Below are 144,179 nucleotides of genomic sequence, written 5' to 3' on the forward strand. Positions count from 1 at the left end.
TAGTTGATCAGAAGAGCTATACTACATTTCCAAATGGAGGGATTTGCTTTTATAGTTGCCCTGCTGAACGACTACCAAACATGAGAGTCCGTTATAAGCCACAAGAAAACATGTCTAAATAGCGAGCTCTGTTGTTTAGTATTCATTCAGCTGGATAACTGGACTTAAAGGGTAATTCCCTCTCCAAGATCCTATCCCCAATATATAGTAGGTGGAATAGCAATAATATCAGCAAATGGCAATATTTGGAAATGTAGAATAGTTCTCCTGATTAGGCATGCCCTTACCTCATAAGCAGGGCATTGCAGCTTTGGTAGCAACAGTTAAGACATGGACTCTGCTGCTGTGGACCCGGGGAGAGTGGGTGCAGATTCATTGCACCCACACTCCTCACATGGAGGGTCTGCACTCCTAGAAAATGGGGGATACGTTCCCTGAGCGTGTCCTCCCATATTCTAGACAGTCCAGAGTCGTCTTGGGACCCCTTTATTTTTTTTCCTTACAATAAATTGGTGAAAGAGGGAATGTTTTGGGGAGTGTTTTTTCAAATACATTTTTTTTCGTCTATTTGTTTTGTTAGTACTGACAGTTTGTGATGTCGGGTATCTGATAGACGCCATGACATCACAAACTGCTGGGCTTGATGTCAGGTGACTTTACAGCTAGTATCAACCCCATTTATTACCCCGTTTGCCACTGCACCAGCGCACGGGATGAGCTGGGGTGAAGCGCCAGGATTGGCGCATCTAGTGGATGCGCCAATTCTGGGACGCCTGCGGCCTGCTATTTTTAGGCTATGGGGAGATAAGGTATGCACACCAGTGACTATGTAAGGGGAATACATGTAATAGCAGAAACTGCTGTGTGAATACTGACATGAAAAATTCAATAGCTGTATGTAAGAATGAAATGTGAAAAATGGAATCTGCATTACTGCCATGAATATATGAATAAAGAGAAATTTAGCTACTGAATTGATCAATGCAATTCTTACATACAGCTATTGAATTTTTCATGTCAGTATTCACACAGCAGTTTCTGCTATTACATGTATTCCCCTTACATAGTCACTGGTGTGCATACCTTATCTCCCCATAGTGATGTTTTTTAGGTTTTTGCACCCAGTTCAGACATAGAATGGAGTTCCAAACGTTATTTCTTATTTGTTAGTTGTTTTTCGTTTGGGAACCCCACACACCTATTGCCAATCCACATCGTATATATAGCCTGGGTCTCAGCTTCCCATACACGGTAAGTTTTTTTTTAACTGCATGAGAGGACACACATAAGCTAGGGACCCCAACGTAGAGAAATACTTTGGCGTAGTGTTGGGGCTCTATTGCATTGATCAATTCAGTAGCTAAATTTCTCTTTATTCATATATTCATGGCAGTAATGCAGATTCCATTTTTCACATTTCATTCTTACATACAGCTATTGAATTTTTCATGTCAGTATTCACACAGCAGTTTCTGCTATTACATGTATTCCCCTTACATAGTCACTGGTGTGCATACCTTATCTCCCCATAGTGATGTTTTTTAGGTTTTTGCACCCAGTTCAGACATAGAATGGAGTTCCAAACGTTATTTCTTATTTATTTGCTATTTTTAGGCTGTGAAGGGCCAATAACTACGGACCTTCCCACCCTGAGAATACCAGACCACAACTGTCCGCTTTACCTTGGCTGGTGATCCAATTTGGGGGGACCCTACTTTTTTTTTGTAATTATTATTATTTATAAAATAATTATAAAAAAGAGCCTGGGGTGACCTCCACATTGGATCCTCAACCACGGTAAAGCTGCTAGCTGTGGTTTTCAGCCTACAGCCTTCTGCTTTACCCTAGCTGGCTATCAAAAATGGGGAGACCCCACGTCATTTTTTTTTAAACTATTTTTTTAAATAAAAAAATTAATGGGCTTCCCTGTATTTTGATTGCCAGCCAAGGTAACGCTAGGCAGATGGGGGTGGCAACCCGTAGCTGTCTGCTTTATCTGCATTGAGAATCAAAATATCGCGGAGTGCTATGTCATTTTTTTAATGATTTATTTTTACAGCACTGTCATGTCAGGCAATCAAAATACAGGGAAGCCCTTTTTTTTTTAGTTATTTAAATAAATAATTAAAAAAAATATATATGGGCTCCCGCTGCATTTTTTATATTGCTAGCTGAGGGTAATCCGAGCACAGCACAGTCACAGTCACCACAGAGAGGAACAATAGTGAGAGAGTACAAATAGATATAAGCAACTAAGCAGTTTTATTTTTCTTCTTCTTTTTGTATTTGCACTGGCACTCCCACTAGGCACTGCCACTATTTTTCCCCTTTTCACTATCAAGTGAAGTCCTACAATGTGGGATCTTTATTCTCAGTTTTTTCTCTTGTGCATGCCTTTATTTATTTATACTTTGTTTTTGATTTTGCAGTGATAGAATAATTTCCTTCTTTATATCCAACTTTTTATGACCTTTATTTATTGGTCATTTAAAATGCTTTTAATCCAGCCAGCAGAACAAGTAATCAGATCAGCTGACTCCAGTGTCGGCCGATTACTTGTTCTTTGTCCCGCTGCATCGATCGCAGCATGTGCAGGCTGTGAGTTCAACTGAGTTCAGATCAGCTGACTCCAGTGCCGGCCGAACTCAGCTGACCTCACAGACTGCACATGCTGCAATGGATGCAGTGGGACACAGAACAAGTAATTGGCAACACTGGAGGCAGCTGATCTGATTACTTGTTCTGCTGGCTGTGTGGCCAGGATTAAGCCCGTTTCACACGTCAGTGAAAAACAAAGAGGTTCTTCACTGACGTGTAAAACAGGCACATGTCCCTCCGTGTTCCATGATTCACGGAACATGTGGGTTGTCCATATGCAATCCGTGATCCGTGATCCGTGATTGCATATGGACATTACTCACCTGCCTTCACTGCTGCTGGCCATGGTGCTGAAGTCTCCAGCTCTGCAGCGTCTGCCCACCGCTCTCTGCACCTACTTCCTGGTCGGGTCTTCCTGCTCTCATGAATATTCATGAGCCAGGCAGAAGCTGCCGAGAGCGGAGGCACCAGAGCGAATCGCAGGCAAGGTAAGTTGAAAATGTTTATTATTTAATATGTCCGCGATTTTCTGGTACGTGTTTCACTGATCACACACGGATCACACCATAGTGTGGTCCGTGGGTCATCAGTGATGCAAGAAAAAAACTGACTTTTCTCCGTGTAGAATCACGGCCACGCGTGTACGCTGCACGGAGACATGTTCAGTGAAAAATCACTTATGTGTGAGCAGACCCATTGATTATAATGGGTCTGCGTATGTCAGTGATTCTGGTACGTTTTAAAGAAAGCACAAACGTACCAGAATCACTGACATGTGAAACAGGCCTTAGGGATGAGTGAGCCAAAAAATGCTCGGGTGCTCAATGGGCAAAGCCCATGTCGATTTTTCTTTTAATTCATAAAAAAACGAAACCCCAAACACATAACCCTAACCCTAAGGTTAAGGGTAAAAAAAAATGCATGGGCTCCCGCTGCATTTTCTATTGCTAAGGGTAACCCAAGCAGCTACTGGCTGCTAACCCCCACTGCTTGGTGTTACCTTCACTGGCAATGGAAAATGCAGGGAAGCATTTTTTTTGCCAAAAAAATAAAAAAAATGACGTGGGCTTCGCCATATTTTTGCATGCTAGCCAGGTACAGCAGGCAGGTACGGGCTGCCCGTAACCCCCAGCTGCCTATTTGTACCCGGCTGTGAACTAAAAATATAGGGAAGCCCTTTTTTTAATTATTTCATGAATTTCATGAAATAATTAAAAAAAAAACGACGTGAGCTTCGCCCCATTTTTGTGTCCAGCCGGGTACAACTAGGCAGCTGGGGATTGGATCCGCAGCACAGGTTATCCCGAGGTTTCTGGGCCCCTCTGCTGCGAATTGCAGTCTGAAGCCGCCCCAGAAAATGGCGCTCTCATAGTATCGCCATCTTCTGGTGCTGTATCCAACTCTTCCAGCAGCCCTGAAGCCGGGTGGCTTGCTTGGTAATAATGAGTTAATACTAGCTTTGTTTTAGTAGCTAGTATTAAGCCAGAGATTCTTAATGTCAGGCACGTTTGACCCAGCCATTAAGAATCTCCAATAAAGGGTTAAAAAAAAACACCACACAGAGAAAAAATACTTTAATAGAAATAAATAGACAGACACATTAGAGACTCCATCTTTATTACCCCCTGTCACCCCTCCACGATCCTGCTCTTCTGTCTTCTTTCTCCTTCAACACATGCAGCTCTGTCTGCTCCATCAGACAGCACTGCATGCGGGAAGACGCTGTGCTCCGTGCAGAAATCACTCTGTGAGAGTGACCACAGGCTCCTGGCTCTAAGCGGTGGCACAGGTTGCCATAGCAATGGTGCTCCGATCACGTGATTCCGGTGCCGCTGCGTGCTGGTAGTGGGACGTCCCCGTCACCGCTACCAAGCACGTTGCTATGGCAACGGTGATCTCCGTTATTGACTGGCTGTGTCACCGGTCAGGAGCCGGCTTCTGCAGACGCTGGTAACTATGGTAAATATCGGGTAACCAAGAAGCCCTTTCCTTGGTTACCCGATGTTTACCTTCGTTACCAGCGTCCGCTGCTGTCACGCTGTCAGTGCCAGCTCCCTTCTCCGTGCACACATAGCCAGACTACACATTGGGTAAAATTAACCCTATGTGTACTCTCTCTAGGAGTGCAGGGAGCCAGCGCTATGCGGTGTGCGCTGGTAACCAAGGTAAATATCGGGTTGGTTACCCGATATTTACCTTAGTTACCAAGCGCAGCATCGCTTCCACGTGTCGCTGCTGGCTGGGGGCTGGTCACTGATTGCTGGTGAGATCTGCCTGACAGCTCACCAGCAACCCATGTAGCGACACTCCAGCGATCCCTGCCAGGTCAGGTTGCTGGTGGGATCACTGGAGCATCGCTTATTGTGACGGTACCTTAAGGGATCGGGGAAGCAGATCGGGGAGTCGACCGTGTGCAAGAGCATGTCGCCGGTACACGGCGATACACAAACGTGCACCGTGTAACAGAGAGATGCAATGACAGGTCCTAGCATGAGGCGTCATAGTCATGTGACCAGTCTTTAGCCAATGAGATAATAGACACGTGACTGGTCACATGGCTATTTTGACGTCACGATAGGTCCTTGCATCACTGCTGGCAGTGCTGGTTATCGGGAAGATTCAACGATCATCGGATGGAATAGCGGCAGGAGGCAGAGTGCAGGACGGATCACGGGGACAGGTAAGTATTATGGCAATGTTTATTAACTGTATGTGTACATTTATAATGTGTTTTTATGTGTTTGTGATTGCCTCCAATTGTTTCCTATGGGGTTCGAGTGGTTCGCCGAACTGGTTCGCCGAACCGAACTCGAACCAGACCTCGGTTTGGCAAACCGAACTGGAGCCGAACCGCGGCCGGTTCACTCAGCTCTACTTATGACCGTCACGTTTTGAGCAAAATACTAGAAATAGTGTTACAGCTGCACGAGAGACTGGTAAGTATAATGCGCATGCGTTCATAAGAGGGGTCCTATTAGTAATGAAAGGGTTTGTCCTCTACTTGGATAATACCTTCTAATTCCCCATGTACGCCTTATAAAAATAAAACAGCCCATACTCACATCCGGTGCAATGTTGGAACTTGCATTTCCGGGGACCACATGACATTGTTATGGCCAGAGTAAACTGTAAGGATTGGTAACTACATACCCATGGTACAAAAAATCCTCATATAGTTTACTATAAAAAATGAACACAAACAAAAGATTATTAAAAAATATGAAAAGTACAGACAACTAGAAGGGTGCATATAATAATCCAAGAAATATTACCCCTTCATCAGGCAATGCCTGTGTAACAGTATAAGACAAACTCTGGTTAGTTATATTAAATGACATTTCATAGCAAAGAAACAAATAAGAATGCAATAATGTATGTTCTACAGAGATGATCAAAGAAGTATAAATGTACATATATAGCAGTGAGTAGATTTGTCTGAGGCCCGGAAATCCCCACGTGATCACTGCTTACTTGCAGATCCATCAGGGATAAGTAGTGTGTGTTACATAAGAGGTTTTAATAGTCAATGCAGTCAATAAAAGGGGGCAGCAGGTGTGTGATAGCGCAGGACCAGAACTGACATCTGTGTTTCATACAAAATCTATTATGCATGGATGTAGTGGATCAGCCTGTATGGAAGAGAAATCGTAGGATATGCAGTTCACGTCACCAGAAGTGGCAACTGAGTTCCACATGACCTGCCAGTGCATCTCAAATATGAATAAGACAGTGGGTTGAGTCAATGAAAAAGCATTAGATAAGTTACTATGCAAAATCAAAATGTCACCACAGAGAGGAACAATAGCGAGAGAGAGTACAAATAGATATAAGCAACTAAACAGTTTTATTTTTCTTCTCCTTTTTGTATTTGCACTGGCACTCCCACTAGGCACTGCCACTATTTTTACCCTTTTCACTATCAAGTGAAGTCCTACAATGTGGGATCTTTATTCCCAGTTTTTTCTCTTGTGCATGCCTTTATTTATTTATATTTTGTTTTTGATTTTGCAGTGATAGAATAATTTCTTTCTTTATGTCCAACTTTTTATGACCTCTATTTATTGGTCATTTAAAATGCTTTTAATCCAGCCAGCAGAACAAATAATCAGATCAGCTAACTCCAGTGTCGGCCGATTACTTGTTCTTTGTCCCGCTGCATCGATCGCAGCATGTGCAGGCTGTGAGTTCAACTGAGTTAAGATCAGCTGCCTCCAGTGCCGGCCGAAGTCAGCTGACCTCACAGACTGCACATGCTGCAATGGATGCAGTGGGACACAGAACAAGTAATCGGCAACACTGGAGGCAGCTGATCTGATTACTTGTTCTGCTGGCTGTGTGGTCAGGATTAGGCCTGTTTCACACGTCAGTGAAAAACACAGAGGTTCTTCACTGATGTGTAAAACACGCACATGTCCCTCCGTGTTCCGTGATTCACAGCACACGTGGGTTGTCCATGTGCAATCCGTGATCCGTGATCCGTGATCCGTGATTGCATATGGACATTACTCACCTGCCTTCACTGCTGCTGTCCATGGTGCTGAAGTCTCCAGCTCTGCAGCGTCCGCCCACCGCTCTCTGCACCTACTTCCTGGTCGGGTCTTCCTGCTCTCATGAATATTCATGAGCCAGGCAGAAGCTGCCGAGAGCGGAGGCACCAGAGCGAATCGCAGGCAAGGTAAGTTGAAAATGTTTATTATTTAACTAGAAGGTGGCCTGATTCTAACGCATCGGGTATTCTAGAATTTATTGTGTAGTTAATGTATGATTTTTGTTATATATATAAATTTTGTTGTGTGTAGTTGCCAAGTGTTTGTGTAGGGGCTGTAAATGTTCTGGGTGTGGTCTGGGTGGGGGTGTGTGAGAGCGGTTTTTTTGTGTGGAGCGCTGTGTGTGTTGCGTTGTTCGTGGAGCGCTGTGTGTCTGCAGTGTTGTCTGTGTGTGGTGCTGTGTGTGTTGCGCGGTTTGTGTGGGTGTGGGGTGCTTGTGTGTGTTTTGGGGGGAGGTATGTTTTGTGCAATGTGTGTGTGTTGTGCGGTATGTGTGTATATTTGTGTATGCTGCGGTGTTTGTGTGTTGGGTGTTGTGTGTGTGCGGCGTTGTCTGTGTGTGTGGGTGTCTGTGTAGGGCGGTGTTTGTGGTTCCCAGTGTGTGTGTAGTGTGTTGTGCAGTGCGCATGTGGCAGTGTGTGTGTGTGTTTTGGGGGGAGGTGTGCACCCCCATCGTGCTCCATCCCCCATGCTGCGCACCCCCCATCGTGCTCCATCCCCATGCTGCGCACTCCCCATCGTGCTCCATCCCCCATGCTGTGCACCCCCCATCGTGCTCCATCCCCCATGCTGCGAACCCCCCATCGTGCTCCATCCCCCATGCTGCGCACTCCCCTTCGTGCTCCATCCCCCATGCTGCGCACTCCCCATCGTGCTCCATCCCCCATGCTGCTCACCCCACCCCATGCACCCCACCCCACGATGCACAGTCACACATCAGACAGTATACACGCACACATCTGATCGCATACACTCACACCCCACTTCTGCCTGTGCCCTCCGCTGGGCGGTCCCAGCAGCTGTGCTGCACGCCGTGCTCCGCTGCCTTCTACCGACACGCACACATCCGATCGCATACACGCACACATCCGATCGCATACATGCACACATCCGATCGCATACACGCACACATCCGATCGCATACACGCACACACCCGATCGCATACACGCACACACCCGATCGCATACACGCACAAATCTGATCGCATACACGCACACACACGATCACATACATGTACACACACGATCGCATACACGCACACACACATTGACTATATCGCACATACGCGCTCACAAACTCACATCATCTGGAGATACCACATGCTTCCAGCCATGTGATCCTCCGGCAGGTCCTGGAAGGTCACTGCACGCACAGTATCGCCGCCGAGAAACAAGCGATATCACTGGATGTTGTGAGTGTGTGGATGCGATCTGATGTGTGTGTGAGGTGTGTGTGAGAGTGAGTGTGATCTGATGTGTGTGTGTGTGTGTCTGTTCTTATGTGTGTGCGTGTGTGTGTGTTCCTCCGCTGCAGGACCTTGATGCGCTCACCTGCTCCCGGTCGGCTTCTGATGAGTATGATCGGGGGTCTTCATTCTTCTGTCTTCTCTCTTCTGCACAAGTGTACTGGGAGCCGGTGTATGCTGGTAACCATGCTACACAATATTACCCGATGTGTACCATGGTTACCAGCGTACCCCGCCCCCCGCACGCAAGGGAGCCCACACTAGCATATGCCGGCAACCCCAGCAATGCGAGGGTATGTGTCGGCTGGGTTGCCGGAGTACGGTGGTGTGGGCTCCCGGGGGTACAGCACTCACCTGGGAGTCGGGGCTCCGTGTCGGTTCAGGGAATGCGTGCGGGGGGCGGGGCCAGGGCGGGCGTGCAAGGCGTGAGGGGGGCAGGGTGTGGCCGAGTTGCCAATGCGTGCAGGGGGCCGTTGGGAGAGGCCAATCCGTGTGGGGGGGCGGAGCCTGGATGAGCGGCCAATCCGTGACGGGGGGCGGATCCGAGGTGAGGCGAGCGGCCAATGAGAAGCTTGTCGCGGTAACGACAGAATTTTGGAGCAAGACAGACAGACAGACAGACAGAATAAGGCAATTATATATATAGATATGTCAGCGATTTTCTGGTACGTGTTTCACTGATCACACACGGATCACACCATAGTGTGGTCCGTGGGTCATCAGTGATGCCAGAAAAAAACTGACTTGTCTCCGTGCAGAATCACGGCCCACCAGCGCCTATGATTGGTTGCAGTGAGACACGCCCCCACGCTTAGTGACAGGTGTCTCACTGCACCCAATCACAGCAGCCGGTGGGCGTGTCTATACTGTGCAGTAAAATAAATAAATAAATAATTAAAAAAAACGGCGTGCGGTCCCCCCCAATATTAATACCAGCCAGATAAAGCCATACGGCTGAAGGCTGGTATTCTCAGGATGGGAAGCTCCACGTTATGGGGAGCCCCCCACCCTAACAATATCAGTCAGCAGTCGCCCAGAATTGCCGCATACATTAGATGCGACAGTTCTGGTACTGTACCCGGCTCTTCCCGATTTGCCCTGGTGCTTTGGCAAATCGGGGTAATAAGGAGTTATTGGCAGCCCATAGCTGCCACTAAATCCTAGATTAATCATGTCAGGCGTCTCCCCGAGATTCCTTCCATGATTAATCTGTAAGTGACAGTAAATAAACATACACACCAGAAAAAATCCTTTATTAGAAAAAAAACCACAAACATATACCCTGGTTCAACAATTTAATCAGCCCGAAAAAGCCCTCCATGTCCGGCGTAATCGAGGATGGTCCAGCGTGGCTTCCAGCTCTGCTGCATAGAGGTGACCGGAGCTGCAGAAGACACCGCCGCTCCTGTCACCTCCACGCAGCAAATGAGGTGAGTAGTGCGATCAGCTGAGCTGTCACTGAGGTTACCCGCTGTCAACGCTGGATCCAGTGACAGCGGTGATCGGGGAACGGTAAGTATGAGATAGGGGGGGAAACTGACCGACAGACTGTGGAAGAGGGACAGACAGACAGAGAGACCGACCGACGGACTCAGGGAGATTGACCGACATACACAGAAATAGAAAGAATGGCCGACATCACTAGAAATAAAAACACTAAACGGACACGGACTATAGGTAGATGCATACGTGTTTACTAACGTGTGTGCACATACCCATAGACTTTCATTGTGTCCACGTGTGCGTGCTCCGTGCAGATAATGGACATGCATCCGTGCCAAACGCAAACACATACGGATCACGGACACGCACACACGGACATAATGAAATAACGCACGTGTGACCACAATCATAGATTAACATTTGTGCATGCTTGTCCGTGTCTCCGGTATATACGGAAACGGAACAAACACGCACGTGTTTCACGGACGTGTGAAGGGGGCCTTAAAGAAAGCACAAACGTACCAGAATCACTGACATGTGAAACAGGCCTTAGGGATGAGTGAGCCGAAAAATGCTCGGGTGCTCGATGGGCAAAGCCCATGTCGATTATTTTTTTTTTAATTCATAAAAAAACAAAACCCCAAACAAATAACCCTAACCCTAGGGTTAAGGGTAAAAAAAATGCATGGGCTCCCGCTAAATTTTCTATTGCTAAGGGTAACCCAAGCAGCTACTGGCTGCTAACCCACACTGCTTGGTGTTACCTTCACTGGCAATGGAAAATCCAGGGAAGCCCTTTTTTTAATTTTTTTGCCAAAAAACTTAGAAAAATGACGTGGGCTTTGCCATATTTTTGCATGCTAGCCAGGTACAGCAGGCAGGTATCAGCTGCCCCCAACCACCAGCTGCCTATTTGTACCCAACTCTGAACTAAACATATAGGGAAGTCTTTTTTTTAATTATTTCATGAATTTCATGAAATAGTTTAAAAAAAAAAAATTGTGTCCAGCTATGTACAACTAGGCAGCTGGGGATTTACCATTGAAAGAAGCTGCTGGCAAGCAGCGATATGAGTGAGGATCTTCAGACTCAGGTGCATCTACTTACTCTGGTATTTATGTACATTTACTTCTTTGACCTTCTCTGTATAACACACATTATTGCATTCTTATTTTTTTCTCTGCTTTGACATGTCGTTTGATTTAACTAACTAGGTTTTGTCTTATACTGCTACACTACCATTTGCCTTATGAAGGGGTAATAATTCTTTGGATTATTATATCCACTGTTCTAGTTGTCTGTACTTTTCATATGTTTTTAATCATCTTTTTGTGTGTGTTCATTTTGTTAATAAACCATATATTTTTTAACCATGGTTGTGCACAAATCCCTTTCCATACAGCTTTTCTCTGGTCACAAGCAATATTTTTTGTAAGATTTTGTTCCACTTCTTAATTACCCATCCTGTATAAGCATATATTTGATGTGTCCACATATTTTAAATTTTTCCATGATATTGTTATGACAAATGAGTCCCAAGACCAATCAGCACTGGCTTCCTTCTCCTTGCCTTCGAATGATTAAGTAATTAACATGAAATGAAAGGCGGCACTCACTTCTTGTTAATTCCTTATCAGTATGAAGGTGGGGGGAAGGAAGACAGCGCTGATTAGTCGTGGGACTCGCGTGTTATAACAATGTCACGTGGGCCCTGGGAACGTGAGTTCTGACAATGATGGAGCCGCGTCCGCACCAAAGGTGAGCATAGTCTTTTTTATTTTTATGGGGGTTCACTTGGGGAATGAGAAGGGGTTGTCCAAGTAGTGAAAAATCCCTTTAAGCATCTATGTTTATATTTGTCGGCACAGGACGTGACATGGCTGATCCCTATTGGTTGGTAAACTATATAACTAGGCAGCTGTACCTCAACCTGACACACCCTCAGAAGAAGCTAGGCGAAACACCTGTCAGGGTGTAGGGACACGTCCCCTGGTATTTTCCCACTTGAGGTGACTTCATTCCAAGAGGTATTTATATCTATAGAACTATTTCATTATTTACCTACCACTTCGTGTATTTCATTTTCTTTAGGACTAGCAGATTTGCACTACCAAAGGCGTGCACAGATTTTTTTTTATATTGCCATTATTAGTATTTTTTTCTTTCTGTCTATTTTTATGATATGGTCTTGATTTTCATCTATGTGTATTCAGCCTTATACCGTGTCCCTATATATACTTATCACTTTTTTCTATTTTTTATTTCTATAATTTTTTTCTTTACTAAAGTTATATGTACACACTATTTTACAACTTTCTTCTTTTCTATTGGGATTTTACCTTACCTCAATATTAGTCTATTTTATGCAATTTGAAAGCACTATACATAACAGGGGATTAATTTCCTTGGGACCTCATTAATGATTAATTAAAAAGTAAGAAAAATATTGTTTCACATAAAGGCCACACATTTCTGTCAGGCCAAGAGGTCAAAGAATTTTCAGAATCCTAAAAACAATGTAGTAATACTGAGCAATTACAGAAATGGGGTGGCTGAAATAAGGAGTGGTTTAGGTGTTTCCGATATAGTTTCTTAGTTCCACCCATAATCCCACAAGACCAAATAAATGTAATTATTCTGGATTAGAGCCTTATTTTTGAAACTGGTTCTTAAAAAGTCTCAGCAATTAGAAAATTGTTTCTATCTATACATTATTGCAAGCGTAGAAAAAGTCAACTTCATTTACAGCTAATTGTAATCATCAAAAGGATTGTATTCAATTAGTAAAGAAAAGTCTGCTATTCTCATCTATGAATTGCTGGTAGTACTGCAACTCAGTCCTTTTAACTAGAATGCTGGACAAAGTTGTTTTTTTTGATACAACTCCTACAAAAAAAAATTGTGGTATAAGGAGTATTAAAAGATTAATCAAATATGATGATTACCCAAAAAAGGTCCGCCTCATTCAGTACTATAGAGCTGAGCTGCAGTACCACAATATCCTAAACACAGGTGTGGTCCTGTTCTTGGAATATTGTAAACAGTTTTTCTAAACTAGTTCTCAACAAAATATAGTTTTTCTTTCTCTCTATAGATGAATGAACATGGATGCTGTTAGAGCCAGGGTTGTAAGAGTTGGAAGTTATTCATAGGGAATAGAGATGAGCGATCCTGCCAAGGATCAGATTGGTTAAAGATCACCGAGCCCACCTAAGATCGCGATCGGATTGTCGATCCTAGCCAATCCGATCATCGATCCTAGGAGAACCCATTAAATTCAATGGGAGGCAAAAGTGATATGTTTTAAAATGGTGTAGGGGTGTAAAAGAAAGAAAATGTAAAAGGGTTAAAGTAAGACGTACTTACCGAGTCCCCTCGGCTGCAACGCTACTTCTGGGGCTGACAATTATCCCTAATGCATATTCACTGCCTTCCCTTCCACCGGCGTCTATTATTGGCTGCCATTTGACCATGCACCCACTCTCTGAAACAGCGTCTGTGATTGGTTGGAATCACAAACACTGTCTGTGTCCTTATACTGGTGATAAATAAAGAAATAAATAAAACAATTGGCATAGGGCCTCCATGTATTGATAGCAGCACAAATAAAGCCACAGCCACAGGCTGCAGCCCCCAGCCATGTACTTATCTTGGCTGTGTATCAAAATAAGAGGAACCGCATGCGGTCCCCTTCAATTTTGATACACAGCCAAGATAAAGCCCAACAGCTCGGGACTGATATTCTCAGGCTGGGGAGACCCATGCTCATTGGTCTCCCCCAGCCTAAAAAAAGCAGCCTGCTACCTCAGTGACATCACCAATCATTGTAGCTCAGTCTCTGCCTGGACCTTACAGAGTTCGGTCATGTTCCATGATTGCGTGCTGTGTCTTCAGTTATGTAGCAGAGCTGGAATCATCATGGGACCTCGTGTGAATTTTGTTGGACCTTTAGGGGTGTTTTGGGGGTAATAAAGTGGTGAAAGAGGGTGTTTTTTGTCTTATATTTCAAATAAAGGATTTTTTCGGTGTTCGTATTTTTTTCTTTTCACTTACAGATTAGTCACGGGGGGTCTCATAGACACCTCCCAATATTTATCTAGGACTTAGTGGCAGCTGTGAGCTGTGATTAACCCTTTATTACCCTGATTGCCACCGCATCAGGACAATTGGGAAGAGTTGGGTAAAGAGCTGGGATTTTTGCATCTAATGGATGCAAGAATCCTGGGTGGCTGCAGGCTGCTATTTTTAGGCTGGGGAAGGCCAATAATCATGGGTGTCTCTAGCCTGAGAATACAATCCCCCAGCTGTCGGCTTTTTCATGGCTGGGTATCAAAATTAGTGGGAGACCACACTGATTGTTTTTTAATTATTTTTTTAACCCTAGAATGTGCAACAATAGAAATCTACAATAGAAAACAAGTAACCTAGCAGACCTGCGAGGCCCCAGGTATGCGTTCTAGGGTTAAATAAATAATAAAAAAAAAAAGTCGCATGCGGTGCCTCATATTTTGATATGCAGCCAAGAAAAGCTGCAGCCTGTAGCCGTAGCTTTATCTGTGCCGGTATCAATAATATGGGGGGACCCTATGGCAATTGTTTTATTAATTTATTTATTTATACCAGGATAGACACGCACACAGTGCCTGAAATTCCAACCAATCACAGATGCTGGGGGACAAGGTCTGACAGCAGCCAATCAAAGATGAGGGTGAACAGGGAAAGCAGTGAATATGCGTTAGGGATAATAATCGGACCCGAAAGGAGCACTGCAGCCGTGGGAGACTCAGCAAGTATGTCCTGCTTTAACCCTTTTGCTTTCTTTTTTTTTTACAGTGCCAATCACAGCCATGCCAATACTTGACATGGCTGTGATGAGTAGGGAGAGGATGGTTTTTGCCATCCGAACATGTACCGATCCTTGACAAGATCGAAAACGTTTGCGGTAAATGATTGGATGTCCTATTCCGATCTGGCCAAAGATCATACAATTTTAACATTTTTGCCAATCAGGATCATTCATCTTTAATAGGGAATACACACTCATTTGTTTGAAGACTCAAAATGGGTGTAATGAACAATAAATAATTGATTTGCTCTACTAATGGATTTGTGGATTTATTTTTTGGATGCAATGTAAACTTAAAGGGAATCTGTCAGCAGGTGTTTGCTATGTAAGATGAGGACAGCATACTGTAAGGGTTAAAAATCAAAAAGCAACTATGCCTCTCTTTTCTGTATGTGTGCTATTGTTTACTTATGCTAATGGATTTATTACCCTGATTAACATTGCTAGGTCTAGCTGGCTTGTGCAAGGAAATCTGACATGGCCCCTACTATGATTAAGACCTTCCAATCAATGCACAATCTTTATTGAGCTTGGTGTTGACAGGACAGTTCTCCCAGCTCAGTAAATTCAATTATTTGATTATGTGAGAACAGCTGCAGCCAGTAATCTATGTGATACACTGTTGGATTCAAAATCTCCTTGCCTACATTATGTGGCTGTCAGATGAGGTAACAAAAACCTGCTGACAGTTTCCCTTTAAGCCCTCAATTCCTCAACACCAGAGAGAAAATCGCCTGTCTTGATGAGGGGCAAATTGGAGTTAAGATGCATCGCAACATATTTTACTCTAGTCCGTAATTAAAATACCAATTTTTGGCATAGGAAATGTTACAACTTGTTGTGAATTAGATCAACTGTATTGTAAGGGCCCTGCCGTGCTCCGATCCCATGCCAGCTTTTCCCAGTTTTAAGGAGCTGATGGAAAATATCATTAAAAATCAAATCTCACACATTTTTTGTAAAACGCAAAGTTTCCCCCAAATATTTTTAAGCAATTAACAACATATTTCTGGCAAAATTGCTTTGATGCATCGGCACTTTAGATTTTAGAATTATACTCAAAATTTGTTCAATTTCTGAGATAAAAAAAACCTAAAACTTTCTAGCAATTTCTAATAGTCTGGATATATTGTATTATGCCTTCTCTGAGCTGAATTTTACTGCAAGAAAATCAGTAAGAGGTTATTTTGAAGATGCACAGTGATGTATCATTTGTACAAATGGATGAACAAATATTTATCAAATTGAAAGAGATAAAGCTGTTTTTTTCTGTCTTTACATCAAGACGCTGGTATAGGGCAACTATTGTTTATTTGCAGTTTGGGCTCTTAGTTACTCTACATTGTGCATATTGAACGGTGTATGTGCAATAATTACCTTTTACGTAAAAGGAGAAATTTGGACAGCATGAGGAGGTAGACTGCAACAAAAGAAAAATATGAGTTTTATATTTGTGAAGTTATTTTATCACCACCATATTACTAACAATTCTTTCTTTTTGTGGGAATACATAATGTGAAGAAGTGGCATAAAAAAAGCTTGTTTTAACTTGTAAGTTAAATTTAAGTCTTATTCATATGTGCGTGTAAAGTGGTCCATGAACGGACTGTGATGCATAAACAGCAGCCGATCTACTGACCCTAACAGGACAGCCAGATAGGAATATATGAGCCTGTCAAGTTCAGGTTAGGAGCCACATGAGCAGTCCGTACATCGTGGTCCATACACGGATATCTAAATGATGTTTAAAAATTTAAAATCTCTTTTGTAGATATTCTTATATAAAGGTTTATACCTTTATATAGCCTTTGAATTCGATAAGGAGGTGAGTAATAGAAGCTAAAAGAAATATTTATATTTTTACGTTTTTATTAACTTACAATCATAACACAGTGTTGCATAATTCTGCTTCTTATTGGGCCACACCTGTTTCACAAGAAGTGCTTGTGAATATTAATTCATCTCTGATTTAAACAATGACAATATCTATTATATGTATCCATTTCTTAAATTTTGTAATGATAGCCTCTAACAATCAAAATATTTTTTTATGACAAACTAAACATATATCATAAACTTTAAACGGTTCTAATAATGGGTCTCTATATTGGCTATTCTGCAATATCTTATAGGATTTCAGGAATCTTAGACCATATCTCATGAGCAATAACCTCTAATTGACCAATATTCTTGACTTGATAAGCGTGGTTTAAAAACTTACAAGAAGAGATCGCTTCCTAGATTGAAGACACATTGAATGTTCCTGGAGGTACAAATAAAAACATATTTTGTAACTTCAAAGCCAAAGGAACACTGGTTACACTACTGGACATATCAAAAAGAGGATTTATTTTTGTCACCAGATTTCTTATTAGAAAAGTGGTTTCATCCAAGTGGTTTAATCCACTCAAGTAGCTGAAAAGACGTTCAGCAAGATTTGGTGGCAACAGGCTTTGATGTTTCAGTTTTTATACTACGGTGAATGCTAAACATGTTGGATCTCCATGTCCAAACTCCAAGGTGTATACCTCTACTCTACTGACTCAAAAGCAAGAAAAGTTGACTTGAAGATACTGAAAACCATATAAGTAAGCCACAGACCTTTTGGAATTCTATGTTCAGCTTTCAGCCCTGACCAGGGCATCTCAGTGCAATATCTCAAGCTTTGGTCTCAGGTGTTCATCCTTCAGAAAGCTGACTCTCCTTCCCCATTCCCCAGCCTTATTATAAAAAATACCTGGAACTTTTTCGCCTATCAATCAGCAGTATATCTAGTGGAGGAAGACGAATGAAGTATATGCTGGCAAGAACACCCTCCATACATTAAAACATTGTGATGGCTCGGTAATGCTCTAGGGCTACTTTATTTCATCTGGCTCTGGAACCTGCAACTTGAGGAGGTTAACATGGATTAAATTTGGTATAAGGAAATCCTCAGAGAAATTGTCATACCTTTTAAGTGGAAACTGAAGCTTTCAACAGGACAATAGTTGTAAAAATACCTGACAGTCCACCAGAATTCATATGAGAAGACCTTGAAGATTATGGTGTGGTTATCACAGTGAGATGTCTTGAGCCCCATAGAAACATTTTGAGTGGGCTCTGAATAAGGTGGATGCACCACACAAACACAAGAATATTAGAGAACTTATTCACCATAAAAATGAGATAAGATTCCTGAGCAATGCTGCTACAAGCTGGTGTCTGGCTATGTATCACGTTTCTACCAACCCATATCAGCAAAAGGGTGTTCTACAAAGTACAATGTAATAAAGATGCTTGTCATAAAGAGTTAAGTAATTCTACGTCTGTAGTAGTTATTAAAAGTGGTATTTTATGTTGAACTTGGAGAAATTACTTGCTATATTAGCTGTGTTGAATAGAGATGAGTGAATAGTGAAATATTTGGGTTCGGATTATTCTATCCGAATAATTTATATTATTCGTGTATTAGTCACGAATAACAAGCCCAATGCAAGTCAATAGAAAACTCAATTAATTTTCAGTGGGACCTTGGAAGTTGGTCTGGGAAAACTATAAAAATAAAAAGTCTGAAATGGATGGAAAAGTGTTGAAGCTAAAAGGGAATATTGGATGATGCCTGGACGCATTTCTGATTCCCATTTGGTTTCTGGGAATAATATTGTAAGAGTTTTATGTGGATTAACTTCTTCACGACACATGACATACTGGGTACGTCACGGATCATGTAAGGTTAATCCCCCCACGGCAGTCCGCGGCGATCCGTGAACATGTCAGCTGATTTCAACAGCTGAGATGTGTGCCTGCCAGGCACGAGTGAAATCGCGTTCCACCCACGTCTATTAACCCCTTATATCTCGCTGCCAAAATATGACAGCAGATGTATTAGTGTGCACCGTAGGTATAACTTACCCACCCCCATCGGAAGTCATGTGACGTGATCACGTGACTTCCAGTGGTTGCCTTAGTAGCACAGGGTCAAGTGATGACTCCTGTAGCTATCTTGAAACACTTTCTTTCACTGCCGACAGAGGGCAGTGTGTGAAAGTAAACCCATTTTTTTCAGCTGTGTAGCTCTAATCTGGAGAAATGGAAGAGCAATCAGACTGCTAATCGTTATAATCCCCTAGGGGACCTAGTAAAATAAAAAAAAAGTTTAAAAAAAGTTTTAAAAAACTAAAAAAAAAAAACCTTAAAGTTCAAATTACCCACCATTTGACCCATTGAAAATTAAAGGGTTAAAAAAATAAATATACACATATTTGGTATCACCGCGTTCAGAAACGCCCGATCTATCAAAATCTAAAATCAATTAATCTGATTGGTAAACGGCGTAGCGTCAAAAAAATTCTAAATGTCAAAATTATGTTTTTTGGTTGCCTCAAATTTTGCTCAAAATGCAATCAAAAACATAGCATCTACGCAAAAATGGTACCATTAAAAATGTCAGTTTGACACACAAAGAATAAGCCATTACTGAGCCATAGATCCTGAAAAATAAGACTGCCATGGGTTTCGGAAAATGGCGCCAAAAGTGCGCCACTTTTTTTGGACAAATTGTGAATTTTTTTAACCCCTTAGATAAAAGTAAACCTATAAATGTTTTGTGTCTACAAGCTCATACCGACCTGAGACATCACACCAACATATCAGTGATTAAATTCATGGTTTCATTTAAAAGTACACCTCATCCTGCAAAAAATCAAGCCCTTATATGGTAAGATTGACGGAAAAATAAAAAAGTTACGGCTCTCGGAAGAAGGGGAAAAAAAAAACAAAACGGAAAAATGGAAAATCGCCCAGGGTGAAGGGGTTAAAGCAGGACAGTTAGACTTACCGAGATTCCCCGTGGCTGTCACACTACTTCACTGTCACTCATTAGATCTAATACATATGCAATGCTTCCCCCATCTACCCTCCCTGCTGGCATCTGTGACTGGCTGCAGTCAGACTGCCGGCGTGTTGGTATCTCTAATTGGCTACCCTCACAGAGGCTTTCTTGGTCCCCTAATGGAGTGTAAAAATAAATAAATAAAAAAATGTTGCCGGGTCCCCTGTATATTGATACCCTGCACAAATAAAGCATGGGTGTTATCTCAGCTGTGTATCATAATAAGAGGACCCCATGCAGCTTTTTAACATTTTTTTTAAATAAATATATTTTAAAAAAGCGTGCTCTTCCCCAAAATTTTGATACCCAGCCATGGTAAAGCTGACAGCTGGAGTCTAGTATTCTCAGGCTGGGGAGGCCCATTGTCATTGCCCCCCTAGCCTAAAAATAGCAGCCTGCAGCTGCCCAGAATTGTTGCATTCATTAAATGTGACAATCCTGACACTTTACCCTACTCATCCCGATTGCCCTGGTGTGGTGGAAATCGACGTAATGACAGCTCACAGTTACCTTAAAGCCTTAGATTAGTATTAGAGAGGGATCTATGAGACTCCCATTTACTAATACTATAAGTAAAAATAAATAAACACCAAACACTGAGAAAAATCCTTTATTTTTATTTTTTTTTAAAAAAAAACCCTTTTTCTCTAAATTATTAACCATAAAACACCCAATTCTTACATATTACAAACTACAACGTCCTACAATGTCCCCAGCTCTGCTACATACCGAAGTCGCAGTGCTCGGACACATTAGAAAATGTGACAACCTGCTGTGGCTTCAGGAAGAGACTGAGTGAGTTGCAGCTGTGAACAGTGAAGTCACTGAGTTTATGTGCAGTAACAGCTGAAGGTTCCCACAGTACCCCACTTATGACTGCAGGTAAATTCACCTCAGTTGACCTCATTGAACTCTGGTCACTGCTGTTTAACCATTTAAATGTTGCTTTTATTCCCTGACTGCAGCATTTAAATGGCAAAATTCTGTAGCTTCTATGTTTGTGCTTTATTTTCTTCTGCAACACTGCAATATTGTGATATATAATACAAGCATTCAAATATAAGAAAAGTGCAAAGCTTACAGTACCCCTTTGTTGCCAGTTCAAAAAGAAAAGAAATTTAAGCCACAAACCAAAATAAATTTTCACTATATATATATATATAAAATTGTAAGTATGATATTCCACATGAATGGTATAAAAACAAGACTCCAAAAAACAATGATCAAATTGTGGCTTTTTACCTGCTGTGACAGCAGATAAAGGTGAAGAGCTAAATGAGTATAGTTATTTATTGTTTTTTAACCCCTTGGCGCTAAATCCATTTGCTCGATTCATATGAAGCTAGCCACTATTTATCCAAAAATTCGGACTAACTTGATGGCAGAAATTTTGAGAAATTAATATTGAAGGATTTCAATCATCTCCAGCCAATAGATATATCTCATTGGGTAAAAGTAAAATCTTTAATTCTCAAAGATAAGGCCTTTTAGTTTTAGAAATATATATCTACAAATAGGGAAGACTCACTTTAATATTTCAATGATCTAGTCTTCCAGTGTTACAACAGGAATAGGCACTTTTTTGCTAGAACATGTTTTCTGCCATACATTATTACTAAAGCATCTTAGGTGTGGCTCATAAAAGCTATAAAAGCACAGCTGTTCACAGATTGCCAGGACATTTTTCCATCTGACACCTAACACAGAAGAAAGAAGGCTGCTGTTATAGTAAGGTATGTTTAATGCATGTATTACCATAAGATTACCTAATGTTTTTTATATTTTTAACACCTTCACCTCCCAGTCTGTTTTCACTATCCTCACCAGGCCAAATTTTACAATTATGACCAGTGTCACTTTATGTGGTAATAACTCTGGACCATTCCAATGCATCCCAGTGAGTCTGAGATTGTTTTTCTTGACATATATCATTTATATTTCTTCATGAAAATATTGAAAATTTGACAAAATATAGGAATATTTCACAATTTTCAAATTTAGAATTTTTATGAACTTAAACCAGAGAGTTATATCTCACAAAGTCATTCATAAATAACATTTGCCACATGTCTACTTTAAAAAAAAGTATTCTTTTAAAACTATCTTTTGTTAGCAAGTTTGAAGGGTTAAAAGTTGTTTTTAATTGCAATTTTTCCAATAAAACTTAGAAGACCATTTTTTTCCGGCACCACATCACATTTAAAATTACCTTGATTGGCTTATGTGAAAGAAAATACCCCAAATTGACCCCATTTTGAAAAGTGCACCCCTGAACATGCTCAAAACCACATTCAAGAAGTTTGTTAACTCTTTTGGTGCTTCACAGTAATTAAAGCAACATGCAAAGACAAAATTAAAATGTTACTTTTTTCCCACAATAAGTTTTTTAGTAGAAAATGAAAATTTGTTGTGCAATTACTATACCTATACCTTATATGTGGTGGAGAAATATTGTATGGATGCAAGAAAGGGCTCTGAAGAGAAGGAGCACTATTTGAATTTTGGAGTGCAATACTGGCTAGAATAGACAGCACACAGGGTAAAAATCAATTTACTAATCTAAAACTGTTGCTTTAACCCCTTTCTTTCATTTCCAAGAGAGTACCAGGAACATGTATCCTACACATTTGTTGTGCAATTTCTCCTGAGTAGGCATAATGCACAATTCCACCTTCTTTGGAAGTGGAAATGGGCCTCCCAGTCCCTACCTCTTGGGTTTCGCTAATGATACATCTGCCCGTGTTAAGCATTATTATTTTTTGGTCAGAGTGTGAATTTGCTTGCATTACTCTTGGTTGGGAGGATTTTGTGGTTTTGTGGAATGCTGAGAAATATATATATATATATATATATATATATATATATATATATATATATATATATATATATATATATATATATATATATATATATATATAATATATATATATAATATATGAATAAAATGATAAAAATAATAAAAAAATAAATAAATGAATGAAACATGGGAAAAATGAAGTTATCCTTATAGGATGGATTAAGACTATTGTGACTCATGCTGGGGTGTAGTGCATGAAATCAACCTGCATGATGACTTGTGCAATATATTTTACATCATACTTTACATATAATGGAGCCTACAGCACTTCAAAGAAAGCTTGTGTTATTCAGAGAACAGGTTATGGGAATATCTTCTTTAGCTGAATGGATTAATTTGCGCTTTAGGGTGGCACTAAAAGCTACTGAAGACGCCTCAGTAATCAAAAGTATATTATTTCAAAGCAGTAAGTTTGTCTTTGTGTTTGCTATAAAGCAAACAAATTGGGGAGATGTTTTTATTTTAAGAAATATTTTGTGGACGTGATATCATGGTATTAACTAATATATCATTATTACAAGTTTCCCTCCTGCTCCGGTTAGTGGCACCTTCATCGCAGTCTGCATAGCTCTCCTGTCCATAAAATGAGCGTTGGGGGAAGAACATGTGACCAGAGCGGTCCATTAGCCCCCTCCAATTCAAAAACACTGCACGAGAAATCTGTGTTTCAATTGGAGGAGGCTAATGGACCGCTCTGGTCACATGTTCTTCCACCAACACTCATTTTATGGACAGGAAAGCTGTCTTGTCTGAAAAGAAGGCTAAACTAACAAGTACAGGAGGAGAACCTGTAATACCTATATATTAGTGACACAATACATTTCCTTATTGAAAGGTAAAGTGGACAACTCATTTAAGTCTTTTCGATATTCCTTTTCATTTTTTATTTTTTTTTTGCATAATAGGGATTACAGACATAGTTTTCTCCAAAAAAAGGAAATCACATTCTTTTATTGATTAAAGGAATCTGTCACCAGGTTTTTGCTATGCAAGCTGAAGCCAGCAAGCTGCAAAGGTTAACGTAGAAAGTTCATGCATGCGTGTTTTTTCACAGTCTGATCTTATGTTTGCTGTTTGTTTAGCAGCAGGACTTATGATTACAGGACTACAATGTCATGAACACAGCAGTCCGGAACACCCCCTGCTGTGATTGTACAGTCAATGTACAATCTCTATTAAGAGCGTGGTGTGAGCGGGGACAGCTCCTGGGCTCAGCTACATGAGTAAAGCTAAAAGTGCAGATTATTTCAGAACGGCTGCAGCCAGTAATCTAAGTGATACATCATTAGATTCAGGATTTCTTTGCCTACATTATGCTACTCTGAGATGTGGTAGCAAAAACCTTCTGACATAATCCCTTTAAGAAATAAAAATTGCTGTAATTTTGCCAGAAATTGCATATTTTTCGTATGTCTGGTGGACACTCTAGTCCAGTGTGGGTCACTCAGCCCTAATACAGCCTGATCTATACTGGCCTAATTCAGCCTCGTGCATCCAGCCCTAATATAGCTTGGTCCATACTGCTGTAATCCAACCTGCTGTATCCAGCTGTATTACAGCCTGGTTCATAGAGGCCTAATCCAGCCTCATGCTTTTAGCCCTAATATAGTCTGGTCCATACTGCTGTAATCCAGCCTGGTGTATCCAGCCCTAATGCAGCCTGGTCCATACATACCCAATCTAGTCTGGTGCATCCAGCCCTAATGCAGCCTGATACATTCAGGCCTAATTCAGCCTCATACATCCAGCTCTAATACAGTCTGGTCCTTACAGGCTTAATCCAGCCTTGGACGTACAACCCTTGTACAGTGTGGTCAATACAGGTCTAATCCAGCCTGGTCCACACAGGTTTATTCCAGCCTTCTGCATTTTGCCCTATTACAGTCTGGTCCATACAGGCCTAATGCAGCCTCGTGCATCCAGAGCTAGTACGGCCTAGTTCATACAGGTCTAAGACAGCCTGGTGCAGACAGCTGTAAGACAGCCTGGTGCAAACTTTCCTAACAAAGTCTAGTGCATACAGCCATAATACAGCCTCATGCAGGCTGCTGTAATCCAGCTTGGTGCATCTGTGGTGCCCCTGACCTGGTCAGGCACCACTGAGTACTGCACCCACGCTGGGTGAGTGCAAACAGGTAATCCTAAAGGCTGGATAGGGTGTGTACGCACAGACACTAGTGACCAGGTCTCACACACACCTTAGAGGGGACCCCTGGGCAGATCCAGGTGGGGGCGTGACTTCCACATCTCGACTAGTGGTGCGGTGGAGATGCTGAAAGCGAGTTGGGCAGTGGCAGTCAGAGAGAGGAGATGGAGGAAGCCGAGTCTGAAGTGAGTATGCAAGCAAGCGGAGGCACTAGTCAGACCATGCATGTGTAGTGGCTGTTTGCGGGGGAGTTTGGATGCCACACAGTCAGCCTGAAAGACACCTCAGGAAGCGAGGTAGTTGAGTATGGGGACTCCTGGTAGACCAGGCACGGATGGGGACAGGTCCCTAGAGCCAGGCATCCATTTAGTGGCCTGCTAAAACCTGCCGGTGAGGGCACTCCAGGTGTCTCACCAACCAACAGAGTCCACAGCACATGCAGCAATGAGGGGGCCCATAAGTGAGATAGGGCAAGAAGCCATCTTTACTTGGTCCACGCTACCAGCAAAAGGGCCAGAAATTGGAGAAAAGGTAGATGGGAAGTCCCTGGATGAATCCCATATACTTCAAGTCGGGGGTTATCTGAAACAAGAAGTGCTAGGAAGGCGAGCTTACAGTCACCCCTACACCAGCCTGAAGGAAAACCTGGTCCTCCCTTTAGTGCATCTCAGTATTGCCCGGGTTGCCTCACTCTACCAGCAGAAAATGAGTAAACAATTGAAAGACATTTCTGGACTGAGACTGAGTTCTTCTGTGACCTGTTGTTCCACACACATACACAACCGAGCCCCTGGGGCCATCCTCACTCTTGGGATGCCATACCACCAGACTGCAAATACCATCAGCCCCAGTCGCTGGTTAAACTGCAGTGGCAGTTACCCATTACCCTGACCGCAAAACCGAGAGTGGTGTCACGACTCAAAAGCAAATAACGTGACATACCTGTCGCCAGAAGCCGTCCCAGAGAAAAGACCCTGCGGCGTCCCTGGAGGTGGAGCAGAGACCCTGAGACGACCGCTGCAGCAGGTGGGCGACCGGTGACACACATCGAGCCCTAATACAGTTCTTTCCCTACTTGTCATTTTTTTCGAGTGGTAAAAACATGACCAAAGTATCAAATAGGGGAAATGGCCATGGTGCTGCTGGTGGTGGTATAGTCGCTGCAGGGAGAGGATGTGGTCAATTTGTACCTGCTGTGTGTGCAAATGAACCACCTTCCTCTTGTGTAGGCAGGCCACAGGATGATCTGCAACATTTCGTAGGCCCGAGTAACACTGAATGAATGGTGATGGTAGAATATGTAGAGGCAGTTTCAGATTGGATGGCTGACAGTGCCTTGAGTTTGTTCACATTGTCTTACACCCTGTCACTGGCAGGAAGCGTACAGTTGGTGTCGCGGGTGGAGGAGGGGACGCTGCGCTCACCCACTGCTCGGGTTCGGCTGCTGCTGCTGCTGTTGCTCGATGGTGGCTCGAGCGGTGGGCCGGATCCCGGGGACTCGAGCGGCGTTCCTCGCCCATGAGTGAAAGGGGGGTTGGTGTGTGGTTTGGGGATATTGTCTGCGACGCCACCCACGGTTGTGGTGAAGTTGTGACACCACCGCTCCTCTGGACGGGGATCCCGGGAGCGATGACAGGGAGCAGCTTGGATGTTGGTTCTCCCCTCCGTGGGTAGGGGGGTTGGTTGTCCCGGGGCCCCGGTGAGGGTTTGGGGATGACAGGCGGGTTACGGGGCCTGGTGAGGTGCAGGGTCGCGGAGGCAGCGCTGTGCCGCACGGCACGGTGGTACACACTCAGCCAGTAATTTACACTGAGTCTCTGGTCAAACAAACGGCTGGATAGACGGGTCCCCCAGGCGGCTGCGGTTGTTCTCCTCCAGGTAGGTTGATGGTGACTGCCTTTCCCTGCACCTGTGTTGTGTTTACGGTTCCAGTGGCTTCCCACCGGTAACCTACTCCCCAGCTTGGATGGATGCTGAGGGAGCCCCTTTTGCCCGCAGGCTCTGGCCCTGGGAACTGTAGCCTTGGCGGTGACTGTGTTTCCCTTTACGGTGTGAGCTGTTGCCTTCAATCGGGTCTTGACTGCTGGGAAACCCCGGAGGTTCTCTTCGCTAACGGATTTGACCGGTTTTACGGCGGCTCTTAGCCTGGTCGGGGTCCGTAGGCCCTGCCGAATGGTGCTGGCTTCTCTTCACTCCCCGATCCGGTACCGGCGGGCCACCGCCCGTCCCCGGTCCTTACGGTTCACTCCAATCAGCCTCTCCTGCAGACGGTCACCACCGCCTGCCAACCTTGCTGTATGTGCCTGGGCCACGCACTCGGACACGGTCAGTCTCCTCTACTGCCACTTCACTCTCCAAACTAATCTGACTGCCTTTTCCCGCCTCCAGGACTGTGAACTCCTCGGTGGGCAGGGCCAACCGCCTGGCCCACACCCTGGTGTGGACATCAGCCCCTGGAGGAAGGCAACAAGGATTTGTGTTTGACCTAGGTGTGCCTAGCCGGGGTGTGGGGTGTGGTGGTGTAGTATCTGTGATGTCCTGGCTTGTCCAGGGCACCACATTGGCACCTGAGGACCATGGGCATCTTTCTTCCACCTCACTCCCTTGCACATCTGCCAATCAGTGTGAGCCCCAAATTATACAGCAGTCACTATGGCTTTTTGATTACTCCACTGACTGGGGTTCCATGTCCCATTCATTTGGCCCTGCCCCAAAAGTGGAAGACACTGAGTACGCTAATGCCCAATAAATACTAAATAAATGGGCTAATAATTATCCAACACCGTAGAGCTTTACATCAGTGAATATTTTTTTGACAATGGCAGGAGTGCAATAAGCCTTGGATGATTGCATTGAACTTTATAAATATGCCCAATGGGACAAAGTGTTTAATTTTTGGACTGTATGCCAACATACTCTAGTTGAAAGACATTTATAACCTTGCACTTATTGAAAATGGAATCAAATTGTATTCATCCTTCTAATATATTGGTGCATTAATAAGTGGAAATAAAGTGAACTATTTTCTGATGTATGTTCTGTAGAAATAATTATTAATTGAATAAACATTGAGAATTTTTCTTTGGATATGTAAATTGAAAGTAAAGATATAAATATTTTACAAGACGCTTTATTACTGCTATTTTTTCTTAATATTGCACTGATACCCAAACACTTGTGTTGGAGGATGAGTAAAGCCTACTCTACACGGTACAATCTATCGTGCAATTTCATGATCAATTGTACCCGCCCCTGTCGTTTGTGCGTCACGGGCAATTAGTTGCCCGTGGCGCACAAAGTCGTTAACCCCCGTCACACGCACTTACCTGCTGTGCAACGTCGCTGTGCGCGGCGAACATCCTCTTCCCGGCGAACATCCTCTTCCTGAAGGGGGAGGGACGTTCGGCGTCACAGCGACGTTACACAGCGGCCAGCCAATAGAAGCGGAGGGGCGGAGATGAACGGGACGTAAACATCCCGCCCACCTCCTTCCTTCCGCATAGCCAGCGGGAGCTGCTGTTCATCGTTCCCAGGGTGTCACACGTAGCGGCGTGTGCTACCCCGGGAACGATGAGCAACCGGCACCATTTTAATTAAACAAGATTATGAAACCGAGCGACGAGTACACGATTCACGATTTGTGAGCGATACTGCATCGCTCGGAGGTGTCACACAGCCCGACGTCGCAAGCAATGCCCGATGTGCGTTACAAAAGCCGTGACCCCGACGATCTATCGCACGATAGATCGTCTCGTGTAAAGCACCCTTAAGTGGCAGGGTTGGTGCATATTGTCTGCGGACCACCACAGCATATCTCTGAGGATGACAGAAAACAGGTCCCAAATGCATTTGGCAGTGTGCAGACTAGCAAGGAGGGCTGAAAACAGGCTATGTAGGGGCCCTTTTTAAATTGTGGGGGAACTGCTAATCTTGCCTGTGTGAGTCAATTGTAAAAAGAGTCTCTGTATGGGCCTTTTTTGAAAATCATTGCTGTGTGGGTCAACTGTGAAAACAGGCTCTGTATCAGTGTTTTTCAAAATTATTGCTCTGTGGGGGAACTCTGCCAATCTTATCTGCCTGGGTCAACTGTGAAAAAAGACACTGTAGCGGCCTTTTTCAAAATTGTTCATCTGTGGGGAAACTGTTCTTTAGCTGTGCTAGTCAACTGTGAAAACAGGCTTTCTGCAGAACTTTTTTTAAAATTTTCCCTCTGTGGGGAACTTTGCCAATTTTGGCTGTGTGGGTAAATTGTTAGAACAGTCTCTGTAGGGGTATCTTTGAAAATGTTTCCTTTGTAGGAAACTGTCAATCTTGGCTGTGTGCATGAACTGTGAAAGCAGGCTTTGTAGGGACCTTTTTGAAAATTGTTGATCTGTTAGGAAACTTTACCAATCTTGACTGTGAGTTAACTGTGAAAACGTGCACTATAGTATTTTTTTTTTTTTTTCAAAATGTTGCTTTGTTGGGGAACTCTACCAATCTTGACTGTGTGAGTCAACTAAGAAAACAGGTTCTGTAAGGGCTTTTTTGAAAATTGCTGCTATGTTGCGGTACTTTGCCAATCTTGGCTATGTTCATCAACTGTGAAAACAGGCTCTGTAGGTTTTTTTTAAAAAATACTCCTCTGTGGTGAAAGTTTACAATTTTACAATCTTGGCTGTGTGCTTCAACTGGCATAACAGGCTCTGTAAGGACCTTTTTGGAAATTGTTGCTCTGTGAGGAGAAACTTTGCCACTCTTGGCTGTCTGGGTCAACTGTGAAAAAAAGCTTTGTAGGGCCTTTTTTGAACAGTGTTGCTCTGTTTGCTCTGCAAATCTTGGCCCTGAGAGTTTACTGTCAAAATTGGCTTTGTAGGAACCTTTATTTTTGTTGTGTGGGGGGACTCTTAAAAGCCATGCAGCAGACTGCCATTTCAATCCAAAATTCAATGATCAGCTTTTTAACTGCATCAGCTATAGTGTAAGGAAACTGCAGCTAAAATATTTGTTCTGTGGAGAAACTGTGAATACAGGTATTGCAATAATTTGATAGGCCATGTAATACTCTGCACTTTTTTGGAGTGCAAAGATTGTAGAGAACATCAAATAGGGGATGAGGACCAGGTGTTGCTGCTGGTGAAGGATGTGGAGCAGTTGCAGGGAGAAGACATAGTCGATGTGTGCCTGCAATGTGCCCAAATGAAACACCTTCCTCTGGTGCATGCAGACAACAGGATATTTCTCAGCATTCCACAACATCTTGCATAACCATATGACACGCTTCATGTTAGCAGAGGATAGCGTTTCAACAGCATGGTGGAAGAGTATCCATACATTTACATATACTGAGTGATAGGTTTGCCCCATTAAGTTCCAATTCATTCACTTTGTCTTCCACTGGGACCCCTCTTAATCATAGCCCCAGTACTGACAACAAACAAAATAGAAACTGAGTCCTTTTCCAATATTCCTATCTGTAATATTCAGGTGTGGCTGCATGCTTTAAATAATATTTTTTTCAAACAAAACACTTTGGACCCCTGGGACACTCAGTAAACAGCATCGGGAAGGCGCCCAAAGGTAAAGGGGCTGGGATTGGTGGACCACCAGCTCGATACCAAATATAATTACAATCTTTTTAACTGCAGCAGGTGTAGTGTACTCTGCTAGAGCTGAAACATAGACTCTGTAGGGGAAACTGTGAAAATAGGCTCTGTGGCAGCTCTCACAATTTTTGCTTTCTGTAAGTCAGCTTTGAAAACAGGCTCTGTAGGGGACACTTTTTAAATGTGGCTTTTTGGGCAATTCTGAAATCAGTCTTTGTGGGAGCACTCTTAAAATGTTTAGTTTATTAATTTACTTCCTATGTAACCCTAATTGCTATTGTGACAGAACCCCATTAAGTTATTTCTCAATCTACATTTGTTTGTAGGGCAGTTTTCCTGCTCGTTCCCCATTTATACCAATTTACAGCACAGAAGTTTGGGTCTCTATTAAAGATGAGTGAACCTTTGAAAGTTAGGTCCGGCAGGTACAGTTAAACCTTAAAAAAGTTTGGCTTTTGCCCCCAACTGGAACCTCAATGGAAGTCTTTAATTGGCAGTTTGTGGCTCCCCCCACATGCTTCCAGCAATAAGCAGAACACTTTCGGGACAAGGTGGGCAGGGTTTTCAATTATTTTTTTTTGTTTGGGCACACTACATCTGATCACTCTGATTTTACCCCCAGTGCGAGCCGTTCAAAAACTGCACGCGGCTTGCATAGGGCTGAACATAACTCATACCGAAGCACAGCGATGCTCGCTTGAGTGGTTTGTACTCTCACTCGAACGTCAAACCCAAATTTAGTTTTTTTGGTAGTCGGTTTCCGAACCCAACTTCGAACATCAAACCTCAGGTTCACTCATCCCTAGTCTCCATTGACTTGTATGGGGTTTGGTGTCCGAGGTCAAGTTCGAGAACTAAATCGAATCGAACTTTTAACTAAAGTACAACTGAACCCCGCGAACCCGAACATCCACATGTTCAAATAGCAAAGGGAAAGGGAATTGTTAAAAAAGCTATAAAATGATGGTATAAAGTTTATCTGCTCTCCTCAAGCTTTAAACAAAATTAAACTGGGCATTTCTAAACACACTAAATTTATTAAGAACTGTATACTTTTTAATATTCTCTGGGTCTGTGGCTTTTCATTGTAAATATGCCTCCCTATAAAAGAGTGATGGAGAGTACACTAATTAAACTGTTAAACTAGATTAGCCTGAATGTTTGGCTTTTTACTGTCTCCATTGTATCATTTCAGTAATTGTATGTTATCATGATCTAAATACTAATAATTGACTACATTTCTTAAGATTTTGAATATTTATTTCTACTTTAGAAAAATGGAAGAACAAAAGTATTCTATAGTTCAACAAATTCTGCAAGCGGCCCAGCAAACCCAGCAGACATCACAGGACAGCTATACTGTAAGTATCATTATTACTCAATGCACTTTTACTACAATGGTTCTGAAAATAATAATGACTTTCACTTGTTTTACCTTAAAATGAATCTGTCACTAGATTATTACCACATTGCATTATTATATCTCTGTTAGGTTTCAAGTACTTACTTGGTTGTGTAATCTGATATTAAAATGGGTATTTTATTAGTCTAGTTAAAAAATTAGAGAAGTCATAAGTTGAGAATGGTGGATCAATCCACAAAAGATTAATTTCGAGTCAATTTTAATGACATTTGTAGTTTCATGCAAATTCAAATATTTTAAGATTCAACTCGCAGTTCAAAAAAAAAAACTTGGAACTATTTCTAAACATCATTTTGCATTGCTGCATGACATCTTATAGATTACCACACCTTGTCTAGTGGTGGTCAGTACCAGGGCGATCACAATTCAGAGATTTCCAGTGGAGTAAAATGTGTATGACAGAGTGGTTTTCCATCTCCAGAGTTACTGGGTAAGTCTCACTTTCATGTAGAGTGTAAGCTGTTATGTTCATTCATCCTCTCTGTCCTGTAAAGTGGATGCTCTTATGGTCAGTGGGGTCCTCTCTCTTTCTCCTGTAATCTGTAAGCTCTTATAGTCAGCAGGGTCCTCTCTCTCTTTCTGTAGAGAATAAACTCTTATAGTCATCGGGCTCATCGCTCTTCTGTAGGGTATAAGCTCTTATGGTTAAAGGGGTCCTCTCTCTCTCTCCTGTAGAGTGTAAGCTCTTATAGTCAGTGGGGTCCTCTCTCTCCTGTCGAGTATAACCTCTTTGGATCAGTGGAGTCCTCTCTCTCGTTTAGAGTATAAGCTTTTATGGTCAGTGGGGTCCTCTCTCTCCTGTAGAGTATACGCTCATATGATAAGTGGGGTCCTCTCTGTATTCTGTAAGTTTTTATGGTCAGTGGGGTTCTCTACCTTTCTCTTGTTGAATCAGCAGGTTCTTCTCTCTCCTGTACAACGTAAGCTCTTATGGTCAGTGGAGTCCTCTCTCTGTCCTGTAGAGTATAAGCTGTTATGGTCAGCAGGGTTCTCTCTCTTTCTCCTGCAGAGTGTAAGCTCTTATGATCAGTTGGTTCCTCTTTATACTATAGAGTGTAATCTCACATGGTCAGTGGGGTCCTCTCTCTCCTGTAGAGTATAAGGGACATGCTAAAGGCCCCGTCACATGCGTTGATATGTTGTGTGATCGCATGAGCGATTGCACCCGGCCCTGTCATTTGTGCGTCACGGGCAATTCGTTGCCCGTGGCGCACAATGTCGTTAACCCCCGTCACACGTACTTACCTCCCTAACGACGTCGCTGTGGGCGGCGAACAGCCTCTTCCTGAAGGGGGAGGGACGTTTGGCGTCACAGCGACGTCACACAGCGGCCGCCCAATAGAAGAGGAGGGGCGGAGATGAGTGGGACGTAACATCCCGCCCACCTCCTTCCTTTTGCATTGCCGGCGGGATGCAGGTAAGCTGTGTTCGTTGTTCCCGGGGTGTCACACGGAGTGATGTGTGCTGCCTCAGGAACAACGAACAACCAGCGAGCAGAAGGAGGAACGACATTATGAAAATGAACGATGTGTCAACGAGCAACGAAAAGGTGAGTATTTTTGCTCATTAACAGTCGTTCGGAGGTGTCACACACTACGACATCTCTAACGATGCCGGATGTGCGTCACAAATTCCGTGACCGTGACGATATATCGTTAGATATACCATAGCGTGTGACGGGGCCTTTATCCCAAGGGCCTTAGGTGATACTCGGAACTGGGCCGAACTAGTCAGGGGATGTCAGCAGTGGCGTGGTCCGGCTCTGTGATCCTGGTAGTGTCCTTTTAATAATAAAGGGGATGATGATGGGAGTTGTATTTTCAGAGATTTTAAAGTTCATGACGCCACCTATGGTTTTGCGGCTATGTGGGCCGCCACTTCGCTGCGTGTTCCCCGGAGCAGGTGATGATGGCGCAGCTGAGGTAATCTTGCTCCCCACAGGTCGAGCGGGACCCCGGGGAGACCGTTGAAAATATGAAAAGTCTGTGAGGGCAGGTTGTGACGTAGGAGGAATGGAGACGACACCGTGGCTTTGCAATAATAGTCTTTTACTCACTGAGCCAGCTTAGTCTACCACAGTATGTTGGGATCCCCATTGATGGGTAACCGCCGATCCCGAGTAAGTCTGAGGCCAATACCAGTTCACCTCTGTTTGCCTTTCCCGGTCGTCTCATCTGCGCTGACTCTCTCCCGGCGGTCCTGAATCTCCACACACAGTGCCCTGAGCCAGGGGTCGCGGACCTCTAAAGGGACTTCTGCATATTTGGCTCCCTGATCCTCTGTGAACCCCTTCCAGCGGATTTGTGTGCTGCTTGTGGCCCAGAGGTGCGTACAGCTACCCTGGCGTCAATTGTTACTAGAAAGTCCTAAAGTCTTTTTCTAACCTAGGGATCGGGACCCCGTTTGCGACCAAATCCCTCCACTTTGGGATGTTGCCTGTTGAATAAGACTATAGGGGAGTCTGGCAAACCTCCTCTCAGTCTCCGGGATTTTCTCTTCGGCGTCACCAGGGTTGAGCAAGACCTCCAGGGTCCGGACCCCTAGTTGGTCTCCTGCCTGCTCCTGACTGACTCTGTCAACCGTCAACTTTTAAACTTAGTTCCGCCCATTTACCTCAGACACCTCACCCACCTAGCTCCCCCCCAAGCTGGTTCCAGAGACAGTGCATGGGGCTTAAGTGCCATAACCAGATTTCTGGTTGCTAAGCATTAATGGGACCTGCACAGGCCTGGATCTAATGTGTGAGGTAACAATTGGATGTTTTCAGGTTTTTGGTACATTAACCGGTAGATGGTTTCTTTCTTACCCAGGATGGGGCACCAGACCTCTGGCTGAGGTGCAGTACCTCTGTGGCGACGGTAGCCTCAAGGGTGCCAGACTAGCTCTTATGATAAGCAGGTTCTTCTCTCTCCTGTAGAACTTGAGCTCTTATGGTCAGTGGAGTCCTCTCTCTGCCCTGTAGAATGTAAGCTATTATGGTCAGCAGGGTCCGCTCTCTTTTTCCTGTAGAGTATAAGCTCTTATGGTCAGCGGGGTCCTATCTCTCTCCTGTAGAGCGTAAGCTCTTATGATCGGTGGGGTCCGCTCTCTCCTGTAAAGTATAAGCTGTTATGATAAGCAGGGGTCCTGTCTCTTTTCTGTAAGTTGTTATGGTCAGCGGGGTCCTCTCTGTCCTGTAGAGTGTAAGGTATTATGATCAGCAGGGTCCTCTATCTGTCCTGTAAAGTGTAAGCTATTATGGTCAGCGGGATCCTCTTTTTTTCTCCTGCAGAGTTTAGGCTCTTATGATCAGTGGGGTCCTCTCTCTTTCTCCTGTAGAGTGTTGAGTGCACGGCTATGTGCGCACGTTGCGTACAGTCACTGCAGAAATTTCTGCAGCGATCTGAAGAGCACATGTGTGCTTCAAATCGCTGCAGAAAATGTCCATAGTGAAAAAAAAAAGCCGATTCCATGCGCTCTGCCTGCAGCTCCTGCCATAGACAGAGCAGGGGCTGCCGGCAAAGCGCACGGAAGAAGTGACATGTCACTTCTTAGAACGCGCGCTTCGGGCAGCAGCCGAAGTGCTGCGCTCTAAGACGCCACGTGCGCACGGCTCCTGCACAATCTCCATAGATTATGCAGGGGACGCAGGACGCATGCAGTTACGCTGCGCTGCAAAGCGCAGCATAACTGCATGTATTTACGCAACGTGCGCACATAGCCTAACTCTGTAGACAGCAGAATAGGGAAGAAGGACATTAAGGAGTTGTTAATCAGGCTAAGTATGCTGAGATTGCGTTTAAACTGCCATAAATGACTATACAGTTTTTCTAACATAACTTTGTAAAGTAAGTACATCAGCCTCATCAAGGTGAAGAAACCTTATTTTTTTTTTACAAGTGTTTTTGTTTTTCTTTTGTTAAATCTGCTGAAAGAGACACACAATGCATTGTTAAATTACCTGGTGTCCTCCTTTCTACATTTTTCTGGCATAGTTTCACCAATTTCTATCCCTGCCTCTTTCTCTTAATTCCTGTAAAATAGCTGACACTTTCTTAGATTACTCTGTGCATACTGTATTTTAGATTTGCCCCTTCTTTTGGATGGAGGCCAGCTGAGAGCAGGGGGGAGTGTATCAGACTCCCAAAGCACAGTGTGTAGTTGGAAACTATCTTACAGGAACAAAAATGAGATCCACACCAAACAATTAAACTGAGTCAATTGCCCCAAAATCAATATTATACGATGCATACAGTTATATAGGGCACTAAACTCAAATAAAAATGATACCAGTTCTGTACCTGTTAGTGTTTGACTGCCTGGGAAAAATACTTTTTATTAATTCTCATACAAATGAGGACATTTGGGTACACTCTTGGAGTGACCAAGCGCTCGGTGCCCTGTTACTCCCCCTCAGTTTTCTAGTTGAGGGCTTTCCGCCTACTTCTAATTGACTCACTTGACAGAGCCTGTATTATTTGAACCTGGTCCGCATGTTTGCACACGCTCTCTGCCTCCACCATAAGCCTGTACAAAAACAGAGTATTAAGGACAGCATTGTTGGCCGGGTGCTTTTCCTCTCCTGGGCTCCTCTTTGCAGAACTATACAGTGTAGCACCTGCAAAGAAGAGCCTGTGAGAAGGATGTACTGGTGTGTGTTCCGGTGCTGAAACCGTGTACACTGCTAGGCTCAGCAGTGTCAGTGCTCATGCTCACATATGTGACTGAATTCAGGCAGTGCTCGCTCTATGAAGTGAGCAATGTCAAAGAGAACATGTGGACGGCCCTCTATATACAAGATATGGGGGAGTAACACTGCACTGAGCTCTTGGCCATGCCCCAAGTGCATCAAACCCCCCCCCCCCCCATTCAATATATTCCTTTTCCATGTAAACCCCAATTTAAAATAAATATCAAGACAATACATTTTTCTATTGGTTTATTTGGCAAAAATCGTACTTATGCATATAATATGTATATCCTTAGGAAGCTGCAGGAGTTCAAGCAGGATCAGAACTGAAACCTCGTCCCAGGTTTAACCCTGCGGAAGATGTGACGGCTTTGGAAAAGGCTATAACTGCAAAGGGTATGAGTATGACATTCATGATAAAGTAATTATGAACTGATGAAGTTCTATTGTGGTGTGTTAGCGTTGAATTTATGATTAATATTTATGTAAGTAGAGTAACTATTTTTCTGTGGAATCTGTATATTTCTCATGAACAAATATTTACCATAGGTAACCTCTATGATCGGGCATTTGTAATAAAGTTGATAAACTGACATGTGTTACAATAGTAAAATTCAGATGTGTTACTGACAATATCATTTTGTTCCTTAGTCGTTGATAATGGCACTATTATCGATATCCTAACTAAGAGGACGAATGTCCAGCGTCAGGAGATAAAAGCAGGGTATCAAAAACAAACAGGAAAGGTAAGGAGTTAATAACATACATTTACCATAGTTAACTTCTATGATTGTAAGTGTATACATTCTGCCTTATTAGGGATCTATATGATGTGGTATTTTGGTATAGGGATTCTTGCTCATCCATGTGATACTATATGTTTTTGCACGGCTTCCATGACCACTGTATGAAAAAATATTGGCATATAATAACATTTTTTACTTAAAAACACATCCATGAAACGTTTTACTTTTAATTTTTTTTTCATAGACACTTTGGTGTTGATAGGGTATGGTTTATCATGGCTTGGCTTGTTATGTGTTAGGCTTCTTGAGCCATGTAGAGGGGTTTAGCTGAATACACATTTTTTGTGAAAAGTTTCAGAGGACAATAAACATCATAATTGAAACCCCAGATCAGACTCCATAATTCAGATATTCAGGTGACTCCCCCTGATTATATTCCAATAGTAAAACTCTAGATCAGATAATACAGTCCCTAGACCCAATATAAATATTCAGACCTTTGATTGTACACCCTATATTCAGATGCAAGACTTCATAATTTAGACCCTCAGATCTCCAAATTCAGATTCTAGATCAGATTTATTTAAAGGGAACCTGTCACCAGATTTTAGCATTCTAAACCAAAACTAGCAGCTTAAGCAGTGCCTGCACTGCATTCGATAAAGGTGCAGGTTATCCTCTGACTTCCCCTGTAAACGCCACAAATACCTTTATGATACCTCCCATGTATGTTAATTCATGGGTCCGGTCAGATGGGTGTCCTATTTCTCGACTCTGCCCATCCTTTCAGTGCTGATCACTGTCCTTATTTGATGATTGACAAGGATGATGTCAATTGCGTCATCCATGTATCCAGTCAAAATTTTGCGCCTGCTTAGAGATCTCACCAGTTCGTGCATGCGCACCTATGTTTTTAGCTCTGCCTACAATAGGGCAGATCGAAATGCGTCTGCGCGAGATGACAACGTCTCTGCGCAAGTGCACAAATTTGCCTGGCTACGTGGCTGGCACAGGAGGCACATCCGCATCAATCATCAAAGGAGGATAGCGATCAGTGCCAAAAGTAGGGACAGGTATCGCTGCAAAATAGTAAGCCCATCGGACCAGAGCTATGAATTTGTATACATGGTGGGATATATTACGAGGGGCTACTGATAATTCTTTGGCTTTAACCCGAAAGAAATAAGATTGGATGATGAAACTTTACATTTATTCCACATACTCTCCACTGATGTCAACACACTTCTTACATTGGTATTCCAAGTTCTGTAAGGCTAGCAAAAAGAAGGATTTTCTTTGTTCCTCAAACTTAAGCTTTGGAAACAGATGATAGTTGGAGGGAGCTAGATCTGGTGAATAACTTGGGTGGTCAACCAGCTGGAAGCCCAGCTCTGCCAGTTTTGCCTGGTCGCTTGTGCAGTGTGAGTGGAGGAATTGTCTTGCAGGAACAAGATTCCTTTGGACAGCTTGCCTCACCTCTTGGCCTTCAGAGCTGTTTTCAATTGGTCCAAAAGTTGAATGTAATACCTTGCATTGATGGTGGCACCCTTTTGAAGGCAGTCCAATAGCAGCACGCTCTCCTTATCCTAGAATACAGATGCCATCATCTTAGTGGCTGATTTTTGCACCCTGAATTTCTTTGGATGAGGAGAACCACTGTGCCTCCACTTTTTTGACTGCTGATTGTTTTCAGGGTCATACAAATAAATCCAGGTCTCATACATAGTGACCAGTCGATCCAGTAAGTTCTTAATAATCCGGAAATGCTGACAAATGGACCGGGAAGTTTTCTGATCTGTTGTCGAACATTTGGGGACCCACTTTGCAGATAGCTTCCTCATGTCCAAATGTTCACAGATAATGACACAAATATGTTCATGGGTAATCCCCATGATGTCTGCTATTGCTTTAGCTGAAATTCGTTTATTCTCCTGTATGATGTTGTGCACAGCATCGACGATCTCCGGAATAACAACCACTCTCGGTCATCCAGGACGTTCCTCATAATCGGTGCTGAAGTGGCCCATTTTAAATTTGGCAACCTAGTTCTTAACTGTGGAATATGAAGGGCATTGATCCCTAATGTCTGCGATATATCACCATGAATATCCTTTGCGGACTTTCTTTGCAGAAACAAGAATTTTATCACTCCTCTGCTCTTAGTTGCTGTGTATCACATTAGACTCCGCCATTTTGTTTTAGAAAGTGCGTAGAACATTGTTGCCATAAGCAACAAACACAAAATTTTGAAAACATATATTAGACACAAGGCTTTCATGTGATGTAACATTTTACCATAGAAACAAAAAGAGATCACAAAGACAAAGACTTATCAGCAGACCCTTGTATAAAGGCATTTGTGTGGTCTACAGGGGGAGTCTGGATACATGCATCTTATAGAATGCAGCACAGGCGCTGATTAAGGTGCTAGTTTTGGTTTAGAATGCCATAATCTAGTGACAGGTCCCCTTTAAATACTTACATCTTCTAGTTCCCACCATCTTTTCAAGTTTAATAAACAGTGCTAAGGACAAATATTTGGATTTGCCTCAAAAACCAAGGACATCTTCGAAAACTTTTGTACTGGTGGAAACTGTGCAGATATACACCATGTTCCAAATTATTATGCAAATTAGATTTAAGTGTCATAGCGATTTTTTTTTTTTTTTTTTTTTTTTTTTTTTTTTTTTTTTCAATGAAACTGATTGATGGTATTGTGTCTCAGGATTCTTTGGATCACTGAAATCAATCTCAGATACCTGTGATAATTAGTTTGCCAGGTGAGCCCAATAAAAGGTAAACTGGAAAACTGGACACAATATTAGGCAGGCCACAGTTTTCAAGTAAAATGGGAAAGAAAAAGGATCTCTCTCCTGCCAAAAAGCATCAAATAGTGCAATGCCGTGGACAAGGGATGAAAACATTAGATATTTCCCGAAAACTTAAGCGTGATCATCGTACTGTGAAGAGATTTGTGGCTGATTCTGAGCACATATGTGTTCGTGCTGATAAAGGCAAAATGAGGAAGGTTTCTGCCAGGCAAGTCCATCGGATTAAGAGAGCAGCTAGTAAAAAGCCTTTACAAACCAGCAAACAGATATTTGAAGCTGCTGGTGCCTCTGGAGTCCCTCGAACCTCAAGGTGTAGGATCCTTCAAAGGCTTGCTGTGGTGCATAAACCTACTATTCGGCCACCCCTAACCAGAGCTTACAAGCAGAAACGGATGCAGTGGGCCCAGACATACGTGAAGACTAATTTTCAAACAGTCTTGTTTACTGATGAGTGTTGAGCAACCCTGGATTATCCAGATGGATGGAGTAATGGTTGGTTTTTCGATGGCCATCATGTCCCAACAAGGCTGCAACATCAGCAAGGAGGTGGAGGAGTCATGGCAAGACATCTGGTAGGCCCCTTTAGGGTTCCTGAAGTTGTGAAAATTACCTCTGCAAAGTATATAGAGTTTCTGACTTACAACTTCCATGGTACAAAAAAGCAGAAATGTGCCTTCAGGAGCAAAATCATCTTCATGTATGACAATGCACCATCTCATGCTGCAAAGAATACCTCTGTGTCATTGGCTGCTATGGGCATAAAAGGAGGAAAACTCATGGTGTGGCCACCATCTTTCCCTGACCTCAACCCTATAGAGAACCTTTGGAGTATCATCAAGCAAAAGATCTATGAGGGTGGGAGGCGTTCACATCAAAACGGCAGCTCTGGGAGGCTATTCTGATATTATGCAAAGAAATTCAAGCAGAAACTTTCCAAAAACTCACAAGTTCAATGGATGCAAGAATTGTGAAGGTAATATCAAAGAAGGGTTCTCATGTTTACATGTAACTTGGCCTGTTAGGATATTTTGGATTTAAATACCTTTTTATTTCAGTGAATGTGACCTCCTAAATGCTGCAAATTCCAGAAATGAGCATTGTCAGTTCTTTAAAACATATAAAATGTTTAGAAACTCTACTGTGCCTAACAATTTGGAACAGTGCATTTTGAGTTTTTTTAAATTTTGAAGATTATACTGTTATCATTGGGAGGTTTCTTAATTAAAATTCGATGTATACTCTAACGGGTGATGACTTTTATTAGACTGACTGTCATTTGAACCGACCATTTAGGAAAATCAGAGAAAAATATAATTTGCACAATAATTTGGAACATGGTGTATGAATCTCTGAGTGATTGCTGATTATGTATGACATACTGCTTTTTTTCCATTAAATTATGTTTGAATCTAATTAAACAATTTTAAACGTTTTTTATACTGAACAGATCACAGAAGCTGTCATGCACTGATTTTTACATGTTATTAGTTACTTTAGTTAATAAATGTTTAGTAAAAAAAAAACAGTTTGCAATCCTCAATCCTTCATTTATTTGCTAATATATTCATTCCATTTCAGACCCTATGATACGCAATTGTATCATATCATAGGTTCTGTTTGGAACTATCAATCCTAGTAAAAAAAGCTTAAAGTGAGCTTTGTGTTTAGGGTTATGCTGATAAATCAGCATAGTATAGAGTAGCTTTTATCCTGCACTGATTTCACCGTGCACTTTCCTCCTTTTCTACAGCTTTTTTCTGTGCTAAGATCACATGTCTAGTAATCATCGATTAGAATGGATCCAGCAGCAATCTGTTGGACATCCGTTGTGCAAATACAACTTTATTGTCCCTTTTGAAAAAATTTACTATTGCAGTATCCATTTTTTGAACATAGGAGTTTATGTAAAAACGCATCCGTTAACTGATTGCTATTTAGCCATCTGTTCTTCTTTCATTTGCAAAGGATCCATTTTTTGCTCACTGGATCAGTTGCAAAAGAAAGATAAATAACAATCCATTAACGGATTCATTTTCCATAGATTCCTGTTAATAAACGGCTCCTGCAAAAATCTATATTTTCAAAATGGACAAGAAAGGACATTTTCACAATTTTTTTGCCAATGGATTGTTGCTGGATCTGTTCTAACGGATGATTACTGGACATATCAACTTAGCTTAAGGGAGGCTTTGCACATTGCGACATCGCACGTGCAATGTCGGTGGGGTCAAATCGAAAGTGACGCACATCCGGCGTCACTTTCGACATCGTACTGTGTAAATGCTAGATGATACGATGAACGAGCGCAAAAACGTCATTATCGTATCATCGTTGCATTCACCGACATTTCCATAATGCCGGTGCCGCGACAGGTACAATGTTGTTCCTCGTTCCTGCGGCAGCACACATCGCTGTGTGTGAAGCTGCAGGAGCGAGGAACATCTCCTTACCTGCCGCCGGCGGCTATGCGGAAGGAAGGAGGTGGGAAGGATGTTTACATCCTGCTCATCTCCGCCCCTCCGCCGCTATTGGCCGCCTGCCGTGTGATGTCGCTATGACGCCGCACGACCCGCCACCTTAGGAAGGAGGCAGGTCGCCGGCCAGAGCGACGGTCGCAGGGCAGGTGAGTGCATGTGAAGCTGGCGTAGCGATAATTTTCGCTACGCCAGCTTTCACAAGATATTGTATCTGCGACGGGGGCGGGGACTATCGCGAGCGACATCGCAGCATTGGCTTGCGATGTCGCAACGTGCAAAGCCCGCCTAAGACTGTACAAGCTTTCCTTCCTTTCCGAATTGCAGATTACAACCCCCCAACTGCTGTTATGTATGAGACTGAGAAGGGAAAGTGAGAGGCGAGTGTATTGTTACAAATGAGCATTAAGCTCTAATGGATAAGTAAGATTTAGATAAAAGAACTTACAGCTGTGCTGCATAACCAAGATGGTGGAACATTTTGAATAAATACCAGTGAAAAAGTTGCCTAATTTTGCAGATGGAAGTAAACAAACAATAGTACAAACAATAGAGCAGTAAGCAAAAGTTCTATACAAAAATGTATATAGTGGGTATGCCTTATTTGGCTAGAGTTTCTGCTGTAATACACATGTAGTGTTTCATGCAATTTGTAAAAACTTCTGCCTATGTAATATATAGATGACTTATGACATCCAAAAAATGTGATACAACATATAGACTAGGATTGTTTACAATATAAACTATACTGTTCATACATTTCTTGTGTTTTCTAGTCCCTGGAAGAAGCACTAAAGAAAGCTTTGAGTGGTAAATTTGAAGATGTAATACTGAGTTTGCTGAAAACTCCATCCCAATTTGATGCCTCAGAGCTAAAAGCCGCAACAAAGGTATTGTACGACACTGTAGTTAACCATTTTTATTTTGATTATATACACTATTGTATATTTCATCTTTTTTCATACCACAATCTTAATTATTACAAGTTTTCATCACTGGAAAAAAATTGTAAAAGAGAATGTTATAAAGAATAGAGCACAATTTGTGATTGCAAGGATGTCATATCCTTAGGATAATGTCTGATCGTGGGGGTATGACACCTGCCCCCCCATCGATCCTCTGTTGTCGGTGATAACAGCGGCTGAGACTACACAATTAAGGTGTTGTGCAGCTCCATCTATTGTATAATGGCCGCGGCCGGGTACCACATATCCACCCCCTATTAAACTCAACAGGAGGTGTGCAGTAGATACTGTGGCTCCCATAACATAGCTGGAGTTGTGAGGTGCAGCTCCGCAATTGTGCAGTTCCTGCCATCAACTGGCGTGCTGGGTGTCGCACCCCCTCCGATCGGACATTCATGACCTATTCTAAGGATAGATCATCAGTGTTAATGTATTGGACAACCTCTTTAAGATAAATTCTAATACAGCACCTTACTACTACTATGAAATTGCACTCCTTTGTATCTTATGACAATTGAAGTTATAACACAATGAACAAGAAGGCATTTAATTATGTATCTCCATCAAAGGGTCTTGGAACAAATGAAGACACAATCATTGAAATTTTGACAACACGGAGTAATCAGCAAATCAAGCAGATTAAGACCGACTACAAAGCAGGTATCTAGTCAGTTAACTAAGCTTTAGTTACGGAGCCAATTTGAGCTTAATGCCCAGGCCAAATTTTTCAATTCTGACCAGTGTCACTTTATGAGGTTATAACTAGGGATGATCGAATACCTCAAGTATTTGGCAACGCCCAAATTCGACGACTAGGTATTCGACTATTTACAAATATTCAATGCACAATGTATGTCTATGGGAAACCCGAATAGTTGCCGAATAGCTACTTTTCGTGCTTCCCATAGACTTACATTGCGCATCGAATATTAGCATAGCGGCAACCTATTTGTCGAATATTCAAAGGAAGTGATATTCGATCATCCCTAGTTATAACTCTAGAATGATTCAACGAATCCCGGTGATTCTGAGACTGTTTTTCCAAAACATATTGTATTTCATTACTTCATGATAGTGGTAAATTAAGTACAATATCTTTTGTGTTAATATGTGAAAAAAAATGGAAATTTAGTAAAAATGATGAAAATTTAGCAATTTTTAAACTTTTAATTTTTATGCCTATAAACCAGAGTTCTGTCACACAAAATAGTTAATAAATAACATTTCCCACATGTCTACTTTACATCAGCAGAAATTTTGAAACATAATTTTTTTTGTTAGAAAGTTAGAAAAGTTCATCAGCAATTTCTCATTTTTTCAACAAGATTTACAAAACCATTGTTTAGGGACCACATCACATTTGAAGTGACTTTGAGAGGTCTAGGTGACAGAAAATAACCAAAAGTGACACTATTCTATAAAATGCACACCTTAAAATACCCAAAATCACACTCAAGAAGCGTATCCTTTTCAGGTGCTTGACAGGAATGAATGCAGAGTGAAATGAAGAAATAAATAAGTTTACATTGTACCTAAAAAATGTTGCTTCAGCCTCAATTTATTCACTTCCACAAGGGATAGCATGACGACATGGACCCCAAAATTTGTTACCCACTATTTTATCACCGTGCTAATACCCCACATGTGGTCAGAAACCTCTGTTTGAACAAATGGGAGGGCTCTGAATAAAATGAGCACCCTTTTAATTTTGGAGCACAAAGTTGGCTGAAAAAGATAGCGGGTATCATGTTGCATTTGCAGGGCATCTAAGGTACCTAAAGAGCACAAACCCCCCTATAAGTGACCCCATTCTTGAAACTAGACCCCTCAAAGATTTTATTCAGGGGTATAGTGAGCATTTTGAACTTTAAGGTACTTCACAGTATTTTATAGCATTAGGTTGTTATATTGAAAATTTTCATTTTTTCACTAAATTATTGCTATAGCACCAAATTTCATTTTTTTTCAAGAGGCAACACCAAAAATGTGAACCATAGTTTGTTACCTAAATTCTCATGAATGCAGGGATACCCCACATGTGGTCACAAACCGTGTTGAACTGGATATCGGAGGACCCTCCAGTAATACCAGTCCTGGCTGTGGTTACCTGCACTGAACTCCGGAGCTCTCGCCTGAGACTGGACTGAACTCTGGGTTTGCAGGACTAAACTGCAAGCGTCGACTGATTCCCCAGTGATTGCGGTTCATTTCATGACAGCGGCGGACAAGCCAAACTCCAAAGCTGTCACCTGAGCTCCGGAGTCCAGCCCAGCCTGTCCGCAACTGTAACATGAACCGCAATCGCCGGGGAATCAGTCGACACTCGTGGTTCAGTCCTGCAAACCCAGAGTTCAGTCCAGGCTGAACTCCGGAGCTTCAGAGTTCAGTGCAGGTAACCGCAGCCAGGTTTCATATTACTGGAGGTTCCTCCAGTAGCCAGTCCGACACTGGTCACAAGCATCTGTTTGGACATAAGGGAAGGCTCAGAATGGAAGGAGCAATATTTGAGATTTTGAAAGCAAATTTTGCTGAAATAGATAGCAAGCACCATGTCGCATTTGCAAGGCCCCTAAGGTATCTAAATAACAGAAAACTCCCACAAGTGACCCCATTTGAGAAACTAGACCCTACAGGGGTTTTATCCAGGGATATAGTGTGCATTTTGAACACAGTTACTTCACAGAATTTGATAACATTAGGTCGTCATATCGATAATTTTCATTTTTTCACAAAAAATGTTGTTTTAGCACCAAATTTCTCCCTTTTACATGAGGTAACAGGCAGTGTGTTGTAGTTTCAATAAAATCACTGTTTTATCAGCAAGAGATTATCATGCCAAGACTAGATGTCTCCTGCTTCTTTAGTAAACTTCTCTGTGTAAGATATCACAATAAACTTATTGAGGTAATAAATCTACCAAATATAATAGGTTGCAGCAGGGGTATAGTCAATAAAACATAACTTTTAATCAACAATGGATAAAGTAGGAAGAGACATTGATATTAAATGGGGTGCAAATTAACACCAAGTCCTGCAGGGTTGGGCAAAGGAACATTATTGCACCTGCCCGCCGGTATGAGACCCAAAACAAAGTGCAATTGGGCTGTAAACGAAGAAAAAAATGCACAGGTAGGTGAAGTAAACCCTAATACACATGTGCTGAACACAATTAATGCTATATTGCAAAACAAAATGTCATATAAAGTGCAAATGCATGGCTGATGGTCCGTTAATATTGAATAATGATATTGATCCACTAGAAACAGATAGGATACAATTAATGGAACAATCTCTCCATAGACCTATCAGGGGATAAGGTAGCATGCATCACCAGAAATGGCATAACACGCTACCTTATCCCCTGATGGGTCTATGACAAAACGCGTTTGATTGGGGTGTCTGTGAACAGTTATCAAGGAATAAGAGTATAGGGGTACTGTGTGGACTTGCAATATCCTCCTTCCCCCACTTTTGGCACCTTTCCATGACATCTCTAGGACACAGATGGAAGACATGAAACAATATGGTGAGGTTGTTCCTTTAACTGTGTCTTAGGCCGTGATCTGTTTCTAGTGGATCAATGTCATAATTCCATAATAATGGACCATCAGCCATGCGTCTGTACTTTATGTGACATTTATTGTGCAATGTAGCATTAATTGTACTCAACACTTGTGTACTAGGGTTCACTTCCCCTACCTGTGAATTTTTTTTTTCACCTACAGCATGATTGCACTTTATCTTGGCTCTCATACCTGTGGACAGGTGCAATATTGTTCCTTTGCACAACCCTGCAGTATTTGATTTGTACCGTGTTTAGTATCAAAGTGCTTTCCCGTTTTATCCATTATTGATTAAAAGTTATGTTTTATTAACTCTACCACAAAGAGGGAGGCTAGGCACCACCTGAATAATTAAAGCCATGTGCCATGTACCAAACAAAGGACCAAAAAACAGCAAGAGTAGTACATGTGAGGCACCAGGCTTTGAAATAGAAGATAATGACTAGGGCGGACCTTGAACAGTGCAAAAATGTACAATATTTATTTAAACATGGTGGCAATAGACACATACATAGTTAAAATAATTTAAAATCAGACATGAACATAGTACACTATCAACTCCATCGATTTGGTCAACTATAACACACATGGGATATCATTTGGAAATAATGACACATACAATATATTCTATGAACCCTTGTCAGGAATTCAAGATAAACCTTTGTCAATATCCCCTGTGTGCTTAATAAAGTACTTGCAAAGCTCTAAAGTAATGGATGGTGGAAAGCCAAAAAGACTATCTATAGTGGCAAAAAAAAATTAAAAAAAAAGTAATTGTATTTATATTGGGAATGGTGCAGAAAGGCTAAGTAGCCAAAAAGCTTGGTGCCTTACATGTACTACTCATGCTGTTTTTACTAACTCTACCCCTATTGCAACCAACGTCTCTGTGTTACTCCGCCTCCACCATTGAGGAGGTCCAATCAATGTACACAGAAAGCGTCCAATCCGAATGTTTATAATTAGCTCAGCTTTATTAGCACTGCTAGATCTACAGCAGAGTAAACTGTATGAAAATGACAGCATTCACACCAGTAAGTGACTCATTTCTGGAATCAGATCAGCCCCTACATCATGCCACTCTCAGATTACATTGTAAAAACCCAGTGAAAAGTTCCCTTTAAGGCTAGGTTCACACACTGCGTTTTTTTGACGCTGCGTTTTTGCAGCAAAAACCGCACAAAAACGCACCCGCGGCAAAAAACGTGCGCAATTTGGTGAGTTTTTTGCTGCGTTTTGCTGTGTTTTTTCTCACTGCGTCTTTATGTGTTTTTTATCAGTGAACAAAAAAAAAAAAAGGTGTGATGTCATTTCCTCCTTCAATATGTTCTTCACTCTCCACTAGTGTATGCAGGAGAGCAGACAGCTGCAGAACTACAAGGCTCAGCATACTCCATCCAATAGTGCATGCAGGAGAGCAGACAGCAGCTGCAGAACTACAAGGCTCAGCATGCTCCATCCAGGACTGTATGCTGGAGGGAGAGTCAGGGGGAGCAGACCTACAAGGCTTAGCATCCTCCATCCAATAGTGTATGCAGGAGAGCAGACAGCAGCTGTCGAACTACAAGGCTCAGCATCCTCCTTCCAGGACTGTATGCAGGATTTCTTTGCCCCCCCCAAAAAAAAATGACGTGGGCTTCACCATATTTTGTATGCTAGCCGGGTACAGCAGGCAGGTACGGGCTGCCCCCAACCCCCAGCTGCCTATTTGTACCCAGCTGGGAACCAAAAATATAGAGAAGCCCTTTTTTTTTAATTACTTCATGAATTTCATGAAATAATTAAAAAAAAAATGACGTGAGCTTCGCCTAATTTTTGTGTCCAGCTGGGTACAACTAGGCAGCTGGGGATTGGAATCCACAGTGCAGGGTGCCCATGCTTTCTGGGCACCCCCACTGCGAATTGCAGTCCGCAGCCACCCCAGAAAATGGCGCTTTCATAGAAGCGCCATCTTCTGGCGCTGTATCCAACTCTTCCAGCTGCCCTGATGCCGGGTGGCTCACTGGGTAATAATGGGGTTAGGGCTAAGTTTATATTATCAGCTGGCCCTAAGCCCAAAATTCATGGTGTCACGCCAATATTAGACATGGCCACCATGAATTTCTAGTAAAGATAAAAAAAACCACAACACACAGAAAAATATTTTTATTAGAAATAAAACACAACACAATTAGTGACTCCATCTTTATTGAAATAAAAAACTCCCCTCCGCAGTAATCCTGGGTCAAGGGTCCCGCGCCGTCCAATCCGGATCCAATATCATCTGATCGGCTTGCTGGAAGGCAAAGCGATCAGATGATGTGTCAGGATCAAGTGCCTGAATCACATAACACATCAGCTGATTGTATAAAAGCCATTTATACAATCAGTAGATGCATCGGTGCAAAAAAAAAATACTCACTTATGTGCTGATTACCGGCAGCTTCTGCAGCGGACTCTGATCCCGCCCGATCGCTGCAGCAGCTGCCGGTATCAGGGATGAAGTCTCCTGACGCATCCGCTGATAGGTGAAGCCGGCCGACCGCTGGCGTCAGCCCGAGACTTACGATCCGCTAATGCGTCAGGTGACTGCATCAGGTGATCCATCGCCAGGTCCTGCATCCTGCAGGCATACGTACCCGGGGAGACTGCACACTGCCGGAGCGGCGATACCGTGACAGGATCTGGGAGCGGGCATGGCACCAGGAGTCTGCAGACAGGTGAGTATAACTTTTTTTTTTTCTACTGTTCACTTTTGCCGCTTCCACCTCCTGCCCGTACATGACGCCGCACGGCAGCTGACATGCACAGGACGGGAGGTGGAAGCGGCGGTGACGGTACCGGGAGGATTCACGCTTCTGTATTTACTGACAGAAGGAATCCTCTTCCTGTACATGTCACTTTACTACCCAGATCCTGCGTTTATAGCTGCGTTTTTGGTCTTAGAAACGCACCAAAATGCAGCTATTTGCGTTTCTCATTGCATCTTTCAACATCCCATTGCACTCAATGGCTATGTGCGCACAGTGCGTTTTTCGTGGCATTTTTGCGCGTTTTTCGGGTGCGTTTTTGGCCTCAAAACTGCAGGACTTTGCTTCCCCAGCAAAGTCTATAAGTTTTCATTTTTTTTGCTGTCCGCACACATCTGTTTTTTTTACCTGCGTTTTTGAGTTAAAAAAAAAATGGACATGTCAGTTCTTTCCTGCGTTTTTCTGCGTTTTCCGCCCATGCAATGCATTTGAAAAACGCAGCAAAACGCAGAAATCAAAAACGCAGCAAAACGCAGCCAAAAACGCACCAAATCGCGGCAAAAACGCATGCATTTTTTTGACGCAGGTGCGTTTTTGTGCGTTTTTAGCGGCCAAAAATGCACAAAAACGCAGCATCAATAAGACACAGTGTACGCACATAGCCAATGGATGAAAAGCGCAGTGAAAAACGCGGAAATAATTGACATGCTGCGTTTTTGTGGCACTACAAAAACGCAGCTGAAAAAAAAACGCTGTGTGCAGACAGCAAAAATGAAAACTCATAGACTAGACCCTAAGGGTAAGTTCACACAGTGCGTGACTTTGCTTCCCCAGCAAAGTCTATGAGTTTTCATTTTTGCTGTCTGCACACAGCATTTTTTTTTCAGCTGCGTTTTTGTGGTGCCACAAAAACGTCGCATGTCAATTATTCCCGCGTTTTTCACTGCGCTTTTCATCCATTGAGTGCAATGGGATGTTGAAAGACGCAATGAGAAACGCAAATAGCTGCGTTTTGGTGCGTTTCTAAGACCAAAAATGCAGCTATAAATGCAGGAGGTGGGTAGTAAAGTGACATGTACAGGAAGAGGATTCCTTCTGTCAGTAAATACAGAAGCGTGAATCCTCCCGGTACCGTCACCGCCGCTTCCACCTCCCGTCCTGTGCATGTCAGCTGCCGTGCGGCGTCATGTACGGGCAGGAGGTGGAAGCGGCAAAAGTGAACAGTAGAAAAAAAAAAAGTTATACTCACCTGTCTGCAGACTCCCGGTGCCATGCCCGCTCCCAGATCCTGTCACGGTATCGCCGCTCCGGCAGTGTGCAGTCTCCCCGGGTACGTATGCCTGCAGGATGCAGGACCTGGCGATGGATCACCTGATGCAGTCACCTGACGCATCAGCTGATCGTAAGTCTCGGGCTGACGCCAGCGGCCGGCCAGCTTAACCTATCAGCGGATGCGTCAGGAGACTTCATCCCTGATTACCGGCAGCTGCTGCAGCGATCGGATGGGATCAGAGTCCGCTGCAGAAGCTGCCGGTAATCAGCACATAAGTGAGTATTTTTTTTTTTTGCACCGATGCATCTGCTGCTTGTATAAAAGCCGTTTATACAATCAACTGATGTTATGTGATTCAGGCACTTGATCCTGACACATCATTTGATCGCGTTGCCTTCCAGCAAGCCGATCAGATGATATTGGATCCGGATTGGACGGCGCGGGACCCTTGACCCAGGATTACTGCGGAGGGGTGGGGGTTCTTTATTTCAATAAAGATGGAGTCACTAATTGTGTTGTGTTTTATTTCTAATAAAAATATTTTTCTGTGTGTTGTGGTTTTTTTTATCTTTACTAGAAATTCATGGTGGCCATGTCTAATATTGGCGTGAAACCATGAATTTTGGGCTTAGGGCCAGCTGATAATATAAAGTTAGCCCTAACCCCATTATTACCCAGTGAGCCAACCGGCATCAGGGCAGCTGAAAGAGTTGGATACAGCGCCAGAAGATGGCGCTTCTATGAAAGCGCCATTTTCTGGGGTGGCTTTGGACTGCAATTCGCAGTGGGGGTGCCCAGAAAGCATGGGCACCCTGCACTGTGGATTCCAATCCCCAGCTGCCTAGTTGTACCCGGCTGAACACAAAAATTAGGCGAAGCTCACGTCATTTTTTTTTTAATTATTTCATGAAATTCATGAAAAAAATAAAAAAAAAAGGGCTTCTCTATATTTTTTGTTCCCAGCTGGGTACAAATAGGCAGCTGGGGGTTGGGGGCAGCCCGTACCTGCCTGCTGTACCCGGCTAGCATACAAAAATATGGCGAAGCCCACGTCATTTTTTTTTGGGGGGGGAAAAATCCTGCATACAGTCCTGGAAGGAGGATGCTGAGCCTTGTAGTTCGACAGCTGCTGTCTGCTCTCCTGCATACACTATTGGATGGAGGATGCTGAGCCTTGTAGTTCAACAGCTGCTGTCTGCTCTCCTGCATACACTATTGGATGGAGGATGCTAAGCCTTGTAGGTCTGCTCCCCCTGACTCTCCCTCCAGCATACAGTCCTGGATGGAGCATGCTGAGCCTTGTAGTTCTGCAGCTGTGGTCTGCTCTCCTGCATGCACTATTGGATGGAGTATGCTGAGCCTTGTAGTTCTGCAGCTGTCTGCTCTCCTGCATACACTAGTAGAGAATGAAGAACATATTGAAGAAGGAAATGACATCACACCTTTTTTTTTTTTGTTCACTGATAAAAAACGCATAAAGACGCAGTGAGCAAAAACGCAGCAAAAAACGCAGCAAAAAACGCACCAAATCGCGGCAAAACGTGAGCATTTTTTGCTGCATTTTTTTGACGCGGGTGCGTTTTTGTGCGATTTTTGCCGCAAAAAACGCACAAAAACGCAGCGTCAAAAAAACGCAGTGTGTGAACCTAGCCTAAGTCTACTTTTGTTTTCCTATTGCAGTACAATATACTCTGACTTTTTGTAGGTAATTTGCATCACAAACTGCATTGTAGCGTTAGCATATTATACATTAAACCAAAGGGCCTACAGTGTCATATTACAGCGCCATTCTCTACAGAGTGAGAACAAGCAACTTTTTGAAGATTTAACAGAAACAGAAATATTAGTCCAAATCTATATCAGCCCATTGCAGATGTAGATTTAATTTTCTGTCTTTAGGACAGCTCAGTATGCAAGAAATGTATTAAAAGGTCTAAATCTTATAATTAATTTAATTTAGTGCAATATACTCAAACAATGTCACTTGAAAACCGGAGTATAAAACATTAGAAAAAAGTTTTACATTGTGAATTAGTGTTAACTGTAATCAAGATCTACATTGTAATATTTGTATCAGGAACACATTATGATGATACTATAATTTGTATAATTTCATAATGGAAAGAAATAATGCCACAATTATATTTAAAGTTAGTAAGCTAAATGTGTGTGATTTTTATATAGGTATTGGAAGCTAAGATCTATCCAGCCTGTCTGATAGGGAAACAGTACATATACAAATGTTTGGGAACACTGCAAGTTTAAAAAGAACATTTTCAGATGCATTATTGTATGTACATTAACAATAATATTGTTCAATGTGAAATGTTTGGTTTGTAGAATATAAAACTGATCTTGAAAATGATATCATTGATGACACATCTGGAGATTTTAAGAAGGTTTTGGTGGCCCTCATGAAGGTATTGTCTGCTATTCCATGACTACTAAATCTGATTTAGACTATTAACAGAGATTCGAATTTTTCAAGGTTTGGCAGTTTTCTCGCTAAAAATATGTTTATTGTTGAAAAATTTGATGGTGAATCATAGATAATCCATTTCCCCTGTATGTAACACACTGAGGTCTCGGTCCAATATTTTATTGGAAACCAGTCCTAGTAATGTAAAGGGTGCTTTAGATGCTGCGACATCGCTAACGATATATCGTCAGGGTCACGGTGTTTGTGACGCACATCCGGCGTCGTTAGCGACTGTAGCAATATGCATATGCTGTATGTCCCCTAGGGGCCTCTAGGGGTCTCTCTTCTTGTATGTGTTTACAAGCAAGTGGGAACTCGCTGGTACTGCAGACAGAGTGCAGGCAGCAGGGAGAGATGCAATGGCTGACAATACCACCTAATAAATAGCCTGAAGATCTCCACTGAGTGTGATTACTGAGAGACACAACAACAGAACATGGTGGCAGCTGGGCACAGAACCTTCATGTGACACACCTGCAAATCCTCAGAGCTTGTGTGTGACTAGGACTGTACAGAACATCATAGCAACTGTGAGTACAGATTTCCTGTCATTATACAAGATGGAGACTGGTCTGAAGCCCCCTCAGAAACTGGATGTCTCATCATGTAATCTATCCCAGACATGGAGACACTGGAAAGAGGAGTTTACTCTGTATGTGGATCTGACAGTGGCCCCCAGTGATGACAAACGTAAAGTAAAGCTGTTTTATTACTTAATTGGGGAAAAAGGCAGAGAACTAGCCCAGACCTTACTGCCAGACACAGACCGCCTCATCCTAGCAGACATTGTGGAGGCATTTGATAAGCACTGTGACCCCAAGAGAAATGAGACTGTGTAGAGATACAAGTTTTTCACAAGACAGCAGGTGGATGGGGAAAATGTAGACAGATATGTGACAGAGCTGAGGACATTGGCTGCAACATGTGGCTTTGGGGAAATCAGGGATAGCCTCATAAGAGACAGAATTGTATGTGGCATTATGGATACTCGCCTCACAGAAAGGTTACTCAGAGACGAAGAGCTGACCTTAGAGAGATGCATGCAAATTTGCAGGGCTGCAGAGCTGACAAAGCGCAGCCTGAAGATGATGGCAGGCACCAGTGATAATAATGATGATGATGATGAGGTACATGCAGTATCTATGAGAGGAAAGACAAGACCAAGCTCCACTATAAGCACGATCCACTGCAAATATTGTGGTAAGAGACATGAGAGAGACAAGACCAAGTGTGCAGCATATGGCGAAACCTGCAGGTTATGTGCAAGAAGAATCATTTCCCAGCTGTCTGCAGGCTGGGAACAAGCAAACAGCATGGACAGGTCCACACTGTGACACCAGACACTGACAGTGCAGAGGACATTACATGGCTACAGCTGCAACCTGCAACAGAGAATGTCAATGTAATCAGGCAGCCAGTAGTCAAGGATGCCAAACAGCTCTATGCAACCTTCCTGTTGGATGAGAAGCCCATTAGATTTCAGCTGGATTGTGGAGCAAGCTGTAATGTAATTCCAAGTGCTCTGCTGAACAAGCAGGTTATCATTGAGCAAACGGACAAGGTACTGGTGATGTACAACAACAACAGAACAGCGATGTTGCTGCATGTGACAGGCTAGTGCAACCTAAAACTATTGCAAAAAAAGACAAAAATCGTTTGTTTTGGAGAGTTCGTTTAATTTAAAAAAATCGTTGTCAGGTAAGTAGAGATGTTGTTCCTTATTCCTGCAGTGTCACACATTACTATGTGTGACACTGCAGGAGCGACGAACATCTCCTTACCTCCGTCCACCAGCAATGAGGAAGGAAGGAGGTGGGCGGCATGTTCCAGCCGCTTATCTCCGCCCCTCCTCTGCTATTGGATGGCTGCCATGTGACGTCGCTGTGATGCCGCACGAACCGCCCCCTTAGGAAGGAGGCAATTCGCCGGCAACAGCGACGTCACAGGGAAGGTAAGTAAGTGTGATGGGTGTTAGCGAGCAATTTGCCCGTGACGCACAACCGACGGGGGCGGGCACATTTGCTAGTGATATCGGTACCGATATCGCAGCGTGTAAAGTACCCTTTAGAGTGATTTCAAGATAGAAACAGATGCAAACCTGACAGCAACTAACAAATAATACAATACACTGACAGTCTTTTTATGTTATTCAAAATTTAAAAATTGTCCAAAAATTATCCCTGTAAGTAATTTGGGAAACTGACTGAGTTACTGTTAGGGGTCGTTCACACCACCATATTAATCGGACAACTTCACAGATATTACACGGACCAATGTTATTTAAAATGGCTGTGGTGATCAATCTTTTTTTTCATATGGCATGATTCAGCATAAAAAAAAATTGCACCATGCTGCGTTTTGACATGTCAATTGGACGAAACTCAACCGTTCAAGTCTATGGGTGCAGGAAACACATTGGACTGTACTTAGATAACATCTCAGTCCAGTCTGATTTGTACAGACTCACATAATGGAGAGGATGGGAAAATTTAGTTCAGTTTGCTCCAATTCATGTGACCCTAGCCTTAGAGGTAATATCACCCTGCGGCGAATGGGATGACTGCACATAATGCCCTCCCCTTCTTCCTCGCCATTATGCTTGCTGGAAGCTTTTTTCTGCTGTAGCTGGTGGCTCCCACAATCTTAGCTGTGATAAGTTTTTCTCTTTTTTTATATTATACCACTCCATGCATTGCGATTGCCACTTTGGTTTTCTACTATACATTTTGTACAACACTAATCAATTTTTGTTAATCTCTTAATTGTACTTCACAACTATTTTTCTCTTGTTAAAAAGGGCGTTACAAGAAATGCAAAGACCGTACAGTCGCTTGTGACAAGCACACCGTCTAACATGATGTCAGATTTTTTTATTCTGCAAAAAAAGATGGAAAGCAGTTACATATTGTAGTGAGGGAATGATGTGTACTTTTTTTATTAACATACAGGTGCATCTCAATAAATTATAATATCAGAAAGTTCATTTATTCCAGTAATTCTATACAAAAAGGGAAACGCATATATTATATAGAGTCATTACACACAGAGTGATCTATTTCTAGTGTTTATTTCTGTTAATGTTCATTATGGCTTACAGCCAATGAAAACCCAAATGTCATTATCTCAGAAAATTAGAATATTATATAAGACCAACTGAAAAAATGATTTTAAACTCAGAAATGTTGGCCTACTGAAAAGTATGTACAGCAAATGCCTCAATACTTGGTCGGGGCTCCTTTTGCATGAATTACTGTATCAATGCGGCGTGGTCAGGAGCCGATCAGCCTGTGGCACTGCTGAGGTGTTATGGAAGCCCAAGATGCTTTGATAGCAGCCTTCTGCTCATCTGCATTGTTGGGTCTGGTGTGTCTCATCTTCCTCTTCCTCTATATGGGGTTTAGGTCAGGCGAGTTTCCTGGCCAATCAAGCACAGTGATACTGTGCTTATTAAACCAGGTATTGTTACTTTTGGCAGTGAGGACAGGTTCCAAGTTCTGTTGGAAAATGAAATTTCCATTTCCAAAAAGCTTGTTGGCAGAGGGAAGCATGAAGTGCTCTAAAATTTCCTGGTAGATAGCTGCGCTGACTTTGGTCTTCATATAACACAGTGGACCTACACCAGCAGATGAAACGGCTCCCAAAAACAATCACTGATTGTGGAAAATTCATACTAGACCTCAAGCAGCTTGGATTATGCCCTCTCCACTCTTCCTCCAGACTCTGGGACATTGATTAATACAATAAAATGCATTTACTTTCATCTGAAAACAACACCTTGGACAACTGAGCAACAGTCCTGTTGATTTTCTCCTTGGCCCAGGTAAGATGCTTCTGGCATTATCTACAGTCATGGCCAAAAATTTTGAGAATGCTACAAATATTAATTTTTACAAAGTCTACTGCTTAGGTTTTTCTAATGGCAATTTGCATATACTCCAGAATGTCATAAAGAGTGATCAGCTTAACAGCAATTACTTGCAAAGTAAATATTGGCTAAGAAAATGAACTTTAACCCCCAAACATCATTACATTCCTGCTTTAAAAGGAGCAGCTAACATTGTTTTAGTGATTGTTCCATTAACACAGTTGTGGGTGTTGATGAGGACAGGGCTGGCGATCAATCAGTCATGATTAAGTAAGAATGACACCACTGAACACTTTAAAAGGAGGCTGGTGCTTGGTATCATTGTTTCTCTTCAGTTAACCATGGTTATCTCTAAAGAAACACGTGCAGCCATCATTGCTCTGCACAAAAATGGCCCAACAGGGAAGAGAATCACAGCTACAAAGATTGCACCTCAGTCAACAATCGATCGCATCGTCAAGAACTTCAAGGAGAGAGCTTCCATTGTTGCCAAAAAGGCTCCAGGGCGCCCAAGAAGGACCAGAAAACGCCAGGACCGTATCTTAAAACTGTTTCAGCTGCGGGATCGGACTACCAGCAGTGCCGAGCTAGCTCAGCAATGGCAGCAGGCTGGTGTGAGTGCTTCTGCATGCACTGTGAGGCGGAGACTCTTTGAGCAAGGCCTGGTTTCAAGGAGGGCAGCAAAGAAGCCACTTCTCTCCAGAAAAAACATCAGGGACCGACTGATATTCTGCAAAAGGTACAAGGAGTGGACTGCTAAGGACTGGGGTAAAGTCATTTTCTCAGATGAATCCCCTTTTCGATTGTTTGGGACATCTGGAAAACAGCTTATTAGGAGAAGAAGAGGTGAGCGCTACCACCTGTCTTATCTCATGCCAACTGTTAAGCATCCTGAAACGATTCATGTGTGGGGTTGCTTCTCAGCCAAGGGAATCGGCTCACTCACAGTCTTGCCTAAAAACACAGCAAAGAATAAAAAATGGTACCAGAATGTCCTCCAAGAGCAACTTCTCCCAACTGTCCAAGAGCAGTTTGGTGCCCAACAACGCCTTTTCCAGCATGATGGAGCACCTTGCCATAAAGCAAAGGTGATCACTAAATGGCTCATGGAACAAAACATAGAGATTTTGGGTCCATGGCCTGGAAACTCCGCAGATCATAATCCCATTGTGAACTTGTGGGCAATCATCAAGAGACGGGTGGACAAACAAAAACCAACAAATTCTGGCAAAAAGGAAGCATTGCTTATGCAAGAATGGACAGCTATCAGTTAGGATTTGGTGCAGAAGTTGATTGAGAGCATGCCAGGGAGAATTGCAGAGGTCCTGAAGAAGGGTCAACACTGCAAATATTGACTTGCTGCATTAACTCATTCTAACTGTCAATATAACCTTTTGGTACTCAGAATATGATTGCAATTATATTTCTGTATGTGATGTAAACATCAGACAAACACAATAAAAAACCAGAGGGCAACAGATCATGTGAAAATATAATTTTGGTGTCATTCTCAAAACTTTTGGCCATGACTGTATTGGTCATGAGTGACTTGACACAAGGAATGCAACAGTTGTAGCCCATGTTCTAGATACGTCTGTGTGTGATGGCTCTTGAAGCACTGACTTTAGTTTGGAAAAACGAAGGCTTAGGGGGGATCTAATATAATGTATAAATATATGAGGGGACAGTACAGAGACCTTTCCAAAGATCTTTTTACACCTAGGCCTGCGACTGGAACACGGGGGCATCCGCTACGTCTTGAGGAAAGAAGGTTTAATCATAATCACAGATGAGGATTCTTTACTGTGCGAGCAGTGAGACTATGGAACTCTCTGCCGCATGATGTTGTAATGAGTGATTCACTACTAACATTTAAGCAGAGCCTGGATGCCTTTCTTGAAAAATGTAATATTACCAGTTATGTATATTAGATTTTATGACATGGTATTGATCCAGGGAACTAGTCTGATTGCCATATGTGGAGTCAGGAAGGAATTGTTTTCCCCATTGGAACTTGTTTGCCACATTGGGTTTTTTTTGCCTTCCTCTGGATCAACATGTTAGGCTACGGGTTGAACTAGATGGACTTAGAGTCTCCCTTCAACCTTAAAAACTATGATACTATGATACTATGATACTAGCAGCAGTCTACTCCTTGTGAATCTCCCCCAAATTTTTCATTGACCTTTTCTTAAGAATCCAATTAAAGTTGTGGTTATCCTGGTTGCTTGGGCACCTTTTTTCTACCACACATTTTCATTCCACTCAACTTTCCATTAATAAACTTGGATACATCACTCTGTGAACAGCAATGATCTTTTGTGGCTTACCCTCCTTGTGGAGTGTGTCAATGACTGCTTTCTGGACATCTGTCAAGTTAGCAGTCTTCCCCATGATTGTGTAGCCTACTGAACCATACTTAGGGACCATTTTATGAGAAAATGTCTTTTGGGTTTTCATTGGCTCTAAGCCATAATCACCAACATTAACAGATATAAACACTTGAAATACATCTCTGTTTGTAATGACACTATATAATATATACGTTTCCCTTTTTGTTTTGAATTACTGAAATAAATCAACTTTTTGATGATATTCTAATTTATTGAGATGCACCTTTTATATTAGTTAAAAAGATTAGATTATTATGACATTAAATAGACAGATATTTAGGATTAAAATTAAGTTTTGTTCTGGACCACTCCTTTGTTCGTGGCACAATCCCTTTAACCGCATGACTTTATTTTCAGGGGGAACGTAGTGAGGATTGCTATGTTAACCAAGATCTAGCTGACAAAGATGCCAAGGTATATTATAGAGTAAATTTAGTTTCGATTCAATATATTTATGGTTTTCTAATTATATTTGTATAGTTAACAGTCCTATTAGATATAAATATTTTGTATAATTTACTAGGCACTTTATGATGCAGGAGAAAATAGCAAAAAGACTGATGCGTCTCCATTCATTAACATTTTTACCCAGAGAAGCTTTCCACATTTACATCAAGGTAATATATATAATTAAATGAAATTAAATTAAATTAATTCTGGTACACAATTAATATGCATGTATTTCAAGATTTTAAGGCAAATCTCTTAATTGAGGCATTTTAGCTCCTCTGTGAGCACTGAATGGGCTTTTATGGGTCATATTGCTTGGTTGGCTCTTTCCATGAATTCTCCTAAACTTTAATGAGGCTGGGGCACAGCAACACATGTCTCCATGTATCCCTAGTCTATAGAAGGCAGCGTACAAGAACATCTATCTTTTTATTAAAGCTAATTCGACAAACCAAAGCTGACGATCTTCTACTTGTTGAAACAATTTTTATTTTGCATTCATTTATTCACTTTCACTCCCCTATTTTGTTTCTTCAGTATGTAAAAACTATACAAAGTACAGCAAGCATGACTTAAACAAGGCACTGGATCTGAAGCTGAAGGGAGACATTGAGAGCTGTTTGGTGGCTATTGGTATGTATAGACTGTTGTATAATTGTACATTTGCTCTTATTGCTGATTTCGAAAGTAAAAATACAAAATTAAAAAAAAAAGATTTTTCTGTATACAGTAGACACAATTTAACTCCTTCACCCCCAGCCGATTTTCCGTCTTTTGGGGTTTTTTTTCATCAATCTTGCCATATGTGGGCTATTTTTGACTGTGTTCATTATAAGGTAAAACTAATGCATTGGTGTGATGTCTCACATGTTGGGTGTCTACGAACTCCTACCGACCTAACAGGGGTTAAAAAAAAATCAGAGGTTTGTTCAAAAAATGTGGCGCACTTTTTGCACTATTTTCCATGATCCGTAGCGTTCTAATTTTTCTGTATATGTGGATCAGTGATAGCCTATTCTTTGCATATTGAGCTGATGTTTTTAATGGTACAATTTTTGGGCAGATGCTATGTTTTGGTTGCCTGTTAAAATTTGCGGCAACCAAAAAATGTAATTTTGGCATTTGGAATTTTTTTTTGCTGCTACGCCATTAACAAAACAGATTAATTGATTTTATAGCTTAGTAGATTGGGAATATGTGAATGCGGCGATACCAAATATGTGTATATTTTTTTTTAACTCTTTAATTTTCAATGGGGCAAAATGGTGGTGATTTGAACGTTTAGTGTTTTTTATTTTTTTATAAGGATCAGCAGTCTGGTTGCTCATTCATTTCTGTTGATCACAGCTATGCAGCAAAGGTCAGCAGAAATGATCATGTCTTGTAACAGGTAGCACTCAGCCGGCTGTTACAAGAAGTGAGTCATGTGAGCTACACCAGTCATCACATGACCTTGTGTTACCATGGCAACCATCAGCTCACAATGATCATGTCACGGCACCACCGATGGAACTGGATAAGTGCACGTTTTCCGTGATGGGCATTTAAATTGCACTGCCTCATTTTGACATTGCAATTTAAGGGATTAACAGGCATGGGTGGATCGCATATCCACTTGCGCCTGCGAGGCACACATGTCTGCTGTTCAACTTCAAGACATGTGCAGGGATCGCTGCAGGCTCATCGCGGCAACCGGCGGTGATTACCCAGAAATGACTTTGGATGTACCAGTACGGCCCACAGTCATTAAGAGGTTAAGATAATTTCTTTAAAAAAAAAAACAATGGTTCACATTATTATTATTATTACTGTATGTACTTGGACTGAACCTTCACCCCTTACCAACAAAGAACATACTGGTACTTCCCATATCAGCTCCCTGACTTTGGTGCAGGCTCACATGCTGAGCCCACATCTTTCCCTGCACATGTTGAGTGATCTGATCAGTCGACATGTGCCTCTAACAGCCACAGGGGGATTAGCTATCCATCCGTTGCTGTTAATCAGGCAAATTCCACTGTCAATCTCTGACAGCGGGATTCAACACATGCTGGTAAGAAGTGCATCATTCCTTACTCCCATCGGCGGCCCCATGACATGATCGCAGGGCGCCAATGGGTTGTCATGACAACTAGAGGTCAGATGAGGACCCCTGTTTCTGTCATGATTAACTTTTTGTGAATGCTGTCATAATTTCTGCTATACAGAGCACTGCTGATGCAAAGCAATTAGGAGATCACAGCTTCAAGTCCCCTAAGGGGACTAATAAATACAATAAAAATTGGGAAAAAAGTTTTTAAACATATGAAACCCACAAGTTCAAATCACCCCAATTTTGCACTATTGAAGATAAACCTATAAAACAATACACATTTTTTTTTTGCCGCATTCAGAAATGCTTGATCTATCAAAATATAACATATATTAATCTGATCGTTAAAGGGTGTATAAAAAAAGCCCCAAAAACTCAAAATTCTATTTATTTTGGTCTCCACAACATTGCAATAAAATGCAATAAGAGGTGATCAAAATATTGCATCTACACAAAAATTGTATAGTTACTAACGTCATCTGAGGTCGCAAAAAATAAGCCATCACACAGCCTCAGATTTTGAAAAATAACAATGTTATTGGTATTTACCACTTAAATAAAAAAAACTATGCATCTTTGCAATATATAAACTTGTAATGACCTGGGGAATCAGATTTCCAGGTCAGTTTTACCATAGTGAATATGGTAAATATAAAACAAAAAAATACTAGCGGAATTGAACTGTTGAAATTTTACTGCACTTGGATTTTTTTTTTTCATTTTTCGGTACAATATGTGGCAGAATGAATAGTGTCATTTAAAAGCACAACTCGACCCACAAAAAAAACAAGCCCTAATATGACAAAATTGACGGTAAAACAAAACAGTTTTGATTCTTTTAAGACAGGGAAGAAAGAATGAAAGCGTAAAAATGGAAAATGGTCATGGAAGGGGTAAGAGGGAGTCTGTAAACCAAATTGACAGTACAAACTAAGCACAAAGCATTGTAGGGGATAAAATCCCTATAAAAATCGGAAGTTTAGTGATCTTATTGATGCCTCTGTTCTGCAGAAACTGAAGTTTTAAAGGGAAGGTGTCGAAAAAATTCAATAACTGAAAAAATATAAAGTATTAATGTTTTAATGTTTTGTTTAAATATTATTATTTATTTTTAATTGAGCAAAATATAAAAATAATGTAATAGTTTTATATTTTTCACTGTTAAACATTAGGGGGAGCAGCTGCTGAAATCCTACAAAAATCTTACTGTAGAAATAACTCACATTACAGCTGCAGTAAAGTGGTCAGAATCTGCTCTCCTGTGTGTGATGTTACAGCTCCTCCTCCCAATCCCTCCTCCTTTCCAAGGGGTAACAGAGAATGAAATTTAGGATCACAGTGCGGAGCCATTTTGCTGGTGACCAGAAATGTCTAAAGTGTCACCAAGTACAGCTGGAGTATCACACAGCATAGGATTAGATACACAGCTCAGCAGACGGTATCACACATGAGCGGATTAGATACACAGCTCTGCAGACAGTATCACCAGTACACACACAGGCCGACAGGTGGCAGGCAGAAGGGGAGAGGGGTTGAGCGGGGGGTGCTTTTGGAAACAGTATCAGCGGCGGTGGTGGTGGTAGGTGCGCTGGTACTCACTCACATGCAGAGGCACACAAACACACACAGCAGCGGCGGCGGGGGGCAGAGCGGGGGCTGGGTAGAGTGGAGGGAGGGGGTGTCATTGGAGACGGTAATGGCGGGGGGAAGGGCGGCGGCATCAGCAGTAGCGGGGGCAGAGCAGGGGCTGGGTAGAGTGGAGGGAGTGGTTGCCATTGGAGACGGTAACGGCGGGGGGAGGGGAGGGTAGGCGGCCCGTACTCACACATCCCGGCGGTTGATAGGGGTAAAGTGGAGCAAACAGCATACACTGTGAGCTCCACAATGATGGCGCCAATCTCCTCCCTCTGCTGTGATCTGGACAGTCCAAGGGGCGCGTTCAGATCACACCAGACGCCTACTCTAACGTTACTAAATGGGGTCGGATCCTGACCACTGTTCTCTAAGCACAGGGGCTGCCATAAAGGAGTGAGTAACTGTCGTTACACACAGCAAACCCAGCATGACAGCCCCCATTGCCTTCAGTAAAATTAGAATTAAATAAAAACTAAATAAGCAGTGATTTTAATTTTGCATTAAAAATACTTGATTTCATAATCACTATGTTTAATACAAAAATAAAAACTGCGACACCCTAACTTTAAAGAAATACCATATTTTCCCGTATATAAGACGACTGGGCATATAAGATGACTCCCAAATTTAGAGATTAAAAAAGGTTACAAAAAAATGGGGTCCATCTTATTCTGCGGTGTTTATCATGGGAGGAGCAGCAGTGATGAAGCAGGGTCTCAGGAGGCAAGGGGCGGTACTGGTAGGGTCTCTGCTGGCAGTGGTGGGGTCTGTGCCTGGCAGCGGTGGGTCTGTGCCTGGCAGCGGTGGTAGAGCGGGTTCACAGGAGGCAGGGGAGATGCTGGTGGGCTCTGTGTTTGGCAGTGGTGGCTGTGCTGGAAGTGGAAGCTGTGCTGGTTGTGTGGAGCAGGCAGGTGTCCCAGATGCTCTGTCAATGCTCCGGGCTTCAAAGAAATGGCGCTCGGAGCGGCGCCTGCGCAGATGGCGTTCTCAGCTGAGAGCTCGATCTGCGTACGCATTGACTCCGGGCCATGATTTGAAGCCAGAGCATCTGGGACATCCGCCGCAAAGCCACCGCAGCTTCTGCTGCCAGCACAGCTAGACAGCCACCCATACAGAGAGGCAGCCAGTCATATAGAGAGCCACCTGTTCAGAGAGGCACACACACATACAGAAAGCTACCAGCCACTTTTATCCGAAACATACGGTACAATGCCTAATTATACGCCCTATAAGACGATACCCGGCGTATAAGATGACCCCCAACTTTTGAGAAGATTTTCAGGGGTTAAAAAGTTGTCTTATAAGTCGGAAAATAGGGTATGCTAAGATTGGGTGTTTGGTACAGCCTTGTTTTTGCCAAAAGGCCGAGCTCACCATTTTACCGTGTTTCGTGTTCTTGCAAAGTTGGTTGACAGTGCTGGTTTCCCTGAACTTTTTTCACAAACATTTATTTTTTTTTGTCTCCAATTAAGCCAGTGCTTTTAATCACTACTGAGGAAGATGGGTGCATGCAAAACCAATGGGCAGAATGATAAACTGAGCCTCTTGGCCAACTCCAAAGGTGCAACGAACACTCTAATTAGCATATTTGATTAAACATCAGTTTTTACAAAATGAAGTCAGTTATTAGGACATTAATGGTGGGATTTTTTTTGTAGAGGCTATATCCCCTAATAAGCTTTGTGCTGGCTTATTGTTTAATTTGGACTGACAGACACTCTTTACCGGAAAATTAAAAATCGGCTTGCGGAAGATAAAAATAAAATGGTAAATTAAGGTTAATACTGATTGTACATTCCGTAATAACATCTGCAATCATATTAACAATTTTTGTACACAAATACATTACAGGTTCTTAAACTCTCGAATCATAATTCTCTATCCATTAACGTCTATGGGCCCTACGGCATCTCCATATGACTCCAACGTTGGAGGTTTATGGAAGTTTTTCTGTTTGATTCTGTGTCAAGCTGAGTTAAAAAATATTGCATGCTCCATCACTTGTTTAAAACACATTTAAGGCCCAACTCATCAAAACAAGTGCTGTTCATGCCAATCTTGAAAAGGGGTCGGACACTCCTAATTCAAGAAGAGGTGCCTGCATCGTCATGTATCTGTAGCATCTGACAAGCGACATGCGCCTCTGAGATTTCTAGTGTATGGTTTGTCACAGCACGTCATATTAAATTACATAAGCTATAGCAACCCTCTCGCCACTGACCCTCCGCAACTCCTCCTGTTTTGTCGGAGCTGAGAGAAATTGTTGATTTACTACTAAATTATGTGACTTTTCTAAACTTCAAGCTTTGATGAATTGGGTCCTTAAAGGGAACCTGTCACCAGTTTTTTGCCCTATAAGCTGCGACCACCACCAGTGGGCTCTTATATACAGCATTCTAACATGCTATATATAAGAGCTCAGGCCACTGTATAGAACATAAAATATACTTATAATACTCATCTAAACCGGTCGCTGCGGTGGATGTGGCTCAAATGGGTGTCTTCATCGTCCGGTGCCGGCGACACCTCTTTCGGCCATCTTTGTCCTCCATCTTCTGAAACCATGGTGCATGACATGTCCGACATCATCCACACTCGCCAGCTTTCAAGTCCTGAGCAGTGTGTATGACGTAGGATGCGTCATGGACACAAGCTTCAGAATGAGGACGAAGATGGCCGAAAGAGGAGGCGCCGGCACCGGAGGATGAAGATTCTCATTGGAACCACATCCACCGCAGCAACCAGTTAAGGTGAGTATTATAAAGTGTTTTTAATGTTCTACACAGCGGCCTGGGCTCTTATATACAGCATGCTAGAATACTGTATATAAGAGCCCACTAGTGGTGACCGCAGCTTATAGGGCAAAAAACTGGTGTCAGGTTCCCTTTAATCTACTCTGTATACAATTCTGAATTTTTTTTTGTCTATATTTTTGCTTTTTATTGAACAATAAGACAATAATTCATATCTGTTACATGTAGTGAAAGTTGCTGTAAACAAACCAGGATTCTTTGCTGAGAAGTTGCATCTTGCAATGAAGGTAAGTCAAATACATATTATTTGCAAATATTAAATTAACATTTTATTGCAAAAAAATCCCCAATAGCTGTATTATATGCAGTGGATGAAATAAGTATTGAACACATGAGCTATTTTCTAAGTAAATATATTTCTAAAGGTGCTATCGACATGCATTTTTCACCAGATGTTTCTAACATCCCATCCAATCAATAGAGGCAAACAAATTAAATGATAGATGTACATACATTAACTGATGTGTAATAATGCGAAATGACTCTGGGAAAACTATTGAACACGCTTACTGAAATTTATTCAATCATTCATACAAAAGCCCTTGTTGGTGTTGGTGATTTCTCCTATATGGAGAAACTAGCTGCATACATTGCTCAGGAAGAATTTTGGTCCATTCTTCCACACAAACACTTATCAAATTCTTAAGGTTCTGTGGGCTCCTTTTATGATCTGGGAACTTTAATTCCTTCCATAAATTTTCTATTGGATTCAGGTCAGGTGATTGGCTGGGCCATTCCAGCAGCTTTATTTACTTTTTGTAAAATCATTTGATAGCTTCCTTGGCTGTTTGTTTGGGATCATTGTCTTGCTGAAATGTCCATCCTTGTTCCATCTTCATCTTACTGGTAGATGGCAGCAAATATTATCAAGAATGTCTCACTACATTTGTCAATTCATCCTTTCTTTAACTATATGCAGATATCCAGTGCCATATGCTGAAAAACAGCCCCACACCATGATGTTCCCACCAGTAAACTTCACTGTTAGTATGGTGTTTTGAGGGTGATATGCAGTGCCTTTTCATCTGATAAGTATTTTACAGGCTTGTTTAAACATTGTTGAGCAAACTTTAAAGGGAACCTGTCATCAGAAATTTGACTCTCAACCTAAAGGTTTCCCCCTCTGCAGCTCCTGGGCTGCATTCTAGTAAGTTTCCTATACTTTTTGTGCCCCTTTTTAAACCAAAAAAATACTTTATAATGTTATACCTTTTGGTATGAAAATCTTGTAAATTCTCCATGGGGGCGGGCCGTCTGGTGTCCGTTGCTGTCCCTCCTGCAGATTGACGCCATCCCCCATTGCTCCATTTCATATCCCAGGACGCCGCCCACTGCGCCCGAGGTCCCTTGCACGCCAGGACACCTGGTGACGTGGTCGCAGGCACGAGAGTATGGGCGGCGCTGTGATTGCATCGCAAGTGCCCGCCCATACTCTCGTGCCCGCCCTTTCCCCTCTGCCTCCAGCATTCTGCGCTGGCCAAATGACCAGACGTCACCTCCTTCCCATCGTACCCTGCAGCAGGAAATAGATGGGAGGAGTGGAGCAGCACAGCACAGGAGAAGCGGAGAGGATCTGAACGACATACAGAGGGGAGAGCGCAGCCATGAGAGTATGGGCGGGCACTTGCGATGCAATCACAGCACCGCCCATACTCCCGCGCCTGCGACCACGTCACCAGGTGTCCTGGCGTGCACGGGACCTCGGACGCAGTGGGCGGCGTCCTGAGGGATGATTTGGAGCGTGGGGGGATGGCATAAGGGACAGCAATGGACACCAGACGGCCCGCCCCCATGAAAAATTTACAAGATTTTCATACCAAAAGGTATAACTTTATAAAGTATTTATTTTGGTTTAAAAGGGGGCACAAAAAGTATAGAAACCTTACTAGAATGCAGCCCAGGAGCTGCAGAGGGGGAAACATTTAGGTTGAAAGCCACATTTCTGATGACAGGTTCCCTTTAATCACGCTTTATGTTTAGCAGTGCAGTCTTGCATGTTGAGCATGCATAGAGGACATGGAGGTTGAATGCATTACTTGTTGTTTTTTTATAAACAATTGGCTCTTGAAAAACTCCTCTGATAATTATTTTCACTCCTCATTAAGAAATCTTGCGGGGAACACCTGGGTATGGCAGGTTAATGATCCACTTCCAGATTATAGCCCATTAGGCTCACTGGAATCTAGAATAGTTTATAAATTATTCTGTAATCAATGCCATCAGTATGTTTTGTGACAATATGGTTGTGAACGTCTTGGGACAGCTCACTGGTTTTACCCATCATGAGATATTTTGTGTGGACACTTGGTAATGGGACACCTTCTTATAGGCCATCAGTTGAACCAGCTGACAGCATTACTTTCTAATTACTGATAGATTTCAGCCGGTGTCATGACTTTCTGCGGCTTTTTGCACCTTTTTTTCTTTATGTGTTCAATACTTTTTCCGTGTCATTTCTCAGTATTACACATAACTTAATTTATGGTCATCTATGGTTTGATTTCTTTACCTCTGTGTATTGGTTGGGTTATTACTAACATGTCATTAGAATTTCTTGTCAATAGCACCTTTTGAAGTAAATTTACTTCACCTCTTTACTTAACCTATTGAAGGATCTGTTCACACTACTGCTAAACCTTTTTGTTGTCCTGTCCATTATAGGAGCAGAACTTCAGAAAGCAGCTGGGGACGGATTTGTTATTGAATGTACAGCAAAGCCTTTTCATCCCCACTGATTATAATGAGCTCCCTCAACTTTATATCCTTGTGTCTATCTCATTTCAAACCCAAGTTCTTGTCTCTATCAAGTCCACACTCAGTTCATCTCCTCGATGCTCCGCTGTGCCCTTATAGGTCATCTCTTCAGTGATCCTGTGTGATCTAAGGCCTTCATCTCAGCGTTGCTCTCTGCTATCAGGCTATGTCATCAATGCTCCTCTCTGCCATTAGGCCATCTTCTGAGTGTTACTCTCTCTGCTTTGAGGCCATCTCTTGAGCACTCTTTTCAGCTCTCAGAAAACCTGTCATGTTGGGTAATACTATTAACCTGCAGACATAGAATTAATCTGCAGCTAGTGTGAAGGTGCCTGACTGCTGTACTGAAAGTGTAGCACTGTGACAAAATTAACTTTATTCCTATTGGGAGCTGTCGACTCTTTATAACCTTATACCTGCACGTTAATAGCGTTATCAGACCTAATAGTATTGTGATATATATATATATATATACACACACTCAGTACAGACCAAAAGTTTGGACACACCTTCTCATTCAAAGAGTTTTCTTTATTTTCAGGAGTCTGAAAATTGTAGATTCACATTAAAGGCATCAAAACTATGAATTAAAACATGTGGAATGAAATACTTAAGTGTGAAACAACTGAAAATATGTCTTATATTCTAGGTTCTTCAAAGTAGCCACCTTTTGCTTTCATTACTACTTTGCACACTCTTGGCATTCTCTTGATGAGCTTCAAGAGGTAGTCACCGGAAATGGTCTTCCAACAGTCTTGAAGGAGTTCCCAGAGATGCTTTGCACTTGTTGGCCCTTTTGCCTTCACTCTGCGGTCCAGCTCACCCCAAACCATCTTGATTGGGTTCAGGTCTGGTGATTGTGGAGACCAGGTCATCTGGTGTAGCACCCTATCACTCTCCTTCTTAGTCAAATAGCCCTTACACAGCCTGGAGGTGTGTTTGATGTCATTGTCCTGTTGAAAATAAATGATGGTCCAACTAAACGCAAACCGGATGGAATAGCACGCCGCTGCAAGATGCTGTGGTAGCCATTAACCTGCGATTTCTGAGGCTGGTGACTCAGATAAACTTATCCTCCACAGCAGAGGTGACTCTTGGTCTTCCTTTCCTGGAGCGATCCTCATGTGAGCTAGTTTCTTTGTAGCATTTGATGGTTTTTGCCACTGCACTTGGGGACACTTTCAAAGTTTTCCCAAGTTTTTGGACTGACTGAGGTACAGTTCTTAAAGTAATGATGGCCACTCGTTTTTCTTTACTTAGCTGCTTTATTCTTGTAATAATACAAATTCTAACAGTCTATTCAGTAGAACTATCAGCTGTGTATCTACCAGACTTCTGCACAACACAACTGATGGTCCCAACCCCATTTAAAAGGCAAGAAACCCCACTTATTAAACCTGACAGGGTTCACCTGTGAAGTGAAAACTATTTCTGATGACTACCTCTTGAAGCTCATCAAGTGAATGCCAAAAGTGTGCAAAGCAGTAATCAAAGCAAAAGGTAGCTACTTTGAAGAACCTAGAATATAAGACATATTTTCAGTTGTTTCATACTTTTTTGTTAGGTATTTCATCCCACACGTGTTAATATTCATAGTTTTGATGCCTTCAATGTGAATCTACAATTTTCAGAGTCAGGAAAATAAAGAAAACTCTTTGGATGAGGTGTGTCCAAACTTTTGGTCTGTACTATATATATATATATATATATATATATATGGGTGGCAATATTTTTTTCATTTTGCTACAATTTGCTACATGGACAGACCTGTGCTGAGGTCAATAGAGGGATAGTTATATCCTAGGCTAAATAGATGAAGACATAGATAGATATGTGATTATTTATAAAGTGAGTTGAAACCAGAAGTTTACATACACTATCTAAAAAGACACATCTGCATGTTTTCCTCACTATCTGACATGAAATCAGAATACACCTTTAATTTTTTTAGGTCAATTAGAAGCCAAAATTATTTATATGACCAAATGGCAGAATAATTAGAGAGAGAATGTTTTAAGGCAGTTTTATTACTTTCTACAAAGTCAAACGTTTACATACTGTAGATAATGTTATAGAATAGACAGCTAGATAGATACCATAGATAGATACCGTATTTTTCGGACCATAAGACGCACTTTTTTTCCCCCAAATGTTGGGGGAAAGTTGGGGGTGCGTCTTATGGTCTGACTATAGGGCTGCGGCCGGGAATGAGGGTGCTGCGGGTCATCGGGGGCACGAGCAGGCTGTAGCAGCGCCTGCTCGTGACCACGTGGGCTCGCTCATTACATATGCATGCATATCCTCCCGCCCATTTGTCAGTGCAGAAGCCGGCGCTGACAGGTGGGCGGGAGGACGAGCGGGGACGAGCGGGGACGCGCGCATAGCAAAGAGCCAGCCGCATGATCACCCCTGGCAATTACAGCCTGGAGTGATCATGTGCGGCTGTATTCACTGCCCCCGCGCGTCATCATCAGCGCGGGGTGCAGTGAATCAGTACACTCACCCGTCCCCGTGTGTGGAGCCGTCCCCCTGCTGCACGCGATGTCTTCCTGTCTGTGCCGGTCAGCTGATCTGTGCTGGTCAGCTGATCGGCACAGACAGGAAGACATCGTGTGCTGCAGGGGAACGGCTCCACACACACAGGTCAGTGGTGCAGAGAGGAAGATGATCGGCTGCAGGGAGTGAGGAAAAGGTGAGTATAAACGTTTGTTTTTTTCTCTGTGCTATAGGATACAGGCCATATACCAGGATGGTATATGAGCATGATGGGGGCATATAGCAGAATGGGAGTATATGAGCAGGATGGATGGGGGGTATATGAACAGGATGGGGGTATATGAACAGGATCGGGGGTATATGAACAGGATGGGGGTATATGAGCAGGATGGATGGGGGGTATATGAACAGAATGGGGGCATATAGCAGGATGGGAGTATATGAGCAGGCAGGATGGGGGTATATGAACAGGATGGGGGTATATGAACAGGATGGGAGTATATGAGCAGGATGGATGAGGGAATATGAGCAGGATGGATGGGGGGTATACCAATAGGATGGGGGTATATCAATAGGATCGGGGTATATGAACAGGATGGGGTATATGAACAGGATGGGAGTATATGAGCAGGATGGGGGAATATGAGCAGGATGCTGGTATATGAGCAGGATACTGGTATATGAGCAGGATGGGGGTATATGAGCAGGATGGGGGTATATGAGCAGGATGGGGGTTTATAGCAGGATCATATGCAAGGCAGGAGGATCATTACCAGGATGGGGTACCTTAGTAGAGAATTTGGGGACATTACCCCCATAACAGTGTCAGCAGCAGATCCTCACCCCTTATCAGTGTGTCATGACCACATTTTTTGCTTAAAGTTTTATTTTCTCATTTTCCTCCTCTAAAACCAGGGTGCGTCTTATAGTCCGAAAAATACGGTAGATAGATAGATAGATACCGTAATTTTATTTCTTGTTTTTTTGCATAATTGGCCCCCAAAAGAGCTCCTAGCAAATCTCTGGGGTACATATATTTCTTTTTTCTTTGTTGTACATATTTCCACTGTAGTTGAGGCATCTCTAGGACCCTTAGTTACATGGAAAATATGTGATAACTTACAAGCTGATCTGGGTGAGCTAGGACCCAGTAGCACTGTGTCAAGCAGAGACCCAGCAATTATGTGAGGGTTGGGTCAGCTAGGGCTGTGCTGAAGCTTTTATTTACCACAAGGAGCTCACAGAGCGCTCTGTGCCTGCGGTGATAAACCACTTCTGCCTTTTCAAGGGACACTCAGTGTGAGCTTAGCTGCTCAGTGCTAATGCTGTTCAGTGATACATTGATTTTGGTAGAGCGGGACACCTGGCTCACTGCCGGGCTCACTGGGATAGAGAGCCAAATACGGGACAGCCCTATATGGATCAGGAACAGTTGTGAGACATGCATATTTATACCACTAAAAAGCCTGAACATTTCATCTACTTGCACTAGATTTTTTTATGAAATAACTATACAATTCAGTGAATCAATACTCTAGAGTAGAAATTAAAAGGGTTTTCCAAAAATGTACATTTATCACTTATATTCAGACTATTAAAGGGCAGAGATCCCCACAATTCAAAAGACAAGGGTCCCCGGATCATATTTCATTTTTGCTATCACAATCAGACGTAGTTAGTTATTAAATAGAGTGAGCACAAGTGTGACCTATCATTCATTTCAGTATCGATGAACATCAATATCCATGTGTTATATTAAGTTACAATCAGCCTCACAGATTTTTAACACTAGAAGTCCCAGAGAGGGGTCATTTAACATTTCTACCATTGGAACCCTATGGAGCTCGAAATTCCTGGGACTTCTAGTGTTAATAGAACCACAGGGTGTATGAAAAACCTCCCTTCCATCCCTCCATTAAAACTCCTCCCCAATACAAAGTGAGAAGGTAGAACTCTTTTATAGGAAGCATTGGGTTCTCAGAGATGGAAACTCAATGAAATGAACATTATTACTTATTTGGTAGAGAAGGGATAAATGCCCATTCTGAGACAAACCTAATATGAAAGGTTCTGAGAAAATATAAACAATATATACAATTATCATATTAAAATATAAATATTATTAAAATAGAAATAACATATATATATATATATATATATATATATATATATATATATATATATATATATATATATATATATATATATATATAATTATATCTTTTCATAAATAATTATTTTCTCCTCAGAAATATACAGTAATACATTTTTTTTCTAAAATATCAATATACCAACAATTTCCTCAGGTGCACCAGTGAGTGTCCCATGTATGATTACACATCACCCTTTGGAAACTAATAATTCACATCCCACTAGTGTAGCTCAAGGTTTGTTTTTTTTTCCACTGATTTGAAATGCTGTTATTCTCCTCTCTAGATCTCAGGGTTCGATCCCAAAACAATACACCGGTAACCCAATAATTTACATTTTGCCATCTTATGTTTGTTTTGTTATATTTTTCACATCATGCTTACAATTTCTTTATGTTTATATGTTTTTGGGTGATTTTTTTATTGTTTCTGATATTGTTGCTCGTTTATGTTCTATGTGAGTAAATCTGTAACTTTTAATCCGCAGCTTTGCATTTTTTTTCTATCAGGGGGCGTGTTCCTCATGGTATACATGTGTGTGTGTGTGATATATATATATATATATAATGTATGTATGTATGTATGTATGTATATATATATATATATATATGGTATAATGGTATATATCTTTTTAAATCAAGACTTTAAAATTGTATGTTATGTGACAAGGGTTCTCTCTCAAACATGTCAAAAGAAATCACTTTGATTACCTATTGACTGTCTCCAATAAAAAGACTGAACATCTCATCTAGTTGCACTAGATTTTTCATAAAATAACTGTACAATTCAGTGAAGGAATACTCTAGAGTAGAAATTAAAAGGGTTTTCCAAAAATGTACATTTATCACTTATCCAAAGGCTATTTAAAAAGCAATTGTCCCTGGACTATATTTCAACCTTGCTACCATTATAAGTAGCAGTATAAATAGAGTGAGCACAATTGGGATCTGTCATTCATTTCACTATCCATGAACATCAATATCCAAGTGTTATACTAAGTTACAATCAGCCTGACAAATTTGGAATAGTACCACAGGGGGAATAAAAGACCTCCCCTCCATTAAAACTCCTCCCCATTACAAAGTGAATCATTGGGTTCTCAGAGACAGAACCTGAAATGAACATTTATTACTTATTTGGTCGATAATAGATAAATGCCTATTGTGAGACAAGCCTTTTCAGAGCACCTTTTCATCTTTTTTTACTATGTTATATTTATAATGTGGAAAAAAATGAAATTGGTTGTCATCAAAATTGTATATTTGTCTTACTTTTGCAACTTAGAAGTACTACAACATGTTGCAATTTGTTAAATGTGATTAAGGATTAATTGAAACAGCTTAACTCCCAATCTGCACAGTCTCTAGCATCTTTTATGCACCTTCTGTTTATTCTGAAAGATCTAAGCTCAACTCTGTTCATCTAATATATAAAGCTGAATGTGTGTATGTATGTGTGTATGTAGGTATTGTGAGGTAGCGTGTTCGGCTGCGCAGCAGAAGACACGGGATCCAGGCATTAAGGTTCACAGCACACGGTTTAATGTCCAAACAAAAGTCCACAACAATATACATGTGCCTCTCCAGCAGAGAACTCAGGGAGTTCTGTTCACTCCCTCACACCCGGCACACCTGCCCTTGTTCCTGTTTCCATTTAACCCTTCCTTCAGCCTGTAGGGAAACGGCATTAACCCTAGAGTGGATTTACTTTCTATCATGGAGTGAGCACAACCGGGGCGAGACATACCGGCCGTCATAGATAACCCCGGTCACAGTCTCACATACCCCCCCCCTCAGTTCAAGCGTGCGGGGTTGAACTCCCGCCATCAAACACTGGCCGCGGGACAAGGCATCGGCGTTGCCCTGCAACCCACCGGCCCTTTGTTCAACCGTAAACCGGAAGTTCTGCAGAGAAAGGAACCACCGGGTAACCCGGGCATTCCGTTCCTTGGCGGACCTCATCCAGACCAGTGGAGTGTGATCCGTCACCAAGCGAAACTGCCATCCCAGCAGGTAATAGCGTAGGGACTCCAAGGCCCACTTGATCGCCAGGCACTCCTTCTCCACTACGCTATAATTCCGCTCGGGAGGGGTGAGCTTCCTACTTAAGAAGATGACGGGGTGTTCCTCCCCCTGAACCACCTGAGACAGCACTGCCCCCCAGGCCGACCTCTGAGGCGTCAGTCTGTACTATGAACTCCTTCCGGAAATCAGGGTGTACAAGAACGGGCTGTCCGCACAGGACCCCCTTCAGGGCCTGGAAGGAGTCCTCGGCCTGCGGAGTCCAGCGCACTATGACGGACTTCTTGCCTTTGAGAAGGTCCGTCAAGGGGGCTGATAGTCCCGCAAAATCCTTTACAAACCTCCTGTAGTACCCCACGATACCCAGGAAGGCCCTAACCTGCTTCGTGGTCAGGGGTCTAGGCCACTTCTGGATCGCCTCAACCTTGTTAATTTGGGGCTTAATCACTCCTTGGCCTATCACGTAGCCCAAGTAGCGGGCTTCCGTGAGTCCCAACACACATTTCTTGGGATTGGCTGTCAATCCGGCTGTTCGAAGCGCGTCCACCACCGCTTGTACCTGTTCCAAGTGGGTCTGCCAATCGGAGCTGTAAATAATGATGTCATCAAGGTACGCTGATGCATACGCCTGGTGGGGTTCCAGCACTAAGTCCATCAACCTCTGGAATGTGGTGTGGCCGGAGCGCCATGTAACCCAAAAGGCAAGACAACATAGTGGAAGAGACCCTCCGGCGTAACAAAAGCGGTTTTCTCCTTGGCGGACTCAGTCAGTGGCACCTGCCAGTACCCCTTGGTTAGGTCGAGCATGGTAAAATATCGCGCCTGTCCCAGCCTATCAATCAGCTCATCCACCCGGGGCATGGGGTAGAGATCGAACTTGGATATTTCGTTCAATCTCCTAAAGTCATTGCAGAACCTTAAGGAGCCATCGGATTTTGGTATTAGGACAATCGGACTAGCCCATTCACTCCGGGATTTTTCGATGACCCCCAGGCGTAACATTGTCTTTACTTCCTCTGATCTGGCTTGTCGTCGAGCCTCCGGTACCCGGTATGACTTCAGGCGTACCTTCAGGTGGGGCTCGGTGACAATATCATGTCGTATCAGACTGGTCCTACCGGGCAGCTCGGAGAAGACATCGGGGTTCTGCTGAACCAACCGTCTGGCCTCTCGCCTCTGAGTCTTGGTGAGGGCTTCTCCAATCCTTACTTCCGGTTCGTCCTCTCCGGAGGTCGCTGGAGCCGGAGGTGAACGACCCGAAGAGGAGGGAGATGGGGAAAAAACAGCCATCAGGCTTTCCCGTTCCTGCCAAGGTTTTAATAGGTTGACATGGTATATTTGTTCAGGTTTCCGCCTACCGGGCTGCAATACTTTATAGTTAACCACCCCGACTCTTTCCTTTATCTCGTAGGGGCCTTGCCACTGAGCCAGGAATTTACTCTCCGCCGTGGGGATTAATACCAACACCCGATCCCCGGGTTTAAAGGTCCGCACGGTGGCTTGTCTATTGTAGCGGCCGCTTTGCGCGGCCTGAGCCTCCTGTAAATGCTCCTTCACAATTGGCATGACCGCGCTTATGCGGTTCTGCATACCCAAAATGTGTTCAATCACACTTTTGTGGGGGGTGGGCTCTTGCTCCCATGTGTCCTTTGCCAGGTCCAACAATCCCCGGGGATGTCGCCCGTATAACAATTCAAAAGGCGAAAACCCCGTGGATGTCTGTGGCACCTCACGGATGGCAAACATCAAATAGGGAAGCATCATATCCCAGTCTTTCCCGTCTTTTGAAATCACCCTTTTGAGCATGGTTTTCAGGGTTTTATTGAAACGCTCGACTAAACCGTCCGTTTGAGGATGATACACAGACGTATGCAACTGCTTGATCTGGAGTAGCCGGCATAGCTCTTTGGTCACTTTAGACATGAATGGGGTCCCCTGATCCGTAAGGATCTCCTTGGGCAACCCCACCCGGCAGAACACAGCAAACAACTCCCGAGCTATAAGCTTTGCTGCAGTATGTCTGAGAGGTATCGCCTCGGGATACCGGGTGGCATAGTCAACGATCACTAGGATGTGTTGGTGCCCTCGAGCGGACTTTACGAGGGGCCCCACCAGATCCATTCCTATCCGTTCAAAAGGGACTTCTATAATGGGTAACGGTACCAACGGACTGCGAAAATGGGTCAGGGGTGCGGTAAGCTGACACTCCGGGCAGGTTTCGCAGAACCGTTTTACCTCCCCAAAGACCCCGGGCCAATAGAACCTTTTGCACTATTCGCTCCTGCGTTTTCTTGACCCCTAGGTGGCCACTCATCAGGTGTTTATGAGCCAAGTCGAGGACCCGCCGGCGATACGGCTGGGGCACCACCAACTGCTCTACCCCCACGCCCCGTATTTCATCTACCCGGTAGAGTAAATCTTGCTTAAGAGCGAAATGGGGGTACCTTACCTGGGCACCGGGCAGCTGTGCCACCCCGTCAACTGCTGTCACCCGACTCCGGGCATGTATTAACGTAGGGTCCTGGAGTTGGCCTGTCCCAAACGTATCTGGGGACGCCTCCAACTCCGGGATGGGCTCGACCATCTCAGCCTCTCCTGCCAATACCTCTAGGGGTGACCTATCGGGTTCACACTCTGTCTCTACGGCAGGCGTCCCGGATTCAGGATTGTAGGGCTCAGGTCCCGGACTGACCAATATCTGAGGGGACTTAGGGGGTCCCCTCCATAAAGTCCAAAAATAGGGCAGATCCCTTCCTAGGATCACGTCATAAGGAAGAGTGTTAAGAAGTCCCACCTCATGTTGCACCTGACCGCAAGGTGCTGTGATGGTGACAATCCCCGTGGGATAGTCTCGGCGGTCCCCATGTATGCAAACCACCCCCACGGTACGTCCTGTGGCCTTTACTTTAGCGCTCAAGGTGGATCGCACAAGGGTCACTAAGCTTCCGGAATCCAACAATCCTGTAACCGGACATCCATTCACCTGTATTTGGCACAAGTGGGGCTCCGTCTCTGGGGAGACCAGGTCAGCGGTACACACCACCTGAGCATACATTGAACCCCGCCGGGTAACCCCACAATCCATGGGCTCCGTGGTGAGTGGACACTGGGCTTCCATATGTCCCACCCGCTGGCACCGCCAACATCTAATAGGGAAGGAAACCCCCTTGACGGGTTGTCGTTTAGGGTACAGAACCTTCCGGACCTCAGGAACGGCGGGCGCGGCCTCAGACGGGACGGTAGGGGACTTCTGCACCGTTGTCAGCGGTGGGTCCTTGGCCCTAGGCTTGGAGGGGCCGGACCGACGGGCGGTACGCAAAGTCTCAGTGTCCCGTATCAAGTCCTGCGTAGCCACATGCCGCTCCACCAGGCACACTAATTGGTCGAGGGTACTCGGGTCACCCTGTCCTACCCACCGTTGAACGGTGACGGGTAAAGTGCGCACAAAACGATCAACTACTACCCTTTCCACCATTTGCGCCGGGCTCAGAGTGTCAGGCTGCAACCACTTTTTTACAAGATGCAACAAGTCATAGGCCTGGGAGTGTACGGGTTTGGCTTCCTCATAGAACCACTGATTTACCCGCTGAGCCCGTACATAGGTATTCACCCCCAACCGAGCCAGTATTTCGGCTTTCAGGGTCACATAGTCAATGGCGTCCTCGGTACAGAGGTCCAGGTACGCTTTTTGGGGTTCCCCCGTCAGATAGGGCGACAATACCTCAGCCCACTGGGGGGTCGGCAGCTTTTCCCGCTCGGCCACCCGCTCAAACACCGCCAGGAATGCTTCCACATCATCCCCCGGGGTTATCTTTTGCAACGCTTGTCTCACTGCTTTCCGGACGCTGCCGTCGTCACCCGGTCCCGGGGTTGTTGCTGCCGGTCCGGCACGGATCGACTTGGCCAGGAGAACCATCTTTTCTTGGTGCCTTTTTTCCTGCACTTGCAAGGATTGCTGCTGACGTTCCAACGCCCGGAGCAGGTGTGCATTGGTCTGTTGCTGCTGTTCATTAGCCTGTTGTTGCTGTGCATTAGCCTGAGCCAGCTGCTTTAGTATGTCCTCCATGGCGTCACCGGGTTTTGGCTGTAGTATAGCCGCTCGAATCCAGGACATGTGCTACCGGGTCACCAGGGATGGATGCTACACCTCACCGGGCTGGCATGCCCGCATTCTCCACCATATGTGAGGTAGCGTGTTCGGCTGCGCAGCAGAAGACACGGGATCCAGGCATTAAGGTTCACAGCACACGGTTTAATGTCCAAACAAAAGTCCACAACAATATACATGTGCCTCTCCAGCAGAGAACTCAGGGAGTTCTGTTCACTCCCTGACACCCGGCACACCTGCCCTTGTTCCTGTTTCCATTTAACCCTTCCTTCAGCCTGTAGGGAAACAGCATTAACCCTAGAGTGGATTTACTTTCTATCATGGAGTGAGCACAACCGGGGCGAGACATACCGGCCGTCATAGATAACCCCGGTCACAGTCTCACAGTATGTATGTATGTCCGGGATTGTTATCTGCACCATCGCAGCTACAGCTACACGATTTTGCACACTCACACTTCTGGACCTCGAGAGCATCATAGGCTATGTTTTGAGGGGAAATTTTAACCCCGCCCTTTACAGTTATTCAACAAAAAACCTGCCTCCATTAAAGCGAATGGAGCTGGGAGCCACAGTGCAGCCTGAACTTCAGAAGAATGCACAGCCACGCCCTTAAATGGAATGTTGGCGTGTCACAATGCAGCCAGGGAAAGAGACAAACATAGACAGGGAAAGAGGCAGACACAGACAGGGTAAGAAACAGACATAGACAGCGTAAGAGACAGACACAAAGAGACAGACACAGACAAAGAGACAGACTGACAGGGAAAGAGACAGACAGGGAAAGAAAGGGAAAGAGAGAGACAGGTTAAGAGACAGACACAGACAGGTAAAGAGTCAGACGCAGACAAAGAGACAGAGACAGACACAGGGAAACAGACAGACAGGGAAAGAGACAGAAAGGGTAAGAGACAAAGACAGGTAAAGAGACAGACACAGGGAAAGAGACAGACAGGGAAAGAGACAGACAGGGAAAGAGACAGACAGGGAAAGTGACAGAGATAGATAGGCAGACAGGGAAAGAGATAGACAGACAGACAGACAGACAGACAGACAGGGAAAGAGATTGAGAAAGACGATGAAAGAGACAGACAGTCAGAGACAGACAGGGAAAGAGACAGACAAAGAGAGAGAGAGACTGAGAGATATATACAGAGGGGGAGACAGACATAATGACATTTATATCTATTTGTTTTGTGGTTTTTGTGTGCAGAATACATTTTTGTTAATACATTCTATTTTGTTAACAGCAGTTATTAACGGTGAAGCCGGGTAGTACAGCTAGTATCAAACAAATATTGATCTTATATTCAGGAAACAGAAGTGGATAGAAACCGATTCATTAAAGTGCCTAGCTACCTAGCCTGACACTAAATAGCACCAAGCAGCTTGCAATGTATTGTAATATGTGCAAGCTGCATAAGCAATATATACACTGTGTGCAGAATTATTAGACAAATGAGTATTTTGATCACATGATACTTTTTATACATGTTGTCCTACTCCAAGCTGTGTAGGCTTGAGAGCCAACTACTAGTGATGAGCGAGTACTAAAAAGCTCGGGTGCTCGAAGCTCGGGCCGAGCCTCCCAAGATACTCGTGTACTCGGGCCGAGCAACGAGCCCAATGTTATCCTATGGGAGACCCGAGTATTTTTGTGAAATGACCCCCCGGCAGCATGGAGAAACCCTAAAAATGTCACAAAAGTCTCAGAAGAGTGCTCAAATGACATGGCAACAGCATGGGGAAGACCCCTTGAAGCATTTATCACTGAAAAGTCACAGCTGTGAATAATTTTGTCCGCGTTTTACGCCATTTTTACGGACTCACCAGAAAACCTTCCAAAATGACCCCAAAATGATTTTTCATGGCGGAAATGTTAAGGGCACATACCCAATAGTGAGATAGAGCTGGTGTATGTTACTTTTTGAGATTAATACATGAAAGATTTTACGTGAAAAACATTGTGTGGCACTCCGATGTCCCTCAGAAGAGACGTACATGAAGGCCTCTTGAGTCTAATGTGCCCATTTTGAGGAAGTGAGTCTTTGTAGTATTTTCCTTTGCCAGGGCAGTCCAAAATTGTGAGGTTCACCAATGCCCCTGCATACAGACGTGCATGAGGGCCTCAAAACATTAAGTGTCCATTGTCAGGAAGTGGGTGTATTATAGTATAGCCCTTAGGCAGGGCAGCCAAAAATTGGGAGGCTCCACGTTGTCCCTGGGTAGAGACGTGCATGAGGGCCTCAAAACATTAAGTGTCCATTTTAAGGAAGTGGGTGTATTATAGTATAGCCCTTTGCCAGGGCAGCCAAAAATTGGTAGGCTCCACATTGTCCCTGGATAGAGACGTGCATGATGGCCTTTAAACCCGAAGTGCCCATTGTAAGGAAGTGGGTCTATTTCAGTATAGCCCTTTGCCAGGGCAGCCAAAAATTGGGAGGCTCCACATTGTCCCTGGATAGAGACGTGCATGATGGCCTTTAAACCTGAAGTGCCCATTGTAAGGAAGTGGGTCTATTTCAGTATAGCCCTTTGCCAGGGCAGCCAAAAATTGGGAGGCTCCACATTGTCCCTGGATAGAGACGTGCATGATGGCCTTTAAACCTGAAGTGCCCATTGTAAGGAAGTGGGTGTATTATAGTATAGCCCTTTGCCAGGGCAGCCAAAAATTGGGAGGCTCCACATTGTCCCTGGATAGAGACGTGCATGATGGCCTGTAAACCTGAAGTGCCCATTGTAAGGAAGTGGGTCTATTTCAGTATAGCCCTTTGCCAGGGCAGCCAAAAATTGGGAGGCTCCACATTGTCCCTGGATAGAGACGTGCATGATGGCCTTTAAACCTGAAGTGCCCATTGTAAGGAAGTGGGTCTATTTCAGTATAGCCCTTTGCCAGGGCAGCCAAAAATTGGGAGGCTCCACATTGTCCCTGGATAGAGACGTGCATGATGGCCTTTAAACCTGAAGTGCCCATTGTAAGGAAGTGGGTCTATTTCAGTATAGCCCTTTGCCAGGGCAGCCAAAAATTGGGAGGCTCCACATTGTCCCTGGATAGAGACGTGCATGATGGCCTGTAAACCTGAAGTGCCCATTGTAAGGAAGTGGGTCTATTTCAGTATAGCCCTTTGCCAGGGCAGCCAAAAATTGGGAGGCTCCACATTGTCCCTGGATAGAGACGTGCATGATGGCCTGTAAACCTGAAGTGCCCATTGTAAGGAAGTGGGTCTATTTCAGTATAGCCCTTTGCCAGGGCAGCCAAAAATTGGGAGGCTCCACATTGTCCCTGGATAGAGACGTGCATGATGGCCTTTAAACCTGAAGTGCCCATTGTAAGGAAGTGGGTCTATTTCAGTATAGCCCTTTGCCAGGGCAGCCAAAAATTGGGAGGCTCCACATTGTCCCTGGATAGAGACGTGCATGATGGCCTTTAAACCTGAAGTGCCCATTGTAAGGAAGTGGGTCTATTTCAGTATAGCCCTTTGCCAGGGCAGCCAAAAATTGGGAGGCTCCACATTGTCCCTGGATAGAGACGTGCATGATGGCCTGTAAACCTGAAGTGCCCATTGTAAGGAAGTGGGTCTATTTCAGTATAGCCCTTTGCCAGGGCAGCCAAAAATTGGGAGGCTCCACATTGTCCCTGGATGGAGACGTGCATGATGGCCTTTAAACCTGAAGTGCCCATTGTAAGGAAGTGGGTCTATTTCAGTATAGCCCTTTGCCAGGGCAGCCAAAAATTGGGAGGCTCCACATTGTCCCTGGATAGAGACGTGCATGATGGCCTGTAAACCTGAAGTGCCCATTGTAAGGAAGTGGGTCTATTTCAGTATAGCCCTTTGCCAGGGCAGTCAAAAATTGGGAGGCTCCACATTGTCCCTGGATAGAGACATGCATGATGGCCTGTAAACCTGAAGTGCCCATTGTAAGGAAGTGGGTGTATTATAGTATAGCCCTTAGGCATGGCAGCCAAAAATTGGGAGGCTCCACGTTGTCCCTGGGTAGAGACGTGCATGAGGGCCTCAAAACATTAAGTGTCCATTTTAAGGAAGTGGGTGTATTATAGTATAGCCCTTAGGCAGGGCAGCCAAAAATTGGGAGGCTCCACGTTGTCCCTGGGTAGAGACGTGCATGAGGGCCTCAAAACATTGTTCCCATTGCAAAGGAGCGGGTCTCCTGTCGTTGTAATGTCCATTCTGCAAAGAATGGGCGAAAAAATTTACCACTGGGGTATACCTGAAACAAAGGCCTAAGTATTGCAATTTCTAACGGTCATCATCATGGTGGCGCATGAGGAGAAGGAGGAGCAGTCCAGCGATTATCCAAAGTCCAGAAGTGTGTACCCATGGGTGAGTGGAGGTACATGGCAAACTTTAAATTCCGCTCTCATTTGCTGGTGGTGTGGTGAAGTCTGGCCCAATCCAACCCTTGTTCATCTTGATCAGAGTCAGCCTGTCAGCATTTTCAGTTGACAGGCGGGTGCGTTTATCTGTAATGATTCCACCTGCGGCACTAAAAACACGCTCTGACAAAACGCTAGCAGCAGGGCAGGCCAGGACTTCCAAGGCGTAGAGAGCCAATTCATGCCACGTGTCCAGCTTGGATACCCAATAATTGTAAGGCACAGAGGAATGTCGGAGTACAGTTGTTCGATCTGCAAGGTACTCCTTCAGCATCTGGGCAAACTTAGGATTTCTTGTGGCACTACCCCGCACCTCAGGGGCTGTGGTACGTGAGGGGCTGAGAAAACTGTCCCACATCTTAAAGACTGTTCCCCTACCTCTGGCGGATTGGACTTGTGCCTCTCTCGGCTGTACGCCTCGGTTGTCCACTGATTCATGACCTATGCCGCTAGCGTTTTGTGAGGGGAATGCTTTGCCTACTTCCGTGAGTATGGCCTTCCGAAACTGCTGCATTTTGGTTGACCTCTCCTCCACGGGAATAAGAGACAAAAAGTTCTCCTTGTAGCGTGGGTCTAACAGTGTTACCAACCAGTAATGATTGTCGGCCAAGATGTTCTTAACGCGAGGGTCACGAGACAGGCAGCTTACCATAAAGTCAGCCATGTGCGCCAGACTCTTAACAGCCAGGACTTCAGTAGCCTGACCAACAAGATGACTGAACATGCTGTCCTCCTCCTCCTCCTCCTCCTCCTCCTCCTCCTCCTCCTCCTCATCTACCCTGTCCTCTGGCCAGCCACGCTGAACCGAGGATATGACTGGTGTGCATGTCATATCCTCAATTTGGCCGGAGAGTTGCTCCATGTCTTCATCCTCCTCCTCGTCATAGTCCTCCACTGCACGTTGTGATGAGACGAGGCTGGGCTGTGTGTTATCACCCACACCCACTACTGTTTCTTGCTGCAACTCATCGCGCTCCGCCTGCAATGCATCATGTTTGTTTTTCAGCAGAGACCGTTTTAGAAGGCAGAGTAGCGGTATGGTGACGCTAATAATGGCGTCATCACCACTCACCATCTTGGTGGAGTCCTCAAAGTTTTGGAGGATGGTACATAGGTCTGACATCCATCTCCACTCCTCAGGTGTTATGTGTGGAGTTTGACCCATTTCCCGACGGCTTAGGTGATGCAGGTACTCAACAACTGCCCTCTTCTGCTCACATATCCTGACCAACATGTGCAGAGTTGAATTCCAACGCGTGGGGACATCACACACCAGTCTGTGAGCCGGAAGATGCAAACGGCGCTGAAAGCCGGCAAGGCCGGCTGAAGCAGTAGGTGACTTTCGAAAATGTGCAGACAGGCGGCGAACATTTACCAGCAGATCAGACAGCTCTTGGTATGACTTTATAAACCGCTGAACCACGAGGTTGAGCACATGGGCCACGCATGGAACATGTGTCAGCTGGCCTCGCCTCAAAGCCGCCACCAGGTTCCGGCCATTGTCACACACGACCTTTCCTGGCTTTAGGTTCAGAGGTGTGAGCCAGTGATCTGCCTGCTGTTTCAGAGCTGTCCACAGCTCTTCTGCATTGTGGGGTTTGTCACCTATGCAGATTAGCTTCAGCACAGCCTGTTGCCGCTTCGCCGAGGCAGTGCTGCAGTGCTTCCAGCTTGTGACTGGTGTGGAGGGCACAGTGGATGAGGATGCGCAGGAGGAGGAGGAGGCTGAAGAGCATGACATTCCGGAGCTGTAGAGTGTGGGTGAAACACTGACTGATTTAGGGCCTGCAAACCTTGGTGTGGGAAGGACGTGTTCCGTCCCTCGCTCAGACTGGGTCCCAGCTTCCACAATATTAACCCAGTGTGCCGTCAACGAGATGTAGCGGCCTTGCCCACAAGCACTTGTCCACGTGTCTGTGGTTAGGTGGACCTTGGGTGAAACAGCGTTGTTCAGGGCACGTGTGATGTTTTGTGACACGTGGTTATGCAACGCGGGGACGGCACACCGGGAGAAATAGTGGCGGCTGGGGACCGAGTAACGTGGGACAGCTGCCGCCATCAGGTCACGGAATGCTTCTGTCTCCACCAGCCTAAAAGGCAACATTTCCAGCGCAAGCAGTCGCGAAATGTTAGCATTTAGAACTGTGGCATGTGGGGTGTTGGCAGTGTATTTGCGCCTGCGTTCAAAGGTTTGCTGAATGGATAACTGAACGCTGCGCTGGGACAAGGACGTGCTTGATGATGGTGTTCTTTCTGCGTAGGCAACTGCAGGTGCAGGAGTGGAGGAGGCTTGTTCGCAGGCAGCATGGACAGAGGATTGGCTCGCATGCACAACCAGCGAAGACGTAGCAGTGACATCAGCAAGCACTGCTCCTCGACTCTGTTGTACTTCCCACAAAGTCGGGTGCTTGGCTGACATGTGCCTGATCATGCTGGTGGTGGTCAGGCTGCTAGTTTTGGTACCCCTGCTGATGCTGGCACGGCAGGTGTTGCAAATGGCCTTTTTTGAATCATCTGGATCCAACTTAAAAAACTGCCAGACTCGGGAAGACCTAACATTTGTACAGGCACCTTGTGTCGTCGTGTTGTTCCGGGGAACGGTTGCCTGACTTCTGCCTGGGGCCACTACCCTGCTTCTTACTGCCTGTTGTGATGCTACGCCTCCCTCCCCCTGTGCACTGCTGTCCTCGCTCTGCATATCCTCCTGCCAGGTTGGGTCAGTTACTGGATCATCCACCACGTCGTCTTCCTCTTCCGCACCCTGCTCCTCCTCCTGACTTCCTGACAATTGTGTCTCATCATCGTCCACCACTTGTTGAGACACGTTGCCAACTTCGTGAGAACGTGGCTGCTCAAATATTTGGCCATCTGTACAGACGATCTCCTCATGACCCACTTCAATATGAGCTGGCGAGAGGCCAGAATGTGTGAATGGAAACGTGAACAGCTCTTCCGAGTGTCCAAGTGTGGGATCATTAATGTCCGAGGAGGACGTGTACTCAGCCTGGTGGTAGGAAGGAGGATCAGGTTCAGAAATGTGCTGTGCAGTATCACGGCTACTGACACTTGACCGTGTGGAAGACAGAGTGTTTGTGGTGGTGCCAATCTGACTGGAAGCATTATCTGCTATCCAACTAACAACCTGTTGACACTGGTCTTGGTTCAAGAGCGGTGTACTGCTGCGGTCCCCAAGAATTTGGGACAGGACGTGCGAGCGACTAGATGTGGCCCTTTGTTGTGGCGAAATTAGAGCTTGCCCACGACCTCGGCCTCTGCCTGCACCACCATCACGTCCACTTCCTTGTTCCTTGCCAATGCCCTTGCGCATTTTGCAGTGCTGTGCACTGCTGACGTGTATATTCACTACTTGTGCGTTATATCAAAGTGTGTGGAAATTGCACACAAGTGCACCTGTACGCTGCCACCAACAGGCACACACGTGCGGTTTTAAAAACCAAGCACGGACGCAATAATAACCTAACAGGTTTTTTTGGGGAGCGACAATTACAGACAAGTCAGACACTATCTGGACTGTTTTACACTGTGTACACCAGCCCCAGATATGATGAAGGCTGGTATACGGTCACCACTACCCTGCCTGCCTGCCTGCCTGTATACTGGTACAATAGTCCTGACAAGGACTCTTTTGGTCACTAGCCTGTATTCAGACCTGGCTATACCCTGCCTGTATATAGCAACAATAGTCCTGAGAAGGACTCTGCTACTGTACTCCGACCTGGCTATACCCTGCCTGCCTGTATACAACTAGAATAGTCCTGAGAAGGACTTTTGGTCACACTGTTTGCAGCCCTGCAACTGAAAAAGCTATAAAGGGCCGCAAAGCTTTCCCTGAATCAGCGACACTCTCCCTACACTGACTGTCTGAATAGCTGTGAGCAGAGCACAGCGCGCCGGCCGATATAAAGGCTCGGTCACGCTGTGCAGGCCGGCCAATCACTGCAATTCCACAACTAACAGGGCTGTGGCATTGCAGTGGTCTGCCAGCCAATCCCTGCATGAGGGCTGGCTCTCAAAAGAGCGCCAACATGCAGGGATGAAGACCACGAGTACAGCACGAGTATCGCGAGATTACTCGGTCCCCGCCGAGCAGCCCGAGTACAGCGATACTCGTGCGAGTACCGAGTAGTGACAAGCATGCTCGCTCATCACTACCAACTACCAATTAAGTAAATCAGGTGATGTGCATCTCTATAATGATGAGGGGTGTGATGTAATGACATAAACACCCTATATAAGGTGTGCTTAATTATTTGGTTTTTATTAAGTTGCCTAATAATTCTGCACAGTAACAGTTACCTGCACAAACAGATATCCTCCTAATATAGCCAAATCTAAAAAAACCCCACTACAACTTCCAAAAATATTAAACTTTGATATTTATGAATCTTTTGGGTTGATTGATAACATAGTTGTTTAGTTATTGATTAATAATAAAAAAATACTCTAAAATACAACTTACCTAATTATTCTGCACATGGTGTATAGCAATTCTTAATTAAAACCAGTTGCAAACAACGTGTATTTCAATAAAAAAGCAATGATTCTCAAAAGTGTTTCCATTCAATGTTTATAGAACTTCATGAGTTTTCACTAGCAGTCCCATAAGCAATAAATGAAGAGGACGTCAAGTTTGTGAGTCTATGCTCACTTCATGCTGAAGTTCTGAAGTCCCTAGTTCCCTGGTACTAGGGACTCAGGATTGTGGGTCGTCCTAGTGATTGCACCCCCTGCAAACAGTAGGCTATTCCTTGTGATGGGTCCTTTCAGATGCTCTTCATTCTGGATGATTGATGAAGATTTTTTAAACCTAGCAACGCAGGTTATTAGCTGAATCATATTTTTTGAATGATTTTCTGGACTTCATTACAAAATTGGACTTAAATAAGTGGGAAACGGTCATTTCAATTAGAATTCAATTTATGTTCTTTGTTTTATATATTACTTTTGGATGAAAGATATGTAATAATATGTAGTAATTAATGGATTGTTTATATCCTTTGGTATAATTACCCTGAAGGGGTTTTCTGAGTCTGTAATACTGATGATCCATCCTCAGAATAGGTAATCAATATCCAAAAAAAATAATAATTTAGAAATATGTTTTCTTAACCTTATCAATATCCTATTCATATAGGGTTTGGGAACTCGAGACAAAGTAGTCACAAGGATAATCGTTTCACAGCAGGAGACTGATTTGAAAGCTATTAAACCTGAATTCAAGAAGCTCACTGGCAAATCTCTTCGTGAGGATCTTATGGTATGCATTTCATGTTATTTTATAGTATATTCACTCAATGTAAAGTTTCCTAAATACTTGCTCAGCAAAACTAAAGATTCCCACAGATGTTACATTTGTCATCAGACCTCACCACATTTGGTTTTATCTGGACAACAATTTAATGTCTTTTGGGGAAATCCACATATTTCCTTAAGGCCCCCTTCACACGTCCGTGAAAAAAACGATCCGCTTTTTCACGTACGTGTTAAAGGGGTGGTTTGCGCCCCGTGGGCCGTGTATGTGGCCCATTCCTGTTCACCGTGTGTTATATGTAATAACACATGGAGAACGGAAAGCCCCGCCTTACCTGTTTCTTCCGGAGCTGTCTGTGGTGCTGAATGACAGCATCTGGTACGTGTGCGGGCCCGTGCTGCTGGAGAAACACGGAATAGCATCCGTGTGGAGCACACGGCACACGTCTGCTCCACACGGAGGCACGGGCCACTGGCAGAAAACGTGTGTGCACATATATCCATTGATTTTAATTGGTATACGTGTGCCCGTGTCTCCGGTACATACGGGCACAGACCTAGCACGTACCGGAGACACAGACATGTGAAGGGGGCCTAAAGTGTAGTGGCCATGTGAAATGCTTGAAGGGGTGAGAGACCCTCAACCAATCACAGAAACAAAGGAGCCGAAGTGTTCAGCCAAGTTACTTTCTTCATATAGATTCCATATACTTTCTTTTGCTACCATATTGAGTTCCAGAGGAGAGTAGTAATAATAATAATAATAATAATAATATGTATTCACTTATCTAGCGCCATTAATTCCATAGCGCTTTGCATATATTGGCAGCACTGTCTCCACTAGGACCTCCAATCTAGGGATGTGTTGAGCGTCTCTACACCTTTTCCAGCACCCTGATCCTCACAAATCAAAGCTTAAGATATGTCAGCAATTTTGACCAATTGACAGTTAAACTTTACAGTAAATTCATATTTCAGATATACATGTTGATTTGTTTTCCTTTGCTTTGAATAGAGATAAGCAGTATCTACAGATGATCTTTGAAATATTTTGCACATTGAGCTAAATAATGATAGCTAGTAACTGTATGGTAAAAACACAATTATCAGATTGTGAACATAATTGTTTTTAGTAGACATGATTTTTCTCAATTGAACCTTTTCTTTTCCTTTTAGGATGAATTAAAAGGGGACTATGAGACGGTTCTTATGGGACTCGTTGGCTATGACGATTAATCATATGATATAAATGAATGAAAGAAAATTCTTTTATTATCTTCAATATAATATTGTAATGTGAAGAAAGTTATTCATACAAATATGTTACTAAAAATTAATAACTCTTAGCAAAAAAAGAAGTCACACAATGGAAACATTAATGAATACTTGGATTTCATTTATGTATAATAAAAATTATACTTTATAAACACTATCATCTGCTATTATATGTATTGTGAGCAAACATTTGTAGCATAATTTAAGAGCTTCTCCTGATTTCTACAAACCATTTCTAAAGGAGGGCCACTGTCCACCAATGTATTTAGATTGACTTTTTATAGGGGCTGAATATATTTTTCATATTTGCTCTGTCAGTTACCTACTGTCAAAATATTATTATTTTACTAAGTTTATTTTATTGCTTTTGGTAATTTGCTTTAGGCCCCCTTCACACGCACGTGAAAAACACGTGTGTGTCTTACGTGCCGTTTTTTGGGTCCGTGTTCGTATTTTTTGACCATTTTTCTGGTACGTGTGACATCGGTGTGATTGTGTATGCTAGCCGTGTGTGCATGTGGAATGTCCGTGTGTGCGTGAGATACGTACGTGTAATGTCCGTGTGTTGTCCGTGTAAAATGTTCCGTGTGTGATGCACAATGACGTTGCTACATGCCCGCTGACAGCAGGCAGACAGCGACGCGCAATGAGAATGAACTCGGGTGAACCTCACCCGACTTCATTGTCATACCGCGGCTCTGTCTGTGTGTCGCGTACTGATTAGTGGTCACCCGTGAAGGACTTGCCGGTGACCGCTGATCCCCTGAGTGACTGAAGTGAGCAGCGCTATTAGCGCTGCTGTCACTCTGATTACCCGCGGCTAGCTGGAGTCCTCCACCCGAGACCGCAACTCACCTGTGACTTCCTCGCTGATCGCGCAGCTCACTTCAGTCACTCGGGCGACTTGCTGTCACAGTTGGAGGATCCAGCGGTGGCCGCGAGTAACCTGAGTGACGTCATCGCTGATCGTGCGACTCACCTCAGTTGCTGTGTGGAGCTGGCAGGAGCGGCAGTGTTCTACTGCAGCTCTTGTCAGCTTCATGTAGCAGAGCTGAGAGCGTCGCGGGACCTCTGTTGATTACACCGGAAATGGAGGATTTTTTGGGGCTTAATAAAGTGGTGAGCGAGGGTGTTTTTTTATTATTTATTATTTCAAATAAAGGATTTTTTAGGGTGTATATGTTTATTTACTTTAACTTACAGAATAATTACGGAAGGTGTCTCGGGGAGACGCCTGCCATGATTAATCTTGGACTTAGTGGCAGCTATGGGCTGCTGCCATTAACTCCTTATTACCCCGATTGCCACCACACCAGGGCAATTCGGGATGAGTCGCGTTCAGCCCCGGGATTGTCGCATCTAATGGATGCGGCAATTCCGGGAGGCTGCTGGCTGATATTGTTAGGCTGGAGGGCTCCCCATAACGTGGAGCTCCCCATCCTGAGAATACCAGCTTCAGCCGTGTGGCTTTACTCTGGCTGGTATTAAAATTGGGGGGGACCGCACGTTGTTTTTTTTAATTATTATTTTTTTTTTTTTTTTACTGTTCGATATTGACACACCCACCGGTGGCTGTGATTGGTTGCAGTGAGACAGCTGTCACTTAGCGGGGGGGCGTGTCTGACTGCAACCAATCATAGGTGCCGGTGGGCGGGGAAAGCAGTGAATACGAGATTGAATAATAGGCGGCCGACTTTTCAAAATAGTAAAAGCCGCTGGAGCTTTTTTAACAGCTGTGCAGCGCCGCCCCGGTGATCGAGGCTCGGTGAGTATGAGACAGGGGGAGAGACTGACCGACGGACTGAGGGAGATTGACTGACATACACAGGAAAAAAATATTAACCGACATCGCTTCAAAAAAGCACAAAACGGACACGGACCACACGGAGATGCATCCGAGTCATGTACGTGTGCTCACGGACCCATAGAGTTTAATGGGTGCGTGTGTGCATGTTCCGTGAGGCAAATGGACATGTATCCATGTTTTACGGACAAACAAACGTATCACGCACACACGCAGCGAACAGAAAAACGCACGTGTAACTCCATACATTGAATAACATTAGAGTACGTGTGTCCGTGTCTCCGGTGAGTGCAGAAACGGACCGAACACATACCGGAGACACGTGCGTGTGAAGGGGGCCTCACACAGTGTGATGGTTTTTGTAGCACTTTATTGAAATTGATTGTAGGGATTCTGTTGCCACTGTTCAATGTTGACCTTTTGGCTGTCATTGGGATATAATTGCCTGTGGGTATTTTCATGTTATAAAATTGCTTTAATTAGTTATGCAGCATGAAAATTTGCAAGTTTGCAAATGACTAGTTTTTTTTCTATCTGCTGTCATTCTTCAGCTATACAACCTTTTCTCTTACACAGTGTACAGCTTGTTTATAAGAAACGTGGCCACCAGAACTGTGAATTTACGTAGTATTCACATTTCAGGAGAGGGAGTTGATGCTTAACATGAACCAATCACCAGGATTTTCCTATATAAACCAAATCCAGTGGTATACTGGTGCTATCTTGCTGATTCTATACATACTTTAGGTGTCAGATTGGATTTATAATTTTTGAAATATAGGCAAGTAAAGTTACAGAAATGTACTGCTTTTTGAATGGCAGCAGCTGCCGAATAACTAATATGTAGGTCAGGTTTTGCTCTCTATTAGGGATGATCGAATACCCTGTTATTCGCTTCACCGAAAATCCGGCGAATACCTCGCCGCTATTCGATATTCGCAAATATTCGTCCCCCAATGTAAGTCTATGGGAAACCAGAATAATTTCACGTCGGACCTAACGGTGACCTGTTGTGACTGAGGAAAAGGCTGAAATCGATGGGAAAAGACTGAAACAGTATGGGCACAGCCTCTAGAAGGTGCCTGACTGCATTTCTGGTGTCTTTGAATAACGTGGTCAGAGCAGCACGCGGCATTTACGTAGTCACCAGAACAGCTCTCAAACCAAAGTAAAAGAGGGTAAATTGAGAAGAAACAGTTTCTAGTGCCTAATCACAGTAATAAAACGTCAAATCAAGCCCTGACCTCCAAAAAAAACCACTTTAGCATATGTTCACACGTTTTGTTTTTTACACTTTTCCTTCTTTTTTGATTTAGAAAGGGTTGTAACTTATACATTATATTGGTGTCTGTCTCGCACCTCCTTTTTTGGGACATATTTGATAGCACTTTAAAAGGTCATCTACAATGTGCCCGTTGGGATGTTGACCTTGCCCTCCTCCTCTTCCACCAGCACCACCGGCTCCAGTGGCCCTCTATTCAAATGAAGGAAGGGCCACTGGCTGTCCTCAAATCTCAGACTTCTTAGGACTCTCAGGTGGGCCCTGTAACATACATTGGGTGGGGATGGAAGTCATTTGTAGTTTTCTACCTCTCCTATATCATTAGTGTGAAAGTTTGAATACGTACTCCATAACACTTTACAGTGCTATTGCCAATGTGACCATTTGGGTGTTGGCCATGTCCTCCTCCTCCTCCTCCTCCTCCACCAACACGACCGTCTAAAATGGCCCTTTATTAAAATTCTATTCAAATGATTGAATTATGTATGTTTTATGGACAAATGAACGTCACACTGAGACATCGAAGCTGATGTTTTTGATGATGATTGCATCTGACCAAAAGCAGGTTGAGAGCAGGAGGCATCATCGCCTGCTTTCTAGACCGCAGTTTGTAAAGCATGCAGCACCGTGGAAGTGGCAAATGTTTCACTCTGGAACTCAGGATTTATTCCACTAGGTAACACCGAGGATTTAAAAAATTTCAGTTTCCCCAGGGGGAATGGTTCAAATACCATGTAGCACAGCATCACAAGGTACTCCCATGAGCTTTTTTTTAAAAAAATTTCTAGGATTTGCTACAGACCATAACATGCCAAGGAGTTTAATAAATTTAATTTCCCCAGGGGATAATGATTGAAACACCATGTAGCACAGCATCACAAGGTACTCCCAACAGCTCCCAAAAGCTTTTTTTAAAAAAAATTGACAGGATTTGCAACAGATCATAACATGCCAAGGAGTTTAATGCATTCTGTTTCCCCAGGTAATAATGGTTCAGACACCATGGAGCACAGTATCAGAAGGTAATCCCAATAGCTCTCAACAGCTTTTTTTAAAAAAAAACTGGTAGGATTTGCAACAGAGCATAACATGCCAAGGAACTAAAAAAATTCTGATGTCACTGGGGGCCATGTGTAACACAACGTGGAGCACAGCATCAATAAAGAACACAAATAGAGACTGCCTGACCAATTGTTCTAGACAACGTAGCCTTAACAGTGGTTATGCCAGTGCATAATGTACAAAAGCTTAACAAATATTGCCCTAGGTGATTGGGCCAAACAATTACATCGCAACAGCATAATAAGTTAGGTTTGTCATGTGGTGTCATTAGATGATAGAAGACAAAATAGTTTTGAATGAGAAACAATGGAACTTATTTGAACTTAACAGATACATATTTTTGGGGCTACACTTATTATTGGGTCTTGTTAACAGGCGGCCTGAGATACTCTGGGGAAATCCATCTATTGTTCATTTTTTCATCGTCAAACTGTCTGCACTTTCCGTGGATAGTCGTGTGCGAGTATCTGTTATTATTGACCCCACTGAGCTGAAAACACACTCAGACAACACACTTGCAGCAGGGCAAGATAGCCCTTCCAAAGCATATAAGGCGAGGTCTGGCCAAGTGTTGAGCTTGGAAACCCAATAGTTAAAGGGAACAGTAGACTCTGAAAGCACGCTGATATGATCACCTACATAGTCTCTCACCATCTTACTTAAGTGTTCCCTGTTTGTTATAGTTCCCCCAACCGGTATCTGATTTGCAGTTGACGGTTTGTGGAAAATGGACCAGTTTTGCCACATTAATCCCCCGCCTGTGTTGCTCCTACTATGCGAGCCTTCTCTTGTAATCCTGTTGCATGAGATGACACGCTACCTCTGACGCCAACATGATCTGAGGGTAATTGTTTCATCAACTGCTCCACTACAGCCCTCTTGAATGTTTCCGCAGTACAATCCTTATTTGCCTCAACAAGTAGAGAAGCGAATTAGTCTTTGTATTTGTTATCTGCCAAAATGTGGACTAGCCGACAGTCATGTCAGAGAAAAGCCGTGGGATATGAACTGTGCCATGTGTCCCAGACTCTGAACTGGAAACCTTTGTGTGTCACTACTAAGAATACATTCTGTCTCCATAAACCTCCTCTTCTACTCAATCTCTCTTTCCTCCTCCTGCTCCTCCTTAGGCCATCCATGCTGGACAGTCCTGAAGCTTGGGTTGTCATTCCCTTGGTTACCAACTTCAAAGCATTCCTGTTCTTCATCATCCTCTTCATCCTTATCCTCATGATGCTGAGCAAAGGTGGCCTGAGCCTGTTGGTCGAGGTTGTGCGGATTACTAGCAACCATTGTGAAGTCTGGATCCACAGACAACTTGGGTGCAATAACACTTTGGTCAGTCAGACCATCCAAAGAGCATCTCAATAAACAAGTCAGTGGAATGGTAATGCTGATAACAGCATCCTCACTGCTCACAATGTTGGTACAGTAATCAAAATTCTCTAGGACCTGACAAATGTCTGCAATCCACACTCACTCTGCAGTACTTATGTCTGACAGCTGCGTCTGACGGGCATGTTCCAACTGGAATTGGGATACTGCCCTCTGGATCCTGGCCAACATATGATAGGTGGAATTCCATCTCGTAGGGAGGTCACATACTAGTCTGTGATGAGGCAAGTGTAAGCGCGGCTGCAACACTGCCAGGCCAGCAAAAGAGGGAGATGACTTGTGGAAATGGGCGCTAATATGTTGTACCTTGGTAAGTAGGTCTGGTATCCCAGGGTATTTCTTGAGAAAGTGCTGAACTACTAAATTTACAACATGGGCCATACAGGGAATGTGTACAAGCTTTCAAAGCTTTAAAGCTGCCACCAGATTACGGCTATTATCACACACTACCATCCCTGGACGGACATCCAATGGCGCAAGCCACTCATCTGTCTGCTCAGTTATTGCTTTCAAAAGCTCAGGTGTCGTGTGCGATTTGTCACCGATACAGATGAGCTTCAGTAGAGCGTGTTAACACTTAGCCGATTGAGTGCTGCAGAGATCCAAGCTGGGGAATAATGTCGACGGTTAGACACCGGCAGATGTTGAGAACAATGCACAGGAGCCAGATGAAGAGTAGGAGGAGGGATTTGTTGCTGTATAGGAGGCTACTGAAACTGTGATTGTAGTGGGGTCCGCTATTCTGGGTGTGCGAATTATATGGGATGTTGCCAACTCAGACTCTGTACCAGCCGCCACCAGGTTCACCAAGTGTGCCATCAATGAGATGTAGCATCCCTGTCCACTTCCGCTTGTCCATGTGTCTGTGGTTAAGTGGACCTTCCCTGTTATGGCGTTAGTGAGAGCCCGTTTGATGTTTACGGACACGTTATTGTGGAGTGTGGGGACTGCTGAATGTGAAAAATAGTGGTGGCTAGACACAGAGTACCGATGTTCTAACACCGCCAAAAGGTCGCGAAAAGTCTCTGTTCCCACAAGCCGATATGGCAACATCCCAAGGGCTATCAATTGTGCAATGAGTGCGGTTATGGTTTCTGCCCTTGGGTGCGTAACGGGGTATTTTCGCTTCTTTTCCAAGGTCTGTGGTATGGACAACTGAACGAAACGTTGGGACACTGAAGCGGATGTGGTCATTGATGATTGAGTTTGGCCAACATCTGGTTGGGAGAAGGAGGCATCAGCGCCACCTTCTTGCACACCAGTTTGGGAAGCAGGCAGCCCAGGGGAAGTGGCAGAGTTTTGAGTCTGGAAATCGTGTTTTTCACCTAGAGCTGTCAACCACCTAGTGGTGTGCTTGGCTAACATATGGTTTCTCATGCTGGAGGTGCCCAAGCTGAAAGTATTTTTGCCTCTGCTAAGCTTTGTCTGACAGATTTGACAAATGGCAACCGTTTGGTCCGAAAGACTCTTGGAAAAAAAACTCCCACACAATCGCACCATGGACCCTTGGACTCTGAGATGGCACAGGTGGTGCACGGATGCTTGGACTCTGAGATGCCACAGGTGCTGGTGTCATGTGCACAGTTGATTGACCTCTGGCAGTGGTCGAAACCCTATCACTTAAAGCCTTTTTGCGGACTGTGAGCACATGCTCCTCTGCACTGCTGCTCTCGCAATCCATGTCACGCACCCATGTTGGATCAGTCACCTCACCATTGACCAGGTCATCTTCAAATTTCTGAAGGTCAACATCTTCGGTAATGGAGGTTTCAGGCTGACCTGAGGGCAACTGTGTTTCATCATCCTCCAAAATTTCCACCTCATTATCCAGCATGTCACGGCCAACAACATGGCTTTCTTCTTGCCTTGGGTGTTCAAAGATCTTTGCATCACTTCACACCATGGCCTCACCTGCGTTGATGGTGTTGTGTGGTGAGAGGCAAGAAAGGTCAAAGGGTCCCATAAACAGTTCCTCAGAGTAACCTGCTTTGGTGTCATATGTTTCCTTAGAATACTGATGTTGTGAGGAAGGAGGACCAGGCTGAGGATTCGATGGGACAACCTCTGGGCTACTCGAGTCTTTCTGTGTGGACCCTTGGGATTTGCTACTCGACAAGTAACTGGAGGCATTTTCTGCTAGCCAACTTGTTACCTGCTCACACTGTTCAGGGCGCAAAAGTTCTTTCCCACGTGGACAAGAACATTGGGATACGAATGCAGAGGTAGATAAAGCAGGAACCTTTTTCTTTGACTCGGTCACACAGCTTGGGTGACCACAACTGTCACTACCACCTCATCCACGGCCCTTACCGCCTCTTTTTCCCATTTTTTGGTTTGATTATTTGACGGTGAATACTGTAACATGACCTTTTGTGCAGGCAGTGGAACTGCTGTTTAACTTATGCTGGGTTGTTAAACTTGTGTTAATAGTTTTCCATGATAGCTGTTTCTTTAAGTCTAAAAACCTCAAGGTACCTTTATTGGACAAAGTACCACTTGCAGGAGTTGACAAAGATGTTGTGAATGTCTTTCAGCCCCAAAAGAAAACAGGGTTTGACACCAGTTTTATTTTAGTATTGGTTTTTGGCACTCAGACTGTATTTTAGTAAGAGCAGGGCACTATGTAGGTTCTGTAAGACTTGAAGACACCACCACCAGGATGCTAGCTTGGTGCTATAACAGTATTTTGCTTCAGGCAGAAGTAGTGCCACTGACACTGAGTATTAATTAAAGTTTGGTAACACTGAGACTTTGTTTTAATAAGAGCAAGCCACTATGTAGGTGCTGTAAGATATGATGCCCCCAAAAGTATGCTAGGTTGCTGCTAGGAAGGTACTGGCCTTGAGGCAGTAGTGCCACTGACACTGAGTATTAATTAAAATTTTGGAATACTAAGACTGTGTTTTAATAAGAGCAAGCCACTATCTAAGTTCTGTAAGATATGAAGCCCCCAAAAATATGCTAGGTTGCTGCTAGGAAGGTACTAGCCTTGAGACAGAATTAGTGCCACTGACATCGAGTATTAATTAAAGTTTTATAACACTGACCCTGTGTGTTAGTTGCAGCAGGCCATTATCTAAGTTCTGTAAGATATGAAGCCCCCAAAAGTATGCTAGGTTGCTGCTAGGAAGGTACTGGCCTTGAGACAGAAGTAGAGCCAATGACACCGAGTATTAAGTAAATTTTTGGAACACTGATATTCTGTGTTAGGCCTGCGACACACATCCGTGCCGCCAGTACGTGTTTGCCATTTTTTGTACGTACCGGCGGCACGGAGACACGTTCAACAATGCTACCCTATTGTAGCAGACACACACACATAAAACCACACGGAACGTGTGTCCGTGTGCGTTTGTACGTGTGTGCGTTTTTCTACACGCTGACATGTCAGTGTTTTCTCCGGCAGCACGGGTGTCACACGGCCCGCACCCGTACCACACGGGTGTAGTGTGAATGCGGTCCCGTGTGACACGCACCGGAGAAAATACACGTGTCAGAGAAAAAAAAAAACCTTAACTCACCTTCTCCAGCCCTCCTGTCTCTACCGCTGCTGCCACTTGCTGCTGACCGCCGCTTATTATTCTCATTTAATATTCACTTCACTGCGGCCGGCAGCAGCAGCAGCGGGGAGACGGCAGGACCGGAGACCGAAGATCAGCACCACGGACAGCAGCGCGGACCACGTGAGTATGTAAATAACCTGTTCTCTGTATGTTATCACGGATAGCATGCGGAGAACACACGTGGCCCACACGTACCAGAGACACGTACTTACCTACATGCAACACGCAGGGGAAATACGTGTCTCTCGGCACGTGCGTGATTTTCACGTGAGTGTGTCAGAGGCCTTAGTTGCAGCAAGCCACTATCTAAGTTCTGTAAGATATGAAGCCACCACCAGGATGCTATATATTATGGTATTTGGCTTCAGGCAGAACTACAGACTGTGACAGCAATTGTTTTTTATTTTTTTTTAAACTTACACTATATTTTTTTAGCAGTAGGGTACTATGGAGTTTATGTATGCTATGAAGCCAACACAAGGACGCAACCGAGCTGGTATGAATTGAGATGGTGGCTGACAGGTACTACACTACACCTGAACCCGTTGTTTTGACAATTTTTCTGACCTTGTTTTGCAAGTTGTAATACCTATTCCTAGTAGAACAGACACAAAGGATGTAGCAGTGCTGAGATTGTTGATTATTAGTAGCAGATGTCAGGACAGTTTTAAATCTCTTCCTGCCTGTGAAAAAGCTCTCCCTATATCACACACTGCAGTAACTGACCATATTCAGCACTAAAAAGAGGATTTTTATTTTTTTTTGAGGTGGTTTAAAACAGGAACGGCTGTCACCTAACTAAGCAATGCAGAAACACTGACCCTATAGCTATTTCTATGATTTACACAGCTGCTAGCAGCTAATGAAGGCTATCTTCAGCCCTTAAAAGGACTATTTTGGATTTTGCAGCAGGAACGCTATATCAAACAAAGCACTACACTGTCCCTATACCTGGTTCTACGACTTACATAGCCGCTAGCAGCTAATGCTAAATATGTTCAGCCCTTAGAAGGACTAGTAATAGTTGGCTGGAGAAACGCTTTCCCGCACACAGTACACTGTATCTACACCGTCAGCTCAGGAATGAATGAGTGCACAAAATGGCGGCAGCCTTATATAGCCCCTATGATGCTGTGTGGCAAAGCCAATCACAGTAACACCACAACAAAGATGGCTGTGGCATTTCTGTGGGGGCAAGCAACGTCAGATGTGTTCATTAGCTGGTAAAAGGCGCCAGGAAGGCAGAAATGAAGATGAAAGTATCGAAGCGAATACCATATTAGCTGTCGGATAGCGAATACCTCAAATACCCCATTATCCGCCGGATTCCGAATAGTGGCAAATACATTTGCTGATCCCTACTATCCATCCCTGCCCCTGTCTGCACCTAACCTGTGTAGATATTAGTCCTGTAGAATCACTATGGTTCCCACCCAACATGAGCAGTTTCCAGAGCAGTTTTCCAAAACGCTTCCCTTAAACAAGCCATGCTCCTCTTCAAAGGCACTGTTACTGCTATATCGTAATATGGTGGTAACAGTGTAGACTCAGTACCAACAATTGCAGACCATTAATGTCTTGTAGAAAGTTGTTACTCCAGACCAGGACTGTCAGTCAAGGAGTAATGACCGCCAACCCAAAAAACGAGAAAGTAAGGAGAATTCATAGCTCTGAACTTCTCAAGAAATAACTTGACAATACCCATTTAATGACAAAGATTACATGCAAAAAAAAAATTGTGTGTAAAGAATGCCACACCTTTTTTTAAAAACCGTGATGGCACAGACATAGTGTGCCATATATCTGATACATGTAATACTTACAGTATGTCCTGTTAATCTTGGACCAGCCTCATATAATGGCCATTAAATGTTGCCTTGACTCAGATAGCACTGAAATATTATGGCATAAACGAGTTTAATTTGACATCAGGACACGGCTTGTGCAGTGTTAAGTTATTTTAAAGAGAATGTATCATCTCCTCCTGGCCCCATAAACTGCCATCATGTTTTTATTCATTGACACTTTCAAATACGCCCCTTTTGGAGTCCTATCGCTTGGTTTATCACCATAAAATCTTTTTTATAACTTGACTTTAAATATGCCACTTAGTGGTTTAGTAGTCATGGGATTTTTTCTTACCACAGAATAATTGTCCATTGTCCATTTAATCACGCTTTCACACCCCTATGGGTATCACAAAAGCAATGTCACCAACGACTTTTTGCAAATCTCTGCCTCCCTGACAATGTGCAGTCAGCCAGTTTTATGCACCTGTGTTTCACTGGTGCACTGTGTGTGCCCAGGACGGCAGTGGTAATGTACTGTAGGACATAAAAAGACGTGAGATTTGCATCCCTGGGCATACGTAGAGTGCATATGAAGATGGATCATACACCCTTCTACTGTACGCATTGACTAGGAGGCTGAGATTTGCAAAGTGCCGCATTTGCAAATCATGTCATTTACACCCATATTGGCATGATAACATGATTAGTGGGATGTATAGTAAGGAGAAAACAACACTCACCATGACTAGTCACTCACTAATTAGTTTATCACAAGACATGTTTATGGTGATATGCAAAGCAAGAAGCTACGAAAACGGGCTTGTTTGACAGTAAATGAAGGCATAGACTTAAGCCCGCTTTACATGCTGCAATATATCTTACAATGTGTCGGCGGGGTCACATCGTAAGTGACGCACATCCGGCATCGTAAGGTACATTGCAGTGTGTGATAGGTACGTGCGATTGCGATTGAACGGTAAAACGTTCATCGCATACACATCGTACCTTTCTCTAGAATTGAACGTGAGGTTGTTCAATGTTCCCGAAGCAGCACACATCGCAGTGTGTGACACCCCGGGAACGATGAACAGATCTTACCTGCGTCCTGCGGCTCCCGGCCGGTAATGCGGAAGGAAAGAGGTGGGTGGGATGTTTACGTCCCGCTTATCTCCGCCCCTCCGCTTCTATTGGCCGGCTGCCGCGTGACGTCGATGTGATGCCAAACGTCCCTCCCACTCCAGGAAGTGGATGTTCACCGCCCACAGCGAGGTTGTATGGAAGGGTAAGTACCTGTAATGGGGGTTAATCGTTTGTGCGGCACGTTCAACAAATTGAACGTGCCACACATATGATGGGGGCGTTGCAAATCGCATACAATATCATATGCGAAATTTCAACGTGTAATGCAGGTTTAAAGGACATGGGAACAATTTGCAGGACATAGTGAAGCTGAAAGGTTACCTGTAGAGATGAGTGAACCCGCAGATGTTTGGGTTTGGTGGATCTGGATGGCCTTAAAAAAAAGTACCGTTTGGGTCCATCCTTAAGCCGAACTTGAGCCTGGCTCCTGAACCCCTATATTAATCTATGGGGACCTGAACTTAAGTGCTATAAAATGGTGGCAGCAAGGGCTCGGTGGCTGCAAAATTGGGATTAAAGCAGGGCAATTATACTTATCGAGTTTTCGCAAAGCTGTCACACTGCTTCCTGGTCCACTCATTAAATCTTATGAGTTTTCACTATTTCCCCTGCCCACCCTCTGTGACAGCATCCATGATTGGCTACAGTTAGACTGTGCCCCCAGTTTCTGTACCAGTGTCTGTGATTGGTTACCCTCACAATAGCTGTCTGGGACCCCAAAGTTGAGTGTAAAAATAAATAACTAATTTGAAAAAATGACATGCTGACCCCATATTTTGATACCCAGTGGAGATAAAGCAGACAGTTGGAAGAGGCAGCCGTATGCTTTATCTTGGCTGTGTATCAAAATACGAGGGACCTCTCATATTTTTTTAATTATTTAAGTAAATAATTGTAAAAATGACATGTGGGTCCTCCCTATTTTGATATCCAGCCAAGATAAAGTAGATAGTTGGTGGCTGGTGCTCTCAGGCTGGTGCGGCCTATGGTTATTGTGCCCTCCCTAGCTTAAAAATAGCAGCTTTTAGCCACCCCAGTGTTTGCACATTTATTAGATATGCCAACCTTGGTGCTTATCCAGCTCATGTTGATTGCCCTGGTGTGGTAGCAATTGGGTTATTATAAGGGGTTAATGACAGTTGTGATTTTTCCAAAAATCACAGCTGCCATGTAGCCATTTATTAGCAATGGCTAGGGCTCCCCATTAATAACCGTGTAACTAAAAAGAAATAAACAAAAAAACACAAAGAAAAATCCTTTATTTAAAAAAAAAAACAAAACACCATTTCTCCAATTTATTAACCCTGAAAACACCCATGCAGGTCCATTATAATCCAGATCATGGCGTCACACGACGATCCCATCTCTCCTATATCCTGAGGTTGCAGTTGCGCAGTCATAAACTGGGGAAAGAGAATATTTTTTGTTGTTTTTTTAAATAAAGTTAAATGGGTTTATGTGCACCCACATGTTTAGCCATTGACCCGTGCCTCCGTGTGGAGCAGACGTATGCCTTGTACTCCAGACGGATGCATGTCCATGTTTCTCCGGCAGCACGGGCCCGCACACGTACCACATGGAAGTAGTGTGGATGCGGGCCCACGTGACACGCACCAGAGAAACACACGTGTCATTTTAAAAATAAAAAAAACACATACTCACCTCCATGAGCCCTGCAGTCTCTGCCGCGGCTGTCACCTGCATCCAACCCCCAGTGATTTTGAACCACGCATCTTCTTCACTGGGGGCCGGAAGCAGCGTCAGCGGGGCATGGCCTGAGCCGGACGCTGTCAGTCAGCACCACAGACAGGTCCGGAAGAAAAAGGTAAGATGGAGCTTTCCGTTCTCTGTGTGTTATTACGTATAACACACGGAGAACACACGTAGTGCCATAAACACGGCACATGGAGCGGAACACGCACCCTTGACACGTCCGTGAAAATCATGCACGTGTTTTACGGACGTGTGAAGGGGGCCTGAAGAAGTGGTGATGGCCAACTCACTGAATGAATTTAAGAGAGGAATGGATTATTTTCTTGATAGCAAAAGTATAGAAGGTTATGAATAACATAATATTACAGGTAGATAGTTGACCCAGCTGAGGAGTCAGGAAATATTTTTTTTCCCTATGAAGAAAACTGGCTTCCACTCTGTGGGTATTTGCCTTTTACAGGTTCAACACTGAAGAACAGCGGCACTAAAAATAGGCAGAACTACAGTAGATGGACATAAGGTCTTCCTTCAGCCTTACAAACTATGTTACTATATGTTACTATGTTACCATCACCAGTTATTATTAGAGATGAGCGATGTTCGAGGTTCGCCAATTTCATGTTCCAGTGATTTTGGGGGTGCTCGAGATCGAACTCGAACGCATGCTTTTTGCTAAAAGCTCGACAGCTCAAGTTACGTTCGAGAACGGTTCGATCAGCAAAAAGCCTAGCTAGTTACTAGCTGGCTTTTCACTGTAATAGTGTGAGTCACTCTGTGATTCACACTATTATCAAATTTCAGTGTATAGTGTGCGGGGGCGGCGCATTTAGATCAGTGTTGCTGGGATAATGGCGATCGCCATTTTTTTTTTTTCCCTAAGCACGCGTGCAGTGGGGCGGGCCAGCATGTCAGCCAATCACAGACACACACACAGCTAAGTGGTCTTTTTTGCCAGACAAGCAAGGGCATGTGTCATAGGCTGTGAATGTCACATGTTCTTGCATTATAAATACGGCCATTTTCCCTCACGGCACCATTATCTGCTTTCTGCGTGTAGGTGACAGTCACCGCTCACGCAGCTCCTGTCGTCGCTATACACACAGCGCTCTACAGATTAGGGACAGAAGTTTATTTCAGCCCTTTTCAGGGCTGATTTCCACAGCTAATAGGATTTGTGCTGTCACCGTCTGATTAACCCAGTAGAGGTTGTCTCCTCATTTGCTCCCCTGATGAATGGTGTAGAGGAAACGCGTCGGGAGAAGGAGATTCTGAGAGAGGACAGTTAGTCCGTTCATAAGGGGTCCAGGACCTGTGTGGTGAGGGTCTTTTCTGGAACCGCCGATTATGAGGACGAACTGATCGTTTTTGGGAGACAAGACACCAGCAATTGGGTGAGATTGTTCCCTATCAGACATAACCAGGTTATCAACTTGGCTATTTAAATCCCTGGTTAATGCTGATTTGTTTAACCGAATGTGAAGTGTATTAGTCACACACCTGTGGGTGCCATGGTCATTATAATGATTAACGCCACTGCTAATTTGTGAATGGGATCTGAGTGAGCGTTCTTGGCCATTTCGGTTAGATTTATTTTGCCAGCACCAACTATATTTAGGTGTTATTGTGTGTTTATAGGGTATGCCAGTCCCCCGAGTGATATGGAGGATCTTGCAACCCATTGAATTTTATGCATAGGCAAGGTTATCCTTCCCTATTTTTAGAGGAATTATTAAAAGTTATATTTTAGGTATTATTGCTGTAATTCAGATTCTTCAAATTGTATACCATACCAGTGGCTGCATTATTACTGATTTCCTCGGGCTCAGAGCCATAGGTGACAGGCAGGTCCGTGGAAACGCTGTATACAGCTTCAGATAACTGCGTCTGTGTACCTGAGCTCAGGGAATTCCTTGCTGCATTTCACCATTTGGAGGGATAGAAAGTGAGGCTTCCTTTCCTGTCCACTAACCCAGAGAACCCGGCCACTGTACCCACCTGCCTACTTTTGCCACGATATTTTTATAGCAAACAGTGCTGAAACTTAGTGGCATCCAAAAAGTGGCTGCTATACTCCATTGTTGTCCCACTGGTGCCAAGCAATTTTCAGCACCTCTTGCTAGCTATTTTTTATAGCAAGCAGTGCTGAAAATTAGTGGCATGCACAAAGTGTCTGCTATACTAATTTTGCGTCCCACTTGTGCCAAGCAAGTCCACCACCTTTGCATTCTACCCTCATGCACATTTTGCTACGCTATTTTTATAGAAAACAGTGCTGAAAATTAGTGGCATCCACAAAGTGTCTGCTATACTAATTTAGTGTCACACTGGTGCCAAGCAAGTCCCAGCACCTCTGCATTCAACCCTCATGCATATTTTGCTACGCTATTTTTATAGAAAACAGTGCTGAAAATTAGTGGCATTCGCAAAGTGTCTGCTATACTAATTTTGTGTCCCACTGGTGCCAAGCAAGTCCCAGCACCTCTGCATTCAACCCTCATGCACATTTTGCTACGCTATTCTTATAGCAAACAGTGCTGCCAGTTTTAGGGCCATAGTTGCATTGTTAGGGATATTCAGTGTTGGTTCTTCAGCTGTCAATAAAACTAGCCCACCTCTGCAATCTACACCACCTCTCAATTTTTGCTACCACATTTTAAGTGCCTAATCTTGTCGCTAACAAAATGAGTGGCAAAAGGACAGATGCTGGTGGAAAGGGGAACAGGCGTGTAAGATGTAAGGCTGGTTTCACACTACGTCTTTTTAACATCCGTTGAAAACGTTTTTTTAGCGGAAGTACGGATCCTGCTTTTGCAGCAAATAACGTATGCAAACGCATATGTTATTTTGCAGGATCCTGCACTGGATGTTTAGGGGCGGGCATTGGAGTCATGTGATCGGGAGTGAGGGGAACTAGACTGGGAGCCGGCTTCTGACAGCTGCAGACGCTGGTAACCAAGGTAAACATCGGCCTTGGATACCCGATATTTATCTTGGTTACGAGTGTCTGCAGCTGCTAGGAGCAGGGCTGCCTGCACGCGTAACCAACGTAAACATCGGGTAACTAAGAGAAGTGGTTACGCGATATTTACCTTGGTTATGAGTGTCCGCAGCTCTCAGGTGGGGGAGAGGGAGGGAGGGAGGAAAGGGGAAAGACAGATAGAGAGAGAGAGGGTGAGGGAGGGAGGAGGAGAGAGAGACAGATCACGCGAGACTGGTTCTGGGCATGCTCAGTACTTTCTGGGCATGCTCAGTACAAAAGCAGGATCCTGTCTATCAGCACGCCAGCGTTCACCTGCGTTCGCGTGCGTTATAGTGCGGATCCGGTGACTTGCAGTATTTTGACGCAGCTCAAAAACGCTACAAGTAGCGTTTTTGAAACATGTTAAAAAACTGCAAGTCACCGGATCCGCACTATAACGCACGCAAACGCAGGTGAACGCAGGTGGACGCGAGTCCATTGCAAATGCATTGAAATGAAAACGCATTTGCACTGGATCCGTACTTCCGCTAAAATAATGTTTTCAACGGATGTTAAAAAGACGTAGTGTGAAACCAGCCTAAGATGTCTACTACTTTCCATCGACAATCCGATGTGCTCTCTTTTTTACGGACCCGAACAACTGTAAGAAACGTAGATGATGCACAAAAAAAAACATGCTTGAATGGATCTCAAGTGCTCCAACAAGTGCCCTCTCCTCCACCTCAACTACCACATAAAAAAAAAACCAGTCCTCTGAGTTGTCATCCCAATCGCACTTGCTTTCTCTCAGCTCTCAAGTCTCCTCCCGCCCAGCACAGTATGGTGTAACAGAGATGGCTAAATCTGCAGAGCTGTTCAGTCACACTATAGCCTGGGAATCAGAGGTCTGTTCCTAAGCTACAGTGAGTACAGACCAGGAAATGGTCTGCAGTGATGCCCATAAGCTTTGTGACTCAGATTCAGGCCCTAATCACCAAGATTATGAGCATAATGTAGACAATGAGGAACATACTGATGATGATGAGACGCAAATACCAGATTGGGATGACAACTTAAATATTCGGTCAGGGCAGGAAGAGGCTAGGTCTGAGGGCGAGGGGAGTGCAAACACAACGCTTGATGATGAAGTTATAGATCCCACTTACTGTCAACCCACAGTCAGGCACTTGAGGAGGTCAATAGAGGCTGTGGAGAAGGATGTCGGAGTACTGGTAGCACATCTACAACTGCATCCTCAGCCACCACTCTGCCTTTGAGCACATGTCGGGGTGGCTCTGCAGGTCGCATATCCTCTAAGCCTAGCCTAGTCCTTTTTTGACCTTGCAAAGGATCTCCCAAATCATGTGATCTGTAAAATGTGTCGGGAATCTATAAGTAGAGGCAAAAAGCTCACCAGTTTGACAACTTCTTCAATGAATGGTCACATGAATACCAAGCATAATTCCCAGTGGGAAGCTAATTTTTGTTAATACATTCTATTTTGTTAACAGCAGTTATTAACCCAGGGGAAGCTGGGTAGGACAGCGAGTATAGTATATACTGTACTGTACAATGGTATACTGTATACCATATACAGTACATATGTACAGAAAGTTACCTCCAGTGTGGGTCAGAGCATGGTGAAAGGACAGAACCGGAAGTGTGCATGGTGGGTATTTGCTCTTATTGCAAAGCATTGCTCTTAAACCAAGTTACATATTTGTAAAAAGCTTTGCTTGTCTTGCAAAACGCTCTCAAACCAAGTTACTCTTAATCCAAGGTTCCACTGTACATAATAAAAAGTCTAGATTTTAATCTCTAAAGCTTCTAAAATGATAATCATCCCAATTTGCTATTCTCCATGAGCATTTCAAAAAACAATTATATCATTCCTATTGATAATTAAAAAAATCTGCAGATTAACATGTAAAGTTACAATAGCTCTTCCAATTCAATCAGTGTTGATATGCTTTGACCAGCTAAGACATACTCTAAAAAGTCGACCTACTATCATAATGGTTAGAAATTATCACAGAGAATAGTACTAAACTCCATAAGTAATGGGGGTTTGACCGTTTATATTGCTACAAGGCATTTTTCATGTGGGTTGTCGAAGAGGTTTAGCTACAAATACAAAATACATGGTGTAAAATTGAGAATCTGTGACAATTCATTTTACTGGCACTTTTTTTCCCCATATTATAAAGCCATATTTCATCATATGATACACTACAAACTGGTTATTTTGATCACTTTGCTGCACTTCCTCATGTGTGCCACTGGGTGGAGCTCTTGGTATGTGCTGCTGCAAAGGATTAGCAAATTATGTGCATGAATGGTGAACAGCACATCTTTGTGTCCTGGCATAAACCTTGCTTCCTTTAGTGAAAGTGAAACGGTGATAAATGAAAGAGAAAAATAAAAATACAGATAGCAAAATTCAATGTCTAGTCTAACCTAACAGAAAACATTTAAACACAAAATATAGCTATTAGATTAACATTGGTCTCAGTTCTAGTTCCATTTTTTTCTCTAAAAACATAGTTGTATTTTGCATGGCTGATATAACAGTAATCCGATCATCTGCAATTGCCACAGTACCAGACGGGCTCCTAAAAATAGAAGCTGCATGGTAATCTGTCTGGATTAGTGAATTCAATGAGTTCTCGGCAACAAATCAAAGAAACATTTTCAGAACATTTTTAAATAACATTAGTCATACATTCTAAAAGGCAATAATTGTGTGTTTGTATGTAAAATTATTTAGAATATAATCTCTTATATTTATTTATCCGTCCTGAAAAGATTTAAATTAACTTGCAAATTCTTTTTTTTTCTTTTTACAAGGCTGCTGGTATTTGTTTGATGCGTTGTACCATTTAAAGCTGTCATGTCTCTTTAAAAAGACTGACGGAATTAAAACCATATTTAAAAAATATACAAATGTTGAGTTACAATGTCACTGCTCAGACAGACACGCTATATTACTAGAACTCTTCAAAGAAAGCCTGTTATTTAAATACACTATTTCTATCACAAATAGATTGGGGGTTTTGTAACATAATTAATGTGTTTCTCTGCAGAAGTCACAACAAGACTTGAAAAATGAAAAATTCAGAATGCGCTCAGTACCTCTTCTACGGCACTTTTTTGAAGCCGAATTCAATAGCAGCACACATTGCTTGTCATATTCCTGTTCATATTCCTGTTTTGATCTAGAGAAACTCCCAGCATGCAAATTAAGTGTATTCATAGGTTTCCATTCACCTACTCGACAAAACAGTGTGATTTTGTCCTTCAATGGGTCAATATACACCACAAAACGGTATGAGTATACTACTCCAAACAACAGTATACAGGTTGAATAAAGTGTATGCCCATTTTACTTTTTTGTAGTGAGACCCTATGGATTAAATATTACACTGTACTCCTAAACCAGAGGTCTCAAACACGCGGCCTGCGGGCCACATGTGGCCCCTGAGGCTGCTTCATGCTGCCCGCAGACACCTAGACGATTGTGGCTCAGTACACTGGCCACCGCCACACTTTCCTTCAGGTGGATATAATTTGTGTCACTGTGCAGAGAAGCACCTGTCTCCCAAAATTTACTATCAGGCGCTGCTGATAAGTTTTTGGCTTTACCCAGAAAGAAACGAGATAGGATGATGAATTTTACATTTATTTAAGATACTCTCCACTGATGTCAACACACTTCTTACATCGGTATTCCAAGTTCTGTAAGCCTAGCAAAAAGAAGGATTTTGGTTGTGCCTCAAACCAGGCATCTGTAGCAGCCATGGCATCAGAAATTGTGTGAAATTTGGTACTCTTGAGGTGTTTCTTTAGGTTTGAAAACAGATGGTAGTCGGAGGGAGCTAGATCTGGTGAATATGGTGGGTGGTCAACCAGCTGGAAGACCAGCTCTGACAGTTTTGCCATATTTACTTGTGCAGTGTGAGCGGAGGCGTTATCTTGCAGGAATAAGATTCCTTTGGACAGCTTGCCTCACCTTTTGGCCTTCAGAGCTGCCTTCAAATGGACCAAAAGTTCAATGTAATACCTTGCATTGATGGTGGAACCCTTTTGATGGTAGTTCACTAGCAGTAGGGCTGATGATTTTGCACCCTGAACTTCTTTGGAGAACCACTGTGCCTCCACTCTTTACACTGTTCCTTGTTTTCTGGGTCATACAAACAAATCCAGGTCACATCCATAGTGACCAGTTGATCCAGGAAGTTCTTATCTGTCTGGAAACACTAACAAATGGACCGGGAAGTTTTCACTCGCATGCTTCTCTTATCTGTTGTCAAACATTTGGGGACCCACACAAACACGTTCACGGGAAATCCCCATAATGTCTGCTATTGCTTAAGCTGAAATTCGTCGATTCTCCAGTATGAGGTTGTGCACAGCATCGACGATCTCTGGAACAACAACCACTTTCGGTCGTCCAGGACGTTCCTCATCATTGGTCCTGAAGTAGCCCATTTTAAATTTTAAATTTGGCAACCAAGTGCTTAACTGTGGAATATGAAGGGCATTGATCCCCCAATGTCTGCTGTGCCGCCCCTGTGCCAGCAGCCACCGCTGCTCAGATCCGGCCCTTCTGTGGGTGGCTGGAGGGTCACCGGACCCGGGGGTCTCGCGGACATGCCGAATAAAAAGGGGGACGTAGACGTAGCTAGGCTGTATTAAGTTCGTGACACCACCCACGGTGTGTGGTGAAGTGAGACACCACCGCTGCTGTTGTGGGACACCCGGGGGAGATGTAGCGGCAGCTAAATGTTAACCTCTCCATGAGTAGTGATGGTTTCCCCGGGACCCAGAGTCTTTGTGCAGGGTGTAGTGATGGGCAGGTGCACCCGGATGTGCAGGGGGTCAGTAGGTTACTCACAGTAAATGAATCACACAAGTCTTTTAGTAAATCAAGGTGCTGGTGGCCGGCCGCCGCAGCCAGTTGCATTCAGGTCCCCCACCCGGGCTGGTGGTCACTGTCCTTTTCTTCTGCACTGACTTTGTAAATGGTGGACTTCCTAGTCTGGAACTCAGGAGTCCGCTCCCGGCTGGATGTGGCCTAAGGAGCCGTGCCCGCAGACGCTGGCCCGTTGGATCTATGGGCCCTGGCGGTGGCCTCCTATACCTATCGGTGGGCTCTTGTCTTCTATGAGGGACTTTGTTTGGGACAGGACCTATAATCCTGGCCTCAATCGGTTAATTAGCTAGGCCGCTGGTTTCGGTCCTGGCTTCAGGGTCCGAGTACACCCTTTTTGTGCTATGGTTTCCGGGTCGGTTTCCCGTGTCGGTACCGGTGGGCTATAACCCTGTCCCGGTCCACCTCGGTTCTGCCGAACCGTCTTCCCATCTCCTGCTGACGGAGACCACCGTCTGCCACCTAGCCAAAAGCACCAGGGCTCCTACCCTGGTACCGTTCAATTTGAGCTTCTCCTCCTGCTGGGACTACACCTAGCCCCAGCTCCACTCCTCTCAACTTAACTTCAACACCAATCTGACTAAACTGACTGTTTTTCCCGCCCTTCTAGACCCCTTGGTGGGCATGTCCCAACTGCCTGGTCACGCCCACTGGTGTGTCTATCTTTCCCTAAGGGGGGGTGACTAGGGTTTCAGGTCGGCTGCATGTTTCCTGAGTGAGGGAAGGTGTTGTGCGAAGGCCTATCTGTGACTACCTGGTATTGCCAGGGCGTCACACTGATACATATCACCATGAATATCCTTCGTGGACTTTCCTTGCAGAAACAAGAATTTTATCACTCGTCTGCTCTCAGTTGCTGTGTATCACTTTAGACTCCATTTTGTTTTCCTGCATGTGTAGAACACTGTTGCCATAAGCGGCAAACACAAAATTTTGAAAACATATTAGACACATAAGGCTTTCATGCCAAACACTTATCAGCAGCCTCTCGTAGCAGCTGATGGCCAATCAGAGGCCAGCAGCTAATGTGAGTGTATTCTGATTGGTAAAGATGTGAGGAGTGCAGTACCACAAATCGTTCCCCAGAAGAAAAATGCTGATGATGGAGCTCTGTGTACCAGACAGCAATTGTCACAGGGTCTAGATGCCTGTGTACTGCGACCTGGCATTTACATTTTTAATCGTGAGCCTACAGCTAGCTCAGCAGCAGCTCACCCAGGCTAGAATAGTGGGCTACACATTTCTGTACAACCAGGTTGAGGAAGTGAGACATGCAAGGCACAAGTGTGATGTCACCCAGGCATAGTGTCACCACCAGGTTTGCATTCTTATTGCACACGGCCTTCCCTGGCTTCAGGGTTAGTGAAGACAGCCATTCATCAAACTCGGCCTGGATAGTGGTCCACAACTCTGTAGCTGTGTGACTGTGTTCTCCAATGCATATGAGTTTCAGCACTGCCTTATTGTGTTCACTTACACACAGGATGTAGCTTGGCATTTCAGTTTTAAAAATCAAGAGGTGCATGAGTGACAGGTCTAGGCCTTTTGCTTCCACACCCCTGCCAGTACAGACAAGACATAATTTGGAGACCCATTTTGGAGGCTTCAGATTTAACCTTGCAGGTAGACACCAGGACAGTGGCATCATTTGCCCCTCCCCCCATTTTCCCATAGTGTCTTTGCACAGCAGGGAGGTATGGTTCATGCAACACACAGGATATGGCTTGGCATTTCAATTTTAAAAATCAATAGGTGAATGAGTGACAGGATTTGGGCTCATGCTCCCACACTTCTGCCAGTACAGAAGAGAAACAGCATGGAGACTCATCTTGGAGTCTTGAGACTTAAAAACATTTCAGGAAGACAGCAGGACAGTGGCATCAAGTGCCCCCCACATTTCCCCATAGTGTCTTTGCACAGCAGGGACTTATGGTCCATGCAACACACAGTATGTGGCCTGACATTTTAACTTTAAAAATCAAGAGGTGCATGAATGACAGGCTTATGCCTCTTGCTCCCACACTTCTGCCAGTATAGACAAGACACAGCTTTTAGACCCATCTTGGAGTCTTGAGATTTAAAAACCTTTCAGGCAGACAGTAGAACAGCTTCATCATTTGCCCACTCCCCCCCATTTTCCCATAGTGTCTTTGCACAGCAGGGAGGTATTGTTCATGCAACACACAGGATGTGGCCTAGCATTTCTATTTTTAAAAGTGAGCATGCAGTGAACGTGCCTTCTGCAATAGCGCATCCAGGCTAGAATAGTGTAGAAATTTGTGGACAACCAGGTTGAGGATTTGAGCTATGGAAGGAAAATGTGTGATGTCGCCTAGGCTTAGTGTCGCCATCAGGTTTGCACTGTGATTGCTCACAGCCTTCCATGCCTTAAGGTTTAGTGCCGATAGCCATTGATCAAACACAGCTTGGATAGTGGTCCACAAATCTGCAGCTGTGTGACTGTGTTCTACAATGTATATTAATTTCAGCACTGCCTGATTGTGTTGTCTTACACAAAAGATGTGGTCTAGCAGCAAGGTATGGTCCATGCAACACACAGGATGTGACCGGACATTTCAATTTTAAAAATGAAGAGGTGTAGGAGTGACAGGTTTAGGCCTCTTGCTCCCACATCAATGCCAGTATGGACAAGACACAGCTTGGAGACCCATCTTGGAGTCTTGAGATTTAAAAACATTTCAGGCAGACACCAGCACAGTGACATCAATACCCCCCTTTTCCCTATAGTGTCTTTGCACAGCGCAGAGTTTTCCAAGGAAAAGGTAACATTGTCTGCCACAGGATGGTGAAGCACAGGCACAGCTTTATTAGAGAAGTATAGGAGACTGGGCAACAAGTACTGGGGAACTGTGATGGCCATCAGGTTTCGGAAACCATCTGTATCCCCATGTCGAAAGGCAGCATTTCCATAGCCAACAGTTTAGATTTGGTGAAGTTCAAACTCTTGCTTTGGCATGTGGGAAATGATCTTTTATGTGATCAAAACTGTAGGACTGGGGGTTGGCTTCTGTGCTGAGAGAAGGTGGAGTAAGGTGTACATAACCAACTGGTGGACTGTGAGGGGTATGTAGGTGGAGATGTAATGCTGGATTGAGACACATGTGGTGTGCTTGGTGTCTCACATAGGTCAATAAAACCAGACTTGGTCACTTCCGTAACAGCTGAAGGGCTCTTACTCGCTCCAACTTTAATGGGTAAAGAAGTGGAGGTTCTGCGGTTGGACACCTGTGTGAGAATAGTTTTGACGTTGATGCAGGAGGAGGAAGCAGCAACAGACATGAGTGATATTTCAGCCGGTCATTGGGTAGGCCCGTTAGTCTACATTTTAGCGCAGTAAGATTCCCAATGTAATGCATGTTGGTTGTGCATGTGCTGGTTCATGCATGTAGTAGTCAAATATTTGAATTTTTGCCTCTACTCAGTCATTGTTTACAACAATTGCAAATAAGGAAAGTTGGGTCATCTTGTGCGGTCTCAAAAAAGGCCCAGGCTAAGCAACCCTTCCTGCGAACTGCAGACCCCGCGATTGCTGCTCACCACAGCCACAGTTGTGGCTGAGGATGCAATACCCTTAACCTCATAATGACGGCCATCTTAAAGCGTCGGAAAAACAGGGTACTTACAGGGTACACTGTAGCGCCCCCCAGCGACGGAAAATGTCGGGGGTTTCAGCTACCGGGAGTAGCTGAGACCCCCCAGATTATGAATTGGGGTGCTTTTTTTGGCCCCCGATAATGTGATCGCCGGTATACACCGTATACCGCTGATCACATTGAAAAAAAAGAAATGGAAAGTAAAATTAATTTCTTTTTCATCTGACGTGATCAAACATGTCAGATGAGAAAGAAATATAAGCCCCTAATGCCCTCAACCGGATAAATCCCCCCACCTCCCCCACCCACCCAACTGCCGCCGCCGGCTCTGCATTCATTTCTCTCTGATCTGAAATGATCAAACATTTCAGATCGGAGGGAAATGTCCTCCCCCCTGAGCCCTCCTCTGGTACACCGGAGCCCTCTGGTCCCCCAGAGCCCCCTCTGGTTCTCCAGAGCAATCCCCCCATCCCCTTCGGAGCATGCAAGATGGCGACGTGCACAGTAGCATTCATCCTCCTTCACTCATTTCTGTCGCATGTGACATGTCACATGCAACAGAAAAGTCGCCCCCAGGTCCTGCCAGGTCTCCCGCCGTCACCCCCGTCAGCCCTTGGTCTTCACCGGTACCTGGCTGCTGCTCCGGTCCCCGCAATCACTCCGCCTCCTTCTGGAAAGCTGGCGGCGCATGGGCAGACAGTGGCTGTCATCTGGCTCCTTGCAAGCAGGGACGCTGAGCTCACTACCACTGAAACTGCTGTACTGTGGACCGGGAAAGTGTGAGTGTAGTAATATCTAGCCACACTCCTCACATGGGTGGCCTGCTTTTCTAGAAAATGGGGGATACGTTCTCTCAGCATGCCCCTCATATTCTGGAATGAGGTTACTGCAGGTCACTCTGCCCTAGGTTGAACCGGGGCAGTGTGAGTGCAGTATTCTCAGATTATTGCACCCACACTGCTCACATGAAGAGCTTGCTCTTCCATAAAATGGGGGATATGTTCCCTGAGCATGCCCCCCATATCCTAGAAGGTCCAGAGTCATCGTGGGACCTCCAAAATGGATTACAGCGGACTGGAATTTTTTTTATTTTCAATAAATTGGTGAAAGAGGGAATGTTTTGGGGAGTGTATTTTCAAATAAATTTTTTTGTCGTCTTTATTTTTTTTCTATTACTGACTGGGTTAGTGATGTCGGGTATCTGTTTAGATGCCGTGACATCTCTAACCTCTGGGCTTGCTGCCAGGTGACATTACACATCTAGCATCAACCCCATTTATTACCCCGTTTGCCACCGCTCCAGGGCAACAGGATGAGCTGGGGCGAAGCGCCAGGATTTGCGCATCTAATGGATGCGCCACTTCTGGGGCGGCTGCGGTCTGCTATTACTAGGTTGGGAAAGGCCAAATAATTATGGCCCTCCCCACCCTGATAATACCAGGCCACAGCTGTCTGCTTTACCTTGGCTGATAATCCAATTTGAGGGGGAGCCCACATTTTTTTTTTAATTATTTAAAAATAATTATAAAAAAACAGCTTGGGGTGACCTCCAAATTGGATCACCAGCCAAGGTGAAGCTGCCAGCTGTGGTCTACAGGCTGCAACTGTCTGCTTTACCTCTGCTTTACCCCAGCTGGCTATCAAAAATGGGGTGGACCCAGCGTCATTTTTTTTTAATTATTTATTTATATTTAGGCTAAATACATGGCTAAACACAATGAAAGTTACTAATGGGCACCAGCTTAGAATATGCAGGGGGTAGGACATTATATATGTGTTAGACGTCTATCCATCCATCCATCCATCCTAGCTTTTTAGGCTGTGTGCCCACAATCAGGATTTGCAGCATTTTGGATGCAGAGTGTTTTCACTGCGTCCATAACGCTGTGTTGTGCAGTACAGGTATAGTGGAAGCACTTTTAGAAATCTTCTGCCCACGCCACGTCTTTTCTCTGCAGCATAAACTGACCTGCGGCACAGCTTCCTGAGCAGCAGAATGTCAATGTATGCTGCGGAGAATTAAGTGTTCTTCGGAGGGAGAATAAAGTCTGCAGCGGTCTGAACCCGGAGTGTATACACAGGTAGCTGTGTTCTCCCGTGGACAACACTCACATCTCTGCATGAGGGCTGGCACTGCATCCTAGACACAATGTCGCCAGATTGTGGGCACATAGCCTAAAGGGGAGAAATTTGGCGTAACAGCAACATTTTTGTGAAGTACCTGTAGATTCAAAATTCTCACTATACCCCTGAATAAAGTGCTTGAAGGGTCTAGTTTCCAAAATGGGGTCACTTGTGGGGGTTTCTGCTGTATAGGTGACCTAGTTTCCCTGCAAATGCGACATCGTGCCCATAATTTGTTTCAACTTTTACAAAATTCAAATCATGCTCCTTCCGTTCCGAGCCCTACTGTTTGTCCAAACAGAACTAATTTCACCACACATGGGGTATCACTGCGCTCATAAGAAATTGGATAACAAACTGTGTGACAAAGGTGGATGTGTATGGAACTTTGCCTTCCAGTGGACACTTTCACAAGATCTGAACTGCCCTGACCTTTTAATGGTATGTAACCTGCGCATCGTTTTTGTACTTTCATCACCATTGCTGCCATAATTGCACTCCAGCACTTTACTTAGGGAAACTGCTGCTATTTGTATAATTTTAAATCTACTAAATCTATTGCTACTGATATAACCTTTCCAGCTTCCCTATTGTTACCCTCTTTTCTTTGCACTTAGCACTTTTTTGTACAGTGCTGCTATTTTTTGATAAATTTTATGGGTACATTGCAATCTTCTTTTGCTGGCACACAGCACTTTGTTGATGTGTACATTTGATGTGTAGGCAATAGCACCTGCTTTGGTTAGAAACCTTAACTTCCTGGCACATGGCCCCTTTTCTGAATCATACTGTTAATATTGGCTATACGTCTTGTGTCCCCCTTATTTTGATTTATTTTCTTTTATCCTCCACGTTTTCAGATGTGTTTTCTATCATCTGCTGTCTTTTGTCAGTTTATGTAATTAATTGTTAGAAAACCTAAAACAATATTTTTTAAAAAATTAAAAAAATAAAAGACATTGTATATCACACAAAAAACTCATTTGTTCTCCTGTTTTTTGCTTTACTTGTGGAAGTTGTGTAGATGGGGTGATTTATCTCTCTCCTCACTCTATAATTAACTTTGGTATGGTCAAATTGAGATTCTGTTTGTTAATTGAAAATCCTTGAAGGGTCTAGTTTCCAGAATGGGGTCACTTGTGGGGGAGCTCCACTGTTTAGGCACCTCAGGGGGACCCAAACGCAATATGGCGTTCGCTAATGATTCCTGCCAATTTTGCAGTCAAATGGTGCTCCTTTCATTCCGAGCCTTGCCGTGCACCCAAACAGTTGATTGCCACCACATATGATGTATCAGCGAACTCAGAAGAAATTGAACAATAAATTTTATTGTGCTTTTTTTTTCTGTTACCTTTGTGTAAAATAGCTACCTGGTTGAAGTAACAACTTTGTGGTAAAATTTTTAATTTTTTTATTTTCACGGCTTAACATTATAAAATTCTGTGAACCACCTGGGGGTTCAGGGTACTCACCAAACATCTAGATAAATTCTTTAAGGGGTCTATTTTCCAAAATGTGGCCACATGTTGGGGAGCTTCACTGTATAGGCACCTCAGGGGCTCTCCAAATGCAACATGGCGTCCGCTATTGATTCCAGCCAATTTTGCAGTCAAATGGCACTCCTTTCCTTCTGAGCCCTGCCGTGTGCCCAAACGGTTGATTTCCACCACATATAAAGGTATCGACAAACTCAGGATAAATTGCACAATACATTGTATGGTGATTATTTTACTGTTACGCTTGTGAGAAAAAAAGCTACCTTGTTGAAGTAACAATTTTTTGGTAAAATTTTATTTTTTTATTTTCATGGCTCAACGTTATAAAATTCTGTAAAGCACCTGGGGGTTCAGGGTACTCACCAAACATCTAGATAAATTCCTTGAGGGGCCTAGTTTCCAAAATGGGGTCACTTGTTGGGTGTTTCTGCTGTTTACATACCTTAGGGGCCCTACAAATGCGACATAGTGCCCACAATCTTATTCAGCCAAATTTCCTTTCCAAAATTCAAATATTGCTCCTTCTATTCCAAGGCCTCCCATTTGTCCAAACAAAGGTTTCTGACCACATGTGAGGTATCACTCACCACGCTCATAAGAAAATGGGTAACAAACGTTGGGGTCCAATTTTTGGAATTACCTCTTGAAAAAGTGAGAATATTGATGCTAAAGCAACATTTTTGAGAAAAAAAATGAAAATTTTCAATATGACAACGTAACGTTATCAAAATCTGTGAAGTACCTGTGAGCCCAAAATGCTCACTATACCCCTAGATAGAAGCCTTGAGAGGTCCAGTTTCCAAAATGGGATCACTTGTTGGGGGTTTCTGTTATTTAGGTACCTTAGCGGACCGGTAAATTCAACATTGTGCCCGCAATCTATTTCAGACAAATTTGCTTTCCAAAATTCAAATATTGCTCCTTCTGTTCCGGGTCCTCCCATTTGTCCAAAACAGAGATTTCTTACCACATGTGGGGTATCGGCGCGTTCATAAGAAAGTGGGTAACAAGTTTTGGGGTCCATTTTGTTGTGTTATTTCTTCTAAAAATGAATAAATTTGGGGTAAAGCAACATTTTTAGGAAACATTTTATTTTTTTGCTTTTTTTCAATCCACATTGCTTTAGTTCCTATGAAGCACCTGAAGGGTAAATACATTTTTTGGATGTGGTTTTGAGTACTTTGCGGGTGCAGTTTTTAGAATGGTGTCACTTTTGGGTGTTTTCTGTCACCTAGACCTCTCAAAGTCACTTCAAATGTGATGTGCTCCCTAAAAAAATGGTTTTGTAAATTTTGATGTAAAAATGAAAAATTGCTGATAAACTTTGAACTCTTCTAACTTCCTAGCAAAAAAAAAAATTGTTTCCAAAATGTTGCTGATGTAAAGTGAACAAGTGGGAAATGTAATTTATTAACTATTTTGTGTCACCGAACTCTCTGATTTAATGGTAAAAAAATTCAAATTTTAAAAATTGCTAAATTTTCAAAATTTTTGCCAAAATTAAATTTTTTTCATAAATAAACTAAAAAAATTGTCCAAAATTTGGTACTAACATGAAGTACAATATGTAACAAAAAACCAATCTCAGAATCACTGGGATACGTTGAAGCGTTCAAGAGCTATAACCTCATGAAGTGACACTGGTGAGAATTGCAAAATTTGGTCTGGGCATTAAGGTGAAAATTATCTCCGTCACTAAGGGGTTAATAGTTGTATCACTATGTGTTTGTGTGAGAATCACCATCATAACCTCTTCATCTTCTTCCTTCTCCTCCTCATCTGCTGAGCTACTCAGCTGCATGCCTCTGGGTTTACAAAACTTCATTGTCATGCTCTATGTTGTCCCACTTCTCCTTTTCCTGACCTAAAATCACAGGACAGTAAGCATGTGCCTCAGATATCCGAGTTTTATCATCCCCTCCACTCAGGGCATTCACGTCAGTTGACGAGGGCCGGAATCCTGCTTGGACCCTACATCATCCTGGCCAGGATCCAATTGACAAAGATTTTGGGCACCAGTGCAGATGCTTTCCTCTTCTTTAGTCTGGAAATCTTTGAAGCAGACCTACAGCACCACAATCCTATCCAAAAGAATAACACATTATTAGAAAGCATTTTTAGAAAATGCAATCAGTTACTGAGCCCGAGCTGAACAGACTAAGGGGCACTTTGCTCACTGCGACATCGCAGGTGCGATGTCGGTGGGGTCAAATTGAAAATGACGCACTTCCGGCATCGCATGCGACATCGCAGTGTGTAAAGGCTGGATGATACGATTAACGAGCGCAAAAGCGTCGAAATCGTATCATCGGTGCAGCGTCGGCGTAATCCATGATTACGCTGACGCGACGGTCCGATGTTGTTCCTCGCTCCTGCGGCAGCACACATCGCTGTGTGTGAAGTCGCAGGAGCGAGGAACGTCTCCTACCGGCCTCACTGCGGCTTCCGTAGGATATGCGGAAGGAAGGAGGTGGGCAGGATGTTTACATCCTGCTCATCTCCGCCCCTCCGCTCTGATTGGCCGCCTGCCGTGTGACGTCGCAGTGACGCTGCACGACCCGCCCCCTTAACAAGCAGGCGGGTCGCCGGCCACAGGGACGTCGCACGGCAGGTGAGTGTGTGTGTGAAGCTGGCGTAGCGATAACTTTCGCTACGCCAGCTATCACCACATATCGCTGCTGCGACGGGGGCGGGCACTATCGCACTCGGCATCGCAGCATCGGGCTGCGATGTCGTAGTGTGCAAAGCCCGCCTTAGGCTCGTACGAATTTGAAATTGGCCAACCTTTATCGAACAGGTTCCCCCATCTATCACCTCCATTACTAAGCAAATAATAAAGAATAAAGAAATTCACATCAAAAAATACTTTATTGAAAATTATACACTCCCCAAAATTTTCTATCAACACAGTCACCACTTTATTGAAAAAAAAGGAAAACAAGCAAGTCCGTAGTCCAGGAAAACCGACTTAAGGCCTGAAACACACATCCGTTAAACACGTGCGTGTTTGTCCCGTTTCCGTATATACTGGAGACCCGGACAAACGTGCACCAATGTTAATCTATGTTTGTGGTCAAACTTGCTTTTTCATCATGTCCGTGTGTCCGTGTCCGTGATCCGTATGTGTTTCTGTTTTGCACGGCAGCATGTCCGTTTCCTGCATGGAACACGCACACACGGACACCATGAAAGTCAATGGTTTGGTGCGCACAGGTACATGACACGGATGCATCTCTGTATGCTCCGTGTATGTTTTGTGCTTTTTTGTAGGGATGTCGGCTATTCTTTCTTTTTCTGTCTATGTCGGTCAATCTCCCTCAGTCCGTTGGTCGGTCTCTCTCTGTCGGTCGGTCCCACTCTCTGTCTTGTCTGTCCCTCTCTCTGTCTATTGGTCAGTCTCCCCCCTCTCTCATACTTACTGATCCCCGATCACCAGCGCAGCGCTGCACGGCGTTCACACTGCTCCGGCGTTCACACTGCTCCGGCGGCTTTTACTATTTTGAAAAAGCCAGCCGCTCATTAATCAATCTCGTATTCCCTGCTTTCCATGCCCACCGGTGCCTATGATTGGTTGCAGTTAAACACGTCCACACGCTGAGTGACAGCTGTCTCACTGCAACCAATCACAGCCGCCGGTGGGCGGGTCTATAATGTGCAGTAAAAAAAAAATAATTAATAAAAAAAAACCGACGTGCGTTCCCCCCCATTTTGATACCAGCCAGGGTAAAGCCACACGGCTGAAGGCTGGTATTCTCAGGATGGGGAGCTCCACATTATGGGGAGCTCCCCAGCCTAACAATATCAGCCAGCAGCCACCCAAAAATGCCGCATCCATTCGATGCCACAGTTCTGGAACTCTACCCGGCTCTTCCTGATTTGCCCTGGTGCATTGGCAATCGGGGTAATAAGGAGTTAATGGCAGCCCATAGCTGCCAATAAATCCTAGATTAATCATGGCAGGTGTCTCCCCGAGATACATTCCATGATTAATCTGTAAGTTACAGTTAATAAACACACACAACGAAAAATCCTTTATTTGAAATAATAAACACTAAAAAAACCCTCACTCACCAATTTATTATGCCCCAAATACCCATCCATGTCCGGCGTAATCCACGGAGGTCCTGCGTCTCTTCTAGCTTTGCTACATGAAGGTGACAGGAGCGTCAGAAGAACACTGCCGCTCCTGCCAGATCCACGCAGCAACTGAGGTGATTATCGCGATCATCTGTGCTGTCACTGAGGTAACTCGTGGCCACCGCTGGATCCTCCAACTGTGACAGCAAGTCACTCGAGTGACAGCGATGAAGTCACAGGTGAGTTGCGGTCACTGGGGGTGGACTCAAGCTAGCCGCGGGTAACCTGAGTGACAGCAGCGCTAATCGCGCTGCTCAATACAGTCACTCAGGGGATTAGCGGTCACTGCGAAGTTGGTGAAGTTCACCCGAGTTCATTCTCAGCGCGCAACTATGTCTGCTGTCAGCGGGTAATCAAACACGACATTTTACATTAAACACGGAACATTTCACACGGAAAACACATTCACACGTCAGTTTCAAATCTCAGACACACACGGGCATTACACACGCAACATACGCCGGTCACACAGATGCCACACGGACCATAAAAACGGACACAAAAACGGGACACGGACCCGAAAAACGGACCGTAACACACGTGCGTGCATTTTCACGGATGTGTGTCGGAGGCCTAAGGCTGCTTTACACGCAGCGACATTGCTAGTGATGTTGCTGGTGAAAGCACCCGCCCCTGTCGGTTGTGCATCACGGGGAAATTGCTGCCCATGGCGCACAACATCGCTAGGCCCCATCACACAGACTTACCTGCCTAGCAACGTCGCTGTGGCCGGCGAACTGCCTCCTTTCTAAGGGGGCGGTTCGTGCGGCGTCACAGCGATGTCACACGGCAGCCATCCAATAGAAGCGGAGGGGCGGAAATCAGCCGAAAAAAAATGATGCCCACCTCGTTGCCGGAGGACGCAGGTAAGGTGTTGTTCCTCGTTCTTGGGGTGTCACACGTAGCGATGTGTGCTGCCTCAGGAATGACGAACAACCTGCATCCTGCAACAGCAACGACATTTGGGTTTAGAATGACGTGTCAACGATCAACGATTAGGTGAGTAACTTTGATCGTTAGCGGACGTTTGTATGTTTCACAAGCAACGACGTCGCTAACAAGGCCGGATGAGCGTCACGAATTCCATGACCCCAACGACATCTCGTTAGCGATGTCGTTGCGTGTAAAGCCCACTTAAGTCCAGGGAATCTGTCATAGTACTGTACACAAATATGTACCTGTAAAAAAAACTGAAACATAAAACACAGAAAAATAAAACAAGACACTTTCCTTGGTTAATCACTTTATTCCCACAAAAATTAAAAAATCCCCAGCAGGTCCGATGTGGTCCACAGCAAATCCAATGAACAAAATTTTCAGAGCATTGTGTTGACACTCCAAAGACTTTTTAGAAAGAGAAAAGACAAAGCATACAAGGAGCACACCACCAACAATAATCAAAAAATGCAGTACCTGTGTGGGATGATGTCATGTGACATCCCATCAGCACCTCATTTAATTCATTACTCCATAGATTTTGTGAACAGGAACCTCTGAGTCATGCCATACTACACAAGACCCAGTGACACCGAAGAGCGTGGACATTAGTAACATTACCACTCATCAGTGTCACCAAGTCATGAAGAGTACAGCGTGACATGTAACAAGCTATATCATTACTGATGTCATCGCTCTTCGGAAGTTACAGTTATGCTGTGCTGTGCATGACTCGGCAACTTTGAAAAGCAGTAATATTTCTGCATGAGCCTTAGTATAGCACACTTTTAGGGCTTGTGTAGATGACCGCATAAATTCACAAGTGCTATACATCATATTGACAAATAGTGCTGGTTCCCATGTTATTATATGGGTGTCACAAGGAGATTTTTGCAAGCATCACCAACTGTCATAGTCTGTTTGATCACATGCTGTGGGAGAGCCAGTCACATTCACTCCTCTCCTATATATGTGGGCAGGACTATTCCATTAATGCCAGTTATAGCTTACCTATACTGATCTGGTGAGATGTTGTGATCCAGAGTTAGTCGTGGCTATTGCTGTCAGTGGTTGTGGTGCTAACTCTTGTCTTTTTGTTGTTGTCTTCTTGCTCTTGCTTTTCTCCTTTGTTTCTTACTGTTTATTTCTAGGAGTTTGCATTGTGTCTGAGTTTTAGTTTTTCCTTGTCTGTCTTAATTTGTGTTTCCATCATACTCCTGCCCCTTCCTTCCCTGGGGGTAACAGATTTGATCTGGTCAGGAGAAGAGTAAGGCACAGTACTCTGGTGTCTCCACCTTCAGGGGTAATCTGGAGGTCAGGGATAGGCTAGGGCCCCCTAGTGTGAGGGACAATATATGAGCCCATGTCCCCTGCTATCCTGCAGTCATGTCGTGACATTGGGCTATGCACATGTACAACTTTTTCCTTGGACCAAGGAAAAAAAAATCACATCATACACAATATGCCTCAGAGGAATGGATGCCACTCGCCCATTTAAGACTGACAATACAGAGATATTTTTTTTCTCCACCTCCAAGAAAATCGGAACATACTCTGATCAAACTCTGATCAGAGTGGGATTAGCACAATCGGACCTATTTTTGAAAGAACCAGATCAAAATCAGGCATGTTTATTCTTTTTTAATTGGACCATCAATATGAAAAAAATATTTAAAAATCTGACAAATGTACAGGCCCATAGACTATCGTAGGTGCAAGTGTTATTTGTGCAAACCACGGATAACACGAGAAAAACTGTCGTCTTAACAAGCCCATACTCTACAACAGCAGACGTATCTGAGGCTCACAGCCACAGAGTACGCTGGCATCACATCATAGGCTGCGGGAAATTCTTGCTAATTATCCGATTCCAGCAACTCTGGAAGTAAAAAAAAAATAAAGTAGGGCAAATAGGCAGCCTTTGCTCCAAATTTTTGAAGAGTCCTCAGGCGGCACTGACTCCAAATTTTAAAAGGGCAAATTCACAGCTGAGATCACCCGCAAAATTATTACTCTGATTGCCACCACATCAAGGCAATTGGAAAGAGCCAAGCAGATGGATGTTCCACTCCTGTGGTGACTGCAGGCTGCTATTTTTATACTTTTATAGATTTTTATACTTTTATAGATGTAAACCCCTGGGGTTTCAGCTTTTGCACATATTGCATAGGCTTTACAGTCTAAGAGTTCCACTCCTTAAAAATGGGAAAAAAATGTTTTTCTGGGGCCCTCATCTACTTGTTGTCCAGGGTGTATTGCAGTCCCTCCTTCTAACTTTTGGCAGCCCTTGCACTTAGTACATAGGCTTTATGAGTTTAGAAGTCCCACTACCTAACAATTTTAATAGACTGCGTATGAGGACTTCCCTTATTTCTAATAGAGGCTGTATTGGAGTCCCTCTTACTTTTAATTTTTGGCAGTTCTTGCATTGTTTGCATAGGCTTTGCGAGTTTCAGATTTCCTCATTCGTGAACTGAAAGGGGCGGTACGGTGGCTCAGTGGTTAGCACTGCAGTCTTGCAGCGCTGGGGTCCTGGGTTCAAATCCCACCAAGAACACCGTCTACAAGGAGTTTCTATGTTCTCCCCGTGCTTGCGTGGGTTTCCTCCGGGTACTCTGGTTTCCTCCCACACTCCAAAAGCATACTCATAGGGAACCTAGATTGTGAGCCCCAATGGGGACAGTGTTGCCAATGTAAGTAAAGCGCTGTGCAATTAACAGTGCTTTATAAATGAATAAACACTATTATTATTATTATTATTATTATTATTAAAAAGGATGTGTATGACCATGTTACATACAACATTTCCAGATAAGCTAGAAAAATGTTAAAATAACATTTACAATGACTACTGGGGGGTGTAATTCTATTTCCCCCTCTACTATGTCATCTACTGTAGTCATAGGCCATGGGGAAAAAAACTCTAAAAGATGGCTTAGCTGTTAAGGGGTGGATGAGCCATTTTTATTTCTTTCTCTTTTTAATTTCAAGTATCTGACCTTCTTGATTTGAGTACCGAATCCCCAAGTATTTTAGTGCTCGCTCATCACTAGTCATGAGTCTTGTGCTGTGCCAACAATACTGCATACGGAGACCATTGTGTCTGAGTCGGCTTCCACCGAGCCTGTGAGTTTTTGTGGCCAACGGTCTTGGTGGTCCCGCCAACTAGCGGGCATTCCTCAGTAGAATAAAGAAAAGGCGCAAGTTGGGGACTGGATGTAGGATCAGACCTCCTTGATCTTCAGCACAACTCAGTCCCAAGAGAGCAGGGTTTCTTCTCATGAGCTTGGTAGTTCTGCTGTATAAGCACTACCCACCAGACTTCACAGTAAATCTTACACTTATTACATCTGTGTATGTGTACAAAATGGCTGAAGAGCTAACTTCGCACAACATTAGAGTTCACAGATATTTGGGATGCTTCAATTTCCTGGGGGCCACACTTGATGAGTGAGGTTGCTTTAAATCCAAGGGAGTGGGCACACTCATAATTTTGCCTAAGAATAATGGCATGAATAAAGCATGATATCTAAACATCCAAAGATCCAGGAGCAATTTAGCGAGGAACAATGTTTTTTCCAGCATGACGGAACACAATGTCACAAGGCGAAAGTGGTAATTAAGTCACTCGGGGAACAAAACACAATTTTGAGTCAATGGCCAGGAAAGTCCGAGATCTCAATGCTATTGAGAACCTTTGGTGAACCCTCAAATAGCGGATGGACAAATAAAAATATTGAGATTGTCATACACTCCAAACACTGATTAGACAATAATGAATTGTCATCAGCCAGTAATTGAACCAGAAACTTAAACTTATACCCAACATCTCTGTTTGCAAAACGGTCTTCCTCAAAATTTTGAGGAATTGTATTTCAACACAAACAAGTCTCTGCCTGCTCTTATGCTCAAAAACTGGGCTATGGAATCTCAACACTTACCTTGATGATTTATTGAAGATTATGGAAATTGAAATATGTTGATGTATCACTATCTGTACAGGAACAAACAGGTGCAGTACCGCACCACCTTGTTACCTGGTTTAGTACTGCAATGGAACCGAGGAATAGAAATAATCCACCAAGGCTCTGTGTCGTGGTTTTCACTTAAAAGGGAAACAGTCCAAATGAAATCCGCGACTCAATAGGACGACGGCCGTTTCGTGCAGACTGCGCGAAATGGCCGTCGTCCTTTTGAATGCCAGAATCTGGTCACCAGACCCACTTAATGTTTATGCACCATCAATAAAGTAAGGATTTTATGTGATAGTGTGTGCCATGTTTCCATCTTCTTCGTTGGGGATATCATTGTCTGTATGATGGACACTATATAAGCAGTTTGGATATATGTCACATGTGCTCCAAATTATTTTGGATATCGTTAGAAGGTCCAATGAACATAAGATCATCAGCAGAAATGAGCAGGTTTAGCCAACATTGCAGTAATGTGTATAAGAGCTTTTTGAACTAGACTACATTTTCCACTGCTGCCAATATCTTTAGCTTCATCAACTCCTGTACCATCTCAAAAAACTTCATTATTAGCACTATATCATTCCTATCAAAAGCGACTGATACTTATATTTCTATAATTACAAACTCAAACATGAAAATTGGCCATTCGAATGATATCAATGTTCATGTTTATAAAACAGATAGACAAGCTTATGTTTTTATTTGGATAGCCCATTCAGTTAAAACATAATCATACTATTCAATAATGTAATTTCAGGTTCCACAATGCTAAATAATAACAGAAAAAAATGTAAAAAAAAACAGCCTTGTGATTACCTCAACAAAAATTGCCACTAAAAATATATTCAATAATTTTGCCTTTGGTCAAAGTTTATCATGCTGAGGCCAGGTCCCAGCCCATGTTTCCTAAGTATCTGTATATAGATTTTCATACCATTCCCGTGACAAGCCTAGTTTTATTCAATTTGTCTACCACAAAAATGACACTCATGACAAGTCCCTAGAGTTATTTAGTCAGCTATTACAATCCCATTTGAAATACTATCACCGCATATAAAGTGTATTGTTTCTGTTGTACAAATAGCCTAATAATAGGAATACTGTTAACAATCCTTTACTATAACCTAGACACATTGCTATTTTATGACATGGCAAAGTGATCCTAGCATCTCGTCTTAACACTTTTCTTCTAATAGCAATGTACTGTAACTAAAGCTGTGTAATCCAAAACTATACCTTGCTTTTTCCTTGAGCTGTTTGTTAATTATTGAATACAATAATTAACATGAACAATCATCTAAATTTTGCATTTACATGTATCAAAAAATAGAAGAAAATAATTAAACTAAATACAATTGGTGCGTGAAAGTTAGGGAATTTTTCGAAAGTATTTTTCGAGATTATTTTTTATTATTGAACCACTACAGTACTCTCAGTCAGTCCAAAGGTTAATAAACTTTAAACTTGAATATTTAGGAAGGGGAAAGAGGGGTTTTATCTTTCTTAAGAGAATATTTATGTTTGCATAATTAATGGGCAACTATTAGTGTGCAGAATTATTATGTAACTTAAAGAAAAACATTAACTTTCATATCACATTAAATTATTTTCATCTGTTAAAGTTAGAATAATAACGAAACAACCCAAAATGTACAAAAACATTTAAAAAAATTATATGAGTGTCCAATAAAGCCACCCTTCTCTTCAATAAATAATAAGACTTTCATTCATGTTTATGTGTTGATAGTCGACTCTTTGGACATTCTCCAACCACAGAGAGGTGTACTGTTTATTTTTCACCATATATCTTAGATATAAGAAAAACCCACAAGTTCTCAATAGAGTTTAGGTCAGGTGAGGAAAGGGCCATGTCATAATTTTTCATCATTAATGTCTGTACTGGCTATGTAAGCAGTGAAGCACTTTGATGTTTGTGATGGAGCATTTTTCTGCATACAAATCATGGTTTTCTTGAAAGATGCAGACTTTTTCCCGTAGCACTGCTTGAAGAAAGTATCTTTTAAAAACTGGCAGTAGGTTTGGGAGTTGATTTTGAGTCCATCTTCAATTCAAAAAGGTAGAAGTAGCTCATTTTTAATAATACCAACCCATAGCAGTACCTCACCTTGCTGGCGTCTAAGTCAAAGTAGAGGTCTGTGACCCCTACTGATCCAGCCATAGGCTCATCTATCTGGTCCATCAAAAGTCACTCTCATCAGTCCATAAAACCTTTGAGAAATTTGTTTTCAGATATTTCTTGGCTTAGTCTTGACATTTCAAATTATGTTTCTTGTTCTGTGTTGCTTAGATTTTAGCCTTCTTTACCTTGGCCTTGACTCTGAGCTCTGAACATTTTGTACTTATGGTCGCTCCAAGAAGACTCAAGGGTGCTTTACACGCTGCGACATCGCTACCAATATATCATCGGGGTCACGTCGTTAGTGACGCACATCCGGCGCCGGGAGCGACATTGCAGCGTGTGACAACAAGGAGCGACGATCAACGATCGTAAAATCGTTCAAAAACGGTGTTCGTTGACACGTCGCTCCTTTCCTTAATATTGCTGCTGCCACAGGTACGATATTGTTCGTCATTCCTGCGGCAGCACACATCACTGTTACACCTTGTGGCTCTCCTGTGGCAAGGAATGAGACAGTCTCCTTGCCTGCCACGAGCGCGCCTGCTCAGCAGCGCCGAAGGTCTGCCAGACTGCGCAGAGTGCAGGAGAAACCTCCTCAGAGAGGCAGCACAAGGGTGACACCTAGTGGTACTCCTGTTGCAAGAAATGAGGCGGTCTCCCATTCCTTGCCTGCTGCAGCTCCTCCTGCTCAGCAGCCTCGAAGGTCTGTGAAGTTGCGCAATGTGCAGAGGTTTGCTGCTCAGGGAAGCAGTGAGACTCCCGTTATCTCTACACATTGTGAGACCGAGGATCCCGCCTCTATTTCCCAGAGGCAGGAGGGTGAGCATGTGCTATGCTTTGTGGATCCTGATTCACCCACTGACGTCACACGGCTTGATGACAAGGCTGGTGACGTGGTGAATCCTGACTGGCCAGGCTGGGATGTCGTGGATCCTGATTGGGTCAAGTCCGTCATCTCCGCCTCGCGCCCGCCCTTGGCTGGAGCTACACCTCCTTAAAAGCTCCTCCTGCCATCATGGCGGCGTGCGACCGTCCTTCTATTTTTGGATGTCTGGCAGCGTGCTGCCACGCCACTGCTCAGGCATTATCGTCTTCTGTGGGCTTGGCCCTTGCTGCTTAGGCAGCACCTGGTTTGCAGGCCGTGTCCCTGCCTTGCTGCTCCGGCACTAGCTCCTTCAACAGGCCGTGTTCCTGTCCCAGGTGAGCTCCTCGAGTCTCCACCGGACTCACCTGGTTATTGAAAGCACACGTGCGTGGACACCTCTGTGCTACCCTCGTGCCATATTCTCGTGACTTCCACTGGCACACGTGCGTGGGCACCTCTGTGCTTCCCCGTGCAACAGGTACACTGAGCCATGTGATCCCTGCCATACAACCCACACGGGTTAGGGCAGACCGGTGTACATAGATCGTCTGTGACATTCCAGACGATCGCTGGCAGCAACCCGCTCACTCTTCACACACCATAGCAGCGGTCCCTAGTTTCCATCAGAGGGGGGTTCCTAGACGCTGCTTCTCCCTCTAGGTTGACTATCAGCGCCCAGTTGCAGTTTGGCACTACTCTCTTCTCTGCTCTGGCCTGCCTGGACTCAGGCACTGATGGCAATTTCATTTCGACCTCCCTGGCAACCCGATACTCAGTTCCCCTGGTTCTCTTGCCCAAGCCACTCAGGGTTCGGGTAGTCAACGGGTCCCTACTAGTCGATCCCATCACCCAGATCACCATCCCTCTCAGGATGGAAGTACCACCAGGACACCATGAGCAGGTGTCCTTCCTGGTGCTTCCAGGGGGGACGGATGAGATCCTACTGGGCCTCCCCTGGTTGAGACAGCATGCTCCTATACTCAACTGGGCAACAGGGGAGATCTCATCATGGGCAGGATCCTGTAGGGAGCACCTCGTGACTACCGAACCACCCGCTACCATTAGGTCGGTTGGGTCCTCAGGGAATACAGGGGAGCCAGGTTTACCGACACCTTATGAGGCCTACAGGGACGTCTTCTCCAAGAGGGCCGCAGATACCCTTCCTCCCCACCGGCCATACGATTGCCGAATAGACCTGAAGCCAGGCTCCGAGCCCCCTAGGGCCAGAGTGTATCCCCTCTCTGCTCCAGAGACGGAGGCTATGTCCAAATATATTCAGGACAGCCTGGCAAAAGGGTTCATTCGCAAGTCTATTTCACCGGCCGGTGCGGGGTTCTTCTTCGTGCAAAAGAAGGAAGGGGATCTACGCCCCTGTATCGATTACAGGGGATTAAATGCAATCACGATCAAAAACAAATACCCTTTGCCCCTCATTACGGAGTTATTTGATCGATTCCGCGGGGCAAAGATCTTCACGAAGCTGGATCTACGCGGGGCATATAATCTAGTGCGAGTCCGAGAGGGCGATGAGTGGAAGACCGCCTTCAACACCAGGGACGGTCACTACGATTATCTCGTAATGCCCTTCGGACTCTGCAATGCCCCCGCCGTATTTCAAGACTTTGTGAATGATGTTTTCCGGGATTTGTATCTTTCCGTGGTTGCATACCTGGATGATATCCTTATCTTCTCCCCCGATCTTGCCACCCATCGGAGGGATGTCATCCGAGTACTTAAGAGGCTCCGCACTCATTCGTTATATGCTAAGCTAGAAAAGTGCGTTTTTGAACGTGAATCCTTGCCGTTCCTGGGGTATATCGTGTCCAGTCAGGGGTTAGCAATGGATCCGGGGAAGTTGGAGACAGTGATGAAATGGCCTGAGCCCCGCTCGCTGAAAGCGATCCAGCGATTCTTGGGGTTTATCAATTATTATCGCCAGTTCATTCCCAACTTCTCGACGGTGGCAGCACCCATCATTGCCCTTACCCGCAAGGGCGCTAATCCCAAAGCATGAACACGGGAAATGGTAGAGGCATTTCACACTCTCAAAACTTACTTCTCCAGAGCTCCCATCCTTCATCGTCCACACATCTCCAAACCCTTCCTACTAGAGGTAGACGCCTCTTCGGTCGGTGCTGGTGCAGTCCTGTACCAGAAAGACGAACGAGGAAGGAAGCATCCATGTTTCTTTTTCTCCAAAACCTTTTCTCCGGCCGAGAGGAACTACTCCATAGGGGATAGGGAGTTACTGGCGATGAAACTAGCATTCCAGGAATGGCGGCATCTCCTGGAGGGTGCGAAGCATCCATTTGAAGTATTTTCCGACCATAAAAATCTCACATACCTCCAGACAGCACAATGCCTGAACCCAAGGCAGGCCCGTTGGTCCTTGTTCTTCTCCCGGTTCCGCTTTATTATCCGCCACCTGGCCGGTGAGAAGAACGTACGGGCCGATGCCTTGTCACGTTGTATGGTTGTGTTGGAGGAGGACGAGGAGGAGCCTCGTCTTATACTACCCCTGGACAGCTTGAGGATGGTCACTCCCACTTCTTTGGACCAGGTGCCACCTGGCAAGACCCTCGTTCCCCCTGAACTACGGAATGAGGTGCTATCGTGGGCCCATGCCTCCAAGGTCGGGGGTCACTTTGGGGTCAAAAGGACCAGAGACCTTGTGACTAGGCACTATTGGTGGCCGAGACTACCCCAGGACATACAGGAGTATGTGGGAGCCTGTATGTCGTGTGCACGGAATAAGCCGTCCCGGCAGAGACCGGCAGGTCTTCTTCACCCACTGCCAGTGCCGGATCGTCCCTGGGAAGTGGTGGGAATGGACTTCCTGGGAGATCTGCCCAAGTCAGCAGGTCACAAGGTCGTATGGGTCATCACGGATCACTTCTCTAAAATGGTCCACTTGGTGCCTCTCCCACGACTCCCGACGTCACGTGCTCTCGCCACCTTATTCATTAGACATGTATTTAGGCTGCATGGCATGCCTGACAAGGTGGTGAGCGACCGGGGTCCCCAGTTCGCGTCTCGCTTCTGGAGAGAGCTCTGTAAGCTCCTGCAGATAGAGCTGAACATCTCCTCCGCATACCATCCCGAAACCAATGGACTTGTAGAGAGGACCAATCAGACCTTGGTAACTTACCTCCGCCATTTTATCTCCGCGCACCACGACAACTGGGCTAACCTCCTTCCTTGGGCCGAATTTGCCATTAATAATTCGGTCCATGAATCCTCTGGTCAGACTCCGTTCCTGCTCAATAACAGACAACATCCCAGAATCCCGGTTCCGATGCCCATTACGTCACCCGATCCTAGAGTGGAGGATTGGGCGACCGAGGCCCGGGAGATCTGGGATAACACCCAAGAGGCCCTTAAGAGGGCTAAAGACCGGATGGTGACAACGGCTGATGAGCGCCGCCGCCCTGCACCATCCTTCGCCCCTGGTGACCTAGTGTGGCTGTCCTCTAAGAATGTTAACCTACGGGTACAGGCAGCCAAGTTCGCCCCTAGGTACCTGGGTCCATTTAAAGTACTAGAGCAGGTGAACCCGGTGGCATACCGACTCCAGCTCCCTCCACGCTGGGCTATAGCCAACACCTTTCACGTATCCCTCCTGAAACCCGTACGACTTAATAAGTTCTCGGGGTCCCTGACGCCTCAAACTGACTCCCCGCCCGACGACTCTGAGGTGGCGAAGCTTGTGGAGACAAAAGTCATACGGGGCAAGAGGTACTACATCGTGGAGTGGGTCGGCCGTGGTCCGGAGCATAGATCCTGGGAATTGGAGGATCATATCCACGCCCCGGGTTTGATAGCGGCCTTCGAGCACAGGCAGGGGGGGGCCTAGACGGGGGGTAATGTTACACCTCGTGGCTCTCCTGTGGCAAGGAATGAGACAGTCTCCTTGCCTGCCACGAGCGCTCCTGCTCAGCAGCGCCGAAGGTCTGCCAGACTGCGCAGAGTGCAGGAGAAACCTCCTCAGAGAGGCAGCACAAGGGTGACAACTAGTGGTACTCCTGTTGCAAGAAATGAGGCGGTCTCCCATTCCTTGCCTGCTGCAGCTCCTCCTGCTCAGCAGCCTCGAAGGTCTGTGAGGTTGCGCAATGTGCAGAGGTTTGCTGCTCAGGGAAGCAGTGAGACTCCCGTTATCTCTACACATTGTGAGACCGAGGATCCCGCCTCTATTTCCCAGAGGCAGGAGGGTGAGCATGTGCTATGCTTGGTGGATCCTGATTCGCCCACTGACGTCACACGGCTTGATGACAAGGCTGGTGACGTGGTGAATCCTGACTGGCCAGGCTGGGATGTCGTGGATCCTGATTGGGTCAAGTCCGTCATCTCCGCCTCGCGCCCGCCCTTGGCTGGAGGTACACCTCCTTAAAAGCTCCTCCTGCCATCATGGCGGCGCGCGACTGTCCTTCTATGTTTGGATGTCTGGCAGCGTGCTGCCACGCCACTGCTCAGGCATTATCGTCTTCTGTGGGCTTGGCCCTTGCTGCTTAGGCAGCACCTGGTTTGCAGGCCGTGTCCCTGCCTTGCTGCTCTGGCAGTAGCTCCTTCAACAGGCCGTGTTCCTGTCCCAGGTGAGCTCCTCGAGTCTCCACCAGACTCACCTGGTTATTGAAAGCACACGTGCGTGGGCACCTCTGTGCTACCCTTGTGCCATATTCTCGTGACTTCCACTGGCACACGTGCGTGGGCACCTCTGTGCTTCCCCGTGCAACAGGTACACCGAGCCGTGTGATCCCTGCCATACAACCCACACGGGTTAGGGCAGACCGGTGTACATAGATCGTCTGTGACATTCCAGACGATCGCTGGCAGCAACCCGCTCACTCTTCACACACCATAGCAGCGGTCCCTTACACCGCACAGTGGACCTTGACCGGCGGAAGCTGTCCATTCCCCATCTTGGCACGCTTCCCCGGGTCCCCCTCGTAACACATCACTATGTATGACACAGCAGGAACGATGAACATCTCCTTACCTGCATCCACTGGCAATGCGGAAGGAAGGAGGTGGGCGGGATGTTCCGGCCGCTCATCTCCGCTTCTATTTGCCGGCCACTTAGTGACGCCGCAGTGACGTCGCTATGATGCCGAACGCACCTCCCCCTTGAAGGAGGGATTGTTCGGCGGTCACAGCGACGTCGCTGACAAGGTATCTGCGTGTGACGCTGCCGTAGCGATAATGTTAGCTACGACAGCGATCACCAAATGTTGCACGTACGACGGGGGTGGGTGCTATCGCACTCGACAGCGCTAGCAATTGCTAGCGATGTTGCAGCGTGTAAAGTACCCTTTAGTCCTGAAATATGACAGCACTGGAGGATAATGGGTTACAGTTATTTTACATTTGGTCATTTTCAAATATTTGTCAGTTATGTGCATCTTTTCTTCTCAATGTTTTTTTTTTGCGCCCCTGTTGACTACTTGCAACAAAACATAATGACACTGTGATCATTCTCCCAAATCTTATCTATTTCAAGAGAGCGGCATCCCTCCTTATGACTTTTAACAAATCTGTTTTGACCCATTTTTGGCAGACCTGCACTCCCATCCTCCCGATTGGCACTGACAGTGTTAAAGACCTAAAACAGGGGAAATTCTTAGAGGAGAATCCGGACGGTGCTCGCTGAAAGACGGAGGCTGAGGGCAATCAATAGAGGGTGGATCCCGGCACAAAACGTCCATTTCAGGAGTATAATATAAAACTTCACATTTATTGGAAAAATAAAAACAGCATAAAATAAATTCCTCCGATCAACGCGTTTCAGACGCGATTATCCTTAGTCATGATCATGACTTCTGAAATGGACCTTTTTGTGCCGGGATACACCCTCTATTGAGTGTTAAAGACCTGGCAGGGTATAGGACACAGCCCTGCACTTTATCAGTGACAGTGCCAGCTGGGGGGAGGGAATGCTCTGCATGGGATGTTTGGGTGTTAATAAAGTGGTGGAAAAAGACTGGGTTTTTTTGTATCTTTTCCCAAATAAAGGATTTGTTTTGCGCTTGTGTTTATTTACTTTCACTTACAGATTAGTAATGGGGGGGACTCATAGACGCCTGCTATTACTAATCTATGGCTTAGTGACAGTAGTGGGCTGCCACTAAGCCCCGATATTACTCCAATTGCCACTGCACCAGGGCAATCGGGAAGAGCTGGATTAAGCACCGGGCTTGTCACATCTAATGGATGCAGGAATCCTGGGCGGCTGCAGGCTGCTATTTTTAGACTGGGGGGCATAAGCATTGGTCTACCCAGTCTGAAAATACCAGCCCCCAGCTGTTGGACTATATCTTGGCTGGGTATCAAAATTGGGGGGACCACACGCCGTTTTTTTTTCAATTACGTATTTAAAAAATAAAAAATAAAAAAGCTGCATGCAGTACCTCTTATTTTGATACACAGCCAAGATAAGTGCACTGTTGCACTTGTTGTTGTTCCAATCACAGATGTGATCATAGACAGTGGGTGGGGGAAGCAGTGTATATGCATGAGGGATAAGTAGCGGCACCAGAAGTAGTGTTAAAGCCTGTAAGGATGTCCTGCTTTGACCATTTTGCTTCATTTTTTACACAGATTTCCATGGCCAATCACAGCCATGCCAGTACTTGACATGGTTGTGATACAGTCAGAAGTGGATAGTTTCTGCAGTAGTGTAACTGCAACAGTTACCGAACAAAACAGATCTTTTCCGATTTTTGAGAAAATTGATGAATCCGAGCTGAACTCAAACGAGCCAAGGCTCATATCAAATTTGAAAATTGACAAACCTTTTTTTGAACAAGTTTGCTCATCTGTATCAGAGAGCTTATTTCGTGTGGGATTCGTTATGCCCAAGCAGACTATGTTGTCTTTCACAAGCATGGAAACCTTACATTTGTCAAAAATGACTCAAGATTAGTTTTGAGACCCACACTTGACCTGGACTTGTTCCCCAACCTCAAACCCCATATAAGTCAATGGAGACCCTATCTAAAGGGTTTACCTTGAGTAATGAGGATAAAGGAAGTCAAATATTAGAATCATTTTTGGGCCGTTTGATACAAATCTATTGTAATTATTTACTTTCCAATTAGTAATCCTGAGCAGATTCCCCAAAAGATGATAATATTCTTATTCCTAGTTGAGAAGCCGTCGCTTTCTCTTATTGAAGATGGTACAAATGTGTCTCCTATAATTTTTGCACGCCTTGAGAATACATCACAGTTTTAACATTTTGTACATAGGAAGTGTAACGCTAGTCACTACTCATGGGCAAGCCTTGAGGCAGGATAGTCAAAAAGTTTGGGGTAAGATAGCAAAAGAGCACGTTGTAAACTAAGGTGAAATAAAAAGACATAATCAGGTCAAGGCCTGGACTCAGAATACCGGTAGATAGCGGATCAAAGCACAGGGACAAGGCAAATGGATGGTTAAAGAACTGGTCCAAGGTCTGGCAGAAATAGATCCAAACACTTCATGGAAAAACAAGGTCAACATGCACCAACGAGCAAATGTTATGACAGGCAGTGATTTGGGACTCACTCACTCAACCGATGGCTCAGCACGACTTTGATTCCATAGGGCAGCAAAACTGGCACTCACTGCATCCAAGACACACTGAGTGGAGTAATCATGACAGTACCCTTTCTGCTAGGCTAGGGGGGCACTGGACTCCCAGGTTTTCCAGGAAAACTAAGATGGTCCTGACCAAATGGTTAGCCTTCACAGAACAAGCCAGAACCCAGGATCTCTCCTCAGGTCTGTATCCCTTCCACTGGCAATAAACAAGATATTGAAGGGATATTTGGACGCTTCAAGAATCCACAATCCTCTCTACCTCATACTCTAAACCTCCATCAACAGAGACAGGAAGTGGCATTGTGATTTGTGTGGTATATTCAGAATTGGAAGTGGAGATCCATTAAAGCCAGTTGTAATGTGATCGTAGCACTAATCACAGACAAGTTGTGAGGCAGAATAGTCAAATGTTCTGCAGCCAGACACCAAGAGAACATGTCATAAATAGAGATGAGCGAACCGGTCGCGGTTCGGCTCGAGGTCGGTTCGCCGAACGGGGATCCCGTTCGAGTTCGGTTCGTCGAACGTTCGACGAGCCGAACTCGAACCAATAGGCTATAATGGGAGGCAATCACAAACACATAAAAATGCATGATAAATGTACACAAACAGTTAATAAACATTGCCATAACACTTACCGGTCCCCGCGATCCCTCCTGCACTCTGTCTCCTGTCGCTATTCCATCCGATGATCGCTGAATCCTTCCGGTGACCGGCACTGCCAGCAGAGAAGCAGGACCTATCGTGACGTCAAAATAGCCATGTGACCAGTCACGTGGCTATTATCTCATTCGCTACAGACTGGTCACATGACTATGACACGTCATGTAGGACCTGCGAGTGCATCTCTCCGGTACACGGTGCACATTTGTGTATCGCCGTGTACCGGCGATATGCTCTAGCACACAGTCGACTCCCCGTTCCGTTAGGGACCGGCTGACACAGCCGGTCATTAACGGAGATCACCGTTGCCATAGCAACGCAGTTAGCGGTGACGTCACCGCTAACCGCGGCTCCGGGAGCACCGTTGCTATGGTAACGCGTCTGTCAGCGTTACCGCTGTTACCGCTAGCAGCACTGAGCACTCATGGAGTGAAGGCTGCACGCTGCTTCCCGATTGTAGTGAGGATTGTAGTGAGGATGAGGTGCCCCAGCCCATTACTTGATGGGCTGGTGCACCTCATCCTCACTACAATCGTCACTACTACTACACTAGTGAGGATTGTAGTGAGGATGAGGTGCCCCAGCCCATCAAGTAATGGGCTGGGGCACCTCATCCTCACTACAATCCTCACTACAATCCTGAAGTGCAGTTTCTTCAAATTCATTTAAAGGCACTTGGAATGCTTAAATTGCTGCTTATAATTTAAGCCTCTATTAAAAACCTCTTATCAGCGCTGGTTTATTGGGGATTTATTGGGCTGACAGGGGGTAATAAAGATGGAGTCTCTAATGTGTCTGTGTATTTATTTCTATTAAAGTATTTTTTCTCTGTGTGGTGTCTTTTTTTAACCCTTTATTGGAGATTCTTAATGGCCGGGTCAAACGTGCCTGACATTAAGAATCTCTGGCTTAATACTGGCTAGTAAAACAAAGCCAGTATTAACTCATGATTACCCAACAAGCCACCCGGCTCCAGGGCTGTTGGAAGAGTTGGATACAGCGCCAGATGATGGCGCTTCTATGAGAGCGCCATTTTCTCGGATGGCTGAGGACTGAAATTCGCAGCAGAGGCGCCCAGAAACCTCGGGCTAACCTGTGCTGCGGATTCCAATCCCCAGCTGCGTAGTTGTACCCGGCTGGACACAAAAATGGGGCGAAGCCCACGTCATTTGTTTTTCAATTATTTCATGAAATAAGTGAAATAATTAAAAAAAAAAGGGCTTCCCTATATTTTTGGTTCCCAGCCGGGTACAAATAGGCAACTGGGGGTTGGAGGCAGCCCGTGGCTGCATGCTGTACCTGCCTAGCATACAAAAATATGGCGAAGCCCACGTCATTTTTTTGGTGGGCAAAAAACTTCTGCATACAGTCGTGGATGGAGTATGCTGAGCCTTGTAGTTCTGCAGCTGCTGTCTGCTCTTCTCCATACAGACACACAGCAGCTGCAGAACTACAAGGCTCAGCATACTCAGCATACTTCATCCAGGACTGTATGCAGAAGTTTTTTGCTGAAAAAATTATGTGGGCTTCGCCATATTTTTGTATGCTAGCCAGGTACAGCAGGCAGGTACGGCTGCCCCCAACCCCCAGTTGCCTATTTGTACCCGGCTGGGAACCAAAAATAAAGGGAAGCCCTTTTTTTATTATTTCATGAATTTCATGAAATAATTAGAAAACAAATGACGTAGGCTTCGCTCTATTTTTGTGTCCAGCCAGGTACATCTAGGCACCTGGGGATTGGAATACACAGCACAGGTTGGCCTGAGCTTTCTGGGCCCCACTGCTGCGAATTGCAGTCTGCAGCCGCCTCAGAAAATGGCACTTTCATAGAAGCGCCATCTTCTGGCGCTGTATCCAACTCTTCCAGCACCTGCCTGCTATACCTGGCTAGCATACAAAAATATGGCGAAGCTCACGTCCTTTTTTTGTAGTTTTTTGGCCAAAAAAATTAAAAAATGCTTCCCTGGATTTTCCATTGCCAGTGAAGGTAACACCAAGCAGTGGGGGTTAGCAGCCAGTAGCTACTTGGATTACCCTTAGCTAGCAATACAAAAAATGCAGCGGGAGCCCATATATATTTTTTTTAATTATTTATTTAAATAACTAAAAACAAAATGGGCTTCCCTGTATTTTGATTGCTGGACATCACAGTGCTGTAAAAAGAAATCTTTAAAAAAAATGACATAGCGCTCCGCGGTATTTTTGATTATCAGCGCAGATAAAGCAGACAGCTATGGGTTGCCACCCCCATCTGCCTGTCGTTACCATGGTTGGCAATCAAAATACAGGGAAGCCCATTAATTTTTTTCCATTTAAAAAATAGTTAAAAAAAAATGACGTTGGGTCCCCCCATTTTTGATAGCCAGCTAGGGTAAAGCAGACGTCTGTAGCCTGAAAACCGCAGCCGGAAGCTTTACCGTTGTTGGGGATCCAATGTGGAGGTCCCCCCAGGCTCTTTTTTTATAATTATTTTATAAATATTAATAATTACACAAAAAAAGTAGGGTCCCCTCCAAATTGGATCACCAGCCAAGGTAAAGCGGACAGCTGTGGTCTGGTATTCTCAGGGTGGGAAAGTCCATAGTTATTGGGCCTTCACAGCCTAAAAATAGCAGGCCGCAGGCACCCCAGACGTGGCGCATCCACTAGATGCGCCAATCCTGGCGCTTCACCCCAGGTCATCCCGTGCCCTGGTGCAGTGGCAAACGGGGTAATAAATCAGGTTGATACTAGCTGTAAAGTCACCTGAGATCAAGCCCAGCAGTTTGTGATGTCATGGCGTCTATTAGATACCCAACATCATAAACTGTCAGTACTAACAAAAACAAAAAATCGACAAAAGAAATTTATTTGAAAAAACAGTCCCCAAAACATTTCCTCTTTCACCAATTTATTGTAAGAAAAAAAATAAAGGGGTCCCACGACGACTCTGGACCGTCTAGAATATGGGGGGGAGTCACTCAGGGAACGTATCCCCCATTTTCTAGGAGTGCGGACCCTTCATGTGAGGAGTGTGGGTGCAATGAATCTGCACTCACTCTCCCTGGGTCCACAGCAGAAGAGTCCGTGTCGTAATGGTTGCTACCAAAGCTGCAATGCCCTGCTCATGAGGTAAGGGCATGCCTAATCAGGAGAACTACTGTAGAGGAAGCTCTGCTCACTGGTATATAGGGGCTCAGAGGTAATAATAGATAAAATTAGTGAGTAACCTCGGCACTCTAAATCTCCCAGACTAAGTCAGTAAGTCACAACGGATAGTAATGCAAAATCACTCTTTATTGGTCCGTATTAAGAAAAAAATTTTTTTCATAAGCATATATGTTTTTGTCCAAAACAAGTTGCAAATGACGTTTCGACCTGAGCCTTCGTCAGATTGGACTTATCTGCATGTAATCATGAAAAATGACAATAATCAGTATCACATAAGAGTGAGAGAACAATAACATAAACTCGAACAATGTAGAGGTACAATTGGGATGCAGCAAAAAAATTGCAACACAGAAAGAAATGAAACACATGATACAAATGTCATAATACAGTACAAGGACAATATAGTAATGACAAATATGGGGTCAGAGTAGGCTTAGACAGCTCTGGTACGAAAGAGATGTCAATCATAAAGTAACATGTGCAGTAGGTGTAGAGCTACACTATGCATGGCAGAGCTAATGGGTAGACCGACCATAGAAAAAGAACGGAGAAAAAGTGGAGAAAAAGTGGAGAAAAAATGGAGAAAAAGTGGAGAAAAAGTGGAGAAAAAATGGAGAAAAAGTGGAGAAAAAGTGG

At 44.1% G+C, this 144,179-nt stretch overlaps 1 protein-coding gene across 1 annotated transcript; it reads left to right on the forward strand.

The window, feature by feature from the left end:
- The first annotated feature begins 21,427 nt into the window (after positions 1 to 21,427).
- On the forward strand, positions 21,428 to 91,388 carry LOC142245378 (annexin A1-like). The gene is made up of 13 exons (XM_075318038.1): positions 21,428 to 21,506; positions 31,635 to 31,722; positions 36,750 to 36,849; positions 37,105 to 37,199; positions 43,281 to 43,394; positions 44,039 to 44,129; positions 53,375 to 53,454; positions 60,129 to 60,185; positions 60,295 to 60,388; positions 60,759 to 60,854; positions 66,930 to 66,988; positions 89,841 to 89,963; positions 91,133 to 91,388. Exons 2-13 carry the CDS (start codon positions 31,639 to 31,641, stop codon positions 91,190 to 91,192), a joined length of 1,053 nt encoding a protein of 350 aa, XP_075174153.1. The 5' UTR covers positions 21,428 to 21,506; positions 31,635 to 31,638; the 3' UTR covers positions 91,193 to 91,388.
- Positions 91,389 to 144,179: the final 52,791 nt, after the last annotated feature.

The sequence above is a fragment of the Anomaloglossus baeobatrachus genome, chromosome 1 (genome assembly GCF_048569485.1).
Source record: "Anomaloglossus baeobatrachus isolate aAnoBae1 chromosome 1, aAnoBae1.hap1, whole genome shotgun sequence".
Lineage (NCBI taxonomy): Eukaryota > Metazoa > Chordata > Amphibia > Anura > Aromobatidae > Anomaloglossus > Anomaloglossus baeobatrachus.

What these genes read in the sequence shown, in the direction of transcription:
- LOC142245378 (XM_075318038.1), top strand. Translation starts at nt 31,639, where the DNA reads ATGGAAGAACAAAAGTATTCTATAGTTCAACAAATTCTGCAAGCGGCC. An exon ending in ATCAAAAACAAACAGGAAAG is followed by an intron (nt 37,200 to 43,280) that starts GTAAGGAGTTAA and finishes TGTGTTTTCTAG; the next exon opens with TCCCTGGAAGAAGCACTAAA. An exon ending in TTTTGGTGGCCCTCATGAAG is followed by an intron (nt 53,455 to 60,128) that starts GTATTGTCTGCT and finishes CTTTATTTTCAG; the next exon opens with GGGGAACGTAGTGAGGATTG.